The 144,179-nt window shown below is 43.1% G+C and overlaps 1 protein-coding gene and 1 non-coding gene across 3 annotated transcripts; both read left to right on the plus strand.

Moving 5' to 3' along the window:
• The first annotated feature begins 18,115 nt into the window (after positions 1–18,115).
• SLC44A1 (solute carrier family 44 member 1) lies at positions 18,116–120,498 on the plus strand. Of its 2 annotated transcripts, XM_074953660.1 has the most exons (16): positions 18,116–18,343; positions 54,218–54,307; positions 57,089–57,231; positions 66,749–66,885; positions 79,028–79,121; positions 84,029–84,198; positions 87,008–87,097; positions 89,127–89,266; positions 90,081–90,267; positions 96,025–96,190; positions 99,736–99,892; positions 100,120–100,203; positions 102,166–102,303; positions 104,144–104,380; positions 109,620–109,700; positions 112,564–120,498. In XM_074953660.1, the coding sequence occupies exons 1-16, from the start codon at positions 18,317–18,319 to the stop codon at positions 112,585–112,587; spliced, it is 1,965 nt and encodes a 654-aa protein (XP_074809761.1). In that variant the 5' UTR covers positions 18,116–18,316; the 3' UTR covers positions 112,588–120,498. The 2 variants fall into 2 exon arrangements, with proteins under 2 accessions (XP_074809761.1, XP_074809760.1); XM_074953659.1 differs by lacking the exon at positions 112,564–120,498 and having other exon boundaries at positions 109,620–109,910.
• Positions 60,825–60,931, plus strand: LOC141988305 (U6 spliceosomal RNA). Its single transcript, XR_012639730.1, has one exon. It is a non-coding gene; the product is annotated as a U6 spliceosomal RNA (small nuclear RNA).
• Positions 120,499–144,179: the final 23,681 nt, after the last annotated feature.

Here is a 144,179-nt window from a genome sequence, read left to right on the forward strand (position 1 = left end):
GTCAGGCAGTGCAGAATAACTCTCAGCCCTAGTGCAAGGTCTTTGATCTCCTGACTAACCATGTGCAACTTGTTTCGTCAGAGGGGAAAAGCTTGTGGGGCTGAAGTGTGAGGAAGGTTAAAACTCTCAGAGTTCCTAGTGAGAGGGAGACCAATTTGAACCCTTCTCCAGCTGAGTCAAATTCACCACTGGCACAGCCATCAGCAATTAGGGTGCTAGCCTGGGACCCAGGTTCAATTCCCTTCTCTGCCACATCTTCTCATGTGATCTCGGGCCCGCCACTGAGCCTGTCTCCATTCCCCGTAACAGCACTTCCCTACTTTACTGGTCTGTTGTGAGAATAAACTAGAGATTATGAGCTGCACAAATACTATGGCAATGGGAGCATTAAAAGTACCTTAGATAGGTGGTGAATATGGCCTACAGTCTGATTTGCAACATATTGACCTGACTCTCTTCTCTGGTACAAGTCTGACTTCAGTGGAGTTACTCTGATTTGCAATGAACGGAGGATCAAAACCTGTTTCTTGAAAGTTCACATTATGGCATGCTGTAGGGAAGAGACTTTAAAAACAAAAAACAGATGAAAACCATCAAACAGCCTGTGGTGTTTACCCCCCACCAGCCCTGAAGGGGTTAAGGTGGCCGAGAAAGAAACAATGAGCCTCCACAGATGCACCTGATGGGAGGCCCATGGCTTTATAAACACTAATTGCTGGGGGAGAAGTGGGGAAAGGATTATAAAGAGAGGATGTTTGCATAGATGGCAACTTTTCCCGGCGCTGGTGGGTGCTCGACCTCCTGCCCGGCCCCGCCCTGACTCCACCCCTGCTCTGCCCCCTCCTGCTCCTGCCCCATCCTCATTCCAACCCCTTCCCCAAAGTTCCCGCCCCGGCTCCGCCTCTTTCCCAAGCACGCCGCATTCCCTCTCCTCCCTCCTAGCGCTTGCCGCCGTGAAACAACTGTTTTGCGGCGGGAAGCATTGGGAGCTAGGGGGAGAAGCAGGGAAGGCGCGCTCAGGGGAGGAGGTGGAGCAGAGGCGGAGGTGAGCTGGGGCAGGCGGGTGGGGAGCTGACAGTGGGTGCAGAGCACCCACCAATTTTTCCCCATGGGTGCTCCAGCCCTGGAGCACCCTTGGAGTTGGTGCCTATGGATGTTTGTGCAATAGGGTGTTATAGAGAGAGAGAGTCTTTAATCACTCTCTGAGAGCAGAGGAAACAACAACCACCACCACCACCCTGCGACTAAGCCCTGAGATCCTAGCCTTGAAGAAGGGAGAACCCCCAAGGAGCTGTGGGATAGAAAGCCTGAGAAGGCAGGGTAGAGAGAAGCCCAGGGAAACAGCAGCAAGGAGGGGGACTGTGTAGACCTTGGCTGCTGGTTATAGGACTAGGCTGGAACCCAGTGCAGAGGCAGGGTCTGGGTTCCCCTATCAGTCACTGGGAAGTGGCACAGGACTGTTGGAGGTGCCACCCTGAGAGCTGGTCCGGTGTGACTTTGATACAACAGGAGGGGGGGACTACATAGTGACCTAGCCAGAGACCTGAGTTGTAAATAGAGAGCATTGTGAATTACAGCGAGACCACTGCAGTGATGGAGTGACCACCAACAGGGGGTGCTGTACAGGGGAAAAGCCTCCATGCCACTCCTGGTCAGGTGGAGTTGCTCTTGGGGTGGGTAAACTTGTTACATGGTGGAGACTTTCCAGAGTGGATTCCTAAAGTTAGATATGTAGGGTAGGATTTTCAGAAGTGCTCAGCATTGGCCTAACCTTCAGTGGGAGCAGAGTTAAGCCACTGCTGTGCTGTCTTGAAAACTCCATCTTTAATTCTATATATTTGCACATAACTAAGGGGACTGATTTTTAAAAGGCACTGCTATCATTGAGCTGAAATGGAGCTTAAATATGGTGGTACGTGCCTAGCTCCTATAACTTGAGCTTTCTCAAATGCTTCCTTCTAATCTTCTTGTTTTCCCCCTGTGCTTCCTGGAGTGGAAACAGGTTGGAAACAGGTTACATTTTTTTTAAAAAGTGCACCTCTTTGTTTAGAGATCTGGAGCTCTGAAAGGCATTTTGTCATTTAGGGCTTTCTTTCTCTGTGTTGCTGTCTCCCTTTCTCTGTACCATATGAAGCATCAATAAATTCTAAGCTGTCATTTTGAGACTAGAAATAAAATGGAAATACAGCAAAACCAATACTACTTTGGCTGAGGGAAAAAGGGCCAGATTTTCTTATTCATACTAAGGCCCCTTTACACCAATATAGAAGGCTTAAATAAGGTGTACCTTTTTAACAGGGAGAGTAATTAACCATTGGAACAACTTACCAAGGGTTGTGGTGGATTTTCCATCACTGGCAATTTTTTAAATCAAGGTTGGCTGTTTTTGTAAAAAATCTGCTCTAGGAATTATTTTGGGGCAGTTCTCTGGCCTGTGCTAGACAGGAGGTCAGACTAGATGATGGTCCCTTCTGGGGCTTGGAATCTATGAACTGCTCAGGAAGTGAAAGTTCATTGGGAATTTTTCAGCTGAATGGTTTTTCCATCCCAAAATGCTGATTCATCAAAACAGAAACTTTTCATGGGGAGCATACTAGTTTTGACTACACTTTAGGTGTGAAAGGTTTCTGTGGTCCAAGATATAAGAGAGACACCTATGACAAAGCCCTGGCTGGGATGATTTAGTTGGGATTGGTCCTGCTTTGAGCTGGGGGTTGGACTAGATGACCTCCTGAGGTCTCTTCCAACCCTAATCTTCTATGATTCTATGACACTGCACCCTGTATTCTTCATAGTTGTATGATTATGATATGACATAATTATGATGCATTTTGTACTAGATGTGTCACGGAAGGTGTTATTGGAAAAGTTATGATCTGTGAATATGATTATCCTATTTGTATGCATGTATCCTTTTTGGAACTGCAGTTATGAATATTGACGATATATCTGTATTTCTAATGTGGTTACATCTGGGTAACACCCACTAGGCAAAATGCTTCCAGTCTAGACAGCTGTGAAGGGCCTGTTCAAGGTAATCATAGAATCATAGAATATCAGGGATGGAAGGGACCTCAGGAGGTCATCTAGTCCAACCCCCTGCTCAAAGCAGGACCAAGCCCCAACTAAATCATCCCAGCCAGGGCTTTGTCAAGCCTGACCTTAAAAACTTCTAAGGAACGAGATTCCACCACCTCCCTAGGTAACGCATTCCAGTGTTTCACCACCCTCCTAGTGAAAAAGTTTTTCCTAATATCCAACCTAAACCTCCCCCACTGCAACTTGAGACCATTACTCCTTGTTCTGTCATCCACTACCACTGAGAACAGTCTAGATCCATCCTCTTTGGAACCCCCTTTCAGGTAATTAAAAGCAGCTATCAAATCCCCCCTCATTCTTCTCTTCCGCAGACTAAACAATCCCAGTTCCCTCAGCCTCTCCTCATAAGTCATGTGTTCCAGTCCCCTAATCAATTTTGTTGCCCTCCGCTGGACGTTTTCCAATATTTCCACATCCTTCTTGTAGTGTAGGGCCCAAAACTGGACACACTACTCCAGATGAGGCCTCACCAATGTCGAATAGAGGGGAACGATCATGTCCCTCGATCTGCTGGCAATGCCCCTATTTATACACCCCAAAATGCCATTGGCCTTGTTGGCAACAACGGCACACTGTTGACTCATATCCAGCTTCTCATCCACTGTAACCCCTAGATCCTTTTCTGCAGAACTGCTGCCTCGCCATTCGGTCCCTAGTCTGTAGCGGTGCATGGGATTCTTCCGTCCTAAGTGCAGGACTCTGCACTTGTCCTTGTTGAACCTCATCAGATTTCTTTTGGGCCAATCTTCTAATTTATCTAGGTCCCTCTGTATCCTATCCCTACCCTCCAGCGTATCTACCTCTCCTCCCAGTTTAGTGTCATCTGCAAACTTGCTGAGGGTGCAATCCACCCCATCCTCCAGATCATTAATGAAGATATTGAACAAAACCGGCCCCAGGACCGACCCTTGGGGTACTCCACTTGATACCAGAAGCCAGCTAGACATGGAGCCATTGATCACTACCTGTTGAGCCCAACAATCTAGCCAGCTTTCTATCCACCATATAGTCCATTCATCCAGCCCATACTTCTTTAACTTGCTGGCAAGAATACTGTGGGAGACTGTGTCAAAAGCTTTGCTAAAGTCAAGGAACAACACGTCCACTGCTTTCCCCTCATCCACAGAGCCAGTTATCTCGTCACAGAAGGCAATTAGATTAGTCAGGCATGACTTTCCCTTGGTGAATCCATGCTGACTGTTCCTGATCACTTTCCTCTCCTCTAAGTGCTTCAGAATTGATTCCTTTAGGACCTGCTCCATGATTTTTCCAGGGACTGAGGTGAGACTGACTGGCTTGTAGTTCCCAGAATCCTCCTTCTTCCCTTTTTTAAAGATGGGCACTACATTAGCCTTTCTCCAGTCTTCTGGGACTTCCCCCGATCGCCATGAGTTTTCAAAGATAATGGCCAATGGCTCTGCAATCACATCCATCAACTCCTTTAGCACTCTCGGATGCAGCGCATCCGGCCCCATGGACTTGTGCTCCTCCAGCTTTTCTAAATAGTCCTGAACCACTTCTTTCTCCACAGAGGGCTGGTCACCTCCTCCCCATGCTGTGCTGCCCAGTGCAGCAGTCTGGGAGCTGACCTTGTTCGTGAAGACAGAGGCAAAAAACGCATTGAGTACATTAGCTTTTTCCACATCCTCTGTCACTAGGTTGCCTCCCTCATTCAGTGAGGGACCCACACTTTCCTTGACTTTCTTCTTGTTGCTAACATACCTGAAGAAACCCTTCTAGTTACTCTTAACATCTCTTGCTAGCTGCAACTGCAGGTGTGATTTGGCCTTCCTGATTTCACTCCTGCATGCCCGAGCAATATTTTTGTACTCTTCCCTGGTCATTTGTCCAATCTTCCACTTCTTGTAAGCTTCCTTTTTGTGTTTAAGATCAGCAAGGATTTCACTGTTAAGCCAAGCTGGTTGTCTGCCATATTTACTATTCTTTCTACACATTGGGATGGTTTGTCCCTGTAACCTCAATAAGGATTCTTTAAAATACAGCCAGCTGTCCTGGACTCCTTTCCCCCTCATGTTATTCTCCCAGGGGATCCCGCCCATCAGTTCCCTGAGGTTGTCAAAGTCTGCTTTTCTGAAGTCCAGGGTCTGTATTCTGCTGTTCTCCTTTTTCCCCTGTGTCAGGATCCTGAACTTGACCATCTCATGGTCACTGCCTCCCAGGTTCCCATCCACTTTTGCTTCCCCTACTAATTCTTCCCGGTTTGTGAGCAGCAGATCATGGAGAGCTCTGCCCTTAGTTGGTTCCTCCAGCACTTGCACCAGGAAATTGTCCCCTACAGTTTCCAAAAACTTCCTGGATTGTCTGTGCACCGCTGTATTGCTCTCCCAGCAGATATCAGGGTGATTGAAATCTCCCATGAGAACCAGGGCCTGCGATCTAGTAACTTCCGTGAGTTGCCGGAAGAAAGCCTCGTCCACCTCATCCCCCTGATCCGGTGGTCTATAGCAGACTCCCACCACGACATCACCCTTGTTGCTCACGCTTCTAAACTTAATCCAGAGACACTCAGGTTTTTCTGCAGTTTCATACCGGAGCTCTGAGCAGTCATACTGCTCCCTTACATACAATGCAACTCCCCCACCTTTTCTGCCCTGCCTGTCCTTCCTGAACCGTTTATATCCACCCATGACAGTGCTCCAATCATGTGAGTTATCCCACCAAGTCTCTGTTATTCCAATCACATCATAATTTCTTGACTGTGCCTGGACTTCCAGTTCTCCCTGCTTGTTTCCCAGGCTTCTTGCATTTGTGTATAGGCACTTGAGATAACTTGCTGTTTGTCCTGCTTTCTTAGTATGAGGCAGGAGCCCTCCCCTTTCACGTTCTCCTGCTCGTACTTCCTCCCGGTATCCCACTTCCCCACTTACCTCAGGGCTTTGGTCTCCTTCCCCCGGTGAACCTAGTTTAAAGCTCTCCTCACTAGGTTCGCCAGCCTGCTTGCGAAGATGCTCTTCCCTCTCTTCGTTAGGTGGAGCCCGTCTCTGCCTAGCACTCCTTCTTGGAACACCATCCCATGATTAAAGAATCCAAAGCCTTCTCTCCGACACCACCTGCGTAGCCATTCGTTGACTTCCACGATTCGATGGTCTCTACCCAGGACTTTTCCTTCCATGGGGAGGATGGACGAAAACACCACTTGCGCCTCAAACTCCTTTATTCTTCTTCCCAGAGCCACATAGTCCACAGTGATCCACTCAAGGTCATTTTTGGCAGTATCATTGGTGCCCACATGGAGAAGCAGGAAGGGGTAGTGATCCAAGGGCTTGATGAGTCTCGGCAGTCTCTCCGTCACATCGTGAATCCTAGCTCCTGGCAAGAAGCAGACTTCTCGGTTTTCCCGGTCGGGGCGGCAGATAGATGACTCAGTCCCCCTGAGGAGAGAGTCCCTGACCACCATCACCCACCTTCTGCTCTTGGAAGCGGTGGTCGTGGAACCCCCATCCCTAGGACAGTGCATCTCATGCCTTCCAATCGGCGGAGTCTCCTTCTGTTCCCTTCCCTCAGATGTATCATCTAGTCCACTCTCCGCATTAGTACCTGTGGAGAGAACATGAAAACGGTTACTTACCTGTATCTGCGCTGCTGGTACATGGACGCTCCCCTTTCTTCTTCTGGAGGTCACATGCTGCCAAATTTCTTCACCGTCCTCCTGTCCCCGCTGTGCAGCCTGCTCTGAATCTCCAGAACATTGTGCCCGTAGAAGCATATCCTGACGTCTGTCCAGGAAATCTTCAGTTTCTCTTATGCAACGCAGGGTCGATACTTGTTTCTCCAGACCTTGAACCTTCTCTTCCAATATGGAGACCAGCTTGCACTTTGTACAGACAAAGTCGCTTCTGTCCTGTGGAAGAAAGACAAACATGGCACAGGAAGTGCTGGTCCCAGGTGAAAAGGATTTCTAGCCTGGCGGACTGCTTGTATCATCCAGTGCATACAAGTGTTGTGACATCCAGTGCAGGTCACAACAGCTGAACGCTCCCCATCCATATTACCTTCCTTCTATGAGCTTCCTCAGGAGTTGTAGTGACTACTCAGAGAAGCCAGCAAGATATAAGCCTCAGTGGGCTCTCCCCAGGCGAACTCCCTCTGTTAGCCTCTCTGCTGTTTGCCGTTCAGCTGGTTCACAGCTGACTGGCTTTTTATAACAGTCAGGCCCACTCAAGACTCACCTGGAACAAAGCACTCTCAATTCACACTTTTCAAACAACCAATCAAGCACACGGTCAAACTGTCAAACTGTCCCCACAACAGACGCTCAGATACTCACCAACACATCATTTGGATGCCTGCTCTGTACACTGCATGTCAGATTTTGTGGAAGAGCGGTGACTTTACAAGGGAGCATTGCATAAGTTCCTCTTCTCTGCCTCCTCCCCCTCCCTCCCAGCGCTTCCCCCACCACCAAACAGCTGTTTGGCGGCACTTAGGACTTTCTGGGAGGGAGGGGGAGGAGCGGGGAAGTGCTGTGTCTCCACTCCTCCCGCTCCCTTCCAGAAAGTCCTAAGCCCACCAAACAGCTGTTTGGTGGCGCTTAGGACTTTCTGGGGGTGGGGAAGGAGTGGGGATGCAGCATGCTCCGGAGAGGAGGTGGAGTGGGGGTGGGAAGAGGTGGGCCTGGAGTGGAGCGGTGATGGGAAGAGGCGGGCCTGGAGCATCCCCCACCAAAGTCGGTGCCTGTTCTTCTCCGGGTAAGCTGCTACTGCTGCTGCGAAGGTGCTTCCTAGTGTCCTTGCCTGCAGCGGGCTGTGCCTGGGTGGGGTAAGCCAGGGGCACTTCCCAACCACAGTACAGTACTGTACTGTACAGTATATAATGCCTTTTGTCTGCCCCCCAAAATTTCCTTGGAACCTAACCCCCCGCATTTACATTAAATCTTATGGGAAAATTGGATTTGTTTAACATTGTTTCACTTAAAGTTGCATTTTTCAGGAACATAACTACAATGTTAAGTGAGGAGTTACTGTCTAGATTGGTTTTCTAAGATTATTCCCAGGGCAAGTAACTGTGTCTAACTCTATATAATGTACATTATCAAGTGGACTACACTTCCACAACAAATAAGCATGTAGTGGGAAGAAGATGGTGGTGATGGTTCATTCTTTGTACTATTGTAGCATCTGGATCAGGGCCCTGTTGTGAAAGGCACTATGCAAACACTGTGACAGTCTGTAATCTTATGTTCACCCTTTTAACATGTCTCTGATCATTTTTGTACAATGTATCTTGGGTGGAGCATTGGGGCATTACCCCCCAAACTGCAAGCCTTGGGCAGGTGGCCTGACTGGAGCTGCCCCCCACAAATACAGAAGTCAAACTATGCCTATGCAAAGTATGCCTTGTGAGGTATCATTTGAAAACTCACAATCTGCTGAACATTATTGTCCTGGTTAAATATGTGTGGCAACATTGTATGTAAAGTTATAAAAGTCTACTGTACAAGGTATGTTCCAAGTCTGGGAAAACAGATGCAGATCAGTACCCCAGAGGCAAAAGGCTAGCAAACACCTCAGCCATGTGTCAACATAATCAAATGGACTATTGCCTCGTTAAGTGGCCATTTTTTGGTAGGCAGAAGTATGTGAGCAAGAAATTTACATAGTGGCAAAGAAACACCTGGGAGTTCTGTTCCCCAGACTTCCTGTCTCCTTCAAAGGGAAAAGAACTATAAGAGATGAGAAGAGAAGCCCACCAAACCCTCCTCCCTTTCTCTCTGTTTACAGTATCAGTGGCACCTGAAGGAACACTGAAAGGGAGGAGAGGTCCTGACTGAAGGAGTTCAGCCAATAAAAGTGTGTGGTGATAAAAACCTTTTCTTTGAATTCATTTAGCTTGTTAAGTTAAGTATTAGTTTGACTTTTATTTCTTTGTAATCAATTCTGACTTTTATGCCTCATTACTTGTAATCGCTTAAAATCTATCTTTCTGTAGTTAATAAACTTGTTTTATTGTTTATCTAAGCCAGTGTTTTTGGATTGAAGTGTTTTGGCACCTCCATTTGAAATAACAGGGTTCGTGTACATTATTTTCTATTAATGAAATGATGGACTTTCTATGAGCTTGTATTGATTAGGGGGATGCTGGGCAAAACAAGATGCATATTTCTGGGGACAAGTCTTTGACTGGGAGTTTGCTGGTGTCACTCTGAAATATAATTCAGGAGTGGCTGGCTAGAAGCACTCATCATTCAGCTGGCAGTGATTTTGTATGCTGGAGGCTGTGTGTGAACAGAGAAGGAGCAGTAGTTCTCACAGTGAAGCAGTGTAAAAGACACCCCCGTTTGGAGAGTTGAGGGGACACAGCTGCCCATCAGTCCAGATTGTACCCTGGGTATTGTTGCAGACACACTGTAACTTCTCTGTGGGCAGGAACTTCCTCTTATGTGGGGTATGTCATATGACATATAGAGAGTAGCCAGAACAGAAATATTTGCTGCTTGTCATGTTTAATCCTAACTCCACAGCAGCCTGAAGTCAATCCATGCAATAGGACTGTACTTGGTCAGATACAACTCTACACTGTCTCTGAATGTCTCTTATGTGGTGTATGCTTAAGAGTATGGAACAACTTTAGTGTGAGAAGCTGTGATGGGGTGAGCTTCCCCCACTAGCCCTGCAAGAGCTGAATTGAGCCAGGTGGACCCAGTCAACTAATTAGGCTGCAAACCAGGGAGCTTTAGGCCACAGGCAGCTAATTGGAGAGAGGCTCACTTGTGCAGGAACAGGCAGGGCCTATAAAGCCAGGTAGCTGGTTACTGACAGGGCTACTGGAAAAGGCCACAGGAAGGCAGGCAGGCAGGCAGCAGTAGTAGTAGTTATTCCCTGGGAAGAGGGAGGCCTGTTTGGGGGCTGCAGGAGATAGTCTGCAGTTACTCGCTGGGAGAAGGGTTCTTGGAGCTGGTACACCCAGCGAGAGTAGGGGAACCAGTGTGGTAGGAAGCAGTCCAGGGAAGGAACAGTGAGGGCAGAGAGAGGAAGCCCAGAACTGCTGAGCTGAGGGTCCCTGTCTGGAATCTGGAAAAGATGGTGGGCCTGGGTTCCCCTACCAGCCACCAAGGGCATGGCATAGAACTGAGACAGTGAATGGGAAGGCTGCCTAGGATTGCTGACGGACTGTACCCCAGAAGGGGATCTCTGAGTGACCTAGTCAGAGGGCTAAGTTACAAAGGAGACACTGAGGGTCATGGAGCTGCAGACCAGAAGGAGAGACAGAGTAACAGCATGCACACTTAGGAAGGGGATATCTACCTCAGGTGCTAATCCCCAGAGCCACCAGCAGGAGGTGCCAACCAGCAGTGAGTGATGTGCCCTGTGAAAAGAGGGTTTCAAAACACTGGGACTTTTCAGCATGGAGAAGAGATGACTAAGGGGGGTGGGGAGATATGATAGAGGTCTATAAAATCATGACTGGTGGGGAGAAAGTGAATAGGGAAGTGTTGTTTACGCCTTCATATAACACAAGAACCAGGAGTCACCCAACGAAATTAGTAGGCAGCAGATTTAAAACAAAAAAAGGAAGTACTTCTTCACACAACGCACGGACAAGCTGTGGCACTCGTTGCCAGGGGCTGTTGTGAAGGTCAAAACTAGCTAACACAACTAACTGTCTTCAAAAAAGAACTAAATAAGTTCCTGGAAGATGGGTCCTTCCATGGCTATTAGCCAAGATGGTCAAGGCTGCAACCCCATGCTCTGGGTTTTCCTAGCCTCTGATTTCCAGAAGCTGGGAGCAAACAGGGGATGGATCACTTGATGATTGCTTGTTCTGTTCGTTCCCTCTGAAGTACTTGGCATTAGCCACTGTTGAAGGACAGGATACCTGGTTAGCTAGACCACTGGTCTGACCCAGTGTGGCTGTTCTTATGTAGTGTATTAAAAACTGTGGTCAAATTACAAGCTATAATTATATTATAAGGGGTTTCCTTGTCCTCCTTGAGGGAAGTATGCAATCTGAATCTTGTGCAGTAAGTCTACAAAGAGCCAACCTAGTGCCAGGAGGTGGGTTGTGCCTGTCTGCCTTAGGGAGCAGCCTGCTTTCTTCTCTTCGTGTTTTTGGTTCCTGTGCTGAATTCTAAGAAATCTAGTGCTATCTTGCAACCTTCCAGAAAGATTTGTTTATATTTTTATCTAACTTCTGTGTATAATGTGAAAATAACATCTCACTCTCTAAATAGGCAAGAGTCCTAAAGGTTGGGAAAAAGAAAGTGTTGTTCCTATTTCATAGTGGGAAATTGGGGCAAAAAGAGGATAAGTGCCTTGCCCAAAGTCAGACAAGAATTGATTCTAGGTTTCTTGTTATGCAGTCTAGTGTCAACCATGAAACCAGTGCAGTGTCAACCACAAAATTATTCTTCCTGCTAGAGGACTCCTCTAATAACTCAATTGTGAAAGTAACTGTGATAGTAAACTCACGACCATGATCGATGTAAATACTTAGATGAAATGAGATAAAAGAATCAATGAGGATGTATATAAGTAGCGAAGAGACTTTTGTAAGCATCAGATAGAAAATAAGAATTCCTCCTTCTGAGGAGGAGACCTGGATAACTAGGGAGAAGTGATACCACTTACTATTAAACTAAGAACAGCTAAGATTTGTGACTCATGATTAAAGTTATGATTTAGACATGGAGGTCATGGCAGTCACGGATTTTGCGACTTTACTGGACCTCTGTGACTACTTCAGCTGTCAGCCACTGAAGCGGTGGCTGGAGCCATGGCTGGGGCTGGAGCCGGGGCTATGATCCCCAGATAGCCCTGTGGCGGGGGCCACTGCTGGAGCTGTAAAAAGAAAAGGAGGACTTGTGGCACCTTAGAGACTAACCAATTTATTTGAGCATGAGCTTTCGTGAGCTACAGCTCACTTGTGCACCTCTGGCCCCTGGTGGGGACTGCAGCTGGGGATGTGTGCCTCTGCCACAGCTTGTACGGTTATTTTTAGTAAAAGTCACAGGCTCTGTGAATTTTTGTTTGTTTGCCTGTCATCTGTTGTGACTTTTACTAAAAATAACCGTGACAAAATCTTAGCCTTACTCAGGATCCATTTTCCATATGCCAACTTTTGTTGTGTGTAGGGTAGTTGTAAAATGTGTCTTGGTCTAGTCATCTGGCCTCTTTTTATTCACTAAAGGCTTGTCACCAATGACCATGTAGCTTTCACACCAGCTACAATGGTGAGTCATTAGAACTCAACACCGGCCTATTCAGAGTGAAACTCCTTGGGCCAATGGGTTTGCTGAAGCTGGAAGAAGATTCCTCCTGCCCTTCAGACAAGAGGAGGAAGTAAGGGAGAGTGGAAATTCCCCAAGAAGGACCAAGGGACAGAAGTGACAAGGCAAGAGATTATAAAAAGATTCACAGGGAGAAGGTGCAAAGTGCCATTAACCCAAATGTCACTGCAGTGTTTTCTGACCAAATGCATTCCTATTGCATGGATTGAATTCAAGCTGCCGTGTAGTCAGCATTAAACATGACTAGCAGCAAATGTTTGTGTTTTGGCTGCTCTCACATTTACAGTTGTCACTTTAAATGTATTTAACACATGTTAAAACACAACTAAAAGTCAAGAGTAGACCTAACCCTTCTGGGGCAGCTGGCTTCCCCAGAGCACTCCTCTCCATGCAGAGAGGGGCTCTTGCCCTTGTGGTCTGACACGACAATGTCAGAGCCAGCTTGCCATGGAGCCACAAAGCTTCCTTTCTCTTTCTTTAGTTGTGTGGTATCTGCTGCTCATTCCAGGCCTCAAGAACAACTTGGTTCCACCAACCATATGTTTTATGCCTCCAGAGTCTGCATTAGAGTCCAGGCACTGTTCCTATCTCAGGGCCTCTGGGAACACACTCAGGGTGCAGTTCTTATGTCTGGCACCCTGTCCTGTGGGCGATGGGCAGCACGGTCACAGCTCTGTCTCTGGAACCAGTGCGGAGACCTTAGAGTCTCTTCCTTGCTTAGCCTTCTGGTTTACCTCTTCAGGGGGCTACATGGTAGGGGCAACATAACATGCACAGACATTTTGCACAGGATTTAACTCACAACTGCTCTTTCTTTACTAGCACAAGAAATACAGAGAGCTATACAAAAATAATAAACCCTACATGCATTTCCCTGCCTCAGTTTCCTCACCACTTCAAGGCATACTTTGGCTGACAGAAGTCAGGGTCCTCTGGTGCCATCCAGGGTCTTTCCATTTCAGTGCATGGCTTGGGTTCTAAAACACGGAGTCTTCTCCCCAGCTTTGTCTGCTCTGCCCTTGGCCGGTCCTCCCCTTTCCTTCTCCTGCTCAAACTTCCAGTGTGATTCTCTGCACCTTCCCCCTGTGAGTCTTTTTATAATCTCTTGCCTTGTCAGTTCTGTCCCTTGGTCCTTACTTCCTCCTCATGCCTGAAGGGAGGGAGGAATCTTCTTCTAGCTTCAGCAAACCCATTGGCCCAAGGAGTTTCACTCTGTATAGGCCAGTGTTGAGTTCTAATGACCCACCATTGTAGCTGGTGTGAAAGTTACATGGTTATTGGTGACAAGCCTTTACTGAATATATGTAGACAGTGAGGCATTCGTGATACAGCAGTTTTTACAGCAACAGCTTCATCATATTTATCAGAATTTATAAGCTTTCCAAGATCATAGCACAGGGGCAGGGCTGCATGTAAACATAGGAATTGCCACACGAGACTGTGGCAAGCTCCATCAAGTGCTGGCCTCAGTTACTGGCTCTTCACGGGTACTGCCTCTCCCACTTCACCATAGACACCTCAGAACTGTTTTTTCAAAAGCTCCATAAATCTTTCTTGATGAGCAAGGACCCAGCACTGAACGTTCATCCTCACCTCCATTTAGAGGTGTTTGAAATTACATTGGTTTGACCTCTTTTCTCCCACAATCCCATTGGGCTCCCAGAAGCCAGTGTTTCAGGGAGCTGTGTTGGGTGAATATCTAACGTCCGGTGCAACTACAATAGTGTATTACAGAATTGGTATGAACATGGGGCAAAACTGGATTCACCACATTGTAGGTGCTTACTGTGAGCGATGTGACAAATACAAGTAAATCCTGAGACTATTGTGTAGTAGGAAGAGAGCCTGAGACATAAGCCCTTGTATTAAAGGCCTGGCGTGAGGCAGGACCTGCTTACAGAATCTAGCAAGAACAGGGCTAATATTGCAGGAATACATATTTTTAAGAAGTGCTAAGCACAAAGTACTTATTCAAACACATTCTGATATCAAGTGGTACCAGAACATCCCAATATCAAGGATGGTACAAAAACATTTCCCAAGGATAACAGGAACACAGACACCTTTTAAAAGATAAGGTCAGGATGACAGTATGTAATAGAAATGTTTTGATTGAATCAATATGTACAAGGTGATGGGTGATAAGTAGCCACGTCAGGGGGCAGTAACTGTCAGAGGCAGTACGTAACTTGTTTGTATTAGGGTATAAAGATTTATTTTAGAGGGAGTACCTGGCCTGGTGCCTTCGTACCCTAACGGATCTTCTGGTCATTGGGCAGTTCGCTCAAGGTCTGCTGTGTTGGCTGTCTGCACAGAGCTGGGGTAGCACACAGGGAGAACACACATACTCAGCCGAACATCTAACAACATATTGTATTTAATTTTATGAATGTTAATGAATTGTTGTGGGCTAAGGATTACATTCTACTCCATGGGGGAGCGTTATCACAGCTCTTTCAGGAACTGAAAACAGTGGTGGCTAATTCCTGCAGTCCTTGGGAGTGCAAACTGCTCCAGCGAAGTATCTCCCCCAGTGTAGTTTGCATATAGTTCAAGCCAGGTTTTCAAGAGATGCAGGAGACCAAAAACAAACATGAGATAAAGAGCAAGCTTGATATGACAGAGAGGCCTTCTTTTTGATTTAACAAATGGACATGATGTTTTGCCTAAGGGAGGACCCCACCCTGGTGAAGGTTGGAAAGACTGGAACCTACCAGGGTCCCCATAGGATAGATGGACGACTTCTGGTACATTTAGTGGGTGTTTAGACTATTGTATTGTTTTTTATATTTTTTTCTGGGTGCTTTTGTTCCTTAAATATATGTACCCTGCTTTGGAAGAGCTGTCCAGTCACTGGTAAACCACTGTCATTGTCCCTGGAGAAAAAGTGAAAATGACAGGGGCTGAACGCTAGTCAGATCTGCGTGGGGTAATTGTAGTGGGATGCAGCATAGCTGTAACCTAAACCTCCTGTCAGGAAGGAGAGGGATGGCTAGCGGCCTGAGACCTCCGAGGGGATTCCTTGAGATGACTGTAGAGGGGGGTCAAAGATGCAGTTATGCTGAAACTTACATTGCTGCAATCCTAAAGGCTCAGCTATGAGTGGCTCAGGTCTCTAGTGTAGACATAGCTTCTCTCAGAACCCACATGGCTTCCTGGCACAGATGTAGTTACTCTGGGAAGGATCCCAGCGAAAGGGTGATAACTGAATTCTTCTTGCCCTGAATTAAAACACACACACAAAAATCTAAAGTGTGATGCTAACCCTGGTCTACGCAGCTTGTGGAAGTGGGTCTATTTGCCCAAATAAACTATGTCAAGGGGGCCAGCAATATCCTCAGTGATGTTCTGGGTGAAAGAAAAGTATTTTCTCAACTGTGCCCCCATATCCTTGAACTTTCAGGTACATATATTAGGGGTGGGGGGTGCACGGGGGAGGTTTGAAATGTAAAGGCTATAAACCCTTCCCCCTGCTGTTGTTGTTGTTTAGTATATTCTACATTTAGTCTTTAGTCTGTCTCAATTACTTTCACTGATAGTATTAGATAATTACTAGAAATCCATATTTTTCCCAGCATCGAGCTTAACTTTTGGTTTTAAATCCTTCATCTTATATCTTGCTGTCTGCTCTGACCTTGTCTCAATAGCAAATTGAGACTGGTCTGTCTGTTCCCTAGCTTGCCTGAATTGGCACTGCAGCTCTAACAGTGCCCCTTGAGTAACTGTCATTAGAAGAGCCACTTCAGCACAGCCAGCAACTGCAGATTTCACCAGCTGCAGAGACTACGTAGCGCTAGGAGGATAGAGTAACAGTTGGTGGTACATTCATTTAGGCCTCATTGACTCTGAGCGGGTTCTGTGCAGCTACAGGGATCTCTTCATGTGGATGAACCTGCAGGAGCCAGGGTATGCATGCATGCACGCACATATGTATATAGTTTTCAAAGCACCCACACATGCAGTTTTCTTCCAGTGAAGGGTGTGGTTTAGAGTAGATGCCTTTAGTAGGTGGTATGAGGAAAATCTCTCCAAGAGAACCTTATGGAAAAACTCCCCCCCCCCCCCCCAAATCAGCATCACACAGACAGGAGCTGTACTAACAAGGAGAACATTCAGTCACATTTTATCTCAGTTACAGAGGAGAGACTAGATTGGAATAATGGGAACAGGAGCGCATATATAGTGAGGGTTGTCAAAACTTGGTTTTTTATTTGTTCATATAATTTTGATGGATCTTTGTTTTAAGCACTTTTTTTATTTGTATCTAAATTTTCACAGTTGCAGGAAATTATGGGCTGGATGGATCAGACAAGGAGAGGCCAGGATAATTATTTAATGAAGTAGATGCTGTGATTCAAAAAGATAAAGCTTTATAACTGTTACAACACAAATTGTCAACATCACATGTCAAAATACACAAAGTATGGTTCTTTTTTCTTTCTTTGCTTATCTGTAAACTTTATCAATGGAACTATGTTTTCCATCAGTTTGTGCCTCTAGAGCAGGGGTAGGCAACCTATGGCATGCGAACTGATTTTCAGTGGCACTCACACTGCCCGGGTCCTGGCCACCGGTCGGGTGGGGGGCTCTGCATTTTAATTTTAAATGAAGCTTCTTAAACATTTTTAAAACCTTATTTACTGTACATACAACAATAGTTTAGTTGTCTATTATAGGTTTATAGAAAGAGACCTTCTAAAAACCTTAAAATGTATTACTGGCACACAAACCGTTAAATTAGAATGAACAAATGAAGACTCGGCACACCACTTCTGCAAGGTTGCCAACCCCTGCTCTAGAGTGATGGTGATATTTACTAACATTTACCAATAAAAATCTAATCGTTCCACGCCTATACATGTTTAGTACGTTTCCTCACAAAATACACCATGGACCTGCCGTTCAGAGAGGATGTGCACTCCAGCTGAAGTGAATAGGATCGGAGGATGCCCAGCACCTTTGGTGATCAGGCCCTATATATCTTCTTCACAAGGCAGTGTTGGCAACTCTTTTGTTTTTATAAAAGCCCTCGGAGGGCTGATTTTCCTGGGTCTCCCCTACACTGAAGTCCAGTGATCTACCCAAGAATCTCAGCTTTCGTTTAAAAATAGAAGTTTCTAGTCCACGTCTTGTGGAAAAGCTGGAAAATAGGGAGGTTTAGTGGCCAGGAGGCAATTTTTTTTAATAAAATTCATTATTTTTTAAAAGTTCTGGGCCATTTGGGGGCCTGACTGGGCGGGCCCGGCCGCACTGAGAGGCGGGGAGTCACGCAGACACGGGACCAAAGCGCGGACTGGGGAGTCAGACAGGTGCGGGATTTGGGGGGGGGGGGGGGGGCAAAGCAGAGGGGAGGCCGAAACGGGTCGCAGGCACGAGGGAGGGGGCAGAGACAGGCCGACGCTGAGGGGGAGCAGACAGACGGGCACCCAGGCACGGGGGAGACGCCCACAGCTGCCCCAGGGCAGGACACGGACACCTGCCTGGGTGGACAGGAGGCAAGCGCGGAGCCCCCCTCAGGCCGGAAGCAGACCGAGCCCTTTCTGCGGCGGACAGCAGCGCACACGCCCTATCTCCCTCACGGAGGGCGGAAATGGCCGCGGCGCGCGCCGATCTCTGCCCGGGCGGGCGCGCCGAGCCGGCACTCGGCGCCCGCCGCACTTTGCGGTCTCGGCGCGGCCGGCGGGTTGGTGAGCGGAGCAGGCCCCGCCCCTTTCTCCTGAGCCGCCGCTGCCGCCGCGTCGCGCCGCCGCCGGGGGAGGATGAGGAGCGCGGGGCGGCGCTGCCGAGGGACTCGAGCCGCAGCCGAGCTCCAGTGACCGACCGAGCGACCCGCCCGCCTGCGCGGAGGAGCCGGGCGAGGCCGGAGCGGCGCCCCCACTGCCCTGGGGCGGGTGATCGCGGCGGTTGGATGCCCGGTGCCTAGCGGGGACCCTCGGCCCGGCTCCCCCGGGACAGAGACCCGCGCCCGCCATGGGATGCTGCAGCTCGGCCGCACACGTGAGCGGGACCCCCCCACCCCGCACAGAGCTCCCCCCCCCGCACTGCACCCGCGTGCGGGGACCGGGGGACACGGTCCCCCCCGTACGGCGCCACCTTCTTCCCAGATCCCCCCTTGCAAGGCGCTCCCCCACCCTTCCCCCCCCCCGCGGGTTGCGGGGCGCCCCTCCCCTCCCGGTGCCCCCCATCCCGGATTGCCGGGCGCCCCCCATTCCCTCTCTTCTCGGGGACCCAGGCGACCCTTCTCCACGCGGTGCCCCCCCCATCTCCTCACCCACTGGGACCTAGCCCCCCCATACGGCACCCCTTTCCCCCTTGGTGCCCCAGCTCACAGGACACCCCCGTCCCTGTTGCCCTGCTTCACACCCCGCCAGCTCGGCCCCTGGGTGGGCGGAAGGCGGGGATTGGGGGTCACAACTTCATCACCTTGGGAGTAGCGCCATCTGTTCTGAATAACTTCTCCTCTTTCGCTTCCTAGGGCAGGGCTCTCCTCTGGGCAGAGCATCCCCACCCCTGGCCCTACTCTGCACTGGGCCAGGCCAGCCATCAGGTCCCCAGCAGCCAGGGGAAGGGCTCCAGTCAGGCTGCAGGGCCAGGTCCTCTCCCCATAGCCTCACTAAGCCCTGTAGCTCCTTTCCTCATTCTGCCCCAGTCTGCTCTTTTTTGCCCTTGCTGCCTCTTTCTTCCTCCCCAGAGTGGTGCTGCCAGTCTCCTAGATGGGAGCCACAATGAATAGCTCCACCCCATGCTCCAGTTTGCAGCTCCGTCTCCCATTTTAACATTCCCTTTGAGCACAATGCTCAGTGTAATAACATGTTTCCAGGATAGAAATGTTGCTATGTCCTACATAAACACTGGTACCAAACTATAGCCTTACTTTTCCAGAGCCCTGCATCGCTCCCCTCTTTAAAACTACATTCAATTAATAGATTTTAAAATCATGATTATATGGGGCAATTGCGATACTTTAGTTAAAGTGCTAATAACTCTAGCCTTCCTGTGCCTTTGGTATTTCCCATCAGCAGGCAAAAATCTGACCTGCTAGATGTTAGGTCATTGATTGCAGGGTTTTACAGCTACTGCCCCTGTTTGAAGGCAACATGAATGGTAGTGTGGGTGGCTCCCAAGCACTGTAGTCATAAATGTAAATTTCCTTGGTGATTTCATCTGTCTCGAGTTGACAGTCACAAAAGGGGAAGGTGTGTATGTCTGAATATCCATTTCTTCTGTCCCTAATGACTCATCAATGGTATGAACTGAGTATTCGTGTCCTGCCACATTCAGACAGCTTTCTTACTAGGACTCTAAAAACACTGCTCGGAGCTTTCCAGTTGCACTAAGCTTCCCCTTTTCCAAACTGCTTTCATAACTATTTCACAGGCTCTCCTTTGCATTTTTCTTAGCTGTGTATCAAATCATCCATTCAGCATCTAGTCTGTGTACCTGGCATCATTATCACCCTCTTTGTTCTGTTCAAAATCAAAAAGGTTATCTATGTATCACCTTGGAGACCTTTCATAAAGCAGGAGAAGTAGAGAATAACTAATTGTTTCATGCTTGGTACAGTTATAGGTTTGCACTGTTTAAATTTTCCAGGTGGACTTGTATTTGTAAATCAGGGTTCAGGAGACTGTTAATACTACTCTGCTGAATCTTTCAACTGGGTTTCCTTATGACTGGCAAGTTGTGTGGTAAATGAGTTTTGTGTGTCCTTTTATATTCATAAAAATCTCAAGAACAGTTGACTCTCAAATTCCTTAACCAGGGTCCTGGTGGATCTCTTCAGATAATCCAAAAGAAAGTGTCTGAATATTTTAGCAGCTGCTGTTTTACTTAATCTGTTGGTTGTTGGGTAGGATACTAGAAATTTAGTGGTGCCTCTGTCTCTACCGCCCTACCTCAATACTTAGTGCTGGTCTTGGGTTCCTCTTTTCCCTTTCCTGCTGCTTCTGTAAATCATTCCTGCATTTCTACTCCATCTCCTTGTTTGAGCAAAGCTCCATCAGACTCTCTTGCTACTCCATGTTGCTGTCATCTACTGCCCCTTGACTCTTCCCCAGCCTGCTTTCTCTCAGATTTGACATGTGACTCCTTTTTCCTCTCATCACAACCTCCCACACTTATTCTTGGTGACTTCAACTTATGAGTTAATGTCTCATTGGATTCATTAACTACACAAATCCTTGCCTTCACTCATTTGATCTTCAGCAGTGGATCAAATCATCCATTCAGTAGAAAAGCTGGTCACTTGACACTGACTTCACCAGCTATCTCTTCATCTCTGAGCTCTCATTATGCAAGTTCCCTCTTTCTAATAGCCACTTCATCTCTTTTAACGTAGACCACTTTCCCCCTTCCTCAGGCTCCACCTGTGCCTGATGTGACCTCCGTCCCTTTAAAGATGTCCATGCTCTCCCTCCAGCATTGACTTAGCTCTTCCACCATTTGTTTCCTCTGCTCCTGGTTCTATGCAGACACATCTCTGGAGAGAGTTCCTTGGCCACGTGGACTTATTTCATTGCAGTGTTTCTTTCTTCTTCTTCAGCTCTGCCATCTTTCTGGTCAAACGGTCATGCATTTCACAATCCCTTTTGCTTATATGCAGTCTTTGACTCTGTCCTTAAACACTCCTCTCTCTATGCCATATCCCTCTCCATACCGGAATTTGCTGACTTCAAAGGCTAAATTGATAAAATCCTTACCTTCATTTTACCTTTCTCTACTCAACACCTGTCATAAATATAAAGGGAAGGGTAACCACCTTTCTGTATACAGTGCTATAAAATCGCTCCTGGCCAGAGGCAACATCCTGTTACCTGTAAAGGGTTAAGAAGCTCAGCTAACCTGGCTGGCACCTGACCCAAATGACCACTAAGGGAACAAGATACTTTCAAATCTTGGCGGGGGGGGGGGGGGGGGGAGGCTTTGGTTTGTGCCCTTTGTTTACTGTGTTTGCTCTCTCTTGGGACTGAGAGAGGCCAGACAGAAATCCATCTTCTCCAACCCATTCTAATCCAAGTCTCCAATATTGCAACCAGTATGGGTAAGCCAGGCAAGGCGGATTAGTTTATCTTTTGTTTTATGTGAATTTTCCCTGTGTTAAAAGGGAGGTTTATTCCTGTTTTCTGTAACTTTAAGGTTTTGCCCAGAGGGAGATCCTCTGTGTTTTGAATCTGAATACTCTGTAAAGTATTTTCTATCCTGATTTTACAGAGGTGATTCCTTTACCTTTTCTTTAATTAAAATTCTTCTTTTAAGAACCTGATTGATTTTTCATTGTTCTTAAGATCCAAGGATTCAGGTCTGTGTTCACCTGTACAAATTGGTGAGGATTATTATCAAGCCTTCCCCAGGAAAGGGGGTGTAGGGCTTGGGGGGATATTTTGGGGAAAGACGTCTCCAAGTGGGCTCTTTCCCTGTTCTTTGTTTAACACGCTTGGTGGTGGCAGCATACTGTTCAAGGCCAAGGCAAAGTTTGTACCTTGGGGAAGTTTTTAACCTAAGCTGATAAGAATAAGCTTAGGGGGTCTTTCATGCGGGTCCCCATGTCTGTACCCTAGAGTTCAGAGTGGGGAAGTAACCCAGACAACACCCCTTTCTGTATGTGTTCTGTCAGCTCTCTCCATCTCCAGCTCGTCCATCTGCCCCAGTATCCCAATCCTCTTAACCATCCTAGCCCCCTGCATTCTTTCCTTCAGTCCATTGCTGTCCTCTTTCTTTTCCCTCCCAATACAATTATGGTCTAATCTCCTCTGTCTTCAAAACTAACCATTAACCCCTGCTTGCCTCTCTACCTACACTACCTTCAAACTCATTGAATATGCAGTTTACAACAATTGCCTTGAGTTCTCTCCTTCATCTTCATTCTAGATTCATAGAATCATAGAACTGGCAGAGACCTTGAGAGGTCATCTAGTCCAATCCCTTGCACTTGTGGGAGGACTAATTATCTTGACCATTTCTGACAGGTGTTTGTCTAACCTGCTCTTAAAAATCTCCAATGATGGAGATTCCACAACCTCCCTAGGCAATTTATTCCAGTGCTTAACCACCCTGACAGTTAGGAAGTTTTTCCTAATGTCCAACCTAAACCTCCCTTGCTGCAATTTAAGCCCATTGCTTCTTATCCTAGCCTCAGAGGTTAAATAAAAATTTTTTCTTCCTCCTTTTTGTTACAACCTTTTACATAGAATCAAAGAATTATAGAATATCAGGGTTGGAAGGGACCTCAGGAGGTCATCTAGTCCAACCCCCTGCTCAAAGCAGGACCAATCCCCAATTAAATCATCCCAGCCAGGGCTTTGTCAAGCCTGACCTTAAAAACTTCTAAGGAAGGAGATTCTACCACCTCCCTAGGTAACGCATTCCAGTGTTTCACCACCCTCCTAGTGAAAAAGTTTTTCCTAATGTCCAACCTAAACCACCCCCACTGCAACTTGAGACCATTACTCCTTGTTCTGTCATCCACTACCACTGAGAATAGTCTAGAACCAATCTCTTTGGAACCACCTCTCAGGTAGTTGAAAGCAGCTATCAAATCCCCCCTCATTCTTCTCTTCTGCAGACTAAACAATCCCAGTTCCCTCAGCCTCTCCTCATAAGTCATGTGTTCCAGACCCCTAATCATTTTTGTTGCCCTTCGCTGGACTCTCTCCAATTTCTCCACATCCTTCTTGTAGTGTGGGGCCCAAAACTGGACACAGTACTCCAGATGAGGCCTCACCAATGTCGAATAGAGGGGAACGATCACCTCCCTCGATCTGCTCGCTATGCCCCTACTTATACATCCCAAAATGCCATTTGGCCTTCTTGGCAACAAGGGCACACTGCTGACTCATATCCAGCTTCTCGTCCACTGTAACCCCTAGGTCCTTTTCCGCAGAACTGCTGCCTAGCCATTCGGTCCCTAGTCTGTAGCTGTGCATTGGGTTCTTCCGTCCTAAGTGCAGGACCGTGCACTTATCCTTATTGAACCTCATCAGGTTTCTTTTGGCCCAATCCTCCAATTTGTCTAGGTCCCTCTGTATCCTATCTCTGCCCTCCAACGTATCTACCACTCCTCCCAGTTTAGTATCATCCGCAAATTTGCTGAGAGTGCAATCCACACCATCCTCCAGATCATTTATGAAGATATTGAACAAAACCGGCCCCAGGACCGACCCCTGGGGCATTCCACTTGACACCGGCTGCCAACTAGACATGGAGCCATTGATCACTGATCACTACCTGTTGAGCCCGACAATCTAGCCAACTTTCTACCCACCTTATAGTACATTCATCCAGCCCATACTTCTTTAACTTGCTGACAAGAATACTGTGGGAGACCGTGTCAAAAGCTTTGCTAAAGTCAAGAAACAATACATTCACTGCTTTCCCTTCATCCACAGAATCAGTAATCTCATCATAGAAGGCGATTAGATTACATACTTGAAAACTGTTATCTTGTTATCTTGTCCCCTCTCGGTCTTCTCTTTTCCAGACTAAACAAACCCAATTTTTTCAATCTTCCCTTATAGTTCATGTTTTCTAGACTTCTGATAATTTTTGTCGCTCTTCTCGGGACTTTCTCTAGTTTGTCTATATCTTTCCTGAAATGTGGCGCCCAGAACTGGACACAATACTCCACCTGAGGCCTAATCAGAGTGGAGTAGAGCAGAAGAATTACTTGTCGTGTCTTGCTTACAACACTCCTGCTAATACATCCCAGAATGATGTTTTCTTTTTTTGTAACAGCATCACACTGTTGACTCATATTTAGCTTGTGGTCCACTAAGGCCCCCAGATCCCTTTCCGCAGTACTCCTTCCTAGGCAGTCATTTCCCATTTTGTATGTGTGCAACTGATTGTTCCTTCCTAAATGTAGTACACCTCTACCCCGATATAACACGACCCGATATAACACGAATTTGGATATAACGCGGTAAAGCAGCGCTCTGGTGGGGCGGGGCTGCATGCTCCGGTGGATCAAAGCAAGTTCGATATAACGCAGTTTCACCTATATTGTGGTAAGATTTTTTTGGCTCCCGAGGACAGCGTTCTATTGGGGAAGAGGAGTACTTTGCATTTGTCCTTATTGAATTTCATCCTATTTACTTCAGATCATTTCTCCAGTTTGTCCAGATCATTTTGAATTTTAATCCTATCCTCCAAAGCACTTGCAACTCCTCCCAGCTTGGTATCATCCGCAAAACTTTATAAGTGTTCTCTCTATGCCATTATCTAAATCATTGATGATGATATTGAACAGAACCGGACCCAGAACCGATCCCTGCGGGATCCCACTTGTGCCCTTCCAACATGACTGTGAACCACTGATAACTACTCTCTGGGAACAATTTTCCAACCAGTTATGTACCCACCTTATAATAGCTCCATCTACGTTGTATTTTCCTAGTTTGTTTATGAGACGGTCATGTGAGACAGTATCAAAAGCTTTTACTAAAGTCAAGATCTACCAAGTCTACCGCTCCCCCCGCCCCCAATCCGCAAGGCTTGTTCTTGTTGTCAAAGAAAGCTATCAGGTTGGTTTGACTGAATTGTTTTTGACAAATCCATGCTGACTGTTACTTATCACCTTATTATCTTCTAGATGTTTGCAAATTGATTGCTTAATTATTTGCTCTATTACCTTTCTGGGTACAGAAGTTAAGCTGACTGGTCTGTAATTCCCTAGGTTGTCCTTATTTCCCTTTTTTTTTTATAGATGGGCGCTATATTTTCCCTTTTCTAGTCTTCTGGAATCTCTCCCGTCTTCCATGACTTCGCAGAGATAATCGCTAATGTTTGAGATATCTCCTCAGACAGCTCCTTCAGTATTCTAGGATGTATTTCATCAGGCCCTGGTGACCTCTTGAAGACCTCTAATATGTCCTAGTAATTTTTAAATTCTTCCAATCTAGCTTCCACTCTCTCCTCTGAAACTGCTAGCAGTTCTAAAGATCTCTTCCCGGCCAAGTCTCAAGACTTCTATTCCATTCCTACCCTCTTTGATAATATCAAAAGCAGCAGATGTCAATCATCCTGAGCACTCTCCCTGGAATTCTGCAGAACTGTCCTGTGATTGGTTTCAGAGTACCAGCCGTGTTAGTCTGTATTCGCAAAAAGAAAAGGAGGACTTGTGGCACCTTAGGGACTAACCAGTTTATTTGAGCATAAGCTTTCGTGAGCTACAGCTCACTTCATAGGATGCATGAAGTCGAAAATACAGTGAGGAGATTTATATACACACAGACCATGAAAAAATGTGTGTTTATCATACACATTGTAAGGAGAGTGATCACTTAAGATGAGCTATTACCAGCAGGAGAGTGGGGTGGGGGGAGAGAGAACCTTTTGAAGTGATAATCAAGGTGGGCCATTTCCAGGCCATTTCCAGGAGTTAACAAGAAGGTCTGAGGAACAGTGTGGGGAGGGGGGAGGAGGAATAAACAAGGGGAAATACTTTTACTTTGTATAATGACTCAACCACTCCCAGTTTCTATTCAAGCCTAAGTTCATTGTATCCAATTTGCAAATTAATTCCAATTCAGCAGTCTCTTGTTGGACTCTGTTTTTGAAGTTTTTTTGTTGAAGAATAGTCACTTTTAGGTCAGAAATCGAGTGACCAGAGAGATTGAAGTGTTCTCCAACTGGTTTATGAATGTTTATAATTCTTGACATCTGATTTCTGTCCATTTATTCTTTTACGTAGAAACTGTCCAGTTTGACCAATGTACATGGCAGAGGGACATTGCTGGCACATGATGGCATATATCATCTGTCCTGTGATTATTTTCCTATCTCTCTTGTTAGGGGGCTTATTCCTTAACCCACTCACTTCCCTGGTCCTTCTCGCATGAACAGAGAGCAACAATACCCGAAGTCCAAAGGTGCAAACAATTCGATGTTTATTGGGGTGAACTTCCAGCAAGCATGATTCCAGTTTCCTTCCTTAGTATCCTCCTTCCCAGCTCTGACACCACAGAGCCTTACACCTGTGTCCCTGTTCCCATTCCTGCCCTTAGCCAAACATGATTCCAATTTCCTTACCCCCATTCCCTGTTCCCATTTCCCCTTTTAGCAAAACATGATTCCAATTTCCTTACCCGCATGCCCCCTACTTCCTGATTGACTGCAGACTATATAATAAAACTTGACTTCTGCTTTGCTATACCTTAACCAATCATATTCCTGAAATTTAACTAACCAATCCTAACATATTGTAACATGATTATGTACCCAATTATATCCCACCACCTTAATTAGTTTACACCCAGCAAAATTAATTATACAGCAGACAGAAACAATCACAGAACCAGACAGAGATTATACAGACAAACAATAGCAAAGTGGGAACTATAATGACAAAACAATACAGAAGTGAGGATTTCACATCCCAGCTATTGATAAGTGAGTTCTTGCCAGACAGGATGCTATCAAACTAAGTTTCCTTTTACATTTTCTAGGCACTTCCCTTTCTCTGGAGGTGATAGGCACTATCAGGACAGGATTGTATTCCTAACAGCCCAATAGCACCTTCTTTCAATGAGACTAGTTTGGAATGTGAGGATGTGACCGTTCGCTTCCTAGCTTATGGCTGCCTCTGTTGCTTAACCAAAGGCCTTAGCCTAAGAACAGGGCCTCAGACTGTCACAGTAAGAAAAGGCCCTTACACCGGCAGACAGTGATTTTGGTTCTCTTTTGTACCTCTATAAATAGCCAAGTGATAAGAATACACCTAAATTCTTAGAGTATAGGCCTTTACAGACAGGCCTGAATATCTATATCCTAACACTCCGCCCCCTTTTTTTTCTTTTTCTTTTGGGATTCTCCTGCCCAGGTATCCCTGGAAAAGCATAGGACATATGGCGACACATTTCCTGATAGGGCCAGGCATCAAGGTGGAAGGTGTCGATATTCCATTTGTCCCACTGCCCCTTGTGTAGTAGAGTGCCCTGCACCTTCTCTCATACGGGCATACCACACCTATTCCAATTAGTGTTCCAGACTTCCCATTATAGTGGGCCCGAGAAGGTTGAGTCCGGGTTGTCTAGTACACTGTAGGGTTTGGAGGGCTTATTACGTTCCTTATAGGTTATCTCCCTATGCAACGTAACACAAGTACAGTTAACAATACAAAATCCACAGCAACACTGAGTCCTGACCACTGCAGTATGGTCCAACATTCGAGACACCCCCAAAACACTGCCTCTCCTCCTTCGACAGGGTCATGATCTTGTGTGTCCAGTTGCTGGCAGTTGCAACAAGCTGCCCCTGGAGGTTTTGCTTGCTTTTGTCCATATCATGAGTCCATTGAATGTTCACAGAGAAAAGGGATATTGTCCAAACCAGTTTGACCACTTGGTATGGAATCAGGCAGTATGCCCTGGCTTATTCACAGCAATAAGATTCACAGATCCATTTGTGCACCGAAGTCCAGATAGCAGCATATAGATGGGTGTAGTTTGGTTATGGGCTGGTGTAATTGTGCCCCCAGTAATACGTACATTCTCAGCAAAACACCTTATACACAGTACACCCAATTGTCCACCCCTTGCATAGGCCATTGATCCTGCTCCTCTATAGTCATAGGAGAGGGGCACATCCAAACATCTTCTGTTGATTTACACTATTTTACACACCCCTCCATTGATTCCCAGTGAGCTCCTCCTCTTCTCATTATTTCCATAGGGCTTGTAGGGACCACCTTAGCTGCCATTCCATTTCCAGGTACCACGGTAGCTATTACACAGGTGCTGGCCTCCTAGTTGAGCATTTTGCATTCCCATACACATCTTCCCCCCCAAGGTCAGCCTTTTGAAGAATAGTCACTTTTAGGTCAGAAATCGAGTGACCAGAGAGATTGAAGTGTTCTCCAACTGGTTTATGAATGTTATAATTCTTGACATCTGATTTGTGTCCATTTATTCTTTTACGTAGAAACTGTCCAGTTTGACCAATGTACATGGCAGAGGGGCATTGCTGGCACATGATGGCATATATCATCTGTCCTGTGATTATTCTCCTATCTCTCTTCGTTCTGTCCTCCACCACTGTCTCTGGAATTACTTGTGAGCCCCTTCCTCTTTATTTTTTTTTTTTTACTTTACAGCTTGTTTTATCTCCTTCTATCTCAGTGGTTTTGAAACTTTTGTACTGGTGACCCCTTTCACGCAGCAAACCTCTGAGTACAACCCACATTATAAATTAAAACCTTTTTTTTTTTTTATATTTAAGACTATTATAAATGCTGGAGGTGAAGCGGGGTTTAGGGTGGAGGCTGACAGCTCACGACCTCCCACGTAATAACCTCATGACCCCTTGAAGGGTCCTGACCCCCCGTTTGAGAACCCCTGCTCTATCTAATCCTGCACTACAGCATGCATCTCTGATATCATCTGTCCTTGCATGCCTCACCATCAGTTTAACATGACTCGTACTAAGCTCCTTCTGTTTTCTTTCACACCTTCTCAACTGCCCCTAGCTGTCTCTGTAGAAAACACCAACATCTTCCCTGTCACTCAAGACTTTAATTTGGGAGGTATTTTTTATTTCTCCTTCCTTACCTCACACACTTAAGCTATATGCAAATACTGTTGCTTCTTCAACCACAATATTTCTCTGGTCTGTCCTTTGTTTTCTATCCCTTCAGCTAAATATCTCATTTGGGCCCTCATGATTGCCTGACTTCATTACTGAAATGTTCTTCTTTCTGATCTTCCTTACACTCACATCACCCCTCTTCAATTCATCCAAAAGTTGCTGCTAACATAGGCTTCCTTGCCTGTTGTTTAGACCATGTCATCCCTCCACTGATGCTCCATCCACCTAAGGTTTGAAATGGTCACTGAAGTCTTTGCATAACTGCTCTGCCCTTGTCTCATTTCTCATCAGCCCACCACCTTTGCTGCCCCATCAATGCCAACTTCATTGGCCCATTTATCAGCTTCTCATACAAATGTATCTATGCTGTCTCCTGTGCTTACATCTATGCACAAGGTTTCTTCTAAAGACTAGCTACAGTTATGATGCCATTGGGGACGCTAACTTATGATGCCGATGGGGGTGATGAGATGTAAAGAGGATTAATTAGTATAGCTTTTCTATTTACAGAAAACCTCTTAATTGTTATGCTGTGGCCCATCCCCACCTTGACCACTATACTAATTTTTACCTTTTATTTATTTGTCTGTGAGTGTGAGCTTCTCAGGGGAAAGTACCTAGCATATTGTGAGTGCTATGTGAAACTTTAACAAAGCCACGGGCCAGACTTGTGATTTTTTTTTTTTTTTTGGTGGGCACTGTGAAGGGGGAAGGTGGTAAGAAAGGCACTTGGCTGTGGGAAAAACCACTTCATAACAGTTGTGAAAAAGTAGCTCTATGTTCAGACTACATGAAAGTAAAGCAGAGTTTTGTGTAGCTTCACTGGGGTAGTAGTGGTGCCATAACAATTTCTGCTATTCTCTGTTAAAGTGGTCTTGGGGTTTATCCCAGAAAGCCCAAGCTTAAGCTCAAGGAAAATGTGGGTTTTGTGTTTTATTAGGAAGTTCTTTACCTTAATCAGGGAGAAAAACAGAATTTGCCGTTGAATCAACAGCTCCCTTTTTGACTCTCTGGTATTGGAGATACCACATTATTTCTTTCCACCCATTAATAGTTTTGTTTGTTACTGACTGAATTGTTGACATAATTCTGTACTTGTAAACTGGCTGATCAGAACTATGGGAAGTGTTTCCTCACAACATTATCAGAAAGAAAGCAATATATCAGAGTCTTAATATATACAGGTTTCAGAGTAGCAGCCGTGTTAGTCTGTATTCGCAAAAAGAAAAGGAGTACTTGTGGCACCTTAGAGACTAACCAATTTATTTGAGCATAAGCTTTCATGAGCTACAGCTCACTTCATCGGATGCATAGATGAAGTGAGCTGTAGCTCACAAAAGCTTATGCTCAAATTGGTTAGTCTCTAAGGTGCCACAAGTCCTCCTTTTCTTTTTAATATATACACTGCAACTAGGAAGGTTGGAAATGTACTCTTTTCCTTATACCTTTTCATTGCATTAGATTAGATAAAGATTTGTGTGAGAAGGGCTTGGAATCTTTCAGGCAATATAGTGCCATGAGTGGGATAAACAAAGAACATCTTATTCTATATACTTCTAGTTGTGCCCTTGGCTTTACAGATAAAAGAATACATTGCTGCAAAGGCCAGTGATGACAGGCTATGCAACAACTTCCCGGCCCCCTCAACTCTCACATGCAAGGTGTTTCAAAATAAAATGCTTGGAGCTAATCTCAAAGCAATTATTTTCATAGTCCTGTTGATAAAACTTGGTTTTCCTAATATATCTCTGAATATATGGATGATTTGTTACTTACCAGATGGAATGCTGCATAGGGAGTTACTCTATACAACGTTGACCTTAGTTACCACACAGTGGTGAGATACTTTGCAGTTATACTTGTCTGAAATGTTAAAAATAGTACAGCAGGTATATTTGTGTTCCATTGATCTTTTATCAGTTAATTCACCAGTTTATAATTAAACACAGAATTGTTTCATCTTAACTTATTAAATACAGAAAACTAAACTTAATGTAGTAATTAAAATTGCAAATTAAAATGTACATGCATCAGAAAATAAAAAAACTAAAGTTCTTATTGTAGTGTTAACTTGCCCACTGTGTACATACTGGCTGTTAATGTATACATTTAACAGCCTAAATTGTAATAAAAAAGACTACATACTTACACTGTGGCTGAATTATTGCTGATCTTCATTTCCTTGCTCTCTGTTTAGTATAGTACATGGACCTTACAGTTGATGAGCTGTGACAACAAGTAACAGGTCCCTTCCTTGAGCAGGAGTCAGTGTGAAGGCATAGTGGTTATACACACAGCACAATACAATACTCAGCAAGTGGAACATGAAGTATAGTCGTAGCTGCAATGTGTTGTTGAATAATGGGTTTGAAGCATTTGTGCTGTTAGTCTTAAGATTTCAGATTTAAGTCAATTATATGTAGTTTCTCCTTTTGGGACAGAATGGGGCATGATCCTTTTAAGCGTGGCATTGGAGTTGTATAACTGGTGTCTGGAACTCAGCAAGTTTTATTTTTAGCCGCTTAATACATATGGCAAATAATGATCCATAGCATTCTAATTACCCTTTTGTGTGTGTGTGCATCTCAACTGCCCAGCATACGTGGGCTTGAAAAATTATGCCCATTAGTCAGTAGTAAATGGGAAGTTTCCCCTCATGAGTTTGGGGACTTACCCCATAAAATTCTGTGGAATGTAAATTTTGATTAAAGTAAGTCTCCAGCCTTTTAAATGTAAAGTGCAGTGATGTCCTCCAGAGTCTGCAAACCACACAACCACAGAGCCGCCGCTGCTGCTCACTTCTTCTGCAGCAGAACAAAATTAATGACTATTTTCACTGCAATTCAGTAAGCTGGGGTAATAGTAATGGCAACAACAAAAACCTTATGCAGCAATAAGTCTTAAAATCCAGGTCTACAGACTCCGTCTCTCAGAGCTCTCTCTATGGCACTAAAAATGGCTGTGTAGATATTTGGGCTCTGATTGGGGCTCAGGTTGTGTAACCCACCCTCCTCCCCAGGCTTCAGAGCCCAAGTTCCATCTCAAGCCCAGACATCTACATGGCTATTTTTAGCACCATAGCAGAACCGAGTCTGTAGACCTAGGCTCAGAGATTTTCTGTGTTGACATACCCAGTGAAACTGTCAGCAGTCAGTTTTATGCTCATGCTTGAGAAAGCTATGAGAAGCAGCAGAGGTGAGCACTACGTCTTGGAGGATGGGGACTCAAATGGATCCTGAGAATTGAGAAGAATAGCAGACTCTCTTCATAGTATTCAGAAAGTTTAGTCTCCCTTTCAACAGATAGAGGGGAGATGGTGCTTGAAACTTAGCCTCTGACTAGTAGGTGTCTGATAATATAAAAGATGGTGCCTCCAAGCAGGGTCCAGGGACAGTGGACCATGGACCTTGCTAGAAATCCCAGTGCTGTTTGTTTTCTTAGACTATAGGTAATGTTGGCTGACCTTCTCACCAGGGCATTCTGCTTCTTTTCCTCATGTATCTACCTCTGGTTAGTAAGTGTCGGGTAACTTTTTTCTCCCTAAGTCCTGCTGCATGCAGTTATACAACGTATGCAAGTAACTTTTTAGTTCTGAATGCAAAGGAACGTTTTTAATGGTGGCTCCCCCCCTCCCCCCATTGTGACCATTTCTCACTGAGGTCTAGCCCTACGTGAAGTTTGACGTTACGGCATTCAAACCATCTCTGAATTATCTGTATCAGAAATCTTTACAGTGTTAAATTTTTTTTTTTAACCTTTTAGCCTTTGAGTTATCTGAGGAGGCTGTCTTCAGACTTTAAAACGCAATCTGTGGGTTGAGACCAGACTTGGAAAGTCTTACCTTCAAATGAGAATTTTGCTGGAAATTATGCAAACTAGAAAAGATAGTCTTGCAACAATAACTACAAAACGCTGGAATAAAAACCTATAATATGCTGTTCCCAACCTACCTTGTGTGTAAAAACATTGTGTCAACCTGTAGATTTTAAGCTTGGTGGTGGTTTTTCAGTGCACGTGCTGTACCCTGAAATTGTCCACTTTGGTTTGCCCCTTACGAAAAGAGGGCAAGCTTATGTTAATGGGTCATGGTGTGGTGAAGATGTCAGCTGTCTTTCTACTTTTATTCCTTTCTTCTGAGGAAGTCTTCTCACTTACTATAGCTATACTTGTATAATTAGCCAAAAGGGCAAAATACACTTTCAATTAAATGCATTTCAGGGGTTACCGGTACTTTTTTGACTGACCTAATTATCTTTTGCAAGCTAACTTGAGTGCAACTGTGCATCACACATCTTTTCTTCTTTGAATTTCTTCCACTTGGAGAAGCTGGTGGAAAAGGCTTTCATTCTTTCCAACCTCTGCTCCTGGAAGCCAATTTTTACAAAGTGTGCTGCCATATGTCCTTTGCCTATTGATCTGAATTTTTATTCGAACTACCAGTTCATAGTCAGTGCTTGGAAAAATTTAATTGTACTGGTTCACCAGATACTGCAGGGCACAATTCTATATTGGGGGAGGAATGAAGAAGTCCTATTAGTTCATCCAATCCATTTTTAATATCCGTGATTTTATGAAGCATTTCTCTTCCATTGCATTTGATGTTATTGTATCAAACCTCCAGCCATCCTGGGAGTATTCGAGAGACACTGAATTTTTGACATTTAAAAAAAAAGGGCAGAACTTCTTACGGATCCTTTTCAGGCTGTCTGTGTACATCATAATGGAGCAAAAAGGGCACAAATCTTAACGCCTTTGTTTTTGAAGACCATCGTTAAATTTTTAAAGATTGCAAGTAGGGAAAAAAGCAAACACAGTTTCAACAGACCATACCCTATGTAGTACGAGAGTTGGAGATTTATCCTTTACAGTATTTTGAAGCTGGGATTCCAAGCTGCTTTTCATATGGTAGTTCCTAACTGTAGCTAAAGATAATAGCTGCTAAAATAAGGGGTAGGGGGCATGTGAGCTAACCTGGTATTCAGAACGTACTGATATTACGGGCTGGTGATTTGCTGAATGCTGTGTAGCACTGGTAAGTTAAGAAGCCCAGCTTTCCAAGAATACTTGTTTCTGAGATGTTGACATTTTTAAAACTGACTGATCCTGTGGTCTAAATGGTATTTTTTGTTAGTTGTCCAAGAAGGAATATTCAAAGTCCTGTACCTGAGATGACTATGTTAATTCCTTCCTTATTCATGAGCTATCGAAGCTATTTTAGTGCCATGGCCAATGCCAGCTGCTTTTTTTTTTTTTTTTTATTGCAGTGGTTCTTCAGACTCCACCCATTATTTTAAATAGGGACTTCAGGAAAATGCGCAGTTGCAAAAATAACTTCCTCCTCCTAAGGCAGTAAGCTGATCTGTAAGCCGAGGACTTGGTATATTATTCTCCTCCCCATGAATCACGCAGAACCCTCTTTATGTAAATACTTACTTTAATTGCATGCAGAATCCTCAAGCACTGCATCTTACTTCTGGTTTTATTCATTTTTAGTTATAGGGCTAAAATTTTGGACCCATAAGCAAGGTAAATTTTCTTCACTGTATTCAAATAAATGCAAATTAGTAGTATAACCCCCACATCCACCCACCCTATATCCCTGTTACAGGAAATGTGCAAACTTGTGCCTTCTTTTTTCTTTTGCAATGTTGTTTGCTGTCACTCAGATTTTGGTATTCATACAAGGCTTTCACCGAGCTTTTCTCCCTGCTTCGTTATGCAGTGATATGGAACAATGCACTTGGCTAAGGCAAGCAGGATTTGGTTCATGGTGTTGAATTTGTGATAGTACATTCATTTTCAGGACAATATTTGTCTTACCACATGCTTATGCAAGATTACAACTTCACAGTAGGATCACCAGGTGGAGAAGCTCATCTTTGCTTGTGAGGGAAAGAGCTGTTCTGAAATAACTCCAAAGGCAGTATAGAAAGAAAAAGACTTTAAAGTTGCCTTTGTGTAGGTTTTCAAGACTGGATTTGTTTATCTTTAATATGCATTGATGAAGCTTCTAAAGAATTTGGTTTATAAATTGTTTATTAGGTGGGGAAAAATGCAGGATATTTCTAATGTTGGCTATATAGTCTTGCTGTGGTGTCTGTATGTTCCTGTATCACCAAGATCAAGCCAATGAAAACAGATTTTTAAAAAAATCTAAATTGAGATTATGCCAAAATTGTATTGGAAATAATAGAAAATGCAAACTGTATGTTTTCCCCCTGAGAATGCTGCTGTCAAGTTTCCACGAAACTCCTTAGAACTGTCCCCTTGTCTTTTTTTCTGCTAGAAATGTGAAATGGCTTGTTCTTTTCACTATGTTGAACTTCAAAGTCCACTCATAAATCGTCAGATTTTATTAAATGCAATTTCCCGTTGACAAACCAGTTTGAGTGAAGGACACCCTTTAAGCAATTACTTAGCAAATTGCTATAAGTGTCGATGGTGGATGGCAAGATCGTTATTTCTTACAGCAGCACTGTGGAGGTTGAGGTCTTGCAATAGCTGTGATGTTTTGTGTCCTCAAGTTCTAACTTTAGAAACTGTAAAAGGAGGAAAAATTTCTTTCATTTGAGACAGCTACTCATCAGACTCTAGGGGAGCGCATAGGAGGAGGGGCAGCTTCCTCTGTGGAATTGTCCTGAGGTCTCTAATTTGATGGTTCTGTCTTGCTTTTTTCCCTCACCCTAATTTCACATTTTGATGAAGCTAAAAATAAATTAATTGGAACTAACTTGCAGATAACTCTTATAGATATAATCTAATACTGTTCTAATAAGACTTCAAAATATTCTATTATTTAGGTCTTGTGATTTCAGAGCTACAATGGAATTCAAGGAGTCTGTGAAGCAGATTGTATTTACTGCTGATTATACAAAAATGTGAATGAAATAATTTGTATTATTTCAGCTACAGAGAAAACTACTCTGAAAATAGGGTGTTTTCTTTGGTGTGAATAGGTCAGTATTAGAGATTGTGATTTGAGAACTATTGAAAAAGAGAAAAAGCATCTCAGTATTGATATTCAGATAGATTTAAACACAAATGATTTACATGTCATGTGGAGTATCCTTACTTATGATGGATAGTTCTGTTTTCTAGCCAAATGCCTGCTATTTTCAAATAGATGTTTTGAAGCACTTTAATTAAAACACTTTCAGTGGTGGTTAAAGGTATGGATTTTTCTCCCATAATAGGTCTATATTTGTAGCTGTCAGATATCAACAGGTATGCTGTTATACCTGCTACCGATTTGCCAGTTCTGTTAGGTTTCAAGATATGTAATGGCTTTGTATGTTGTCATAGCTGCAGTGAAGGTACCTGTCTAATCCTGTGAAAACAAAGTAATAAATGAGTCTTAGAATCAACTGACTGCAAAGATGACGTAATTGTAATCCTATGACATTGATCAATTCATAAATGGTTTGTAAACAAACTTTTTCAAGATTGTCAGTTTCATATTGCCTCATCGATAATATATTAATTCAAGTGTCAATTCATGCACTCTAAATTACACTTAAATTATGTTGAAATTTTGCAAATACGGTGTAAGAAGTAGGGGACCACTTCATGAAGTAGTAGGTGTGGGATCATTGCATTAGTGTTATGTTTAGTGCCTGAAGAACAACAGAATGCAAGACATTCATTCCCCTCCATTACTGAGAATAGTTTTGTAGTGCTGTACAATCAAGACTGCTCCTTCCCTTCCTACCAGAAGTGTTGAGTTGTGTGAGCATGCAGAACAGATGCACATACGCAGTATAGAAGGTCTTATAGAAGGAAGGGAGAAGTATGGTCACCTAGTGGGTATGTCTACACTGCAATAAAACATCTTCAGCAGTTCTATGTTAGCTGACCCAGGCTTGTGGGGCTATAAAATTGCAGTGTAGATGTTCGGGCTCAGGTAGGAGCCTAGACTCTGGGACCAGGGAGGGTCCCAGAGCCCAGGCTCCTGACTGAGCCAGAACATCTACACTGCAACTTCATAGCTGCACAGGCCAAGCCCTGCGAGCCCTAGTCAGCTGACATAGGCCAGCCATGGATGTCTTATTGAAGTGTAGACATACCCCAGTGACTCTTCCAGACTGGCTTTGTCTTCTGAGGTATTGCCTCAGGATGTGAAAGTCCTTCGGGTACAGACCCAAGCGCACAGGAGACCCTGTGCTCAAATAATAAGGACCCTATAATAGCAAGAGAATAACTTGTAAAAAAGCTCATGAGAATTCTTTGCTAATCTACAGACACAACAAAGTTACCCTAAGAAATATCATTAAGTGGTTATGTCTACACTACGAAATTAGGTTGATTTTATAGAAGTTGATTTTTAGAAATCTATTTTATACAGTCAATTGTGTATGTCCCCACTAAGCACATTAAGTTGGCAGAGTGCGTCCTCACTACCATGGCTAGCATTGACTCACGGAGCAGTACACTGTGGGAAGCTATCCCACAGTTCCCACAGTCTCCGCTGCCCATTGGAATTCTGGGTTATGCTCCCAATGTCTGATGGGGCAAAAACATTGTCGTGGGTGGCTTTGGGTACATGTCGTCATTGGAATTCTGGGTTATGCTCCCAATGTCTGATGGGGCAAAAACATTGTCGTGGGTGGCTTTGGGTACATGTCGTCAGTCTCCCCTCCCTCCCTCCCTCCGTGAAAGCAACTGCAGACAATCATTTTGCACCTTTTTTCCTGGGTTACCCATGCAGACGCCATAGCACGGCAAGCATGGAGCCTGCTCAGCTCACCGCTGCTGTTGCGAGCATTGTAAACACCTCGTGCATTATACTGCAGTATGTGCAGAACCTGGCTAAGAGACGGCAGCACGAGGATGATTGTGAGGAGGACATGGACACAGACGTTCCTGAAAGCATGGGATGTGGCAATTGGGACATCATGGCAGCAGTGGGGCTAGTTGATAGGGGGAGGGATAGCTCAGTGGTTTGAGCATTAGCCTGCTAAACCCAGGGTTGTGAGTTCAATCCTTGGGGGGGAGGCATTTAGGGATATGGGCCAAAAATTGGGGATTGGTCCTGCTTTGAGTGGGGGGGTTGGACTAGATGGACCTCCTGAGGTCCCTTCCAACCCTGATATTCTATGATACAGTGGAACGCCGATTCTGGGCCCGACAAACAAGCAGAAACTGGTGGGACCACATAGCCTTGCATGTATGGGATGATTCCCAGTGGCTGCGAAACTTTCGCATGCATAAGGCCACTTTCCTGGAATTCTGTGAGTTGCTTTCCCCCACCCTGAAGCGCGGGAATACCAAGATGAGAGCTGCCCTGACAGTTGATAAGCGAGTGGCGATAGCCCTGTGGAAGCTTGCAACGCCTGACTGCTACTGGTCAGTTGGGAATCAATTTGGAGAGGGCAAATCTACTGTGGGGACTGCTGTGATTCAAGTAGCCAATGCAATCACTGACGTTCTACTATCAAGGGCAGTGACTCTGGGAAATGTGCAGGTCATAGTGGATGGCTTTGCTGCAATGGGTTTCCCTAACTGTGATGGGGCGATAGACGGAACCCATATCCCTGTCTTGGCACCGGACCACTTTGCCAACCAGTACATAAACTGCAAGGGGTACTTTTCAGTGGTGCTGCAAGCGCTGGTGGACCACAAGGGACGTTTCACCAACATCAACGTGGGATGGCTGGGAAAGGTGCATGACACTTGCATCTTTAGGAACTCTGGACTGTTTGAGCAGTTGCAAGAAGGGACTTACTTGCCAGACCAGAAAGTTACTGTTGGGGATGTTGAAATGCCAATAGTTATCCTTGGGGATGCAGCCTACCCCTTGCTCGCATGGCTTATGAAGCCATACACACGCAGCCTGGACAGTAGTAAGGAGCAGTTCAACTATAGGCTGAACAAGTGCAGAATGGTGGTAGAATGTGCCCTTGGACATTTAAAAGCTTGCTGTTGCTGTTTGCTGACTAGGTTAGACCTCAGCGCAACCAATATTCACATTGTTATTGCTGCTTGCTGTGTGCTCCATAATATCTGTGAGAGTAAGGGGGAGATGTTTATGGCGGGGTGGGAGGTTGAGGCAAATCGCCTGGTTGCCAGCTTTGAACAGCCAGACACCAGGGCGATTAGAAGAGCACAGGTAGGCACGTTGCACATCAGAGAGGCTTTGAAAACCAGTTTCATGACTGGCCAGGCTATGGTGTGACAGTTGTGTGTGTTTTCTCCTTGATGCAAACTCGCTCCCTTCGTTGATTTTAATTCCCTGTAAGCCAACCACCCTCCCCCCCCCCCCTTCAATCACAGCTGGCAACGGAAATAAAGTCACTATTGTTTTGAAACCACGCATTCTTTCTTTATTAATTTAAAAAAAAAAAAGGGAGATAACTGATAAGGTAGCCCGGGTGTCCATCCCCAGACACGTTAACAGACTTTTCCAGTAGCTGTACTGGCCGTGAATCCCAGTCTTCAGAGAAAATCAAACATTAAACACTATTGCTTTTAAACCCTGTACTGTAGTTACAAATGTGCACTCACCAGAGGTGCCTTCTCCACCTTCAGGATCGGGGATCCCGCCTTGGGAGGGTATTGGCTCCAGGGTGATGAAAAGATCCTGGCTGCCGGGGAGAACGGATTCACCGCTTGCCTGCTGCGCATTCTCCTCCTCCTCCTCCTCCTCCTCTTCCTCATCCACAAAATCCTTCTCTGTGTTGCGTGAGACTCCCCCCTTGCAGGTGTCCATGGACAGTGGTGGGGTAGTGGTAGGGTCCCCCCTAGAATGCCATGCAGCTGATCATAGAAGTGGCATGTATGAGGCTTTGACCCAGAGTGACCATTTGCCTCCATTGTCTTTTAGTAGGCTTGCCTGAGCAACTTGACTTTCACACAGCACTGCTGTGTCCCCCTGTTGTAGCCTCTGTCCATCATACCCTGTGCGATTTTGGTATATATATTAGCATTTCTTCTTTTTGATCGGAGTTCTGCCTGCACAGATTCGTCTCCCCATACAGCAATCAGATCCAGTGTCTCCTGTTCGCTCCATGCTGGAGCTCGTTTGTGATTCTAGGGGGACTGCTTGGTCACCTGTGCTGCTGAGCTCGCCACGCTGACCAAAGAGGAAATGAAATTCAAAAGTTCCCGGGGCTTTTCCTGTGTACCTGGCTAGTGCGTCGGAGTTGAAAGTGCTGTCCAGAGAGGTCACATTGGCGGGATAGCTTCCGGAGGCCAATAATGTCAGTTTGCGTCTGCACTCTCCCAAATTCGACCCAGCAAGGTCGATTTTAGCGCTACTCCCCTCGCCAGGGAGGAGTACAGAAGTCGATTTAAGAGCCCTTTAGGTTGACGGAACGGGGTTGCTTGTGTAGACACATTCATTATAAAATCGACCTAACACGGCTAAATTCGACCTGACCCTGTAGTGTAGACCAGGGCTTAGTAATGACTTTTGATTAAAAAAACATGTATCGTCTTATTCACATACTAAAAGTTACTTTCTAACCTGCTGAAATAACTGAAATGTAATGGGGTATGCTGTTTTGGGTGGGGCTGATAGGACAGCCAATATTTATTCGTCATTGCAATGTAATGAAATGTCTTAGTAAATTGGGGCAGGGGAAATCAGTGGGGCAGGGTGGAATGTTGTCTGAGGCCAGATCTACACTAAAAACTCTTGCCGATACGTCAATTAGGGGTGCTTTTTTAATGATGTTTTTATACCGGCCGAAGCTCTGTGTAGATGCAGTTATACCAGTTATTTGTTGCTTGCTTGTTTTTTTTGTCCAGGAAACCAGTATAAGCTGTAGCAGCTGGAGAACATTTTTTGCTGGTAGAAATTGCATCTACCCTAGGTGGGTTGTCTGCCATTTATAACTATACTGGCCAACCTTTTGTAATATAGCCTGGACCCAAGAGAGGACCCAGAAGCCAGTAACCTCTTAGTTCTGATCTCAGCTTTGATAGCCACTGTATGGCCTAGGGCAAGTCAGTGTAACCTGTCTTTGTTATCTAGCAACTTGGGCTAATATTTCATACCTTTGTGATATAGGTGGGTATCAGGAGGTTTAATTAATGCATGTTTGTACAGTGCTTTAAAAACACAAAGCACTATGTAAGTTGAAGGTAAGGGCTGACTGGGTCATGAATGGTGATTTGGCTTTCACCATTTCAGGCCGTTGCTTTGAGCACTGAAATCTTAAATCCTTGCACTGTGAATACTGTGTACTCATACACTTAAATAGTTAACCTGAGCTGCACCTTTCCCCTGTAGCGCTTTCCACATAAAAGTGTGTGGGATTTTTAGGGACTGACTCATGGTATCTGCAGGGTAATGTGTGGTCCTAGAGTAATTGTTGTCTACTGAAGTACAACTGAATCACTGTTAAATATGGTAAGTCAAGTAACGCATTGCCATTATCATTGATATGTAGCTATGAGGATCATGAAGTCCCTGTTCTAGGCCTTCCAGAAGCACTTGAACTTCAGCTTCATTCAGTAGTAGTCTCTGTAAATCTTTCTCATGCACGCGCGCGCGCGCACCCAGATTATCTGGTAATTATACCACACAAAAAAACAACTGAAAGGCAAAGACTTTTCTCCTTGACTGGTGAGCTGCCTTTCTCATACACGACCATAATTGTCATCTGAGAATGTTGCCTTCCCCACTTCATTTCCTTATGGATGTCCAGCTGCTAGTTTAAACTCAGTGTGGCCAAAACAAAGTGCTTAATCTTTTCTTCCCAGCTCTCCACCTCCCTCCTCTCTTAGTTGCTGTGGTCAGTAACTACCATCCTCTCTATTGCTCAGGCCCATAAACCTGTGTTGTCTTTTTGACTCCGTCCTCTCTCTAGATACACCTATCCAGGCAGTGTCAGAATCTCCCTGCTGCTTCAGGCACAACATTTCTGTGATCTGACCTTCCACATTTTGAAAACTCTCAGCCAGGCCCTCATCAGTTCATGTCTCAGATACTGCAACTTTCTCCTCTCTGACAAATGGGATCTCTGCCCCAGTTATTTTCATTCCAGACACTGCTGCAATTCAAAGCTAATTTGAAAAGACTAGAACTTCTGACAAACCCAAATCAGCCAGCTGTAATTGAGACATTGATCCCTGTTTACATTCCAAGAGAGATACCAACCTATATTGCTTATTTGTCATATTTTTCTAACCAGCACTTTCACTCTCTCTCGTGTCTCCACTTCTTCATGAGAGAAGCGACCTGTAAAAAAATCTGCAAAGTCAGTGTTGTCCTTCTTCAGATCTCACCTCTGTTAGTTTGCTTACAAAACACTTGACCATGTCTGAGAAGTTGGTGTGCTGTGACAAATGCATGTCATCTCAGTCTTAGGCCATCTTGCCCATTTGTATTGTATTTATCTGGTTTTTATGGTCTTATGCTTGGATCTGTTAGATTTGGATGGTGCCTAGAACAATTGGGGCTAGAGCCTGAAGATGCTACTGCAATAGAAATAATTAAAACTTGAACAGGATGTTAACAAATGGGGGTGGCAACTTTCTTGTCAACGTAGCACGAAATAAACAATTTGAAGAAATGATTAATTGGTCTGTCCTGGCTTTGGAATCTTTGACATCTCGTGTGACCTCTTCTAAAAGAGAGAACTTCCCCAATATATAATTCTTAGAGCAGACCTTTTAGAAAAACAGCCAATCTTGATTTAAAAATTGTTGGTGATGGAGAATGCGCCACGACCCTTGGTAAATTGTTTTAGTGGTTAATATCTCTCACCATTAAAAAATTATGCTGTATTTCCAGTCTGAATTTGTCTGGCTTCAACTTCCAGCCATTGGATCATGTTATACCTTTCTCTGCTATACTGAAGAGCCCATTATTAAATGCTTATTCCCCATGTAGGTCCTTACAGACCGTAATCACGTTGCCCCTTAACCTGCTCTTTGTTAAGCTAGATTGAGCTCCTTGAAGTTATCAGTGTAAGGCATGTTTTCTAATCCTTTAATCGCTCTTGTGGCTCTTCTCCAAATCCTCTCCAGTTTATCAACAACCTTCTTGTATTGTGAGCACCAGGACTGGACATAGTATTCCAGTAGAGATCGCATCAGTGCCAAATAAAGAGGTAAAATAACCTCTCCGAACCAAAATACCCTGTTGATGCATCCCAGGCTCGCATTAGCTCTTTTGGCCACAGCATCATATACAGAGCTCATGTTCAACCAATTATCCACCACAACCCTCAAATCTTTTTCGGAGTCACTGCTCCCCATCCTGTAAGTATGGCCTACATCCTTTGTTCCTAGATGTGTACATTTACAGTTAGACATACAAAAATGGATATTGTTTGTTTGTGTCCAGTTTTTACCAAGCAACCTTGATAACTCTGAATGAGTGACCTCTCCTCTTCAATATTTGCCACTCCCTTAATTTTTGTGTCATCAGCAAACTTCGTCATTGATTATTTTGTTTTTTTCCAGGTCCTTGATAAAGCTGTTAAATAGCATAGGTCCCTGCGGGACCACACTGGAAACACACCTGCTTGATGATGATTCCCTGTTTACAGTTACATTTTGAGATCTATCAGTTAGCCAGTTTTTAATCCATTTAACGTGTCCCATGTTAATTTTATATCAGTCTAGTTTTTTAATCAAAATGTCGTGCAGTAAAAGTCAAACACCTTCCAGAAGTCTACGTATACTACATCAACACTATTACCTTATCAACCAAATGTTAATTTGTGTTAATTATATTACCTTCCTTTAATTCTTTATTAATCGAGTCCATCGCCCATTCCCTTATCTTTCCTGGGATTGATGTCTGACTGAAGCCTGTAGTTACCTGGGTCATTTTGTTTACTCCTTTAAAAAAAATTGGCACTATGTCCTGAGTGTGCACTGAATGGACCTAATTTGTAGGTCCACTACTTGATTCTGTAAGTGGGGCTAATACAAGAAAAGCATCTGTACAAAGAAAACTGTGTTCCTATTTTGAATTCTGAGGTATGACTGTATCTATCTCATGCTCTAGGCACTTCTGCTATGCATTAAAAGAACAGTTAATCAAATAGCAAACCTAGCAGCTAATCCACCAGCAGTTCTCAACAAAGCTCCCATCTTACATAGATGAAGAAGACCAAGCTTTCTAGTTTACACAGAGCTCTTCTTCAAGTTACATGCTTTGTTCAGGGGCAATACCTTCTGTAAGCTAGCAGAACAAAAATAACAGCATCCCATCATTTTAACAGGAAACTGTTACAGTGAGGCAAATGGTAAGGAAAAATATCAGTTTTTGCTTATCTTGTCTGTATGCTTCTTGCATCAGCAAATGCTGAAGGAATTTTAATCTGTCCATTGAGAAGGCTGAAATCAGTAGAAATGTGGATTGAGGGCTGCAGGCAAAGCTTGTCACTGCAATTTTGATGGTGCTTCAGTTATAATGTAGGCAAAAAGTGGAGGCCTACTGCAGAAGAAACACAATCACAACATTTGTGTTAAACCTCGTGATGACCATAAAGTAAATATTTTGGACACTTGAACATAAGTAACTAAGGCTAGTAATCATTTGCATAGAATAAGACACACTTTTCAAGATAAATACATGATCTGAATGTGTATGACATCATCTTGATATTTTTGGGAGTTGAAAATCAGGTCGTTAATTGTCACATACATTAAGTGTTCGTATTGAGAAGTCTTGCTTGACACTTTGCTTTTGTGGAGCTGTAAACCTGATTTAGTACAATTCAGGATGTAAGTAAAGATATGAAAACAGACTTAATTCATCCATGTAACCTTTTAAATACCTGTTAAAATCATGGCTTTCATATTTCCTTTGAGAGACAAGGTTGGTAAGATAATATCTTTTATTGTACCAACTTCTGTTGGTGAGAAAGAAAAGCTTTCAAGCTTACACAGAGCTCTTCTTCAGGTCTGGGAAATGTACTTAGAGCAATGTTTCTCAAATGCGGCTGCCAGGGACTTTTCGTGGGGGCATGAAAGCCTGGTGATGGGGGTGGGGGGCAAAGCATCATCCCTTCCCTCTCCCTCCCTCCCTGTTGCTCCTGGATGTGCTGCCCTGCACCACCTCTGGAGACAGATGGGGCACAGCGCTGCAGGAGCAAGGTGAGTTCTTCCCAAACCCCCTCCTCGCCAAGGTGGGTCTGCAGGCTCCAGCGGCAGGACTGCGGGAGCCTGCCCATGCAGCCCCGGGCTCCGTCCACGGGGCAGTGGATACTGACCCCTCCGGCCACGTGGTCCTGGGCTCCAGCTGCGGGGCTTCAGCCTCTGGTTCTGGCTGTGTGGCAGCAGGTGCTGGCCCCCGACTCTTGTCCCTGGGTCCAGCCATGCAGTGGCGGGTGCTGGCCCCAGGCACCGACCCCCAGCCGCATGGCAGCAGGCTCCAACCGCAGGGCTTCAGGCGCCAACCCCAGGTTCCAGCTGCAGGGCTTCAGTCTCTGGCCCCCAGTTCTGGCCTTGTGGTGGCAGGTGCTGGCCCCGGACTCTGGCTGTGCAGTGGCGCACGCTGGTCCCAGGTGCCGAACCCCAGTCCAGGTGTGCGGCAGCAGGCTCCGACTGCGGGGTTTCGGGCTTTGATCCCTGTTTCCAGCCGTGCGTTGACAGGTGCTGAGCCCCATCTCCGGCCGCACGGCCCCAGCCCTTAGGCGCTGATACCCTGCCCCAGCTACATGGCAGCAGGCACCGACCCACAGCTCTGGTCCCGGGCTCCAGCCATATGGTGGTGGGAACTGGCCCCAGGTGCTGACCCCTGGCCTTAGCCACACAGCAGCGAGTGCTGGCTTCAGCCGCACATCGGCGGGCTCTGACTCCCGGCTCCAGGCTCTGGCTGTACGGCAGCAGGCTGTGGCCCCAGGCGCTGACCTAGAGCTCCAGCTGTGCATCAGTGGGCTCCAATCCCTGGCTCCGGCCATGCGACAGCAGGGCTCATCACCCACCTCCCTGGCCCCCCGCCACCTCCTACAGCCCTATATCCATCCTGCCCCCCATCGTCCCAGGACACTGCTGCCTTCCTGGCCTCACATCCATCCCACCATCGCCTCTGGCCCCAGTTGGCTCCCCTTTCAACCCTTCTCTCCCCCGCCCCCAATCCAGGGATGGGTCCTGGGACTTACTAGCTACCTGGAAGGCTGTAAAAAGTGATACCTGTATGTTGGTTAATATCACTTTTCACAGCCTCCCAGATAGCTACTAAGTTTCCTGTGAAAAGTGACATTAACAAATATACACACATCACTTTTCACAGCATTATTTTTATTATTGAATCTGGCAAAAAAACCCTACACATCCAAATCATTGTAATTTATATATGTATCTGTGCATATTTACTTGTTTTTCTTAAAGTGAATTAAGTATTTTAGGGGAAAGTGTCAGTGTGGCCACCAAAAAATGTGTTCGTAGAACCACTTTTAGAGTGTCACAGCTCAAATACAAGGCGGAACAATTGTTCGGCATAAGTTGTTAACACATTTCAAGAGACCATTCAAGGTGAATTGGCCCGTTAACACTCCTTCACTAATAGGGAGTAAAAGGAGTTGGAGAACAGCTGGGTGGGGTGGGGGAGGGTTATTTGTGGATTATAGATAAGGCTACCTTTTAGTCATGGGTTTTTTTAGTAAAAGTCATGGACAGGTCACAGGCAGTAAACAAAAATTCATGGACTGTGACCTGTCCATGACTTGTACTATATACCCCTGACTAAATCTTGGGGGTAGGGCAGTCCAGGGGTGCCCCCGGTGCTCGGGGGTGTGTGTGGTGACCCAGGGGGCACTATGGGTGCTTGGGAGGGGCTGGCTGGGATGGGGGGGGCGGTTGGAGGGGCTGGCAGGCTCCCCTACCTGGCTCCACACGGCTCCCCAGAGGCGGCGACATGTCTCTCCCTCAGCTCCTAGGCAGAGGTGCGGCCAGGTAGCTCTGCGTGCTGCCTCCACCCCGAGCGTCGGCTCCACAGCTCCTATTGATCAGGAACTGCGGCCAATGGGAGCTGCGGGAGCAGTGCCTCCGGGTGAAGGCAGTGCTCAGATCTGTCTGGCGGCTTCTCCGCCTAGGAGCGGAGGGAGGGACATGTCGCCGCTTCCGGGGAGCCCCCTGAGGTAAGTGCTGCCCAGAGCCCTCACCCCCTCCTGCTCCCCAGCTCCCAGCCTTGAGCCCTCTCCCAAACTCCTGCTGCTGCTGGAGGAGGAGGGCGCAGTGGCCCGAGTCTGCCCCAGCAACGGCCAGGATGGCTGGCCCAGGAGCTGCTCAGGCAGCCCCCAGACCAGCTGCTGCAGAAATCAGAGGTCCCAGAAAATCACAGAATCCATGACAAACTCGCAGCTTTAATTATAGATTGTTGTAATAAGCCATTAATCCAGTGTCTTTTTTTTCAGTCCATGTTTTTTAGAGTCTGGCAAAGTTATGAATTTAAGCTCCCAGGCTTGTCTTTAGAAAGTGTTGTGTAGGTTTCCTTTGAGGATGTGGACTGAGAGGTCAGATGTAGGGTGATCATTTTGTGAAAAGTGTTTATCCACAGGTGATACGGTGTTTTTTGTCTTACTGTTTTCCTGTGAGCTCTCTTGAGAATGTAAGGACTGTCTGGGTTCACTCACATAGTTGTTGTTGGGGCATTTAGTGCACTGGGTGAGGTACACCGCATGTTGTGATAGGCATGCGTAGGACCCATGGATCTTGAAAGTTGTGTTGTGGGAAGTGTTTGTTGATCATTGTAGCAGTGGAGATTTGTGTCTGCAGCTTTTGCATCTGTTGTCCTGGAAGGCTTTGGGGCTGTCCAGTGACTTAGCAAATGAAATGGATTGCCTGTGGTAGCTGTGAGTAATTCCAAATCCTTGTCAACGCTCTTCCAGAGTACATCCAATGGCTTTTAAAAAATTGTATTACAAGATTTCATTTGAAACTCATCAGCTTCTTCTCTTTCTGTTAGCACTACCGGTAAATAAAAAATTATTGTGAGATTTAGCAAAGCCAGAAAAGATCCCTGGAGAGAGCTTTAAAGACATTGAGCATGACATCACATGAACTTAATTTGCGCAAATATGACTTAATGCAAAAATCTCACTGCAGATGTTGTTTTAAGTGTAAGGGTGGCATCATTTGAAGACGGTTGGTTTGCATGGGTGTAGCTGAGGGCATCATTTGGCCTGCAAGCACCTCTTGTAGTGGTGATAATGAGAGATGAAAAGAACCCAGCTTGACTGTCGGGGTACGTCTACCTGCAGCTGGCCCATGACCCTCCTACCTCTCAGGATCCTAGCCCAAACCTGGAAGTCTACAGTACTATTAAACAGCCCTGCGGCCCGAGTCAGTTGGTATGGGCGCAGCCACAGGTGTCTAATTGCAGTGTAGACATACCCTCAGAGCCCAGAGTGAATTTGTGTGGTTGGCAGATAGATTTGGTCTACATGGGAAAGTTATGTCTGTATAGCTAAACTGGTCAGGGGTGTGAAAACCCCCCACACCCCCAACTGACATAGCTATGCCAACATAACCCCCAGTATAGACGCAGCTATGTTGATGGCGCTTCCATCAATGTAGCTTAGTTGTTTGGGGAGGCGGTGTTCCTACACCAATGGAAAAAACCTTTGTCGGTGTATGCTACGTATACATTTCAGGGCTGTGCCAGCATAGCTGTGCTGGAAGAGTCTCCGTAGCATAGACATACTCTTAAGAAATGCAGCTTATTTGCAAACAGAGCAGACTTTATACAAAAGTCAATGAGGCAGTTAACAAGGAACCCCACACACTCAATGTCATTTTTTTAGGGAGAGAACCACAAAGTGCTTGAAAGACTGACTCTTGCTCCATGTCTTACTGCCATGGTCGCAGTTGGCAGAGGCACTTGTGCTGGAGTCCATTCAGTACAAAAGAGAAGGAGCTGTTTGCAGAGTGTTTTCCCGTTAGAGGCCCTCAACTTTGTAATCTATTCTCTCCCACCTCCCTGATATGAAAACCCAAATCTCATATTGTAGGGACCATTATCAGTTACCCAGGCTCTTGAGGGGAGAGGGGCACAATAGAAGCTGTTTTTGGGGAGAGGGAGAGTGTTGATTGGATTGTTTTTTATTGAGATTGGGTGGTTACGGTGGCTTAGAGATATTTAACAGCTGTTGGCTTTCGTTTTGCTGATTGTATTTTTAAATTTTGGCAGAGGCACCTAGAGCTGAGGGTAGGCACTTCTGTGTATATTGTTATAAATTGAAATAAATAATACATAAGCAAAGTACCGGAGAGCATTTCTGACTTGCCATCTGGAAGTGGTAAGAATATCTCTTTCAAACAGTTGACAGTGAAGTCTTACCCAGCTAAACACCTCATAGGCATGTTTTATGAACACAAAGAAAATCTTAGGAGAGATTTCTCACATTTAAAACTTCCTTTTTATTGGCAATCTGTTTGACCATGATATTGGGAACTTTGCTCATTGTTCACAGATTGCTAGGTGGCTTTTTAATCAGGTCAGAACTTCTGCAGTAATTCAGTCTCTCCTGTGTCCTTCAGCGTGTTTCATCTGTCCACTTAGGTGGGAATGTCTCTCCTCGTTCCTTCCAGTCCCACAGAATAAAGAGAAACTTATTGCTCAGTGGGAAGAGGGCTTTGCATAACTGAATAAAACTCTAGAAACTAGAAGGCAGATTTTATTCTTGTGGGGTTCCCCAGCTTGCCTTTTAAGGCTTTGTGTCATTGGGAGTGACATTATATGAAGAAGGAGAAGGTAGTGTTTGGAGTAAAGAGGTTCATGGCTCACTCCACAAGAGCAGCCTCTACCTTTTCAGCAGATAGAGTTGGGTATCCTTACAGTTTCATGGCACTAGAGTTGATGTGGGCAGCCTCTGTGGGTGCTAACTTCAAAAGCCAAGTCCATGCTGCAGGATGTCCTTTATAAGGTACCTTTCTGGTTCCTGGTCTGGAGTCAAATTCCAGAGGTTGCAGTTCCCAGAGTCTGGGTCTGCTGGAGTTCTTATCTGGAAACTTAAATTTCTTCCGGGTCCCCTCTATGCCAGGCCAGACTGAGTGGGGTCACCCAGCCAGTTCCTCTCATGGAAGGCAGTGATTCCCCAAGAGCTGTTACTTTATTTTCGTGTCAACAGCCACTGATGAGAGGACTCGGGCACAGCCTGGACAAATGCAGAAAGGCTTTAAAAATATTAACAGATACCATTGTAATGAAACTTCATTTCAAACGGGGTCTGTAGTTTGAATGCAGAGGATGAGGAAGATGCAGTTTTTCATTCATTGTATCTAGTTTGTAGTTTTCTAATAACTTTATTTGTACAGGGTATTTGTGTTTACAAATCAAGCTAAAGATGAGTCTTGAATACCCCAAACCATCTTACTAACACAACAGCCACGTACTACAGACTTTCTGCTTTTGATCAGTCTGCAAAGCTAGCTGCTGGAGATGGCAAATGTCAGCAAAGTTTACAATAGCTCAGCTTTGGCAGTTCAGTCTCCTGTTCTGATTCCTCATCTGAAACTCCAACAAACTCCAGTAATGAAAATTTAAGGTTTTGGCAGGTTGCCCTTCCTACACAAGAGGTTGGAATCTTTAGTTGTTTCTTTATATCCCAGTTTGTGCTCTCCCATAAAGGTATAGGAGGCCATTCTACACCTCTTCTGGACTACAGTCTGTGTTCTGTGATCTATGCCCTTACTGAATCATAGAATCATAGAATATCAGGGTTGGAAGGGACCTCAGGAGGTCATCTAGTCCAACCCCCTGCTCAAAGCAGGACCAATCCCCAACTAAATCATCCCAGCCTGGGCTTAGTCAAGCCTGACCTTAAAAATATCTAAGGAAGGAGATTCCACCACCTCCCTAGGTAACGCATTCCAGTGTTTTACCACCCTCCTAGTGAAAAAGTTTTTCCTAATATCCAACCTAAACCTCCCCCACTGCAACTTGAGACCATTACTCCTTGTCCTGTCCTCTTCTACCACTGAGAATAGTCTAGAACCATCCTCTCTGGAACCACCTCTCAGGTAGTTGAAAGCAGCTATCAAATCCCCCCTCATTCTTCTCTTCCGCAGACTAAACAATCCCAGTTCCCTCAGCCTCTCCTCATAAGTCATGTGTTCCAGACCCCTAAACATTTTTGTTGCCCTTCGCGGGACTCTCTCCAATTTCTCCACATCCTTCTTGTAGGGTGGGGCCCAAAACTGGACACAGTACTCCAGATGAGGCCTCACCAATGTCGAATAGCGGGGAACGATCACCTCCCTCGATCTGCTCGCTATGCCCCTACTTATACATCCCAAAATGCCATTTGGCCTTCTTGGCAACAAGGGCACACTGCTGACTCATATCCAGCTTCTCGTCCACTGTAACCCCTAGGTCCTTTTCCGCAGAACTGCTGCCTAGCCATTCGGTCCCTAGTCTGTAGCTGTGCATTGGGTTCTTCCGTCCTAAGTGCAGGACCCTGCACTTATCCTTACTGAATCTCATCAGATTTCTTTTGGCCCAATCCTCCAATTTGTCTAGGTCCCTCTGTATCCTATCCCTGCCCTCCAGCGTATCTACCACTCCTCCCAGTTTAGTATCATCCGCAAATTTGCTGAGAGTGCAATCCACACCATCCTCCAGATCATTTATGAAGATATTGAACAAAACCGGCCCCAGGACCGACCCCTGGGGCATTCCACTTGACACCGGCTGCCAACTAGACATGGAGCCATTGATCACTACCCGTTGAGCCCGACAATCTAGCCAACTTTCTACCCACCTTATAGTGCATTCATCTAGCCCATACTTCTTTAACTTGCTGACAAGAATACTGTGGGAGACTGTGTCAAAAGCTTTGCTAAAGTCAAGAAACAATACATCCACTGCTTTCCCTTCATCCACAGAACTAGTAATCTCCTCAGAGAAGGCGATTAGATTAGTCAGGCATGACCTACCCTTGGTGAATCCATGCTGACTGTTCCTGATCACTTTCCTCTCGTGTAAGTGCTTCAGGATTGATTCCTTGAGGACCTGCTCCATGATTTTTCCGGGGACTGAGGTGAGGCTGACTGGCCTGTAGTTCCCAGGATCCTCCTCCTTCCCTTTTTTAAAGATTGGCACTACATTAGCCTTTTTCCAGTCATCTGGGACTTCCCCCGTTCGCCACGAGTTTTCAAAGATAATGGTCAATGGCTCTGCAATCACATCCGCCGATTCCTTTAGCACTCTCGGATGCAACTCGTCCGGCCCCATGGACTTGTGCACGTCCAGCTTTTCTAAATAGTCCCTAACCACCTCTTTCTCCACAGAGGGCTGGCCATCTACTCCCCATGCTGTGCTGCCCAGCGCAGCAGTCTGGGAGCTGACCTTGTTAGTGAAGACAGAGGCAAAAAAAGCATTGAGTACATTAGCTTTTTCCACATCCTCTGTCACTAGGTTGCCTCCCTCATTCAGTAAGGGGCCCACACTTTCCTTGGCTTTCTTCTTGTTGCCAACATACCTGAAGAAACCCTTCTTGTTACTCTTGACATCTCTTGCTATCTGCAGCTCCAGGTGCGATTTGGCCCTCCTGATTTCATTCCTACATGCCCGAGCAATATTTTTATACTCTTCCCTGGTCATATGTCCAACCTTCCACTTCTTGTAAGCTTCTTTTTTATGTTTAAGATCCGCTAGGATTTCACCGTTAAGCCACCTGGTCGCCTGCCATATTTACTATTCTTTCGACTCATCGGGATGGTTTGTCCCTGTAACCTCAACAGGGATTCCTTGAAATACAGCCAGCTCTCCTGGACTCCTTTCCCCTTCATGTTAGTCCCCCAGGGGATCCTACCCATCCGCTCCCTGAGGGAGTCGAAGTCTGCTTTCCTGAAGTCCAGGGTCCGTATCCTGCTGCTTACCTTTCTTCCCTGTGTCAGGATCCTGAACTCAACCAACTCATGGTCACTGCCTCCCAGATTTCCGTCCACTTTTGCTTCCCCCACTAATTCTTCCTTGTTTGTGAGCAGCAGGTCAAGAAAAGCTCCCCAAAGAATGGAAGAATAGCTCTCCCAAAGATCCTTTTAAATGCCTAAACTTTTGGTAGGGAGATGCTACAAGCATTAGGTTCCTGGAAACTTATTGAAAGAGCTTTGTTGTCTCTGCAACTTTATTATTTTTAAAGTGAGGTGTACTTTTTTCAACCTTGGATCTAAATCAAAATTTTGATCTGTGAACAAAATTCTAGTGCTATACTTAATTTTGCTTTGTAGTCAATTTGCATTCTTCCCCTAGCTGTCCTAGGGAAGAAGCGTAGCTTAAACACCTCTTCATAATTTTTTAATTATAATGAGCCACTATAAGTAGAACAGACTTTATGAAATGTACACTTGTGGGCAGTAGTTAGCCATTTTTATAGTACAGACGGTTAAGTCCAGCCTTTTATCCATTGAGGTATTTCTGTCATCTGAAACAGCAGCAGAGTCTCTTTCTTGAGAGTTTTAACTTAACTCCAGACTCCTTCCTTTTAATAAGTTGACACTACTTGCCTGAATTGCAGAACTCCACAGCTGCCTTTTCTAGGCAGATTAAAAAACTGTTCCTCAAACAGCTATATTTTACGTTCTTTCTGTCTGTACTGTGCTGTTAATCCTGCCATGGAGGTGTTTAAAGCTGACGAGTTTGTGAAAAGCTTATCCTTTTATCCTTCTTGGAAAGCAGATTACTGTACATACGGTAGCTGTGGAAGGCTACAGTAACTAGCTAGTATTGTTGATCTCTTGAGTGACGATGCTTATTTCCCCTCTTCTGCTAGAGCCAGAAATATGAATAAGTGAAATGCTTTCTGAATTCAGCATTGCTCTTATCCACTCTCTTTTTTGCAGATTCTTATTGCACTTACCCTTGGACACATTACCTTGACTGTCTTTTGAATGGTTCCATTAGCCTCACTGTAGTTTAAATAATTATTGTACATTTTACAGGATAGATGAAGTAATTTAAGGGTATGTCTTCACTACCCGCCGGATCGGCGGGCAACGATCGATTCAGCGGGGATCGATTTATCGCGTCTAGTCTAGACACGATAAATCGATCCCTGAGCGCTCTCCCGTCGACTCCTGTACTCCAGCTCCACGAGAGGCGCAGGTGGAGTCGACGGGGGAGCAGCAGCAGTCAACTCACTGCGGTGAAGACACCACGGTAAGTCAATCTAAGTACGTCGACTTCAACTACATTATTCATGTAGCTGAAGTTGCGTAACTTAGATTGATTTCCCCTCCCCCCCATGTAGACCAGGGCTGAGTATCAAAAGATAAACCCAGATGAATATCAGTGCCCTAAAAACTACTTTTTGAAGCGCTTTGTTATTAGCAGAACATATTTTATTGAATTGACTTCGTAACCATTGTCTTTATCCCTTTTTCTCACCCAAGAGCTCCAAACGAGAATGGAAGCCTCTGGAGGATCGCAGCTGCACAGATATACCATGGCTGTTGCTGTTCATCCTCTTTTGTGTTGGAATGGTGAGTAAAATAAGAAAGATTTTAAATGTTACATAGGCATAGACAGTTTTCACTCGTGAAGAAATCAGATTTTGAGATTAGAAATTTGGTAACTTCAGTCAGTGTCTAGTGTACTTTAGCATGGCAAGTATCAGTTACGGAACAAGAACTTGCTTGATTTTGATACTTTTTTGTAAGGCAGTGTCACTATGCACAGATCTAGTACTTTCACAGGGTCTCATAATTTGCTATGGACTCTGTCTTGCCACAGAATTGTGTGCATCAGAATCTAAGCTACTTTTAAAATAAGTTTCTATCCCTCGTGGTTGTGAAGAAGTCACTCTAAACTTGGCCTATTTTTTTTTAAAGGCTATCATCCTAAACCTGTAGATGTCTTGAAAAAATAGCTTTGAGCATAGGGAACTGTTACCTTAATCTCAATAGGCTGCTAGTTCTGAAACATAAAAATGGCAATGTAAACCTCAAAATTGTTGATATCCCTGCTGATAACTTTAGCAGAGCCATCCAGTTAATACGCTTATTCCACAATCCAAACCTTCTTCCCAAGCTGCCCCAGGTGCCAAAGCCTTACTGTGTTTTACCCAGATGCCAGAACACTTGGCTTCCTCCTGACAAGTGCTAGGATGCAGTTAGATGTTGTTAAATTACAAAAAAATAATTGCAGCCTAGTGAAAATTCAGTATCGAGTTTTTTGCCTTTTTTGTATGGAATTAGGCAGGATTGCTTACATTATTCTAGGTCCAACCCACCGCCAATTAGAGAATAACTCTCCCTTTCACATCCCTGGTTTGTGAGATGATGCTTTCTGCCTATGCATCTCAAACTTTTTTAATGTCTTTATTTTACAACCCTGGTGCACTGCAAGCTCATAGCTAACTTGCTCTTCACTTAGCACCCCTTTGGTATTTTTGCGATCCATTGACAAGTTTGATTTTTAACTCCAGTGCGTATAACTGACTGTTTAATCCAGAAATGCCTAGTTCTATATATTTATTTGGGGTATTAGACCATACAAATTAGGTACACACAGTTGCATATGTCCCTCTTTGAAAATTAGATCCCAGATTGTGTTATGTTTCACTCTTTGCTGTTACCCGGTCTGTTGTTGGCAGTGTCCTGCTGATACAACTCCATACACACCTGCAACTGCGAATTTTTCCTTTTGTATGGTGTACTGTCCTACAGCTTTCTTGTCACACCAGTACACTGTGCAGAGCAATTGTCATATCATCACTGCCTTGGGGAGTTGCAAATAAGTTCAGGCGGTTACATCCACCTTTCCTCACTTTGTGGCTAGATGGGAGTAGAATCCTAAAATAGATGGAGGAGGATCCTGAAACTTCTCTGCTGTAGTGTAGAGTCACAGTATGGAAAATGTTAAGAACCTGAGCATTATCCTACATAAAATTCTGTTGCTTAAAAGGAACTAGAGCTTTTACATGAGTGGTGATGGATTCAAGAAATTGACAGTAGGAGCTGCAAATCAGCTTAATTATTACTAGCGATGACCTTTTACTCCTTCTTCTTTGCTTTGATGTCCAATGTTAAGTTTATGAATAAGCTAATTCACTATAAAACAGTGACCTGCACTTCATTTGGAATTTCTCTCTAATCAACTTGTCTCCTTCAGTATTGGTCCCTCCTTAGCACTGCATTGTCTCCCCCTCCTAAGGCTTTAAAGCTGTCAATGTTTGACTCCTCCACACCCTCCTTCCAATTGCCTTTTCCTTCTCAGTTGATTCTGTTGTGTCCACTTGTAACTTCAGACGCTCTTCTGCACTTGTTTCCTTTGCCACCCGCCACTAACTCATTCTCCCACCAATCTCAAACTTTGGCTTACCCCTCTTATCTTCTTCCTCTGGCATCACTGGACACTTAGAGAGACAGCATAAGGACTATCTTTCTCTGCTCAGGATCTTGCCAGCCTAATTAGTTGTAAAGAGATAATTGATGCTTTCAGGCATGACCTCCTTACGCTGGCCTCTCTACATTTCCCCTCCACCCCCAAACTTCCCCTTTAATATCCAATTTAAGCTCTTTGAAAGTCAGTCAATAGCCCAGTGAGACCTGGGTCTCTCTTCTCTAAGGCCCCTTTTCCCTCTTTGCTCCACCACATGCTCCTTTTGTGTGCTTCCACTGTTGTTTCTGTTTCTTTTTCTTCCATGTGTCCCCCATACCTGAAATTTCTTTCCTGGCCTGGTCTGCCCTGCCTCCCCTTCTGCTTAAAATGCACTTACTCCAAATAGGCCTTCTTTCCCTCAGAAGTGTTAACAAGATGTTTGAAAAATCTTACAAACAAAAATACCCAAACTATCTGGAAATTAACGAGCTGCAACCGAAACTTCACTAGTCATGCTGCATTTGTTGCGCTCCTTCCCTGCCCCCCTCTCCTTTACAGTTGTGTGCTATCTGCCTAGATTGTGAGCAGTTCACCTCAGGAACTTTGTTTTATGCCTGTCTTGTAAAAGCACCTAGCACACTGTTGAGCCTGTTCAGCTAATAAATAATTTTTAGCACATCTGAATCATATTTTTAATTAGTGTTTGCATTTAAATTCACAACTGTCTGTTGTTCCCCACAGTGGTTCTTTCTCGATTGACTTAGACTTTTCCCTTTTAAATGGAAGGCATTTCAAAGAAGGGTGCAAGAAATTGGACTGCTTTCCTCTGAAATAGATGAATTACAGCTGACTCTTCCCTCATGACCAGCTCCAAGGAGAGCATTGTTAAACTGTGTTTCTGACACAGTTGCCATTGAACCTTTTATCTGTTTTTTTCCCAGGGTTTTATTTGTGGCTTTTCAATAGCTACTGGAGCAGCTGCAAGATTGGTTTCAGGATATGACAGTTATGGAAATATCTGTGGGCAGAAGAATGTAAAGGTGGATGGAATAGTCAATAGTGGTTTAGACCTCACACAAAAGAAGTGAGTATATGCCTTTTCCAAACTAGTGGTTGATTGAACCAGAGTCTGTTCTCAGTTGGAAGTAGATTGCAATAACCTGATTGGGTGGGGGGGGGGGGGGGATATTCTGACTTTTAGTTAATATGTTTAATTTTTCCTATTTAGTCCTTGCCTGAATTTCTCTTGCTTAAAACCTTCTCTAACAACCAGTAGCCTGCATTTGTGAATGTGCATTGTGGAATTTGTAATGTGCGTATAAACAAGGTAATCTGGAGTATCGCTTTCTTCTTGGCATCTCATTATATAGTTGTGTCCAGCCGTTTGGTACAGTTGATCATTGGGGCTTTACAGACTGACCAACATTTTCAAATGTTCCAGGGATGAATGAGGAAAGCCAAGAAACCCCTCTGAACAATTCAGAGGACTTCAGAAAGCAAAATATCCTTTAGCTTGTAAATCAACACTACTACACTGTATCGAGACTGTAACTAATGAAGTCTGAAATAATACTGCAGCAAAGGATAATGAAAAACTAAAAGACCTTATTAACTTCTGGAGTAGTCTTGGTTCACCTGTCTTCACACTAACAAGCCACTCAATACATGCAGATTGTTTTGTAAGGACGCTTGACTGAAGGTTTGATTATTTGGAGATAGTATTGGAGTTTTCTTGGCAACTTCATTTGGAAGAGTAATTTAATGTGAATAATTAGGAAATGCTATCACTTTTTCTGAAGTAATCTGAGTTGGTTGAATAAAATCCAGTGACAATTAAACAATTTATTATGTAAATCTGTAAAAGTTGGAGGCCTAGTTTGATGCTTGGGCATCAAGTGGCATTCATCCCTTGGAAACCAAAACATAAGTACTTGCCATTTATTTAATGGAATAAGGATGTCTTTCAAATTGTTCTGTGGGGTTAAAATTGCATGTTTTATTTAGAGAATTGAGCAGTACATAGTATTGAATTTAATATTGTTGTAAACTGTGACCTATGTCTGCGGGAGGGACAGGGGGAGAGCATAACTACTTAAAGTAATGGATTGGCAACTCTTTAAAACGGATTTGATCCTTTCTGATGTTACTTTTAAACCTTCAAAGGGATGAGCAGCATCTTGGACTGAAAGATCTAAAGAGTGGTCTTACAGTTCAGGCCAGGTGATAATTCAAAGTTCATAAACTTCCTAATAATTAGCCTCCAGTTCCTTTTTGTAAGGCTGGTAACTGTCCTATAAAATCACCTGATGTTTGAGTTAGCAATCTGCTACTCATTTCACAAGCAGCATTTCAAAAAGTAGATGAGAGGGGTGTATGACTGCATTGGACCACTTTCTCACTGATCAATTAATCATGGGGATTTTTATATCTAAGAACGTTGTGTCCTCAAATCTAATTTCTATCAGCTGTCACATGGAAGAGTACTTCATTGTATTATCCTTTCACATAAAACAAAGGGACATCTAATGACGCTGAAAGGCAGCAAATTAAAAATGATAAAAGGAAATACCTTTTTTTACCTACACAGTCTCTCTCAATGTATGGAACTCATTGCCACAAGATATCACTGAGGCCTAGAGTTCAGGAAAAGGATTACTCTTGTATGGCTAACAAGAACATCCGATTATGTCACATGGTTAAAAAAAATTAAGTGGTATAAATCATGATTTTTTTTTTTTAGAGCATAAGACCACTACTACCTGCCTGGGGATAAGAAGAAATTTTCCTTATGGCCAGATTATTCCATATCTGCACATTATAGAGTTTCTTGCACAGTCCTCTGAAGCATATGATACTGTCCGGCACACTAGACTAGATAGAGCTCTAGTCTGATCTAGTATGGCAATTCCTATATATTAGCACGTGATTTCCCCCCTCCCCCCCCCGCCTTGTTTTTCACTGTCTTGAAATTGTTTCAAAAAGGGCCCCATCTGATCAGCATCTGTTTCTGTCAGACTGAGTTCTTGTAGTGTCAGAGGTACAATGCACGGGATTACTTCATACGCTCATCTAAATTTTATAGTAATGCTTTTTACAGTCTGGAGAAAATAAGCTTTTTCTTCCTAGCCTCTCTGTCATAAACTAAGCCTTGAAGAAAGAGTTTCTTGCTCTAAACTTCCAGGGGATCCCTGAAGATATTTCCGTTTGCCTCCTCTTATAGGGTAATTTTATCTTTAGCCTCCAATCAGAAGTAGACATGTTAAATTATCTGTAAAATAGCATTATCTCTTCCTGCTAAATCATAGTAACATGTAGGGAATGTAATGAGGAAGTGAAATTGACGCTATTTGGGAAAACTTGAGCTATAATATGTGTTTGTGGGGGTGGGGGGTCCCCTGAGTGGAATGATTAGCTGAGTACACATCAAAGTCTGAAAGAGTATCCTGACTTAAGTTTTGTAGCTTTTTCACAGCCACATCTTTGCGCCAGAAATTGACTTTGCCTTTTCTTGATTACAAAAAGAACACAGCATAGTTTCAATATGCTTTGCGCTGGGAGACAAACCCTTGGAATGCAGTGAGGATCTGACAGCCAATTCCAGACCCATCTGCCTACTCTGAAGAGGTTCATTGCCTTTTAGAGCTTTGCCAGGATTATGGGGTTAAAATTATCTTGATGTGCTAGAGTAATTGGCAAACAAAATTATGAACACATTGACAAGGTACAAGTTGTTCAAATGCCAGTCCTAACTGGTATTTGACCTGCTCAGTCTTGCTGCTTGGGCAGAATGAAGGTACTATATATCCTTCTAAAAAACTACAAGAAGAAATACCCTGCTTCAGAGAATTGTCATCCAGTGACTTTCAAATGCTAACAAATTCTCATGATCCCCCAGAAGCAAAGACTTTAATGGGCTTTTTACTCAGTGCATGCAGGTAGCAAATGGACAAATGGGAAGTTTGCAGCGTACATGCAGAGAAAATACATGAACTAAATTCTATATGCCCGACCCAGAATTGGTATGAATTGGATGAACTTTTTAATTCATCTCTCCATTATTGCAATGAAATGCTTGTCGATTGCAGTGAACAGTGGTTCTGCACAGTGCTCATTTAAATGTCTAGAGATGTCTTGAGAGATGACAGGAAATCAATGAAATCTACAAAGTTAGGAACATGCAAAATGCTCTAAGCCAAGACAGACTTGTATATTGTGCTAGCTTGCTGCACAGTTAAAGGTTAACTGTTTGTGGTTTTAAAATAGAAGAACACAGGATACTTGGAATGCAAAACAATATCTTTGCCTCTTCTCACTTTTATATTTAACTTCTGCTAACTATTTTTCACCATGACTGAACAGGCATGGATGGCGTAATCAGGCATTTGCCCAGTAAGCCTATTGGTCATGTGAAGGAACGGTTGATTTGCTCTCCATTTCTTTCCTTGTTTGACTTCATCTTAATTTAAAAACATATATTATGGTAGCAGCTCAGATTTTTTTTTTTTTTTTTAAGTAAGACACTAAAATACACACACACCCACCCCCGGCCAAAAAAAAAAAAATCAATGTTGTTAGGATGTAAACTTCAAAACCCACTTCATCAGATGCATGGAGTGGAAAATAGAGGCTGGTATAATACACAGCACATATAAAGATGGGAGTTGCCTTACCAAGTGTGTGCTTGCTTCGGTAGCACATACACTAAAATTGGAACGATACAGAGAAGATTAGCATGGCCCCTGCGCAAGGATGACACGCAAATTCGTGAAGCGTTCCAAATTTTCTTTTGGGGGGAGGGATAGCTCAGTGGTTTGAGTATTGGCCTGCTAAACCCAGGGTTGTGAGTTCAATCCCTGAGGGGGCCATTTAGGGATCTGGGGCAAAAATTGGGGATTGGTCCTGCTTTGAGCAGGGGGTTGGACTAGATGACCTCCTGAGGTCCCTTCCAACCCTGATATTCTGTGATTCTAAGTTGGGGGTCAGTGCTAACGAGCCAATTCAATTAAGGTGGAAGTGGGCTATTCTCAACGGTTGACAAGAAGGGGTGAATACAAAGGGAGGAAAAATCACTTTTGTAGCACTAATGAGGCCAATGTAATCAAGGTGGCCCAATTCAAACAGTTGGCAAGAAGGTGAGAGTGTCAGCAGGGGAAATTAGTTTTTGTAGTGACCCATCCACTCCCAGTCTTTATTCAGGCCTAATTTGATGGTGTCCAGTTGGCAAATCAGTTCTAGTTCTGCAGTTTCTCGTTGGAGTCTGTTTTCGAAGTTTTTTTGTTGAAGAACTGCCACTTTTAGGTAGGTTGTTGAGTGTCCAGGGAGATTGAAGTGTTCTCCTACTGGTTTTTGAATGTTCTAATTCTTGATGTCTGATTTGTGTCCATTTATTCTTTTGCATAGAGACTGTCCTGTTTGGCCAACGTACATGGCAGAGGGGCATTGCTGGCACATGACGGCATATATCACATTGGTAGATGTGCAGGTGAACAAGCCTCTGATAGTGTGGCTGATGTGATTAGGTCCTATGATGGTGTCCCTTAATTAGATATGTGGACAGAGTTGGCCAGGGAGTCTGTTGCAGGGGTTGGTTCCTGGGTTAGTATTTTTGTTGTGTGGTGTGTAGTTGCTGGTGAGTATTTGTGTCAGATTGGAGGCTGTCTGTAAGCGAGGACTGACCTGTCTTCTAAGGTCTGAGAGACTCTGTCCTCGCATCTGATGAAGTGGGTTTTAGCCCACAAAAGTTTATGCTCAAATAAATTTGTTAGTCTGTAAGGTAACACAGGGACTCCTCGTTGTTTTTGCTGATACAGACTAACACGGCTACCCCTCGGAAACCTGTCTACATTTAAGCTTCTTAAATGTATGCCACAAGATATGTGCTTCAGCAGTTAACTTCGCTGTGAACTTGAACTTTCATATTCTGATTTCTGAATATTTAAACCTGTAGCTTTGATATTGCAATTTACCTTTTGAATGAAATTTAAGAAAAATTATAGATGTAGGCATAGGCACTACCGATGAAGAGTTTAAAATTCCAGATAGTTACTGGGGTTGACCAAAAACTGGGCATGTCCACAATTACATCAATTTAATCAAGTATTTTTGCCTCTATAAGTAATTCTCCTCCCTCTTTTCATAATCCAAAACATGTTTTAAGAATCAATAGAAAAAAATATGTTTTGGATTATGAAAACACTTGACGAAGATCTTGTAATTTCATTAATTCAGTATGTTGGCTGTTTTAAAGCATAGGTACAGTGCTACCAACTAAAAATTTACACATCTAGTATGTATAGGTTTATTATGGTACGATTAATTATTTTCCTATTCCTGTAGTGTAATCTTGAAGTAAGTTGAACCAGCCCAAGTAAGATAAATAATTACCTTTGTTTGCGTGGCTGACTTAACTAGTGTACTTTGGATTACTTGTATCCTGCATGTTTGGAACTATAATTTCACAGTTCTTTAGGCAGAACTGAAATGGGTTCTGTAGTGACTTACCATGGATCTTTATTGGTGCCAAAGGTCCCTGGGTAATTTAGATTTCTTCTGACATCTTTCACCGAGCCTTTCCCACACTGTAGCCAAACCTCACCTCAGAAAGGGAAAAGCCATGAAGAAAACAAAACTGAAACCAGCTTTGTGCTCAGTCAACTAGCTGCCATAGGTGGTCATTTAAATAATTAGAAGAGGTGAATGAACTCTCCTGATCTGCATTGGGAACAGTCAGTTGGATTCAGGTAATCGTTTACAGGGCAATGTTAATGAGCTCACTGACCTGATTCTACTTAGCCATTAAAAATAGCAGACCCTTCCTACCAACTCTCTCTAGCTCAAGACCTCCATGATATGAAGCATTAACAGAACACAACAGTGGGCTTGTGTACGCTTACATTTTATAGCGCTCTAACTTGCTGGCTCAGGGGTGTGAAAAATCACCCCCCTGAGTGCAGCAAGTCAGAGCTCTTTAAAGTGCTAGTGTAAACAGGCTCCGAGCACTGAGAGCCGCGCTCCCAGCGCTCGGAGCTAAGCCCCTCGTGGAGGTGGAGTACCGGGAATGCCAGGAGAGCTCTTTCCCAGTGCTCGCGCGCGACCACACTCGCGCTTCAAAGCGCTGCCGCAGGAGTGCTCCCGTGAGAGCGCTTTGAAGTTTCCAGTGTCGCCCTGCCCAGTGTTCTTCATAGGAGAATCTCTTGTGATGGCTCAGTGTAAAGAGGAAGAAGTCTATCAAGATCCACTCAAAGCTGTGACATGTTTAAGTTGATTGGTCAAGTTGTCAGACTCAAATTCTCAGAACTGACACCTTCTTTGTTCATTTCAGCCAAGATTACTCCTGGTCACAGGAAAACAGTGATCACAGGGAAGGGAGCAGGGTCTCTAGATGATTTTTTAGACTAGAAGATAAAGAGCTCTTTTAAAAGTGGCTCCAAATCTTTCCCCATTACATTAAGGGCAATGGTTAAATTCATAATATCAACACGTAGAGCCCTCTCAGTCACCCTACTCCATGTTTCATCCAAGAGACTCTTCAAGAGTACAGACAGGAATTCTAAGCAGCTCAGATCCATTAAATTAACTCTGGCTTTCCTGTACAAGAGCCTGTGAAATACTATCTTCTGGTGTGGATCCCTATTCTGCAACCACCATAGCCTGCCAACAGTATGTGTCAGAGTTCTGGGATGTGCCTCCAGAAACAATCTATGCGTTCCCTTTTGATGTTAAACTATTTGGTTGCATCACCCAAAAAAGCACTCGAACAACTGAATAAAATCATCCCTAACCAGTCTCATCCAGGAACACAAAGTGACTTCAAATATTTTGTCACAATTGCAACTTCCAGTAGTATGAGAATTGCCAGTTGTTTCACTCTGCTAGGACCAGAAAAGTCTTATGAAACACCAGTCAGAGAGGCAACGCTTGAATAAGTTGCTCTTCTGGACACAAGCCATGTCAGTTCATGAACTGGGGTCCCTCTAGAGGAAGACAGAAGAAGTATTTTACTTCAGGTAGGTTTCCTACAGAAGTCCAAGAGTCCCCCTATCTCAGGAACCCAAGAAGTGACAGTGTTAGACAGCATAGTGAACTTACGTTGCTTTTCTAATTCCAGAGTCAACTTTTTTTCTGACTTAGGGCCTGATCCTGTGAGGTGCTGAGTATGACTCACTTAAGTCAGTGGGAGCTGAAGGGTGTTCAGCACCTCACAAGAAGCACTCAGTAACTCTCAAAAAGTATGATTTAAGGTTGTGGGCTCCACCATAGCTTCCAGTTTCATTCTGAAGCTGTATTGAAAACTTTGCCTGTCAAACGTACTCTAAACCAAGGAGTACCTTAGTGTTTAGGTTATATGTATCTATTTAATGATACGTTAACAGAGTGCTTCTGTCAGGAATGTAGATGACACCATAGAGCTATGCTATACCTGTAAATTACAGGACCAAGCTCAAAATTACATGATTTTCCTCATAAAATAATCTGTGTAATTTTCCCCTTCCACTGAAATTATACCTCGCTACTAATAGCAAGAACTCAAGTAAGCAAAGAGAGTGGACTGTCTCTCCTAACTTGCTCTTGCCAAAGGATTCCTGATTCAGTTGTGCTGTTTATTGTATTGTTATCCATGGTATAGTATCTGAGTGAAAGCTATCCACTTCTGGGAATAAGACTAGGATTACCACCTGTCTTGTATATTTTACTTTTCTAGTTTTTTTTTTTAAATATTAGTATCTTCAATTCTAGCTACTCAAAAGTGTGTTAAATCATGGAGATTGTGCTTTTGCTGAGAGAAATAGGGAATCAAAGGCTTAATACACATGTATTACTGTGTGTAGTTACCTTTGAAAACAGCTGCCAGATAGAATGTGAAGTTCACAGTTTCCAGTTGTGTCACAGCCCCTAATGTTTGTAGAGTATTGGATGGATATAGTATGCGGGGGAGACAGAAATTAAAAAATGATCCAAGGAGAGGAGGCTAATACCTAGGGAGACTGAAAGCACTACAGTTTCACTAGGAAAAAGAACATTCGGGGAGAACATGAGCAGTTTATAAATACATTCAAGTTAATATAAATGATGACAGGGATTGATTCCATTTCAGAAGGTAGGACGTGAAACTAGGAACTGAGAAATTGAGGCTAAATAGTAATAACTTTTGTACGTTGAAATCGGATAATAGAACTGACTACCCAGAGTGAGGCACCATCACTGCGTATAGTCAAAATGATGTGAGAAAAGCCAGGAACAGTAGAAAGCCTATATGCAAAGGGTCAGATTGTATGACCTGTGGTATTTTCTGTCCCCACTATCTGACACTATGAATTAGACGTAGCCTGTTCTGATTATTTAACAATAAACATACATGTGGACATCTTTGCATTTCCCATAGCGGTCTGTTATTAGTACTGTAGATTCAGAAGTATTTCCTTAAGGAGTGTGGTGTAAAACTTACTGAGGATCTGACAATTTTCAGTCCCTCTTCACTTTCAGCAAGAAAGTGCTTTTTGTTGTGTCATTCCCCCCCCCCCCAAAGTTAATCTCAAGCTATCAAAACCAGTAAAACTGTTTAAATGGTCTGTAATGGTATTTTTGCTAGTGTACTGGGCTGAGAAGCATTTCAACAGTTGGATCAACGGAAAAATGTTTTTGCTAGTGTACTTCGTGTACCTGCTACAAAACAATTTATAACTGTCTCCAAGTGTACTATGAGATGAAATAGGCTTTCTGAAATCAGAAGAGATTTTTCATCAATGTTTTTAAATAGAAATGTTTTAATAGAAATAGAACAGTGTTCATGTTCTTAACGTTTTGAATGAATGAGACCAGCTCCAGAGTTAGGTTTTGAGATAAGACATATATAGGAAGGAGATATTTGCTAGGGAGTTGATAAACAATGCACATTTCACAACTTCGGGTGTTTTTTAAATCATGATGGAGTTCATGGAAAGGAGATATTTTAAAATACTGCACTTACACGGTAGATAGATTTACCTGAAATAGCTGAACAATTTTTATGCTTCTAAATAAATACCAAAATGATCTATTCAATATTGTGGACTAGTGGTGTGAAAAATCAATCTGAAACAAAAAGCTTGAGTTATTTGAGTTACGTACATTTATTAAAGCATCTTGAGCTTTCTTTTCTTTTCATTTCTTTTTATGGTATACATACAACCTTTGTGGGGGTTTTTCCACTTTGTATTTCAGGGGAAAAGACTGGAGATTTTCAAGTTAAGTTTCAAGCAGGAGTTAATGTTCGCAGCCTGTTTATAACTGTGGAAGCTCATTTATAATAGAAGTGCTGAGGCTGTACAAACAAAGCCACTTGAATGTACTGAAGTCTGATCAAATGTATTAGAGTATGCCCATTGTACAATATCAGACTGTACATTCAAGGATCCCTACAGTGCATACATTCAACCGCTGATAGTTTCTTTCTGTATGTGCTTATGTGGCATTGCCCTAAAATAAGGAATCCTGAAATTATTGTTATGGTTGACATTATTTGTTGATGTCTTGGTAGAATTTTTCTGCTAGAAACAAATTTTAGTTTGTCGTTTACAATATAAATAATTCAGCCACATGTTTGTTTTTTTTTCCTGTTGTAGGTATGTGTTCTTTTTGGATCCATGCAATGTAGACCTGGTACATCGGAAGATCAAATCCATTGCTCTGTGTGTAGCAGCTTGCCCAAGGAAAGAGCTAAAAACTTTGGCTGATGTTCAGAAATTTGCAGAAACTAATGGTATGAGGAAAGCACATCTGTTTTTTCCTCTGGAGCCAAATATGTTTGTTTAGTATTCATAGATATAAGAAAGATAAAGGTGCCTTAGACTTAGCAGAACTAAAACTGAATTGACAAAACATGATGGGAAATACCAAGGGGAATAGTTTCTAGTATTTTTATAAAACTAAAACTATCAGTAGCCATTTCTCCTTGCCCTGTTATCTACATGAAGGTCCTTTTTAAAGTTCATTTTCTAAAAGAAGGAAAAAAGGCAAGACCTAACAGGAACTTGACCAAAGGGGTTTTACATTGTATGGACCTCTGCCCCTGCATTCTGGAAGCTGCTGCAAGCTGTTGCTCCAGGTAGCCTTCCTACGCTGCTGAGTCTTTCTTGCAAGTATTGGATTGGTGAGATCAGTACCGCTATTGAACTGCACTGGAGCATAGTGTCTGCCAATGAGTGGGTAATAATCCTGTTTTCATTCAGTACTGCAGTGCAATTCCCTGTTTTTCAACATTCTTATTGTATCTTGTGTAAGGTAAGCATAAGGGAAACTATACTGTTGAATGAAACTGACTCAATTCCCTCCTCTCTCCCCTCCCCCCTCAGAACTGTGCTGCTTTGTTATCCATGGTGATAACAATATCACCACCTTAAGGCATTCTGGAATAATTATAACAGAGTTAAGCAGCAGTGTTAGAAAAGCCCTCTGATAAGTGACCAACTTTGGGACTTTAAAAGGTGAGGAAGCCAAATGTAAATATTTGGCAAAAATCCCTTCTTGTTGTTCTGTTATTCAGCTGTCATTACTATGGTTAGTGGTTTTTTCCCCTTAAACCTTGGCACTTGATCTTTTTGCATCTCATGGCAGAACACTTCTGCTCATTAGCTAATAGTGACAGTGTTACTGTTTTGAGCACAAAGCAGAGAATTGTTTGCCTGGAGCCCCTTTTGGTGAAGGCCTGGAGGTGCTGACTTCCATTAACTCTTCAATTTCAAGTATCTGAGGGTGGCTTTATTTTATCATATTAATTTTGGCTACCTCTCATTTTTGTCTTATCTGATGTACAGTGGCCTTCTAGTGCAACTAAAGTGAAGGATTCAGTAGGAGAAATTTCTTCATCAGAGCCTCTTGAAATATTTAAACGTGGCCACTTAAGCCTAGTGTCTTTCTCTAGTCTGTGCGTGACTGGTGTTGTTTTTCTGTGTAAGTCTAACTTGTGCTGGGAAATCAAAATTCCTTTATTATCCTGTGATAACTACAGTATATTCGGCATGACTGTCTTTGTTGAACTGAACCAAAGGCTACACGCTTTGCTAAAATGTACTGCATCTTGTGCTAAAGGTGATCCAGGCTAACCAAAACTCCTTGGCACTTGCTGTATAAAAAACAAATGCTTGTGAAATGTTTTAAAATTGACATTAAATGGAATTGCCTTGGTTCTTGTAAACTTAGACCAGGGTATCTGAAGTCTAGCACTTATTGCAGGGAAGCGTCAGCCAAAAGTACTCAAGGGCTTTGATCCCTGTTTTCTAATCCATATTCGCTCAGTGTGACCTTGGGCCAGTCATTTAGGTTTGAGGTAAACTATTTTGAAGTTTCAGAGTAGCAGCCGTGTTAGTCTGTATCTGCAAAAAGAAAAGGAGTACCTGTGGCACCTTAGAGACTAACAAATTTATTTGAGCATAAACTTTCGTGGGCTACAGCCCACTTCATCAGATGCATGCAGTGGAAAATACAGTAGGACGATTTTATATACAGAGACAACATGAAGCAGTGGGTGTTACCATACACACTATAATGAGAGTGATCAGTTAAGGTGAGCTATTACCACAGGAGAGAAAAAAAAAACCTTTTGTAGTGATAATCAAGATGGGCCATTTCCAGCAGTTGACAAGAACGTGTGAGGAACAGTAGGGGGGAAAAATAAACAAGGGGAAATAGTTTTACTTCGTGTAATGACACATCGACTCCCAGTCTTTATTCAAGCCTAATTTAATGGTGTCCAGTTTGCAAATTAATTCCAATTCAGCAGTCTCTCGTTGGAGTCTGTTTTTTTGTTGTAATATTGCAACTTTTAGGTCTGTAATTGAGTGACCAGAGAGATTGAAGTGTTCTCCGACTGGTTTTTGAATGTTATAATTCTTGACGTCTGATCTGTGTCCATTTATTCTTTTATGTAGAGACTGTCCGGTTTGGCCAATGTACATGGTAGAGGGGCGTTGTGAAGTTATTTTGAAGTTCTGCATTATTAACATTCTAACTGAAGTAGATGCTGAATCGAAACTGAGCTTTCATGTTGTAAATAAATTAGCACACACAAAAAAAAATGTAACCAGAGTACAAGATCACTGATGAACACTATGCAAGATGGTGAGAATACAGTTATGAAATCTTGTCATCCCCTGCTGGTACTTCTGTTTAAAACTATATCAACTGTTTAGGATCCAAAGCTTGATTCAGTTAAACTTGTTACTTGCTGGAAATTTACTGCCTGCATTCTAAATGTTATGATAGTGCTGGTTACAGCTCCATAGTTAAGGTTGAGTTGAGTCTGGGTTAAAGCAGATTCAACCTTTTTCTTAAGTATGAAGAATAGTGTGTCCATGCCAAAATTATGGCATCCACCGAATTCAGGATATTTCTGAGAATTTGAAAGTAAATCCATTAACTAACCTAGATTGAAATTAATTCGGAATGGGGCCTTTAAGAAATTGTGTTTCTTTGGTGTCAGACCTTGTAATGTCTCAGATGATCTTCATAATGGAATCACACATTCTTCAAACTTTCTGCATTTTTTGAACTCCATTGAAATCTTGTGCACAGGCTACATCTGAATAACTGGATTGTAATTAAGCTAAATTAATGATTGTTGTATTTAGTTAGGGTTGTATAATATTCCCAGAAAAGAATTAGATTAAGGTGGAGGAACGCTGGAAATACATATATGTACGTTAAGATAAAAAACATTACAGGGATATCGTAACTATTCCAAAACCAACTCTCAATTTCTTGGATTTATAACTTTTCAGGTTAAATTGAAAATCCAAACACACTAATGTGTGAAAATGCACAGTTAAAGGACCCAAACAACCTGAACTCTGCCCTGTAGTGACTCCATGCAGTAATCGTACAGTTACCATGGATGAACATACTGCTTGTTGGCCAGATTGAATTAAAATAATTTTTTAAGACAATTAGATTTTTTTCATTTTCTTCCTCATCATGTCCCATAGTGTGTATTTAACACTGGTCACCAAAAAGTGCCTTATATATGCATGTGCTATGAAATCTCGGGTCAAAATTTCTGAAAGTAGGAACCTAAAATTAGCCACATGCATCTAAACAAGTGGTCTGATTTGTCAAAAGTGCTGAATGTGTGGCATCTAGCATTAACCTTGGTGGGAACTGCTGGCTGTTCAGCACTTAAAATTAGGCCACTAATGACTAAATGTGGATTTAAGAGCCTAGAATTAGGCTTCTATTTTTAAACATCTTGGCCTGGATCTCACTTGCAGAGGTCTGTAGCCAGGCCAATCCAGCAGAGGTCCAGGTGGATGCTACTCCTGGGGCAGTTACTGAAGTAAAAGACTAAAGGAGAAAAGTCTGCTGTAGGGGCTGACCTGAATGAAAATATTTTAAAAAATCAAGCTGATTAGGTCACATTCAGGCATCTTTCTGAGTTGAGGCTGAGGGTATTGCAGATTTGAGCACAAGCCAAGAGCTACCACACACTGTTTATATTACACCAGTAGGTTGAAAATTGAACTGAAATGGAAAGACACACTGAATTAGTCTTCTTATCAGAGTTGGGTTCAGAAGGCCTAATCTGCTGACTTCGTAGAGATTTCTTTGGGATGGGTCTGAAAGTAAAATGCACACAGCTATTGTGAAGAAATGGGAAGCAGCTATAGATAGGGGAAACTATTGCCTCAGTGGTCTCTGGTTTGAGCAATAATGGCCTCTTCTTCTGTACACATAATAATCAAAGCACTGCTTTGAAGCACATCACTGGTACCTGCCCTAAAAACAGATGTGTTGGAGATAATGTGGAGTGAACTGTACATTTTTTCCATATATTTTGTGGAAATGCGCAAAGGTTAGAAAATGTTGGTTTTCACTCCTGAGAACCGTTAAGGAAATCGCAGCCAAGGAATAATTATTACTGAAGCTCCTGGTTGTGCTGTTAGGTTTCCTAGTTAAAGGCATGTTGCCAAGGAGAAACTGATTTTACACCTCTTGGTTTCTGCCAGACCTCATATAGCCTAAAGCCATTATTTGAATATAAGTACAATTTTGAATGGCTGTAACAGATACAACTGATGTTTTGGTTTGATTATTTATGGTTGAGTAGTACTGCATGGAGGTCTTGGGGGCACTCCTCCACAGTAGCCTAGAACTGTCTGCATCTGTCAGCACTGTCTGGTACACTTATATTGAAAACAGAAACAAGTCTTTAAAAAAAATCACAAAACATGTTTGTATTCTGCTCCTGGGAATGGGAGTATAACCAGTGAACCTCTCTCCCCGGATTGTGCTTGCATCAATGACTCTGTATTGCAAAGAAAGTAAGCTAAAAAGCCACACTCATTTTTAAGCTCCATTAGAAATCTGTGGGAGGAGAGAGAATTGCTGTGTACCAGAGGGAAAGGAAATCAGTAATATTTTCTTTCAAGCTTCTATCTACTGATAAAGAATGGAGAGCAGAAAAGACAAAAGGTCTTGGGCAGCATTCTGCCTTTTTTTTAAATAAAGGATTGCAGCTGAATATAAAAATACATCTTTAAGGCTTCTCTGACTCACTGTAGGATAGATAAATATTTCTTAATCTCATTTTTGAATCCAGTTAGTTGCTGTGGCAACCATGATTGGATATCTCCGCTATTCCTCCTTTGCAGTCTTATAGATATTATTTATATACCTTTTATGAAGATGTAAATAATGTCTCGTTCCTTGGAATTCTCTTGTAGGTTTGAATCCCAGAACTATTTAATAGGGAGCTTTAATTTCTCCCTTCCTCTGATGCTTCCTCTTTACTGGCGCCTACTATGTTCCTATGAGACAATTAGGAGTTCAAGAAACTGTGAATATCCAACTGCCTATTCTTCCTCCCTTTAAAAGTGTATTTAATGTTTCTGAAAGATGCCAAGTGGCAGTGCTGGAGAATGAAGTCCACTGTATCAGTAGAGCATAGTAAGCAGTACAGTCTGTCTTATTCCACCTTGTCTATGGCTTCAGTCACTACCAGCTGGAACCACCTGTAGTGAGAAGATAGTTCAGTGGCCGTGGCTATTTGATGGTTAGCCTCTTTAATGTTGCCAGTAAAGAGTATCTTTTGTGATGGTGAGGTCTGTGATGTTCTCCTGTGTGCACCATTCCTCAGTTCACATAGGCCCCTGAATTAATGTTAGGTGAGAACTCCTGATTACCAGTGACCTGGAAGTGAAAGTCTCTGTATCTTATTACTGGACTCCTCCCCCATCTGGCCCAGCACCTCTTGATCCCATGACGGAGCATTAAAACCTGTGCCTCCTCTTAAACACACGCATGCACACACACACACACACACACACCCTGGCATAGGAGGTCTAAATTATATGTGTTCTTAGCGCATACATTCTAGGTAGATTTGTTCCCTGTAGCATTTGACTGAGTATTATTGCAAACTGTCAGGTCCAGCAGACACAGAATGAAAAGAGCTGGTCAGTCTCAATATGTTTCTTTTTCTGACGTCCTTAAACTTTGTGCACTTGCAAGGGCTCAAGAAAGTCGTCTTTGTGAGAACAGCCCTTGTGCTCGTCCCCCATAGGAATAATTTGTCTTAATCACATGATGATCTTCTCCTTGTCCTACAAACCTGTCTCCTTTATACAGAGAGTGTTTGGCAGTGGAACATACCTTACTGTGTGAAATAAGCGCTCATGCACGTTTCTGATTTGGTGAATTCTGGGGCAGATTCCATAGCCACAATTTACTGCAGAACTGTGCTCTAGTATCTGAGGTTTCATTTCTTTTTAAAGTAATGTTACTAGCACTTGTATAGCTAGAGCAGGGAACTGATCCCATTTTTCTTAATTGGCTATTGACTCTGAAACCTAATGACAATGCAAATGGCACCCTGGTTAACTGTTCACTGCTGATCATTTTAGTAGACACATTGACTAGATTTAGCTGGGCACATGAATATGGGGCAAATGTGTGGATGTGGAAGGTGGTAGCTGTAAATACCTGCTGGGACGATCAAATGAATTAAACCCTGCCCAAAATTTACAAGAGCCTCCAGGCCTACCCGTCCTGGGTACCAAAAGCCCAGGTTGCCACTATCCATCTGTTAATGCCTTCAGCCTCCCTCCACCAACCTGTACAGTGAAGACCTGTCAAGTATCATCCATCTTGAGATTCACTCTTGCAGTTGCAAGATCTGTCATGATTTTGATGAGAGACAAACTCCCCCACAAAATAGTCTGTACTCAAGGAAGTGGGCACTGAGCTGCTTGTCTGGAGACAATCAGATGTATTCCACTTCGCCTTCTGATGTACTGTTAACATTTCTGCATACTTATAACCATTATTAACCAAAGTCTCATACACCTTTTTACAGGCAACTGTCAGTCATTTGTTTTACAGATGAGTGACTGTGTGCCCTCTGAGTCTCACTTCAGAGAGAGCTAGGAATAAAACCCCACTCTCTAATATGAAAAAAGAAAAGGAGTACTTGTGGCACCTTAGAGACTAACCAGTTTATTTGAGCATGAGCTTTCGTGAGCTACAGCTCACTTCATCGGATATATGCATCCGATGAAGTGAGCTGTAGCTCACGAAAGCTCATGCTCAAATAAACTGGTTAGTCTCTAAGGTGCCACAAGTACTCCTTTTCTTTTTTCTTTTTACGAATACAGACTAACACGGCTGTTACTCTAAAAACTCTCTAATATGACAGTTATAAATCTTTTCCTCTTTGCCACACTACCTTTCAGAAGAACTGGGCCAAATGACTTTATGTAACCAAGGCTACCAATGTGGTTCTGTCTCCCTCTAGAGAAGAAACCATATATGGAAGATCATGAATCTGCTATTTCCTCCATGCTCATGGTTATGGCCCTTTACTGTATGAATTAGGGGCTTGGGGTTTTAGATTCAGAGGTCCCAGATTCAGTTCTTGCAGACAATGCAAACAGGGATATCCTTACATTCCACTAGTCTGTCCAGACCACCACTAAACAATACTGTTTCCAGAGCCAGGAACAATGCTGATATACTCAACATTTTGCTATCGTCTCACAGATAGTTGTATAACTCATCAGCGAAGTATATTGTGGTCCTCCAAGTGGATAGCAGCATTATTTTCCACACTGGCTTTATTCCTGTAACTCTCAGTGGTGTTACATGTTCCCAGAAAAAAATGGGAAGACCTTGTTTGCATTTTGTATAAAAATAAATGCCCCAAGGAATACTGTACTGAAACACATCTTCATTTCTTAAATCACCGCAGTCTGCTGCAGCATCATAGAAGGCAGATGGCCATGTCACATAATTTAGGTGCAGCTTCCTCCAAAGTTTACAAGGTCTTCAATATTTTGCATTCTCCACTGGAGAGAGGCTTTTCGGCACAATCTGTTCCCCTTGTCCTCAAGCTTTTCCAGCATCTTTATGCAATTCATGTTAATTGTGGCAGCATTTTTAAGAGTACCGGGGTTGATAACTGCTTAGTACTTGAATGATCAATCCCAAGCAAAACAGAAGGCAGGATTTCAAAGGAAGAAATGTTTGCTTTCCAAATCAGAGTTCAAAGCTGGCGTTCTCAGTTTTTCCAGCTGTGGGCCACAATAAAAGGGAAAGCTTGTCTCCTGGGTCACTTCCCCTCCTGATCATGGTCACATCATAGCTCTCTGGTGACTGGACCACGTGTTTATGAAGAAAAGTAATATTAGGAAAGGTTTCAGAGTAACAGCCGTGTTAGTCTGTATTCGCAAAAAGAAAAGGAGGACTAGTGGCACCTTAGAGACTAACCAATTTATTTGAGCATAAGCTTTCGTGAGCTACAGCTCACTTCATTGGATGCATACTGTGGAAAATACAGATGATGTTTTTATACACACAGACCATGAAAAAATGGATGTTTATCACTACAAAAGGTTTTCTCTCCCCCCACCCCACTCTCCTGCTGGTAATAGCTTATCTAAAGTGATCACTCTCCTTACAATGTACATGGTACATCCATTTTTTCGTGGTCTCTGTGTATAAAAACATCTTCTGTATTTTCCACAGTATGCATCCGATAAAGTGAGCTGTAGCTCACGAAAGCTTATGCTCAAATAAATTGGTTAGTCTCTAAGGTGCCACAAGTACTCCTTTTCTTAATATTAGGAAAGGAGCTAAAAATAAATGCTATATCTTCAGAATATAATTTAGTAGCAAGGAGAAAAGACAGCACTGTGACCCATAGTCCTGTGGACCACTAGCAAGAACCCAGGACTACAGCATAAGAGAGTATTTTCATAAGCCTCAGAACAAGTAGAACTCTCAAGTCCATCTTCTACAAGATACAGTTTGTTGGCACTCTCCTGATTACATCTCCAAATGTAGCACACCCCCTTGTGTAGGAAATAATGCATTTGCTGCCCTTGATTATTTTTCAGTTGGCTATTTGGATTCCAGCAGGAATGTTCCTAAACCAGTTGGAATTAATGGTGTTTCTGGTCAATGTGTTATTCTAAGTAAGGCTGATTAGGTCTAGAGAGCTTTTATCTCTTGCAGACTTGGAAGCTCATACAGTAGCTGAATCCCCAAGATGTTCAGAAAACAGCCACCAGAATAGCATTCAGGATAGCTGCTTCTGGGACTGGGGAGAAGAAGGCAAAAAGAATAATCTCCTTTCTTCCTCCTCCTGCAAGCCACAAAGTGCATGGCCACTACTGGAATCCTCTGGCTGGTGGTTCTGTCTGTGTTCCCATCTTGCAAGGACAAGTGTTGGCTCCAGCTCCACTCATCATTAGCCCAAAATGTTCATGCGCAGGGATATGGACAGAGGCCCTGCAGATATGAGTTTATATGCAAGGGGTTCAGCCCACAGTGGCTGTGCTCACTAGATCTGCTGTCACCCGCTTTCGCTGTGAGATCTAGGCCATTGACGGCAGGGTGCTCTGCAGACAAAGGGGAGGGGACATGGTTTGGTCCTTTAGATATGAGAACGTGGGGTTGGGCCTTCTGTTAATACAAATATCTTATAGATCATGGCTAAAAATGAGTAACAGTGGGAAACAAAATTATTAGACTTCTAGGCTTGCTCGGATAACTACATCATAAATCAGCAAATGATTCTCCTTACTCCATTCCCCGATGCTCATGTGCTGACTTTGGCATCCTTTAAAAGGTTCATGATATCTGAACTGAAAAAATGTTTCTCCTTTTATTTACAAGGTGTGCTGGGCATGTTGATGGCTCCTTTTCCTACTGCTAGGAATGTCTATGACTGTTCATGCTCACATTTAATTCAGAATTTTTATATTTCAGTACAGATGTTCAGATTAGATAGCTTTGCACTATTACAGAACCTTTCATCCAGAGAGCTCCAAGTGCATTACAAATAAGTTTTGCAACACCTCCTGTGAGGTAGGCAGGTGTATTATAGCCACTTTTCAGATAGGTAAGCTGAGGCATAGTGCTTCACCATTACTCCTGGGGCAATTCTGCGCCTCTACAAATGCGCAGAATTTATGTTCCCTGCAGATTTCTTTGCTTGCCTGCAGAAAAATGACTTTCTGACAGGAAAGCAAAGGGAAGCCACAAGAGCGGTCATGCAACCCTTCCCAGCAGTATGTTTCAGGTACCCAGGGCAGCCACCAAAGAGGTAAACGACTGGGGGCAAGACTGGGGAAGACCTGGCTAGTGGCTCCTACCCTGAGCTGGGCTCAGCTGCTAGTCCCGGCTGGGCTGGGGAGGACAGGACTTCCTTTTTCCTGCACAGCATTCGAGGCCGAGTCAGACCCACTGCCAGATTTCTCCCCCAGCTTCAGGAAGCTCTGCAAGCTCCCTCTTCCCCTGTGCACCCAGACCCCCTTATACCCAGACCCTCTCACGGAGCCTCACCCCCCCCCCCCCCCCGATGAGCTCCAGTCCCCCAGCATCTGGACCCGCCCACCGAGACCCCCACACCAGACCCCCTGCCAAGCTCTGTCCCCCTCCACAATCGGACCCCTCCCCGTGCTGAGCCCCAACCACCTTCACGTGGACCCCCCTGCAGAGTCCCATTACTGTTGCACCTAGAACCCCCCAACAAGCCCCTGTGCATCCAGATCTCCCTACTCCTGCACTTGGATCCCCCACTGAGCTGCCCGCACCCAGATTGCCCCACACAGAACCCTCTCAGCCCCCACCTGGATCCCCCCACACTAAGCCCCTCCACGCTTGGATCCTGCCTTGCTGAGCCAGGGTGTTTCTAGGCCAGGCCCGGTCCTTCCACTATGTCAGGGTTTGGTGCAGCCTCACCGCTAAGTACGTGTCCCAGAGGGAGGTTCACAGCTATCTCCCACCTCTGTGCACCAGTGGCCTGTGCTCCCCAATTCCATGCTAAAGCATCCACATTTATTTGAAAAATAAAATTTGCAGAATTTTAAAATATTGTATGCAGAATTTTTTATTTTTTGGCGCAGAATACCCTCCGGAGTATTTATCTAAATGGCAGAACTGGAACAAGAACTCAGCAGTCCTGATTCTTGATTGCCTCTTTCAGCCACCTGTCTTTCTTTAATGATCTGCTAAATACAGAGATGTTCATCTCTTCCTGAAAAATCTAAACCATACAATTGAGGCTCTTGAGACTGCATGGGATACTTTGCACTGGTACTCTCAGGCTGTGCCCCTTCTCTGTACAAATAGAGGACTCTTTTCTGCAGGGATAGCAAATGGGAGGAAATGCTACTGTGTGGTTCAGCACCATTAAGCCCAGTTGATGCTGGCTCAGCAGTTTTTAAAACTGTGCTTACACATGGTTTGAACTTGATTGTAGCCAACCTGGTCTCCAATACGGTTTAACTGGCCAGCGCGTGGAGAGGGATTCAGCTTTGTTAGAGCTGCTGAGCATCCACAGAGTTTGACAATATAAACACGAGAGCACTTCTCCGTACAGATCTTCAGTTAACTCACTCTTTAACCTCAATAGTTGGTCCTCTCTTTACTCCCTGTAAAGCACATGAATTGTAGTTTAAAAAGAAAACTGAATAATTTCTTTTCATCGTGGATAGGTTTGGCAGAATTTGATTTTTATTTTTGTATCATTTTGATGGATAATATCTGTTTGTATTTAAGCAGTTTTTTTTCCCAGTGTTTAGCAATTTTAACTTTTCACAGTTGTGGGGAAACTAGGGGAAGGAGCAGCTCAGACTATAATTATTTACTGACAATAGGCAATTCAAAAAGTTAAAGCTTTCTAACCATTAAACTCAAATCATCACCATCACGTCAACATATACAAAGTAAATATTCTTAAATCAAGCTGAGTTGTCAGGCAGCATTTTCTCACTTTGCCCATCTGTAAGTTTGGCCTGCTATTGATGGAAATATTTTTTTCAATTTGTGGGTGTACAGTGAAATTTATGTTTACCAATAAAAATCTGTTCCTTTGATGCCTAATCATGGATGTTGTCTCTATGCAATTTTGATGCATTAAGAAACAGTTGGGAGTGGGGGAGACTTATTTCAAGGAGTCTAGTGATTTACGTCCTCCTTCCTTTAAAAATGGACTATGAATTTAGCCTTTCTCTCTTGGATGATCAAAGGTGATAGGAGGATGACCCAACCATGGAGGAAAGGGCCCATCTAATGCAGCGTACGGTGGGCTTGATTCAACGTTCTATTACAAAACATTCTCTCTAGTCTTTTGTAACTCTGAAGTCAATGGAGTTTTAGTGGTGGGAAAGTAATGTAATGGAGTGGAGAATCAGGACTATTATCCATTTCAAAAAAAGAAAAGGAGGACTTGTGGCACCTTAGAGACTAACAAATTTAAGTCTCTAAGGTGCCACAAGTCCTCCTTTTCTTTTTGCGGATACAGACTAACACGGCTGCTACTCTGAAACCTGTCCATTTTAAGACGATTTGCTGGACAGGAACAGGAATATTAGATTTTTGATCTTGTAACATTTTTTTTCTTTCAACAGGATCAAATTTATGTAGCTATGAACTACAGTCATCTGAGTACACTACTGATTCACAGGCCTCTAAGCTTTGTCCTAAGCTCCCGGTTCCAGAGAGGTAAGTTTTAATGGCTTCTTGTCTAATTGTTCATTTGTTTGAAAAAGATTTCACAAAAACCTCACAAACCACAGTTTGGGTCACTCTGTAACATACCTGTGTTTGTTTTTAGCATGTTAACTCTGTTGGTACAAAGGTCATCTTTAAAGAGACTGTCAACATAACACTAAAAAAAATACAAAAACACAACCTACTGTGTTACTAGTGCTATTAAAACTGGAATATTCAAACTACTATTTGATGTTCTATACTCAGTGTTGTGCAATGTGCTGCAAATCAGTTTGTTTGCCACGCTGAGGGCTGGCTGCATTTTAGCGGTACTGTTTGTACACAACGTTATGAAGGGCTTCGAAATGAAAGGTGATATATGCACATAAAATATTACGTTTGTCATTTATGGTGTTTGCTTCTTGCACTTTACTCAGCCAGTTAAACTCGGTGGGTCTGTTTCATTTGCTGGTTCTCTGTTGTGTCTAAGTTTCCAGCATTGGGATGCTTAAACGGCAGAAAGAAGAGAAAAAACCCAAATACCTGAAGGCACTCCTGTTCACGTATTACTACGTTTGCTCTAGTTTTAGTGCTTAAAATTTCAACCAAGAGCTGCCTTGGCTGTTTTTGGTAAAGTACATGGTAGCGATTGTAACAAAGAGGATGCTGCTGGCGTTGGGAGCCCAGCTGTGTGTTTGAAGATTAGAGTGCTGCCCAGAAGTAAAGGGGCAGTCAGCACTTCAGCTATACAGCAAATTTTGAGTTGTTCAGCAGTGTGATTATTTTAGGGCTCAGTCCTGCAAACACTTCTGTGAGTAGTCCTGCTGTCTTTAACAAGATTTCTGCAGGGGTGTTTGCGGCTTTGGTCTTCTGTGTTTTAGCTGAAATTGAAGGGGCTTGACAATGCAAACAGTTGTGACCAGTCATAGGTCTTACTTCTTAAAGAACCTCAGTCTGATTATATCTGTTCACGGTCAGGCCATACATTCTCTGCATGGACATGAGTGTTTGTAAAGGAAAAACAGAGAAAAGTTCTGGAGAGGATATGTTGTATCCATTTTAGGACCTGTTGTTTTAAATGTCTTTTGTTGACCTCCATAACTTACCCAAGTTTTTAAATTGACTACGATAAGCAGCAACTCAAATGCTAACAATAACATACTTTTTCTGAATCTTTTTTATTTGTTTTTGTTTTTTTTACTGCAGATCTGTAGCCTATGCAACAGACCTAGGCATAGATGCTGCGCTACCTAACTAAAATAAATACAAATTCCAGTGTTTTGCATACTCAAATGGCTTGTCAGTTTTAATTTTTGCCAGAATTGTATGTACTTTTCTTCCTAAACATTCCCATGTCATTCAGTTGGATTGAATTTTGCTTAATAAGCAAGCACGCAGGTAGAATGGAGTGTCATGTCACTTTATAATACAGTGCAAATTCCTGGCAAAATTGCTTTTTAAAATAGTCAGAAGGAGCTGTTATGTCAGTGGAGGGTTTCTCCATTTTATTCTACAGTTATAAGTTAAAATAAAAATAAAAACATTCATTAAATTTTAAAGTTTCCCAAAGTTTGACTTAAAGCCCCAAAGAAAATTAAAGGAAATGCCCAATGGTTTGCCTTTAACTCACATTATTGTGTTTTAGATATTGTGCTAGTGCAGTTATTGGAGTGAACAAGCACATTTTGAAGAAGAAATGAAAGGGTCTGAAGGATGGAAAAATAAAATAAACTTCAGGAAGAAGGATGTTGAGGAGGAAAACTCCCTGTTGTTTCCTTCCTGGAAGCAGCTCTTCAGCTGGTGTAAATTATATCATTCTATTGAAGTCAATGGAATAGCTCCATTAAAGTCAGTGGAGCTATGGCAACTTACATCAGCTGAGAACTGTCCCCTGAAGTTTCCCAGTTGATCATTTTGGAGGTAAAGTGTTCCTCATGCCCTGCAGAGGAACCCAGAGATCTTGGGGGACTCTGACATTTCAACTTTGGAACTCTGTCCTTACTCGTTTTGGCTTCCTCACAGCACTGCCAGAGATAACCACGCCCTCCAGTAGTACCTCCTGGAACCTCTTCCCTGTGCTAGAGAGCAGTTTCACTGCATGAAGGTGGTTTTGGAGCAGGGCATGTAGCCAGTTTTCCCCTTCCTTCCTGCCTCTACCTGGTCCAGCTCTGCACAGCCCTGCAGAGGAGCTTCCATTGAGTTTGGAGAGAAAAGGAGAGCATATCACAGCATCAGAACGCTCCATTCTGTTGGCTTAGTCTCCTCTACATGAGTCGGTATATATCAGTTATGGGGACTCTAAATATCTCACATCCACCCCTGTTTTGAGGCCCACCTAATAGAGAACTACTTTGTTCTTAACTCTGCATTCATTTCCTCGTCCGTATCCAATTAAACTGGACCCTTAATATAATTTCAATGCAACTGTTATATTTGTGCTTTTTTTATTTATTTATCGTCCCCTACTAGGCAGATTCTGCCGATGTTGATCATGATGATTAAGCAGCAGATTATTCTTAGAAGCTTATAATTTCATTTGAGTATGTAATGTCTCAAGGTATAAGCAAGGGGCCTTATCAATAGCAGAGGTCACTATGACTAGATTTATTATTTCATTTTTTGTTAAACAAGGCACATCACATGCTCATTGAGTCAGAACCACTGAAATGGAAACGGGTCTCGTGCTGCATTCTCAAGAGTCTCATTTATTCAAAAAAAGGTTGTAATAACCACTGACCTTATTTTTTATTAATTATAACAGTTTCTATTTAACTATTACACATAAAAACAGGTAACTTAATATGTACAGTATAATTGCTACAAGCAAGAGGGATATTAGGAGATTAATACAGGAATGCTGTGTGATAAAGATAAAGAGTATATATTTCTCCTCCAGGACATATTGCTTCTAATGGCTTTTTTCAGAATGTCTGTTTTCTTGTCAAGATGTAAAAAATTGATTTTTTTTTTTTAATGTTTCAGGATAAAACCTGAGCTTTGTCAGAATGATAGCTCTAATTTTCGGTATAAGCCTGTGAAATGTTGTAAGCTTTCTTAAAATTGGACCACGTGCATGAATTAAAAGTTAAATGCAAAGCCCTCTAATTTCAAGTTTTTCAAATTTCATTGCATACATTCTGTGGAGACCTGCGAGATGCTAACACATTCCAAAACTGGCTCCATCTTATAAAAAAGCTGAGGGAATATATAGGCTGCTCTCTAGATGGGAAGGCCATTACTATGGGTTTAATTTGATTTTTAACAGCTCTGACTAGATATGTAACTGTTCTGCTTAACTGCTGGCTTTACCACTCTCTGAAAGCAGAGTATCAGTATAAGCATCTGCAAACGCATTTACTTAGTCAGCACAGTTGACTTAAAACCTTAAAAAATAACATTTCTGATTATTTAGAAATGTCTGTCAGTTTCACAAAAGCATGGGAATCTGTTAATTATCTAGTTATGAGGGTGACCATAAACTCCTCCCAATTCTGCACTGAATAATTAGACAATTGCTTTTTTAGTATATTATCTCCCTCCTCTCCTCCACCTCCCCAAAATAATAATGCATAGAGGGGATATTCTTAAAGTAGATGAGTCTAACCCTTCACATTAGAAGTGAGGGTTAGAATTTTGGTAAGACTCACAATTTAAAAAGAGGTATCTGGTACAGGAAACCTCAGGCTTCAAAATCACTACTAAAATAGGAGAATCCCAAAGGGATAGTGTGCACTGGTGCTTCATTATACTGAAATCTTGCAAATAAGTCAGTAGGAACTGATGGAGAGGAAGGAAAGAATCTGGAGGTTAAAAGAAAATTCTTCAATTTAATGTAAAAATATATTTTATTCATTGGATTCAATTACAAGCAAGAGTATATTGCTAATAAAATGGAAAAGAATAATTAAAATATAAAATAGACAACCTTGATAGTCTGATCTAGTTTAGGGTACAAGAAGATGCAACTCCCCAGTGGGCAGCATTGGGAAAATAATGTCTCACATTTGTGCTCTCCTGTATTATCTGCTGGTGAACTGCATCCCAATGTCTGTTTACTGGGGTGAGAAGTACACCGGACCCTCGCGAGAACGCAGGATTTGGGATCCATGCGCGGTACCGCATTAACGCGGGGACCACGTTAAAATGAATTGCAATTAAAGTAATTACATTTGGGATCCATGGCCGTGACCGCGTTCTGTGCGAATTCGTGCTATATAGACGTGCGTTCTATTGAGGGTCCGGTGTATAATGCAAAATGTCAGTACCCCTTGAGAAGGACTCTTAATACCATTCAGGGTAAAATGAATAATTAAACAATTATAGGCCTCTTCATTGCATTTTTTATAAAACATTTAAAGACTTATTTAACTGAGGTAATGTAAGTAATTACTGTAATTTTCCTATCCTATGACCAGAATAAACATAAGAAAGGGAACGAATAAGATATCTTTATCATGGCTGCTTGGCAACAGTTGTAAATGGTGACATGTTTTAGACTAATGTATATTTTTGCAACTATAGTACAATCATTTTTAGATGACTTTTTTGCTACAAAAGTGGGTCAGTATTCCATTTTGAAGTCAGTGAAGGGCATTGTTTGAGCTGGTGTACCACATGACACTTGAATGACAGATGTTTAAGCTGAAATAAGAAAACACTCTTTTGAGAGGCGGAGGGTAATATCCTATTGGAATATGCATGCTGCCTTCTTTACAGAAATACTTGTAAAAATTGCATCACTCCTCATTGTGACCATTGTCATTCTAGCAGCACCTCTGCATTAAACTCACAGCTCCTTGTTATGGTGTTATGAGGGTGGAGAGTATTGCATCAATTCACCTTTCATTTGTGTGTTGATGTGGCATTTATATTAAGTAGGAGTAATTTTTTTTCTGATTTTTTTTTTCTTGTGTCACCAGTGCACCTATTCCATTCTTCCATCGCTGTGCTCCTGTGAACATTTCCTGCTATGCCAAGTTTGCAGAGGCCCTGATCACCTTTGTCAGTGACAGTAGTGTCTTACACAGGCTGATTAGTGGAGTTATGACCAGCAAAGAGATTATAATGGGACTTTGCTTGTTATCACTAGGTAATTGTTTTTCTCATTATTAGCTGTTTCATAGTACTGCGATAGGAGACTTTTAACATCCTCTAGCCACAACATGAACATAAAACATATACAGTAATAAGCCCTCAGGAAACTGTTCAAATGCTTTTTACTCAGTAGCCAAATAACTGTTTCAAAAGAAATATACATGCACATTCAGTTTTTATTTAAGATGGGGGGGAGGGGTTGGACATTCTTCAGTGCTCTTGCCACAGCTGTTTAAGTCAAGGAGAGGCAGCTGTACTTTCTAGTGCTCATTTGGCCCTTTCACTCACAGTTTTGCCCACTCCCTGCACCTCCTTCTAAAAATGAGAGCAATGCATGGCATTATGCTCTCAGAAACCTGGGACTTAGGCCTCTTTTTGTGTGTATGGCTTAGCTATTTGGGCTGGGATTTTCAAAGGAGCGAAAGGAAGTTAGGTGCAATTGTGTTTGGCTCCTTTGAACCTCCTAACCTTGGTTTCTATGAATGTAAATGTTGCAAGTGTGTTATTAAAAGCTGGGAAATTCCCAATTCTGGGCCTTAGGTTTCTTGTCGATCACTGATATCACACCAAAGTGAAGTGATTGTTTGTTTTAAACAGACCCTATAAATGAAGGTAAATTTGGATGCACACAATTTTATTACATTTCTGATCAGCTGACTTCATTGGATTCTTAGTGTGAGGCCCTTAACCTCTTAAAAAAGCCAACCCCTGCTGTTACAGCCATCTGTCAAGAGTGTGTGGTTAAAGAAAAAGAAATGACGACTGACTGCAGGGTGCTACAGAGTCTATGGCAGCAAGATTCTGCTATAGCCGATCTGTCTCTGTAGCAGAGAGAGAGGGAGATCTTGACTGAAAAAAAATAAAACGCAAAATCACTTCTTGGAACCAGCTGCAAAGAAACCCACAGAACTATTTCTTCCATTGCACTCCGTGGTAATAATAGTGGACCTGTAATAATTTGATCTAACGGTAAAAAGAAAATTAAAAATTTGCAAACTTGTAGCTCTGTTAGTAGGGCCCTACCAAATTCACGGTCCGTTTTGGTCAATTTCATGGTCACAGGATTTTAAAAATTGTAAATTTCATGATTTCAGCTATTTAAATCTGAAATTTCACAGTCTTGTAATTATAGGGGTCCTGACCCAAAAAGGAGTTGGGGGGAGGGGGGGTCACAATGTTATTGTAAAGATTTTTTTGTTTGTTTTTGTTTTTTTGCGGTACTGCTAACCCTGCTTCTGCGCTGCTGCTGGCAGTGATGCTGCCTTCAGAGCTGGGCAGCTGGAGAGCGGCGGCTGCTCAGGATGCCAGTTCTGAAGGCAGAGCCGCCACCACCAGCAGCAGCGCAGAAGTAAGGATGGCAGGATATGGTATTGCCACCCTTCTGCGCTGCTGCTTGCAGAGCGGGGCGCTCAGTCAGCAGCCGCCGCTCTCCAGCCGCCCAGCTCTGGGCAGCTGCACGGAAGTAAGGGTGGCAATACCACAGCCCCCCTAAAATAACCTTGTGACCTCCCTCCCGCAACTTCCTTTTGGGTCAAGACCCCCAATTTAAGAAACACTGGTCTCCCCTATAAAATCTGTATAGTATAAGATAAAAGCACACAAAAGACCAGATTTCATGGCAGGAGACCAGATTTCACGGTCTATGGCACATTTCTCATGGCCATGAATTTGAAAGGGCCCTATCTATTAGCAACACTGTAGTTGGATTAGTGCCAAATTTTACTTTATATAAAATTTTTCAATAAATAATGTAAAATTAATTTAGTGCTTTAGGTTAAAGGACGATAAAAAATGTGATTGCTTTCAGATCAATTTTTATGCTCCCTTAATTAAAAAAAAATCAGAATGTTAGATCATTTAGTTCACAAAGACGACCACAATGCCTTTCCCTTCAAAATGTAGCTAGTGCACACACAATACATGTTAGTGAGTGACAATTTAAGGAAGATTTTAGCATGCTGTGTCTGTATGTCGGTGGGACTAATACAATGCCCATGCTGGCTCCCTGTGAGGGAAGTAGCTTCCCAAATGATAGGTGCACTATGAAAACAGATGCAGAAATATTTATGTACCAATCCAAATGAATGAACTTTGAAGTGGCATGTTGCATATAATGCCATAATGCCAAGTGCACAAAAATGGGGATTTAAGAGATGAGAAATGGGAAAATAATAAAGATTGGAGGAGGAAATGTGAAAATTGCAAGTAAAAAAATTATTGCAGAATCAATAAAACTCATTAAAGTACCCAATGTGAATTATAAAGATAAATAACAAAGCAGTAATTTTTTCCTTGTAACAAACATGACATCTTAAATTACATACATCATAATATCTGCACTTGTTTAGCATGTGTGTTTGCATGCGAGTTCTCCTCTGCTGCTCAGAGTTGTGCAGTGTTTTCCCAACTCATAATATTAAACTCACACTTCTGTCATGTCCTCTTGTTTGTTTTGTCACTGTCTGAATACATCTATGTGGGTAAATTATGTTTGATATATAGTGTACTATGTAAATGCACACATGCTCTTGTTACTTAGCAGAAGCAGGAATTGTAGAGGCTACCTGACTTTCCTTGTGTATTTGTATAATAAGTTTGAAAGCCATGGATGGGGAGGGGACACTTCCTTTTATAAAAGATTCTATTAATATGCAATAAGATAATTATTAATAAGATGATAATATTATCTTTAGTGTAGTGAGTTCAATTGAACGTCCTCCCCCTTGCTCGCGAAAAACAACACCTTTATAGCATGTTCCTGTTTGAAATAATTGCTCTGCTTATTATATTTTTCTCTTCTGCAGTGCTGTCCATGATTTTGATGGTGATAATCAGGTACATTTCAAGAGTACTGGTTTGGATCTTAACAATTCTTGTCATTTTGGGATCGCTTGGTAAGTCTTGTTCATTTCCTTGTTTTTGAGAACCAAGTTCTGATCTCTCTCCCGCAACCGCGAGGTTAATCAGCGTCCTACTCAGAGCCACTTCTTTTTTTCTGCTTTACGTTGACCTATCTCAAGGTTCCATGGGGAAACTGCTATCCTTCTGGCTGAGGAGGACTGGATTAGATTAAGTCATTGCTGCTCTTTACCCAGCCAGACAATTACTGCACCTCCTGCTTGGCGGATGAGTACGCACACAGCCCGTGACAACCTGGAGAATGAGACACCAGGAATCTATTCAGAATCCTTACACTGCAGTATAGAGCCCTGTGGGGCAGAGCAGCCCCATTCACATTTAGGAGAGGCCCTTAGGGGGTGCCTGAGCTCTGCTCAGTACATTTAAGCAGAGGGGAACATGCGTGGTTTTCCATCACTTTTCCTCCTCCTTGCATACCTCTTCCAATCCTGGGGACTACTGGGGAAGCAGGGGGCTAGTTAGGCCCCCAGAGCAAGTAACAGTAGCCTGAAGCTGTGAGATGAGTTAGACACGCTGGCTTTAAGATGCCAGAGATTCCTCTACATAATGTGAATTCCCAGTTGTCCCATTAGGGCTGCTTTCTGGCAGCTTTGATCTACCCCATTAACTTCAAATTTTGTGGAACTGAAGTTTTATATTGTTGATCTTCAATAATGCAGCCAAAATATTGGGTATGGGCAGGAGGTTAAATTAGGTGACAGCCATGATTTAAGGTCCTGAGACCTGCCAGAGTTAGAAAAATTTCAGTGGGCCGGTAAAAGTACTTTCAAGATCACTTAGCTTTTCTGAACTGCCCCACTGACATCTTATTACATGCTGAAACACAGCACCAAGTGCGAAGACCTTAAAAGTTATGTTTTGTGAGACACGCTGCTTTGTTTACATTAGTTCATTGTTTTTGAAAGCCCCATATGGTCGGTAGCAAATCTGGAATTTCCTGAGTCCTACACCTATCTTTTGAAACTAATAGAATCCATCAGCTAAGATTTTGGCACTTTAGATAGGCACACCGCAGCTGAGTCTCAAACCTTGAGGAAAGGAGAGGAGAATTGGAGAGAGAAAAGAAATATCAAAAGAAAAAGGTTAATTCATTGGAAGTGTGGAATCCCAGATCAAAGGGAAGGTTCTGTCTTGGAAAAATGGCTAGAGCCAGAGAGTGAAATTCTGGCCCTATTAAAGTCAATGGGAGTTTTGCCACTCCCATTGACTTCAGTAGGGCTGGGATTTCCACCAGAGAGTTTAACGGGAGATGCTTCCCTCTATTCTCCTTAGCCTTTTATTTTTATTTTTCATTTTCCCATCTCACGTGAGGTGAGCTGGCTTTTCCCTATCACTCCTGCACTTCCAGTGCCTCCATCAGCTCTTCTTCAGGCAGGAACACCTATCTGTGATTTATTTGAGGTGCTGTTTCCGGTGTCATGGATTTTCTCCCCTTTCCTCTCTCTGTCTCCTGGTTGCTTCCTTTCCTCTTTCCTGGTGGCACTTCTCTCTGAAGTGTTTACCCTTTCACTTATCCACCTTTCTTTGCTCTTCTTGTTTCTCTACATCCTCTCTGTGGCTCCCTCACTCAGTTCTTCTATTTTAATATCCCATACACATCCTACCACATCATCATCCGTTCCTGTCCTTCCTTACCCCCTTCCAGTCCTCTAATGCCTGTCATATTGGAGCAGTATCTGTCCTTACCATGCCTCCTCTGACTAGTGGCTTCACCCTGTTCTCTCTAAAACACATGAAATGAGGAGTACTGATCGAAGGGGCTGCATGATTTTCAGGTGGACCTAGCAGGGTAGGAGCAGTGCAGGGAGAGTGCCTGTTTGATTAGCAGGCAAGTGGGAAGCCAGAGCACTCCCCCTTCAAAATCCTTCCTTTCAGAGTAGCATCCGCCCACTTGGATATTTTCTATCAGTTTAGACTATGCTGTGTTTGGCTGATTCCATTCTTTGTGCCTCTGTTCTGTAGAGGGAAATATAGTATTTGTCCTGTTTTTAATTCAAACCATAGGAGGCACAGGAGTCCTGTGGTGGCTGTATGCTAAGCAAAGAAACTTTGTCAATGAAACTCTTACTGCTGATCAGCTTCAAGTAGCCAAAGACAATCTTCAGGCCCTCCTGGTCTATGCCATTTCAGCTACTGTCTTCACGGTAAGTGCTTTGTCACTAACAAAATTGTATTCCTTTTTTCTGTCATTCTCGCCATGTTCTTTGGCTTGTCAATGCAGGTTTTGTAATGTGTGCAGGAAAGATTGAAAACGCTTCAGAAACAATATCCCTCTATGTTTTGTTGTTTCACTTTCTACTATTAGGCACTGTTCTGGTAGACCTATTCTTCTGATGCCAGGGGGGAGAGTATTGTAGGGCCTGAACCCACAGCTGGTCTGGGCCACTCTCAGAAGTCAGCTGGGACTTCCTTGCACAGAGCAGCTTCAGGATTGGACCCTTAATTTGTATGTTCACTTGCGCTTGGATCCTGTTTGTCAGATAAATCAAACATGCAATGCTGAGATGATACCTCATAATTTCATTTTAGTTAGTAAATCTTGATACAGGCATGCACTGTAATTAAACCTTTTTATAAACTTATCTGACAAGTTCTCCAGGATCTGTTTCAAAATATAGGGCAGATTCTGCCCTCAGCTACACCTGTGCCATCTCATTGCTTTCACTGGGTTGCACAATGCAACTGAGTGATAGAATTTGTTCTATAGTCTTGTCAGTCTGAGTGTCAGTTCAGAAAAAGTAATTTAAAAGATAGCAGGAGTCACTAAGAATAGTTTGCATTGATAAATCAATCTCGAAATATTTGATGTAGGATTAAGTCATGTAAGCTTGCAGGGCTTACACAAACTGTGTTGGAAGTGTGATTAGTTTGCTCTACTTGAAGAGCCTGTGTTGTTTACTGCACCTGATGGTCTGCTTTTCATCACCTAAAATGTCGGTTGGAAACTTCTCTCCTCAGGTTATCTTGTTCTTGATAATGTTAATTATGCGCAAGCGAGTAGCTCTCACCATTGCCTTGTTCCACGTGGCTGGCAAAGTTTTCATTCACCTGCCACTGCTAGTCTTCCAGCCCTTTTGGACTTTCTTTGCCCTCATCCTGTTTTGGAGCTACTGGATCATGGTCCTGCTTTTCCTTGGCACTACAGGTATGTGGGTACATTGCTTCTTTTAAGTAAACACTAGTACTTTCTTGTTCAGACTTTAGATGTAGTTAAAATTTGAAAATAAGAATTGTTGAGCTCTGGTATATCCCTTTGACTTTGAATGAGCACAGAGAGTACTTTAGTGCTGAAAGAGATTGCTGTGTTCTTGTGCACATCTGTATTCATCATCAGGTGTGAAGTTACCCATTGTTTGGTGACCTGGAAGTGGCTTTCTACCACTATTTTGGCCCCCTTTGATGTGAGGAAGAGCAGCTGCAGGGCTGCTGTAACATGCAAGCAGTAAGTCTCCAAGGGACTGTCACGCTAGCTGGGACCTGTTCGAACACAGTGTGTTCTGGTTATGGCATATTCCATATACGGCAGCGGGGCCTAGGAAAGGAAGATGGAGAGTTTATGATGCCAGCTTTATGCCATTCATAGATTTCCCCGTGCCAGAGGAATACTTAGCTATCCTGTTAGGGTAGCTTTCAGACTGGATAGTGTCTCATTTTTGGCTGTCTCATTGATTTGCAGAGTTGCAGAAATTAAATACAAAAAAAGCATGTCAATACATCAGTAAAGACATACATGTTTTTTAAAAGTCAGGAAATGTACAACTTCAGCGGAATCCATCAATCTGGTTTTATCTTCAAAAATTAAACTCAGCACATCTTTTGAAATAATGTTCTGTTATTTCTGTTCCTTTCTGTGTTTAGAGAATATTTTGGCTGGACCTGAGATAGACACCACCAGCCATGCTCAGGTCTGTCCCTGGTCCTTCTTCCCCCTTCTCTGTGCACACAACCAGCCACTTGCTGCTTGCAATCTATTCATTTTCAGCTCTGCTGCAGCTGTTACCAGTAAACAGTCCCCAGCCGGGGCTGGTGCAACATCAGCAACCTGATAAGGTGCTGTCAAATACACAAACTAAACAAACAATAATAGAGGGAAAGTATTCTGTCATCTCTCTGTTATGGTGATTTTAGGGATTACTTATAACAATCGCATGCAGATAAATGTAATTTTCAGGTTGATGGTATCCTTTTTAAGGTTCCTGCAGAAATATTAATATAGTCACTTGCCATAATATTCAACATATATGCAATGTATTTAACAAAAGTAAAAGGAATAGAAAATGCTAGAGACGTGCAATATGAATATGCTAATGTTACTGTAGGGGCCATAACTCTGCATTTCTTGACTTTTTAAATATATCTCCTATGACATGAACATTACATTAACAGTTTTTTGCATTTAATTTTCCTCCTTTTCATTGTAGAGCAAAGGGTTAAAAAACCCAGAGACGCTCCTCTAAGGACTTATGGCAGCACAAGCAATTTAGCCACTACGTAAACTGATAAATGCACATTTCTAAAAGGACACATGCATGCACAGAGCATCGCTCAAAACGCAAATGCACAGTAGCCAATTTTCTGGTGTTTGTGGCAGTCTTAGGGCTGGTCTACACTAGACAGTTAGATCCACCCAGCTACCTTGCTCATGGGTGTGAAAAATCCACATGCCTGAGCGACATAATTAAGCCAACCTAAGTCCCTGTGTAGACAGCGCTTCCATCGACTTACCTACTGCCTCTTGGGGAGGTGAATTTACTATGGAAATCGCTGTAGGAAGTATCTACACTGAAGTGCTAAGCTGTGCGCTGTAGCATTTTAAGTGTAGACATAGCCTTGGCAGTGGACATGCTCCTCAGCAATGAGGACTTTACACACCCAGTTTCAAGATAAAGGCCTAGAGATTCACCATAGAAGTTGCTGGGGTTCAGTAGAGGTACAAGGGTTTGCCTGAATAGAGGAGTTTGTAGGATTGGGGCCTAAATGTTTAGCTGATTTTAGTTAGTTCTGTACAAAACGGTGGCAGTAACTTTTCAAAATGGGAAATGTGTATTTTTCAGAAAGTTATAAGCATATGGGGGAAGAGGGTTAAATGGAACTTGAAATAGTGGGTTCACTACTTCACAGATGCTCTAATACATTATAGTAATTTTAACACTTTTTAGATCGTAAAACTATTTCAGCCTAACTATGGGAAAATATTTAGGATTTTAGGGCCCTGTTTTTAATAAGGGACAGAGATAACAGAATTTGTTCTTGGTTTTGTTTGTTTTACTGCTATAAGTTTAATTTTAATTATGAGATGTGATGTTTGTTATCTGGGGAACAATGAGTCACACTATTTTTCTTGTGCCTGAAAATGGTTATGGTCCCAATTCTGCATTTTGAGCTGTGCAGGTAGACAGACCCCTGCACCCAATGGACCAGTTGCATCATCAGGGCCAAAGCTTGGGCTTTAATAATAAAAAGCTTTGCTCCGTTTTAATTGTTGGTAACCTCAGCCCTGGTCCTGCATGTGCCTAATTTTATGCACTGTGAGTTGTCCCATTGATGTCAATGGGACAAAATGTTTTGCATTAAAGTTAAACAAATATTGAAGTCTTTGCAGAAACAAGGCCATACATACTATATATATCAATATTTCCCAAACTACTAAAAGCCAAAATGTATAACATTTCTAAAAATGAGTCAGAAGAAACTTGCTTTTCCAAATAGTAATTTACTAGAACAAAATTATTTTGGTATTGGTAAAAAGAAAAGGAGTACTTGTGGCACCTTAGAGACTAACCAATTTATTTGAGCATAAGCTTTCGTGAGCTACAGCTCACTTCATCGGATGCATACTGTGGAAACTGCAGAAGACATTATATACACAGAGACCATGAAACAATACCTCCTCCCACCCCACTCTCCTGCTGGTAATAGCTTATCTAAAGTGATCACTCTCCTTACAATGTGTATGATAATCAAGTTGGGCCATTTCCAGCACAAATCCAGGTTTTCTCACCCCCCCCCCCTTTTTTTTTTCTTTTCAAAAAACCACACACACAAACTCACTCTCCTGCTGGTAATAGCTCATCCAAAGTGACCACTCTCCCTACAACGTGCATGATAATCAAGGTGGGCCATTTCCAGCACAAATCCAGGTTTTCTCACCCCTCCCCCCCCCAAAACACACACACACAAACTCACTCTCTTGCTGGTAATAGCTTATCCAAAGTGACCACTCTCCCTACAATGTGTATGATAATCAAGGTGGGCCATTTCCAGCATAAATCCAAGTTTAATCAGAACGTCGGGGGGGGGGGGGGGGGGAGGAAAAAACAAGGGGAAATAGGCTACTTTGCATAACAACTTAGCCAGTCCTAGTCTCTATTTAAGCCTAAATTAATAGTATCCAATTTGCAAATGAATTCCAATTCAGCAGTTTCTCGCTGGAGTCTGGATTTGAAGTTTTTTTGTTGTAAGATAGCGACCTTCATGTCTGTAATTGCGTGACCAGAGAGATTGAAGTGTTCTCCGACTGGTTTATGAATGTTATAATTCTTGACATCTGATTTGTGTCCATTTATTCTTTTACGTAGAGACTGTCCAGTTTGACCAATGTACATGGCAGAGGGGCATTGCTGGCACATGATGGCATATATCACATTGGTGGATGTGCAGGTGAACGAGCCTCTGATAGTGTGGCTGATGTTATTAGGCCCTGTGATGGTGTCCCCTGAATTAATATGTGGGCACAGTTGGCAACAGGCTTTGTTGCAAGGATAGGTTCCTGGGTTAGTGGTTCTGTTGTGTGGTATGTGGTTGTTGGTGAGTATTTGCTTCAGGTTGGGGGGCTGTCTGTAGGCAAGGACTGGCCTGTCTCCCAAGATTTGTGAGAGTGTTGGGTCATCCTTCAGGATAGGTTGTAGATCCTTAATAATGCATTGGAGGGGTTTTAGTTGGGGGCTGAAGGTGACGGCTAGTGGCGTTCTGTTATTTTCTTTGTTAGGCCTGTCCTGTAGTAGGTGACTTCTGGGAACTCTTCTGGCTCTATCAATCTGTTTCTTCACTTCCGCAGGTGGGTATTGTAGTTGTAAGAATGCTTGATAGAGATCTTGTAGGTGTTTGTCTCTGTCTGAGGGGTTGGAGCAAATGTGGTTGTATCGCAGAGCTTGGCTGTAGACGATGGATCGTGTGGTGTGGTCAGGGTGAAAGCTGGAGGCATGTAGGTAGGAATAGCGGTCAGTAGGTTTCTGGTATAGGGTGGTATTTATGTGACCATTGTTTATTAGCACTGTAGTGTCCAGGAAGTGGATCTCTTGTGTGGACTGGACCAGGCTGAGGTTGATGGTGGGATGGAAATTGTTGAAATCATGGTGGAATTCCTCAAGGGCTTCTTTTCCATGGGTCCAGATGATGAAGATGTCATCAATATAGCGCGAGTAGAGTGGGGGCGTTAGGGGACGAGAGCTGAGGAAGCGTTGTTCTAAATCAGCCATAAAAATGTTGGCATACTGTGGGGCCATGCGGGTACTCATAGCAGTGTGGAGGGGGGGGGGGTGGTGAGAAAACCTGGATTTGTGCTGGAAATGGCCCACCTTGATTATCATGCACATTGTAGGGAGAGTGGTCACTTTGGATGAGCTATTACCAGCAGGAGAGTGAGTTTGTGTGTGTGGTTTTTTGAAAAAAAAAAAAAAAGGGGGGGGGGGGTGAGAGAACCTGGATTTGTGCTGGAAATGGCCCAACTTGATTATCATACACATTGTAAGGAGAGTGATCACTTTAGATAAACTATTACCAGCAGGAGAGTGGGGTGGGAGGAGGTATTGTTTCATGGTCTCTGTGTATATAATGTCTTCTGCAGTTTCCACAGTATGCATCCGATGAAGTGAGCTGTAGCTCACGAAAGCTTATGCTCAAATAAATTGGTTAGTCTCTAAGGTGCCACAAGTACTCCTTTTCTTTTTGCGAATACAGACTAACTCGGCTGTTACTCTGAAACCTGTCATTTGGTATTGGTGTTTGTCTTCCAAGGTTCATACAAATCTGAAACCATTCACATAACAGATCTAGTGCAAACCTAAGTGAAAACACTTACGGCTTTCAAGTTGGATCTGTTTTATGCACCTGTTATGTCCATTCTCTGTATTTTCCTGAACCTCTTCTGCTGTTCACATCATTCTGATGGGTGAGATGGACCTCCACAGTGAGTGCTAATGCTTTTTGAAATAGAGCATCCATCGCCTGAGGAAATCCTGACACAATGTCAGTGAGCTTATGTGAAAGTGCTACTTGGATCAGACAAGTCTATTGGGTTTTAAAATATGTATAAAATTCTTTGGGAAAAATCTTCTCTTCTCAAATGCTGCTAGTATTCTAGCAAATAGATTTTGTTGTTCAAATATAGACAAAACACACATATAAACACTTGCACTATCAAGAAATAGAGGTGACCATTAATGTTGTTTGATCCTAACTAAAAAATACAAATTATGATCTTTAAATAAATTTCTGCAATTTTTGCAAACTATGGATATGAAGAGAGCGTGGCAGAAAATTCAGAATGACTTAGGTTTCCTTCCTTTACATTTTGGAATAAGAAATCATTCTGCTTTATTATTTTTTTCCAAATTGCCACATGGCTAACAATTTTTTTTTTTTTAAGTTGTATGTTGAGTGTGCTCTGGAGAATTTAAAAATCCTTTCTCTGCATAATTATTAACAGTAATTACTAATTCTGCAGGCTGACCCAGCAATATTATCTCCATTATCAACTGTCCAGCTACACAGCTCTTCACGCTTTATTAGTAGACAGAGCTATCACTCTTCAATGATTGAGAGTTATTAACTGAATTGCAAATGGTTCCTTCTTTCTAAGTTGATATTGGCTGTCTGCCTTCTTTCTCTGATTTGTTCCTAGGTAGCCCTGTCCTAAATGAACAAGGGTTTGTGGAATTCCGGGTTTTGGGCCCTCTACGATACATGTGGTGGTACCATGTGGTAGGGCTGATCTGGATCAGTGAATTTATTCTAGCCTGTCAACAGATGACTGTAGCTGGGGCTGTTGTGACATACTATTTCACAAGGTGAGAACTTTTCAGACAGCTTTTTCTTGAGAGACCTAGTAACTGAATCATCAAAAATAACTGGGGCCAGAGCTTGTGGTGAAATGAGCAGATGTGTTCTGCCTGAAAGCTGAAAAGCAAAAGCAAACTCCTAAAATAAATAGTATGTTTAGCTGGTTTTGTTCAATTTAAAGATGTTAAGCACTGTAGTCTTGTTTGCCCCTATGTCCCATATACACAATTAAGACCTAGATGATTCATTTTTTTAAAAAAAAAAAGTAAAAAGCACTTTGACATTCATCTCTTGTCAGTAATAAAGCTGATAAGCTCCATTTAAATTAAGAGGATTGGCACTAATTGACTGGGATTACTTAACTGAAAAATATAGTCCTTCAATTCTTTTCACCCACTCATTTGTCTGTTTTCTAAGATTACAGAAAGTCCCATTAGAGCCATCATTTTCATATGAATTCAGGCAAGATTATATACTAATGTTAATGTGAAGCAAAATGTATACATTAAATCTCCATGTACCATCACTGTGCATGAGTCCTAAATTTGTAAATCATGCTATACTCATATCAGCTAATGCACATGTATCTCAAATACAAGAGAGGGATGCATCACATGTTTTTAGGATAATAACTCCTAATTGGTAGTATTGCAGTGTTCAAAAATAATGAGAATTAAAAATAAATAAATCTGAGCTTTTTTTAATTTGGTTTTTTTTAGTCTCTAGGTGCACCGAAATCATGTTTTTAAGCTTTTTTCTACACAATAAGGACTAGAAATTTTTATTTTTTTTTTAAATGGAAGCGGAGGTTCTTCAATCACAGAGCTAGGAGATAAGGCTTTAAGAAAAACTCTATCACGAGTCTTGCAATAATTTTGTGAGAATGAGCAATACTGAAGTGATATCCAGTGCTTTCGCTAACATACAACTGTTGGCAACATTTTTGATTAAGGAAAGAAATGATGATCTTATTGAACTTATTCACCTCTTCTTTTTTTTTAAAGTATATCTTTCTAAAGTGAAATTTCTCAAAATGTAACCGTGATATTTTATAGTTCACTATATATTTGTTTAAAAAAAGAAATCTCTGTGCTCACAATCTGATAATTTAAGTTACACTTCCCATTCCAAATGGTCTCAAAGTAGTTTGCAAACAATAGAGATACAGCACCTCTGGAAAAACGCAGCTACTTCTGAAGCAGAGGGCATCAGCGGTGATGCACAGCAAGAGTGGTGGAGTAAGGGAGGAAAATGTCAACCCATGACAAAGCCTTTATGCCTTATTAAAATTGCCATAGGGTCATCATTGTCCATGCAGAGCAGAGCAGACCAGGACTTTGGTTTAAGTGTTCTCTCATATGAAAAATACCTTACCATAATTTATTTTCATTGATATCCGGCAACCATTCATTTCATTGATGTCCCTGCTGTGCTGTTTTTACAAATGTACAGTTTTCAAAAATTGTACATAACTAGGAAATACACAGTAGGCAGGAATAGTCCTGCTGCAGCATGGGGGTGGGCTAGATGATTTAAGAGATCTTTTGCATCCTCAACATCTGTGAGTTTATTAACTGTATTTTACCTGAAGGTAAATGAGTTTGCTCTTACCTGCTCCCTATCCATCATCCCTTAATGGGAATTTTGAGTGATTAAATATCCATTTCCCTCTACTACTTCGTTTTCTTGCATAGTAAAGTGTGGTTCTAGTCTGAAAAGTGACTGTGAAAATGGCATACTGGGGTTCCACATCGTTGTTAATGATTTCTAGATCAAATGTACATAATTTGCATATAGAAAGATTTTTGTTTAACTGCCAGCCCTGAACTCTCACCTAGGGATCTGAAAACCAAGACAGGCTCTTTGCATTTCATGTAATGCTACCAGTCATAAGTAGTCTTGGCAGCGTTTGGGGTTTTTTTTTATTATTTTGATGGATAATATCAATGTTCATTTCAAGCATTTCATTCAATCTTTATTTAAATTTTCACAGTTGAGGGGAATGATGGAGAAAGGTCAGAATTATTTAACGACCGTAGACAATGAGAATCAGAAATTTAAAGCTTTTATGACTGTTAAAACACAAGTTGCCAACATCCTCTGTCAAAATATACAAGGCAAACATCCTGAAATCAAACTCAAGGAGCATTTTTCTTACTCTGCCATTGTGTGTGTGTGTGTGTGTGTGTGTGTGTGTGTGTGGTGAAATTGACATTTATCAACATCTACTGGTAAAAACGTAATGCTTCCAAGCCTAGTCATAAGGTTCTGTTGGCCAGGTTAGGCCCTCGGTTACACTTGTGCAAGCCAATTGCCTTCTTCCATTTGCACAGATATAACTGGTTGGAACTAGGTAAACTGTTTTTTGCAAGAAGAAATAGAATCCAGCTCACTGAAAACTGACTTCAGAATGCTAACAGGAGCCAAAAGGTGTAAAAACATTTTTTCCTCACTGAAGTCAGCATGAATCAGTACATGCAGGGAGCAGGTCTGTGGAATTAGACGGTGCCACTTTTTTATATTTTTCAAGTGAAACCACCCTTAAGAATAGAAAAGGAGGACTTGTGGCACCTTAGAGACTAACCAATTTATTTGAGCATAAGCTTTCGTGAGCTACAGCTCACTTCATCGGATGCAGTGAGCTGTAGCTCACGAAAGCTTATGCTCAAATAAATTGGTTAGTCTCTAAGGTGCCACAAGTACTCCTTTTCTTTTTGCGAATACAGACTAACACGGCTGCTACTCTGAAACCTTAAGAATAGGTTTCCCTAAATTCAGGGGAGGCATTTTATTATTGGAACACTGGCACTTCATTAACATTAATCCTATGATACTTGTATCACTGAGTTTTTTTTTTTTTAATACTTATCGGGCGCTCTTTCACTAAATGCTGAATGGACCTACTGTAGAGAGGGAAATAGTGATGGCTTGCTTTAGAGGAAACAAATACGAATGATAAGAATACATTTCTTAAAAGCTATATCAGAAGACTGAATGTGCATTCAGCTCGTCTTATAAATACATCCCTATTTCCCCTTATAAATACATCCCTATAAATACTTGGTTACAGCACTGTATTTTGTTTTAATACTTGATTCCCTGGCTTTGTGGATAGGTATATTCAGAAATACAAATGGTCTGAAAACAGCTTTTGTGTAATGAATGTATATATGCTTTTTCCAATATATAAAATAGGGAAAATCCTAAAATAAATTTGGGGGAGAGGAGGGAAAGACTTAAAAATGTTGAATTAGACATTCATAAAAGTGTAGAGCTTAAAAAATTGATTGGTTAGGTATAACTATAGTGCAGGCCAGTATCCCCGCACAGCTCAGCTGATGACTCATCCTCTTCCTGTTACTACATTAGAGCTAATACTGTTCTATACCCTGCTTCTCAGTGTATCAGCAGTGTCCACTGAAGACTAGAATGAGACCACCAAATTGCTTTTCACCTATGAACTCAGTCCGAATTTGTCTGTAGGTGGTTTTTCTTATCTGAAGTCCATATTGATGATACTGCTTTATTGTATTTCTCTGCTGATTTTCCACAGGGAGAAACGGAATCTGCCATTTACTCCTATTCTGGCATCAGTAAATCGCCTTGTCTGTTACCACCTAGGAACAGTGGCAAAAGGTTCTTTCATTATCACATTAGTGAAGATTCCACGAATGATCCTTATGTATATTCATTCCCAACTCAAAGGAAAAGTAAGGGAAACCTACTTCTTATTAAAATACTGGGTTCCAAATGCTTGAAATTTGATCCTAAGTTCTGACCAAAAAAGTAAGTGTGTTCATGAAACTTACGGGCTGATTTCAGAATATTCAGCCCTTAAAGTATAGCCCATGCATTTAAATGTAATGGTCGTTCATGTTCTTTGTCCTTTGGGGGTTTTTTAATGTATTTGGGTTTTTTTCCCCTGTTGCCATGCTAGGAAAATGCCTGTGCTCGATGTATGCTGAAAGCTTGCATCTGCTGCCTTTGGTGTCTAGAAAAGTGCCTGACTTACTTAAATCAGGTAAGATTTTATATACTATGACTTTTTATATAAAGGCTGACAATTTATGTGTTTGAGGAAGGATAGTCTTAAACCAGAAGATGGAGTAATTTTTTCCTGAAGTTGACACATGTTAAATTGTACTTTGGAACTTGATTGAACCTATGTACCTCAGTCATGTCCCCATTACTGAAATTAAAGTACATTGTGATCTCACTGAGGCTCATTACATTAGTCCTCATTAACAGCGCCTGTGTGAAAAATTGTCCACATTTCTCTTTCTGGAAAGACATTTTGTCCTTTAAAAATGACTAATCGTGTCTAAGCAATATAGCATTAGTTTAATGGCTGAATACAACACCCCCGGCACCCGTTCTCCCCAGGTACATTTAAGTTTGAAAGTGTATTTATCGTAACAGAGTGTGGCGCTTTTCTCCTTTTTAATATTTGAGCATCACATATTTGAGAAAATGTATTTCTTTTAAGTCTCTTCCTCTAAGGCTATGTCGACACAGCAGATGGGAGGTGCAGTTCCTGTCTCAGGTAGATGTATACATACTAGTTCTGCTTGAGCTCGTGTGCTAAAAAGAGTAGGGTAGCTATGGCAGGTGGGGCTAGTGTCAGAGTCTAACCATGTCTGAGATCCCGAGTATGTACTCGGGTGGCTAGCCCAAGGTGCCACCTCAGCTGCCACGCTGCTATTTTTAGCGTGCTAGCTTGAGCAGAGCTGTCACGGGAACATCGACCTGAGCTGGGAATTGTACCTCCCAGCTTCAGTGTAGCATTGTCTAAAGAAGGAAAACAACTGTGAATTGTGATGGGTTGTTTAGTCATATCTGTTTCCTTGTGGGAGAGTTGTGCTGTAGTCTGTTAATATAAATTTCTTTTTTACTATTCGATTTGTTTCTCAAATTTGAGACAAACATTTTGTATGATGGAGCTCCTCCCTCTTTGATTTGGCAAACTATATGACTGTGAACCCAGCTACCTTTGTAAGCGAGCTCACTTTCCCCTTGGGTCAGATTAAAGTCGGACAGAACTTGTACTCCTTGTAGAACCCCAAGATACGTTTTTGGAAGCTGCCTTATTCAAAGCTTGGTTTTCAGAGTTGTGATGAAACTACCAGACAAAACCTTATAGCATACCATAAAGTTCTAGCGTGGGCATAGTCCTGGCCTGCCCTCACCAGGCCTTGGTTTTGAATTGTCTTGATGAAGATTATTAGTGAAGTGTGTAATTATTGGAAATTGTCTTTGTTACCTATGCCTTACCTAGTCAGTGATGCTGGACAGAACTAGAAATCCTTTCTTTTCCAACATCTAGAAAGCAACTTCTCTGAAACACATGACCCTCAAACTTGTATGTCCTGAGAGAGATTTTTATCCAGCTGCTTAACTAGGTAGTAATGTCATTGCTCATCTCCTACTCCTGCAGCGAGATTCCAAATGATTTTTCCACTAGCATTTTGCTGTGAAACTGATATATATGGCAAGAATAAGCAAGGCAGGTGGAAAAATGGTTATTCCTTCCTCTGTTGTTCTCTGTCTATTGAGTCAACCACTGCCCTGGGGGGACTTGGTTTCGCAGCTTCAAGGTGAGCAGTGACTGGCTCAAAAGCCAGCACAAATCCTTGCCTTGTTTTGTTTATGAAATCAGCAGTGAGCACTGACTGGATTTTTCATTACACAGTTCCTTTCCTCCCTAATTCTGGGATGGAGCTGGTTGTCTTGAAAGTGAGTGTCATGTTATTGAGTCCTCATTATTTATTGATTAGATTTGTACCTTTAAAGATCTCTTATTAAATTAAGTGTCTCATGACATTGTGTTCCCTGTTGTGGAAGGGGATGGGAGGAGAAAGTCTTGTTGCCGTAGCAGATGATTTCTTGGCAGGTAGATAGATATTGGGAACACGAGCTCTGGGGAATGTTGAAGGAAAAGGGACAGTGTGTCTGTGACTAATTCTTCATTTTTGTTTTCCCCCAGAATGCATATACAGCCACAGCTATCAACAGCACCAACTTCTGCACCTCAGCGAAGGATGCCTTTGTCATTCTAGTGGAGAATGCTCTGCGAGTGGCTGCCATAAACACAGTGGGAGACTTCATGCTGTTCCTGGGAAAGGTATGCCTCAGGGGTGTACTGTTACAGACGTGGAACAAGTCTGCTTGCTGTCAGAAACCTTCCCTGTGCTTGCACTGCAGCTACAATGTGCCTCTGAGAGCTTGTTTTCCCACTGCCTACTGCTGGGACCCATTCCATCCTGCTGTTTCCAGTCAGGAACATGATTTAGAGGGCCGTGAGCAGGAAAGGGAAGTGTAAAAGACTTTCCGGATAGTGGTGGGTAAGACTGGTCAGACAGTGCGCGTTGCAGGGGTTCAGCTGAAAATTCCTTTGACAACTGACAGCTGAAAAAAGTCTGGCCAGAAGTTTTTAGTTTTCCATTGAAAAATCTAAAATGTAAGGAAAGCCGACAATTCCCCTAACAACTTGTTTAATCAAACCTCAGTTTTCCTTCAGAAAGAAGTTACCCCTTTTCAACCAGCCCTTGTAGTAGGGGTGGAATGGGAGGCAGCAGGACTTTGTATTGGCAGCTGGGAGTTGCCCATTGTGGGAGTAAAGAGGAAAGAGTTGGGATCAAGTATATTCCAAGGTAGAAAGATTACTAAGAACTGCTGTTGCAGCTCCATTTTCTATTTCTTTAGGAAAAACCAGAACCCAGTATGTTACTGTTCCATCTGGGCTGACTTTTTCTGTTCGTATTTACTAAATACTAGTCCAGCCGCTTCAGATGTATCCCCACAAGTACGTATCAGCATTGGGGCCCTTCATGGAAAGAACTGTCTGTCCTCTGTATGCTCCTCTCCGTTTATTAAATCAGATTACAGTGGGCTGAACTCTTAAGTGTGGTTTTCTAATCCAGTAAATAAACGAATCAATACAGAGTGATGGGAATGAGCACATAATGAAGATACAGGTGCCTTGGGGGTATTGAAGTGAGCAGTGCAGTTCTCTGGAGTACTCTAACATGACAGGAAATGTCTCCATCAAAAAATGGCTTTCAGATCATTGGGTGAACAGAAGGGTGGCAGTAATGCTTAAATAAGCAGTGCAGACTACCAAACAACAGTGTTAACTCCGTGATGCTGCCTGGCCAGCCCCGTTCTTCTTTCAGCTTAATGCAATATCTGAATAATACAGTGGAAACTGACCTATTTTGCGGTGTTTGATTTTTTAAATGCAGAGATATGGTGTATTGTTCATAAAAAATACATTGACACCCAATATGACGTTTCATAGGGCCACTCACGCTAATTTTTGAGAAACTACCTGAAAGAGATGTAGAAATGCCTTACACTGTTAAAATCAGAGTGAGAAATAAGGCTTATTTTACAGTGGGGACCTAATACACAAGGTAATTCTTAGCAGCCTTCCTGTTGCAAATAGGAGGGACAGGAACAAGCTGAAGGGATATTTTGTCTAAGTGTGTGTTTGCAAGCAAAATTATTATAAAGCATATTAGTTGATGGATCTGGGTATACTAATTTTTATATTCTGTAAAAAGTACAGACCTAGAACTGATCCCTGACCCGAGGAGTTTATCATTTGAATAAACTGACAAAACAGCAGAGTAAGGTTCTGTCTTACAAGGGTATCTTTTTTTTTTTTTTTTTGCCCCTGGAACAATGGGTGAGTGACAGCTTTGTATTTACTCATGTGAATTAGCTTTTGGGGCTTTGAAGAGATGGTATTCTCCTCTGCGCAGGCACAGCATTGAAAACAGCTCTGGCTGGATCCAGCGGCACGTGGGTTTTAGTCATATTTAGTGTCTTGTGGTGGAGTCAGTGACACTGCAGCATCCAGTTCTCCTACACCTGTGAGATTAAAGTCTGTGCGCACGTACATGAAAAATAATCCAACGGCTTCTGCAATCATTCTTGTCGTTTTGTTTTCTTTGCTTCAGGTCCTGATCGTTTGCAGCACAGGCTTGGCAGGGGTTATGTTGCTGAACTACCAGCGGGATTACACAGTGTGGGTGCTGCCTCTCATCATCGTCTGCCTCTTTGCTTTCCTGGTTGCTCACTGCTTCCTGTCAATTTATGAAATGGTCGTGGATGTCCTCTTCTTATGTTTTGCCATTGATACAAAATACAACGATGGAAGCCCTGGTAGAGAATTCTACATGGATAAAATTCTCATGGTAGGTTAGTTTTCCTCCCCTCTGCCTTGAGTCAAAGGAACTCTACTATCTATAAAGAATTTAGTGCAAGCTTCTGATGCCATTCAGCACAAAAACCCCAGGGTCAGCCTTTTTTAGAGACCTTTCTCTTGGGTACAGAGGAAAATATGACGCACGTCAGTAGTGCCCAGGTTGGGGTTTCTTACCCAGACCGACAAACCAGCCTTTGCTCAGACAGTATCTCTCTGAGTCCTCAAATAGTGGCGCTTACAGCCCCTCCCTGGAGTATGTGTCTGAGCCCAAGTTGCACCTCATCTGACAGGGACAAAGCAGGCCATGTTACAGTTACACTAGATGTCTACACTAGAGACCTTACAGTGGCACAGCTGTACCAATGCAGCTGCGCCACTATAAGAGCGGCTACATCACAGATCTATGCCAACAGGAGAGAGCTTATCCGTCGACATAATTAAACCACCCCCAATGAGTGGTGATCACTATGTCGGCAGGAGAAGCTGTGCACACTATCACTTAAGCCGGCGAAACATATGTCATAGAATCATAGAATATCAGAGTGGGAAGGGACCTCTGGAGGTCATCTAGTCCAAACCCCTGCTCAAAGCAGGACCAATCCCCAACTAAATCATCCCAGCCAGGGCTTTGTCAAGCCTGACCTTAAAAACCTCTAAGGATGGAGATTCCACCACCTCCCTAGGTAACCCATTCCAGTGTTTCACCACGCTCCTAGTGAAAAAGTTTTTCCTAATATCCAACCTAAATCTCCCCCACTGCAACTTGAGACCCTTACTCCTTGTCCTGTCATCTGCTATCACTGAGAATAGTCTAGAGCCATCCTCTTTGGAACCCCCTCTCAGGAAGTTAAAAGCAGCTATCAAATCCCTCCTCATTCTTCTCTTCCGTAGACTAAACAATCGCAGTTCCCTCAGCCTTTCCTCATAAGTCATGTGTTCCAGACCCCTAATCATTTTTGTTGCCCTTCACTGGACTCTCTCCAATTTCTCCACATCCTTCTTGTAGTGTGGGGCCCAAAACTGGACACAGTACTCCAGATGAGGCCTCACCAATGTCGAATAGAGGGGAACGATCACGTCCCTTGATCTGCTGGCAATGCCCCTACTTATACACCCCAAAATGCCATTGGCCTTCTTGGCAACAAGGGCACACTGCTGACTCATATCCAGCTTCTCGTCCACTGTAACCCCTAGGTCCTTCTCTGCAGAACTGCTGCCTAGCCATTCGGTCCCTAGTCTGTAGCCGTGCATGGGATTCTTCCGTCCTAAGTGCAGGACTCTGCACTTGTCCTTGTTGAACCTCATCAGATTTCTTTTGGCCCAATCCTCCAATCTGTCTAGGTCGCTTCATATCCTATCCCTACCCTCCAGCGAATCGACCACTCCTCCCAGTTTAGTGTCATCCACAAACTTGCTGAGGGTGCAATCCGCACCGTCCTCCAGATCATTAATGAAGATATTGAACAAAACCGGCCCCAGGACCGACCCTTGGGGCACTCCACTTGATACTGGCTGCCAGCTAGACATGGAGCCATTGATCACTACCCGTTGAGCCTGACAATCTAGCCAGCTTTCTATCCACCTTATAGTCCATTAATCCAGCCCATACTTCTTTAACTTGCTGACAAGAATACTGTGGAAGACCGTGTCAAAAGCTTTGCTAAAGTCAAGGAATAACACGTCCACTGCTTTCCCTTCATCCACAGAACCAGTTATCTCATCATAGAAGGCAATTAGATTAGTCAGGCATGACTTGCCCTTGGTGAATCCATGCTGACTGTTCCTGATCACTTTCCTCTCATCTAAGTGCTTCAGAATTGATTCCTTGAGGACATGCTCCATGATTTTTCCAGGGACTGAGGTGAGGCTGACTGGCCTGTAGTTCCCAGGATCATCCTCCTTCCCTTTTTTAAAGATTGGCACTACATTAGCCTTTTTCCAGTCTTCCGGGACTTCCCCCGATCGCCATGAGTTTTCAAAAATAATGACCAATGGCTCTGCAATCACATACGCCAATTCCTTTAGCGCTCTCGGATGCAATGCATCCGGCCTCATGGACTTGTGCACGTCCAGCTTTTCTAAATAGTCCCGAACCATTTCTTTCTCCACAGAGGGCTGGCCACCACCCCATGCTGTGCTACCCAGTGCAGTAGTCTGGGAGCTGACCTTGTTCTTGAAGACAGAGGCAAAAAAGCATTGAGTACATTAGCTTTTTCCACATCCTCTGTCACTAGGTTGCCTCCCTCATTCAGTAAGGGGCCCACACTTTTCTTGGCTTTCTTCTTGTTGCCAACATACCTGAGGAACCCCTTCTTGTTACTCTTAACATCTCTCGCTAGCTGCAACTCCAGGTGTGATTTAGCCTTCCTGATTTCATTCCTACATGCCCGAGCAATATTTTTATACTCATCCCTGGTCATTTGTCCAATCTTCCACTTCTTGTAAGCCTCTTTTTCATGTTTAAGATCAGCAAGGATTTCACCGTTAAGCCAAGCTGGTCGCCTGCCATATTTACTATTCTTTCTACACATCGGGATGGTTTGTCCCTGTAACCACAATAAGGATTCTTTAAAATACAGCCAGCTGTCCTGGACTCCTTTCCCCCTCATGTTATTCTCCCAGGGGATCCTGCCCGTCAGTTCCCGGTGGGAGTCAAAGTCTGCTTTTCTGAAGTCCAGGGTCCGTATTCTGCTGCTCTCCTTTCTTCCCTGTGTCAGGATCCTGAACTTGACCATCTCATGGTCACTGCCTCCCAGGTTCCCATCCACTTTTGCTTCCCCTACTAATTCTTCCCAGTTTGTGAGCAGCAGGTCAAGAAGACCTCCACCCCTAGTTGGTTCCTCCAGCACTTGCACCAGGAAATTGTCCCCTACACTTTCCAAAAACTTCCTGGATTGTCTGTGCACCGCTATTGCTCTCCCAGCAGATATCAGGGTGATTGAAGTCTCCCAGGAGAACCAGGGCCTGCGGTCTAGTAGCTTCTGCGAGTTGGCGGAAGAAAGCCTTGTCCACCTCATCCCCCTCGTCTGGTGGTCTATAGCAGACTCCCACCACGACATCACCCTTGTTGCTCAGGCTTCTAAACTTAATCAGGTTTTTCTGCAGTTTCATACTTGAGCTCTGAGCAGTCATACTGCTCCCTTACATACAGTGCAACTCCCCCACCTTTTCTGGCCTCCCTGTCCTTCCTGAACAGTTTATACCCATCCATGACAGTACTCCAGTCATGCGAGTTATCCCACCAAGTCTGTGTTATTCCAATCACATCATAATTCCCTGACTTTGCCAGGACCTCCAGTTCTCCCTGCTTGTTTCCCAGGCTTTGTGCATTTGTATATAGGCACTTGAGATAACCCGCTGATCGCCCCTCATTCTCAGTATGAGGCAGGAGCCCTCCCCTCTCACACACTCCTGCTCATGCTTCCTCCCTGTATCCTGCTTCCCCACCTACGTCAGGGCTTTGGTCTCCTTCCGCCGGTGAACCTAGTTTAAAGCCCTCCTCACTAGGTTAGCCAGCCTGCTCGCAAAGATGCTCGCGAGCATCGCGTTTTTTTCACACCCCGAGTGACATATGTTCTGTTGACATAAGTGGTAGTGTAGACATGGTCTTAGTTTCTTTATTTAGATGTCCCTCCCCCCATGTACATCTGGTATACTAGAAATGGGGAAGTAAAAACCCTCTTAAAGCCAACATTAGACTGAATTCAGAGAGAATTTCCTTGCTCCTGTTTCTCTACCTGCTATAAGTAGCCATGGAGTCCATTTCTCACTTCGCATGAAATGTTTTCTCATGCCTAAACTAGAGAGAGACTCAAATCCCAATTATTCTTAACATTCTGATTTCTGAATACTTGTTGGGAAGTGTGTCAGGATTGTAACCCTAAACCTCTGTTGTGTAGTGCCGTAGATTGTATAGTAAGTAATACTAGCTGATTCCATTGATATCAAATGTAGAATAATAATTGAAAATACCTTACACTCACGTAGCACAGGTAATTTAGTAAGATCACTATATATAATCTAGCACATGAAATCTAGAAAGATCACTCTGTGTGCACGGGCGTGTGCGTGTGTGCGGAGAATCAATGTTCAGATTGGCCGCAGAATTGTAAACAACAAAGGGATTCATAGATATTAAGGTCAGAAGGGACCATTATGATCATCTAGTCCGACCTCCTGCACAAGGCAGGCCACAGAATCTCACCCACCCACTCCTGCAATAAACCTCTCACCTATGTCTGAGCTACTGAAGTCCTCAAATCGTGGTTTAAAGACTTCAAGGAGCAGAGAATCCTCCAGCAAGTGACCCGTGCCCCATGCTGCAGAGGAAGGCGAAAAACCCCCAGGGCCTCTTCCAATCTGCCCTGGAGGAAAATTCCTTCCCGACCCCAAATATGGCGATCAGCTAAACCCTGAGCATATGGGCAAGATTCACCAGCCAGGTATCCAGGAAAGAATTCTCTGTAATAACTCAGATCCCACCCCATCTATGTGATAGATATCAAAGTACTAGTGGCATGGAACTTCCTACGTGATGCTTGCACCTTTACAATAGAAAGAAGTATTGAAATACTACAGAACTGTAGCATGTCTGCTGATATCTTTAATAGCAGGGTGTAATGCCTGGCTGCTTCCATTTGATGTTATAACAAATGGGAAAGGCAGTGTCCATGGGGGCGGGGAAATCTCTCAAGACGAGACCCTGGATGTGGAAAAGTTTTGAGAAATGGTGTTCTGAGGGATTAGGGAAAACTAGGAAGGCATTGCTAGAAGTAAAAATGAAATCCCAGTGTGTTTTCTTCTATTACAACAGCTTGATAGAGTTGTAACACTACATACATACTACTGCTATGTAGTACAGACATACCACTGCATACATACTGGACAGAATATAATGGCTGGGGTCTGTATTTAGTTTGTGCCGTCATCAGAATGTGGACGCCAGGGATGGGTGGGGACACGGTAAATGTGATCGTTTATACAGGCAGGATGGTTAATACTCTCTGAAGAATCTTTTGATCCTATATGGGAAATCTGAGTGCCAAAGGGGTAAGAGACAGAGGGAGGTGGTATCTCTTGTTTCTTGTTCGCTTCTTGGGGCAGAACAGATTACTTTTTGTGACTTGTCAGGGAATTTTATATGTGAGCCATCGGCTTGCACATTCCCTGGCTGTACTTCAGTATACAACCAGCGGAAGAAAGATTAAGCCACTTGATTTATTTTGCAGGAGTTTGTGGAGAACAGTAGAAAATCAATGAAAGAAGCTGGCAGGGGAGGCGGAGCTGAAGGCAGAGAGCTAAAACCAATGGTAGGTGCAGATGAGGAGGTGGCCATCCTCCAAGAATTTCACTTTTACTTCCTCTCCCTCTCTGTCTTTACTGACTGCACTTCTTCAGGGGAAGTTTTTGTTCTTTGTATCACTCAAGATGTTCTGCTTTTTCTGTTTGTGAGCTTGCCTATCACCTGGATGGCAGAGTTTTTGTCACAGCTGAGACCATCTCCTGTAAAAGTAAGCTGAAAGGAACTGTATCTTGTGAAATAGAACTACAGTGGAAGAATCAGTTGAATTAGGATCAGGATTGCAGCAGTGCCCACTACACGCTAGTTGGTGCACACAGAAGACAAGTCGTCTTATTTTGTAAGATCTGTGGGGCAGGGTGTATGATTGATTAATTACTAGCATAGCCCAACTTAATCCTCTTTCCATTGGTGAACTGAATTCTGAATTTTGCATTCAGTATAAAAGCCTGAAGGACGCTTAGGAGCTGACCCCTAAAACAATGGGGCCACGCACGTCAGGGTCACATCAAATGATTTTAAACTGTGGCGAGGGATTGGATACAGCGATTCCTTTCAACCTGCTTAAAATAACATTTCTCCCAGTTGTTTGTTTTTTATTGCTAACTATTTATGTTGCTGTCTCTTGCGCTCTCTCTTTCCATCTCACATTGTCAGATACAGGGACAATGCATCACTTACGCTTCTGAAGTCTTAACCACCACCTGTTTTCACTCACGCTGTGCCTATTTGAAAGGCATTGCATGTTTAAGTATCGTGTAATAAGGAACATCTGTAACTAATACAGATAATGGAGTTATCCATCTTGCAAGGTGAGCTTGGGACTTGGAGAACTGGGAGCCAGGCTTTCTGTGTACTAAGAGATGGGCAGGTCTGACTGAACTAGTTAGAGATGAGCCTGTTAATACTGATGCTGAGGAACGGCGTTTCCTCTTACGTCAGTACCTGCCATGGGGTATAGTGGGGTTTATGTTGATTCCTCCAACAGTAGGTAGTAACTCTTTTAAATCATAAAAAGTAATGAAATCAAAATACATTTCCTTATAGTAGAAAATTCCTTTTTAATATGGCATATATAATGCCATGCTGTGCCAGCACTTGGACCTAGGAAGATTGAGTCCCTGCTCTCTGATCAACTCTGTAGCTGTGAGACGTGTTACGCTACGTTATTTATACAATCAGTTCTAGCATACCAACCTAGATTAGAAATGGTCTTTCATTATTATGGGTGCCAAGAGTTACTGTTGTCGTCTTTCGAATTGTGCAGAGTAATTCCCATGCACAACTTCCACAGTGTATAGATGCTTAGTCCAGTGACAGCGGTTTGGCTCACTCATATGTGGTTTAGTTCAAACTTCCCCTTGCACAGTCTTCTGGAGGGCCAACGTTTTAGCCATGACTGGCCTTTCTCCACCTTAAAGTATTTGTTAAAGCATAAGTGCTGTTGTATATCTAACTAAAGAACAAGAAAGTGTTCATGTGTATGATCTACCATTTTCTTCAAGGAGTAATTCCAACTAAGTGAACATTAGAAGCAACTGCTGGGATTTTCAAACCTATCTAAGGGTATGCACAGCTCCCATTAAAATTAGTGGGAATTAGGTGTCCAAATCTTCTAAGCAGCCTTGAAAGTCCTAACCTAAAGCTTTTTACTCCACTCCCAATTCAGAGTACAGGTTTACATCAAGTAGTGTCCTAATAACGTCCACCTTCTAGCTAGTGCACACTGCTAAAGACACTAAAAGCTGCTGGTCCAGCACTTTCAGACTTGGTTGTTTAAGCTCGGTTCCTACCTCCATCAGTAGACCCTGTGAAAAGACAGGCTGCACATTCCCACTGACACAGCCTTCAGAGGGAACTTTGCATGCTCAACACCCTTGGAAGTGAGGCCTCTTGGTTAGGAACCTACCTTTAGGCCACTCAGGTTTTGAAATTTATCTTTTAGTTCCTTACAGAGGATTGCTAGAGAGATGGTGTGAGCGTGGGACAGGAAGGCAGGAACTCCTACATTGTATTTCCAGTTCTGATACTAACTTGATTGTCTTGCACAAATCATCGGGCCATATTTTCTGAAGTGGCTTCCAATTTTGGGGTGCCTAATTTCAGCTGCATGGAGTCCAGAAAAGCAGGAATTGACCACTAATATGGATAACGAGAACATCCAGAGCTCTAATAGTTAATGCTGACCTTTTGGAAAGGATCTAAAATATCATGCTTCAGGGTTGAAGCCCATCTCTAACTATTAGAGATTAGGATAAAACCTTCATGGGGCGGGGCAGATTATCACACATCTGCCTACTGTGAAATTCGTTGCATCTTTCTCTGAAGGCCATTATCAGAGAGGGTACTGGATAAGATGGACCATAGTTCTGATCTGGTCCAGCATTTCCTCTGTTCCTAAAGTGGAGTCCCCAAAAATTAAAGGCCACTTTTGGGAGTTTGGGCCTTCACTGCTTTGCCTCAGTTCCCTCATTTATAAAGTAGAGGGAATCTCTCTCAAGAGTTTGAGTCGCAGCCGTGTTAGTCTGTATCCGTAAAAAGAAAAGGAGTACTTGTGGCACGTTAGAGACTAACAAATTTATTAGAGCATAGGCTTTCGTGAGCTACAGCTCACTTCATCGGATGCATCAAGTACTCCTTTTCTTCTCTCAAGAGTGTGAAGGATTAGTTCAGAAATTTAAATGGCTACCTAGAATTACACTTCTTAAAAATTTGAGTGGAAACATTTAGGAGTTGTCATATCCAAAGAGACTGTGTAGGTTCAAGAACAAGGCATTTCAAACTTTACTATTCGTAGTGATCCTTTTGGATCAGTTTCTTCAGTTGTCCATTGCCATGTGTCTAAGACTGTACTATATGACTTTGTTTTCTAGGCCCCTGGAGCAAGTTCATCTTGAAACTAGCCAGCCATTATGGAACCCATTGACATTCCAAAACACTATATATAACTAAGCAGCCAAAATCAGAAAAGGAACAGGGATTTAATACTTTTTTTAATGATTATTTTTGTGAAACATGTACTCTTTTCATACGGGTGGCTTTTACAAGCAACTTTATCATTGTTCCTTTTTTAATCATTGTGGTCATGGAAATGTTAAGATTCTTATCTGATTACGATACAATCTAGAGGAGGAATCAGTTATTTTAAAAAAAAATTAAAACTATTGGGTAGAGTATCAGATTTATCAGGTGTCCCTCAAAATTGCAATGTAACCGAGAATTATGTTTAAATCGGCTCCTTTAGGATTTTATATTTAAACTCAAATGCATCAGTGACTTCTGGGGAAATGCTTCAGATTTAAAAAACAATTAAAATTGTAGGTGTTTTTAAAAGGGTTTCAATGAGAGTCATAATTATAACTCATTTGTAGTCAGTCATTTGACCCACCAACCCTAATGGGGCCTAGTGGGGTTACACATTGTTTTGTTTATAAATTTCAGATATCAAAATAACCAACTCCTCAGGTATTTAGATGTTGTGGGAGCCCCTGCATTTCTATGAAAGAGAAACCAGAAAATGGGAAAGGATGAGTTTTATATGCAACTGTTTTCCGTTTTACTTTATTTTTCCCTTTGAGTTCAGTAGCCTCCTTTGCACTTCATAAGGCTCCTTGGAAGAGTATGGATTCTCCAAACGAGCAATCGAACAAACTGATCATTAAAACTCAGCCTTAGCCATAGTCCTCATGATTCATTCATGACTAGATATAAGGATGCTGGACACGGGGAGAGAAACAAACTGTACAGAGAGTATTGTAAGTTGTTTTTATTTAACTCCAGAGAGATTTGGGAAGTGTAAATGTAAATGGCCAGGCCTTGGCTGTTTTCTCATTCATATTAGTATGTACTGTAGCAGGTGGGTAAAACAGGAAAGGGTAGATAAGCATTTCTTTGGAAATGACACTGCCATGGTATCTAAAGTTATCCACTGACCATAAGAGAACTTGTTCATTTTAATTCTTGAGTGTTTAAAAATTTTCATTCCTGAAACTTACCAGATATGAATGCTAATACTCCGTTGTTCAGCTTATTGTAATGGTAAATGCTTAGTGTATTTGCTAAGAACTCACGATCTGTTCATGCTATATACTCCTTTTTGTTACAATTTTTTAAGAAAACTATTTTTGTTAATGTAAAGTTAATATTTCAGAGCAGAATTTTTAAACTTATTGCACTAAATACGAGCTCTGTAAGAATAAATAATGCCTCAATGGTTTGTTCACTCCATACAAGAAAATCTTTTGAAGGAGAGCAGCCCTTCCAGCTAAGCTTTGCAATGGATTAAAGAGGGATGTGTGGAGAAGCGTACGATTAATGCCACCAGGGTTTTATCAGCAACTGTTTGCTTATGTGCTTCCTTTCAAAGGATCGGACCTTTAAACTGCTGCTGAAGGTAAAAGGCATCCTGTATTTTTTTAATTAATGAGTGCTCTTAACAGTTCCAGTGGTAGCTAACTACTTCTGTTTCTATAAGTCATTTGATACTTCAATTTTTTCAGACTTCTTGCAATAAAGATCAGGATTAATAAAAAGGATTTACCCCTTTCATAACACAAACCAAACAGTATGAATATAAATAAACTGTAGCTGTTTGAGGGCAAAAAACTGGCTTAGGCTCTGATCCTGCAAACACTTACGCAACTGTGTAGCTTTATTCAAGGAAGTATTCCACTGGCTTCAACAGGACTGCTCGTGTAAGTAAAGCTATGCACCCGTGTAAGCATTAACTGGATCAGGGCTTTAGTCTGGGATTTTAATTGGAGCACTGGGTAGGTGTCTCAGTGTAAATTACATGTATCTGTCAGGACGTTTGGAAGACGTTAGAGCAGCCTTCATTTGTGCACGGAAGGAGTTTCTGCTACATCAACGGCCAAAAGTGCAATGGCTCAGCTGCAGCTCTGGAGTTCGGACACTCAATACTTGCATAGATCAGTGGGGTTTGGCAGCGAGTTAAATACTGGCTCAGCAGGATCGTAGAAACTGGATTCCAAAGCTACGAAAAGGATTTGTCATGTACCTAGCTACTCCACAGGGCCTGCAGCTTACACCCTGTTTCTGAAGACGTCATTTGACGTGCTCTGACGGAAGCCTTGGATTCTGCTCACTTTGATGACCTAACATCAGATTCCTGCCATGAAAAGTTCCACAACTTTGGGTTCTCTGCTCCCTGGAAGCTGTGGGGGGAGGGGGTGCTTTTCAGTTAACTTACAACTGGAACTGTAATCAGAAACAAATTTTGTATTTTTGTATAACTTGCCTGTGCACCATTTTTATAACAGGGCCTGTTTTACAAATAAATTGGTTTTATTATCACAGTGTGTAGAAGTTATGGACAACACTTTTGTATGGGTAGCTGTAATTTTCAAGTTATCTATCATTATGAAGTTCTTAATCAATTCAAGTGTACCATTCCTTAGTGTGTGTACAGCATGCTTTTCAGTTACAAAGTAGGGTCATGCCTTACTGAACGATCACAAATGCCCTGGCTGTTCAAAAGCATTCCTTTCCCATGCAGGCTTGTAGTGGCACTTCAGTGTTTTGGATGCTCTTTGAAACTTACTTTTGCAGCAGACTACAAGCTGTCCTCTTCCTTCCTAGTCCCTCCTTTGTATGTGGGGAGAGAGGTGGAAAACAAGTCTCTAGAGAAAGTTGCTTGCAGAGCAAGTTTTAGACGCTCATTGCCTATCCTGATAATGAGGGTAGTGGGAATGTGATTTCTGCTGCAGTAATATCTACACGTGGCAGCTGAGACACTGGGCACTGCCAGTGATAAAGGATTTAGACATTTCTTCCTATCTGGTTATCAAAGCTAGTGTCAGTGCTACCATTCCCTCCTGCACTGGGCGACACTTACTGGCGAGAAGGCTAAAGCTGGAGAAGCCATCTCCTTAGGATGCCCCTGATGCTTAAAAATTCTGCATAAGCAAGCAGGATTAGCGATTCAACCAGGTCAGCTTGGATTTAAAATCCTAGCCTGGGTGAATGACAGCACATTTGGATTGTAGCACGTTATGCAACATACTCCTAGCTTTGGTCACATGGGCTTGAAAGATCAGAAGACTTGTCCGCTACACTTCAGGTGGAGGCCGAGCAGTGTCCGGCCCTTCCTGCCTCACCCTCCTCTTTAAGGACAATGTGCTGGCCACAGGGAGAACACACCTACCTGCGGAAAAGCTCTCATTTCTATATTTCTCTTTCAGCATAGGGGCACCAAGCATCTGCGAGCCAGGTCCCCTTTGCCCCACTGACCTCAGCATGTGACAAGGGCATCCTCGCCTCCCCAAGGCAGTGATTCAGGAGATCACCTGGACTGACTGGGTGATTTAAGGTGCTTCCCCACCGCTTTGTTCTGAGCCACTTATCTCCTGCCTGAGACCATCCCCTCTTCCTCACAGCAGTTGCAGTCATTGCACTTGCCATGTTTGGGAGGACATACCGCCACCTGGGAGACCTCAGCACTGCTCCGCAGCTAGCCTCTAAGCGTGCGATGCGAACAACTCAAGATGCATCCCCAGCCCCTGTTCTTAGTTTGATTCCTGGGGTTGCATTCAACCCCAAGTGTGCCTGTTGGCAGGTCTGTCTTATGTACAGCTTTCATTTGGCTCTGTAGCTCAAGAGAGTCTTGTTGTTAGTGTGTGACCAAGAAGGGAGGCACCTAAGTGGGCCTCACTCAACCTGGAAAATCCAGTTATGGGCCCCATTTACTCACAACTAATCTAGGGCTTCTCCAGGGCTTCTCCAATAGTTTCCGTATAACTCCCTCTGCTGGTGATAGCTGCCTTTTGAAAGGGCTTTCCCCACAATAAGCAACTCCCTTGCAACGAGACGCCCCCTATTTCTGAGCACACTGGCTGGTGGCTCTCCCAGTGTAGAATGGTAGAGACGAGAGTCCCAGCTGAGTCAAAAGTTCGACCAACTGATCTGCCAGGATTTGAGTTTCTTTCTAACGTGCCCTCATGACATGCACTTTAATGGCTTGCTCTGAGCAGTTAAAATGTATTCTATGAATGTATGTTGTGGATTCAAAGTAAGATGCATCTAGCAGACTTTTGTATAGTATATAATCATCAAACAGTGATCATTTTGGTCTTCATGCATATTACACATTGTGTTAAGTAATAGTCATTTAAGAAGTACTGTGGACCAGATCTAAGAGTGAGTATCTAACTTTAAGCGCCCAGTTTTGAAAGTCTTGGCCTGTGCTTATACAGTCACTATTTTCCTAATCTAAGCATCAGTTTCATAAAGTGTTTGTTAGTAATAGGTCCTGAGCTACATTATGGCTGAACAAAGCCTGTAGCTTTTCAATTTAATATTCCCAAACCCAGCTCTAAAACTAACAGATGTGTCTGAAACATTGTGCACACTCTGATAACAAAGACATTCGGTTAAGTCACTTTTAAATGTATTTTTTAAACAATGTCTTTGTGGACACTTGCTGTTTCTTATTGCCTATGGGCAGAGACTAATAAGTTTCTGTGTTTCATATGCTGTCTAGCCACCTGTATTCTCAAGCTACTTTCCTTTATGGATAGATTAGAGAGGGCTGGGGTCTCAACTGTTTTGTTTGTAGCTTGGGATGTGTTATGGAAAACATTGACAACCGTTAGTGTACCATAGTGCTGCAAAGTTTAGCTTCAACGTAGCAAGAGAATGCAACCAAGCCAAAACGATTTTCAGTGACTTTCTAAAATCATGAAAATACTTTCCTATTCACATTAAGCTATTTGACTCAATTTATTTTTTCAATGGATTTAGCCACCTAACATTCTCTTTAAAGAAAGAAATAGCTTTTGAACAATTAAAACTCTTTGGGCAAGTTTTCTCCCCAAAGGGGAAAACATGCAAATTATAATGCTCTGACTATACCTGTTCTCTACAGGAAATTTCAGAGGAATTGGAACAGATGGTTGTCTGGAATTTCCATAGTGAATCAGCGAAAATCCTATAAAAATAGTTGGTAGAAATTCTATTAAAAAAAAACCAAATGACCAAGTACTATGGGATCAAAACCTGTTTTGTCTTACTGCTGAAATTGGTTCCAATTGATGTTCAAATAAGCCAAGCAGGATTTGATCCTTTGGTAGATTCTGTAGAAATGTGGATATACCTTAACAGGGAACTAAGACTGCTGCAAGGTTTTACAGCAGAACCACCACCAGTCTTGAAAACTGAACTGCAATACTTTAAATAAATTCAAAGAATGCTTTGATCTCTGAAATATTTGACGGAAGACATAGGTAGATTAAATTACAAGCAGCAAACAATTTAAAACTACCTTAAGGTTGTTTTCTCTGCAGCAGTTAAAGGCATCACTGACCCCTAGAACAGCAATGTCTGCAGTACAGGTATTAACTTGCACAAGATGAGACAATGCTTCTCTTGGCAGGTAAAAATGTGTTTTGCTGGGATTTTCAGAAGAGTTTAGGAACGCAATTCCTGTTGATAGTCAGAGGGAGTTCCATACCTCACTCCATTAGCCTCCTTTGCTCCTAATGCAAAAATACTTCACTTACTATAATGTTGGGATTGGGTAGATCTTTACCAGGAGAGTGAGAGCCCAGGTGTAAGGTAGGGGATCTACTCAGCAGAAAAAGGCCAGAGAGGCAGTCAGCAAGGTCTCTTTGCTGTGGAGTAATATTCCTAACAAAGCAATGCAAGTTAACATGAGCAGAATAAAAAGAAGTTTCCAACCCTCCTTCCCTGGAACATCTGTGCAAAGAGAGGGGGAAAGAATGGGAGTTTCACCCTTAAATGTAGTGCGAGCAGACCAGGCTCTTACTCCACCACATGCTCTCTCCTGGGTGAGTGGTACATTGTAAAGCAAATCTGAGTGGTGCTTGGTTTACAAGAAGTCTTGTTTCCTTCCTGCCATTTTGAAGGAAGTTCTCTTTGTAATAGACTCATTAGACCAAGGCTCTGGCTGAGTTACTGAAGTCCTCAAATCACGATTTAAAGACTTCACATTATAGAGAATCCACCATTTACTGTAGTTCAAACACAAGTGCCCTGTGCTGCCGAGGAAGGGGTCTCTGCCAGTCTGACCTGGGGAACAATTCCTTCCCAACCCCAAACATGGCAATGAGTTAGACTTCAAATGCCTTATCTATTTTACAAGCTGGAAGCCCTAGAAGAGATGAGCTGAGAGAACGGATGGTAAAACGTAGATACACCCGAGCACAGTTATGTCACAAGTGATCCCATCCTGCACCAAGAAGATTGGGAATCACTAGCTGGCTGGTGGGCCTCGCTGATCTGCTCAGGGTCTGAGATGGGTCTCAACCACAGCTCTTTGGCCACAGTAATGTAGGGAATACATCTTGCTTCAACAGGGCTGTAGGTAATGACCTTGATTTTTAACAGGTAAGGAAACAAGATGACTGGTACATGTTTAATTTTAGGGGTGAGGCGGGGTCTGGGAGAAAATGAGGGGAAGGGGAGGCTCTCTGTGAAATAGTACTGCACTTACATTTGCTAACGCTCATTCTTACAGGGTCAGATCTGCAGCTGGTGTAAATGTCGCTCTCAAGACAATGGTGTTTCACTGATTTACAGCAGCTGAGGATCTGGCCCACAGCGCTGTCCACTCCCACACTCAACATGTAGGCTGCAGGTGTTGCCCTCCTGGCTTCACTGTGATTAAAACAAGCATGTCTGTGATCCAGGAGCAGAGAGTGATGGTAGAAAGTCGGTAGCTGGGAAGGGACATGTCTCCAGAACAGCAGTGGATTAGAATGACACATGGCCCAGATCCACAATTTAGCTACCTCCTTCCTCTCCAAAATAGCCTCCAGTTTCCTTCCTCAAAGCCTGAGTAGTGTGTGCCATGCACCCTGGCTAAACTGGGGTTTCACAGCATCCAGCCCCTTTCTGTGTCCACCTTCCCTTCCATAGTTGTGGGCCCCGAGGGGGCAGACTGGACCCAGCGTGTGTCTAGGAATCCTACGCTGGCAGTAGATGGCAGCCATTAGATGAGTGCTCTGCTGCTTGCTGTCCACTAACTCCTTGGTGCCCACCCCCAGTATTGCAAGGGGCCTGCCTTAATCCTTCCCTGCTACCTAAACAAACCAGTCAACAGAATTTTACTTACTTCTGCAGACCAGATAGGCATTGACAAAGGTTGCCTGGAGCCCTTCACAGCTGAGTTTCATAGGCATAAAGAGGTCAGACCCTTCTTAGTGTCTCAGAAAGCATATATACTCTTGCAGTTTGGCAAGTGTTGGTTTTCCTCTTTTATGGTCTCTTAGCAAGTAGGCAATAAGGAAGGTGCAGCCGTCTACCAGCAGATTGGCATTATTTTTGTACTGTTTGGATTGTATCACAGAGAGTTACTATATTTGATACCGAAAAAGCGGGGAGTCAAAATCTGTTTGGAAATACTGGTTTTACAGACCAGACATGGCTTAAGTACTTGCAGATGGCGTTGTTACAGTCTTTACCACTACTTCATCCTGGTGCAGGCTTTTCATCCAGATCACGCATACTTCTAATAAGGGGATCAAACCCATGGAGTGTATTAACAATTAATGTTGAATCTTGCTGGTCCATTTACTAAGAAGTGTGCTTCTTTCCAATGGAATGCCACCTCCTTTTGGAATAAAACTAGTTAACGTGATGCTGTTTATTGTTGTCTGAGAACCTGAAATGTGTTGTAATGAAAATTGTAAATGGTGGAGGGAAGGGAAATTAACAGTTCTGATCTAATATTAGATTTTCTGTGTAAACTGACTGTGGCAGAATACTGATGCAAACTGTATTTTAGTCTAACAAATGTATAGAATTTTTTTATGTATCAGAATAAAGTTTTATAGGAAAGATTTTCGTGTCTACTCTGTTGGCTCGTAAGATGCTTTCCCTTACAGGGTGGCTTAGTAGAGAGCGGGACGGGGCTTGATGGGCAGACTTTGGCTCTGGATTAAACTTCCCCTGATGGTATATGTAATAAAGACTTAGAACTACAATGTGGTCTATCCCCACTTGGATATTAAAATGTGTTAGCCATCATGTTTCTTGTATGCACACCTTTTTTTCCTTATGTAGGCAGGAAACAAATATGTTCAGATGTCTGTCCAGTTCCTCTCTATCTGAAATAACACATTTGCAAGCAAATATGCATGAGCATGTTATTCTAATGCCCCCAGGCTTAAAAAAGGCATCTCTAATATTAGATCATGCTCCTCATTGTAATACCTCATTACTACCAACAGTAGCACCTGGAGCTCAAAAGATCGGTATTCCATTGTGTTAGGTGCTGTACACGGACAAAGACATGGTCCCCACTCTGAAGATTTTACAATCCAAGGCCCCAGTTCTTCAGTGCTTTATACATGTGCTTAACTTGGAGTCTCATGGCACATTTTTAAGCTCTTTCAGGATCAAAGCCCAAGAGGACAAGTAGCAGAGCAAGGATGGGAGTGCAAAGAGGCAGCATACTTCTGTGGATAGGAAACTGGACTCAGGAGGCCTGTGTTCTCTACTGCAGCTTGCAATGTGACCTTGAGTGAGTCTGTGCCTCCCTTTTCCCATCTGTAAAATAGGGTAATGTTACTTACCCACTCTCGTTCTGGGGGCAGTAGATGGGACACCCATTTTAAGTTATTTGAGATCAGATGAAAGATGTTCTATAAAAGGTAACTTATGAGATCATATCTGAGCACCTCAATGCGGCCTAGTTCAGTGGGATCAGAGAGCTCCCCTCCTTTTTCCCTGCATGATAGCTGTAAATTTCCTCTCTTGTTACTGCCAGTTTCTCAATGGACTATAACAAGCCATGCAGAGCGGTATTTTCTCCCTGTTATCCTTTATTTCCTGCAAATGCAATGCTTCGGAGGCTTTAATTTAACTGGAAGCTATTGCCAACTCAAACCTTGAAGTTAAAGCCATTGTGAAGAATCACTAAATACAATTAGGAGGCATAAAGGACTGATCAGCCAATCAGAACATTGGACTCCTGCATACAGATGGGGCCTCATGTGGTGGAACTAACTACCCCTAAATTAGTTCATTTTAACTGGGAAATTCCATTTTAAAGTGACACCAAGGGACAAAACATCCTCAGTTATAATGCTGTGTGTGCGTGCGCTGGCGAGCACCAACCGTATGCTAGGTGCTCTACAGACAGGTAAGACGGCTCTGCCTGCCTGCCACTCCACACAATGCAACCTAGTTTTACTTTGTGTCTCAGTGCATTGTAATGTCTCTGATGGTGCCCCAAGGTCACGTCCGTTTGGCTCAGAGTATCTCATTCACTGTTTGTCAGCAATTAAGCTGCTCAGCTTGGCTTCATGGTGGTTACTGCCTGGGACCAGAATGGAACTGCACACACACACTGAGGTCATTCGGAACTCAACTGGCTCCTGTTGAGCTTTGCAGGTGTAAAGACTTCAGGAAAAGGCCCTAAGACCATCACAGGCTGGGCCTCAACTCCCTCTGTGGCATCGCTGCCCTGAGGCCCCCAGCACTGCCTTGGGAGCAGCATTGACTCCTGTTTTTTTCTGAACCAAAAGAGACTTGCACCTCTGTGGGGAGAGGAAAAGGGAAGGCGTAGAGGATGGGCCTGGGGAGATCTGGACAGGGATAATGGGGAGGGGGGCTGGAAGGGGAGAACAAGCTTGGAGACCTGAAATGGAGCTTGACCTGGGATGGCTCAGAGGGAAGCCTGTGATGAGCATGCAAAGAGAATGGGAACCAGCGGGATAGAACTAAGAAGATGAAACCCAGGGAAATAGATGGGAGGGACAGAGATTGTATGGAAGGGTGGACAGGAACCAGAAGTAGAGGGGAAGGAAGATGGGTGAGGTACTAGGTACAAGGAAGAGGAAAATGGTTTAGGGAAAGAATGAGAAGAGGGTAAGGGAAAACCAAGAGAGAGCACCAGGAAAATATTAACAGGAGGGAAAGTGAGAGTATGGAATAGAGACGTGAAACGTAGGAGAGGAGAGCACAAGAAATGAAAAAGCAACAACACACACAACTGCATCATTCTGGAACACACAGAATTCCACAGTCAAGATGGTCAAAGTGCAATAATCAGTGTTTAACCCTGGGTCACATTGTCTGCAAAACAACCCACGTGGGACCAGCTCTGGTACTGACAAGTTGAGACTATGGGGCAAAAAGTTTATCCTGACAATTGACTTTACCAATAAGCGCATGTTGCAGATTTGGCAATATCAAGACCAAATCTGTACCTCTGATCTTAAAATCTACAAATATCTGACTCACTAGAGTAGCTCATTAAATGTCCATGTAGTGCTCAGGGTTGCATTTGGTACCCTGACAAGGCATCAAAGGAAAGACAAAAGTATAATTACAAAATAGAAGTCACAGAAATGTAGGGTTGGAGGAAACCTCAAGAGGTCATCTAGTCCAGCCTGTATGCTGGGGAAGATTAAGTATACTTAGACCATCCTTGACAGGTGTTTATCTTGTTCTTAAAAACCTCCATAGTTTTACCTTCTAAAAGAAGGCAGGGATTTATGAACTACCCTAAGAATGAAAATACCCAGCGATTATTGTTCCCCCGGAAAAAAAAAACGTGAACACTTTTCTCTACTAAAGTCAGACGTACAAAGAACTTGTTCCCTGTAGACAAACCCTGGTGAAATTCAGTGTAACAGCCTCAGCAGCAAACCAGTATCATGGCTCTGAGACACCTTTTCTTTTTCCTAGAGTGACTAGCCAAGCCGCTCAATCTGGGTCTGATCCCTTGACTACCCAGGTCAACTGGAGGCTTTTTTCCCTCACTTTGAGTTTATACAGAGCCTTAGATCTACCTCTCTTTCTAGCTCAGGAGTCTCTCTTTGCTGTAATACCTGAGCACCTCACAATTTTTAATGTATTTATCTACACAATCCCCCTGTGTGCTGGGGAAACGAGGCACAGAGAGACCAAGGCCCAGAGCCTCAACTGATTGTCATGGGAGTGAGGTGCCTTTGCAGATCTGGGCCTAAGTTACTTGTGCATGGCCATACAGGAAGTCTGTGGCAGAGCAGAGAAGAGCTGATTCACAGGGTAGTGCCCTGTCTGCTGGCCATTCTTGCTGTCTCCCATGTTCTAACTGGGAGGCCTTTAGATTAAAGCCAGAGCATGACTTGGGACCCACATTTGAGCCTGAGATTTGGAGAGAAGCAACCAGACCCATCCCATCCACTTCCATTGCTGACATCAATACCCAATATACATTTTGTTGCCCAGAGTTTTTATTCCTCTAGGACTTTGCATTTAAAGTGGGGACTCTGATGTCTAAAACCTGTCAGAAACGTAATTTAAACAGAAGGGCCTTTTGTCATTATTTCTGGGATTGTGGCTGACTCAGGGCTGTGATTTCATGTCCAAGGCATTCTAGTGTGAAATACCTGTTCAACCATTTATTTGTCTCCTGCCTGATTACTGTCAGTTCGGGTGGCTGGATAAATCAACCCAGAGGGGTCTACCGTATGCTTTATTTAGGGCATGTAAAGCTGTACTGGGCTCAAAGATCTGTCCCAACCCAACCCAACCCAAATTGGATTTTCTTAAATTTTATTGCATTCAAGGTAAACAAGGAACAGTTAGATGACAAATGAAGAGTATGAAATATATCAGATGACAGCAATAAAAGGAAAGTAGCACTGCGCAGCTAGGCGCTACTGTTATACAAATGATAACAAGGGGGTGTTTGTTTTTTGCAGTTTTAAAAAGAAGCAAACCCATACTAGAAATGCAGGTCTGAATTATCTGGATTTACACTGCAGCCAACTTGAAAGTGAACCCTGATTGAAAATGGAAGTGATAGTTACACTGTGCAGAACTGTTTCATTTTTTGTTCACATCTACACTATTGCCAGCTCCAAGTGGTCCAAGATCATGGATCAAGCTCCCCAGGATCATGAGTTTGGCTTGTCAAACAGCTCAAACATGTGAGGACAACATGCAGGTGTACAGCAAAGAATATTAAATTTAAATAATTGAGCTTTTTTCATTCCTTGCCATGCGCATTCGCTCAGTCTGGTTGTCAGTGATGCCGCCAAATCATCTAAAAATGCCGTTTCATATTTTACCACAGTGCAAGCAATTTACAAATTTTTTAGTGCTTCCACACACCGCTGGGCAGTCTTGAAGAAGCATCTTGAACAAAAACTTAAACCTCTAAGTCAAACGAGATGGGAAAGCAGGATAGATGCTATTAGACCATTCCGATATTCATCAGGAGAGATTTAGGATGCACTATTCGAAATAACCAGGACTTGTCGTATGATCCTTCATTTCGACATGAAGCTGAAACATTGGCTCAGAAAATGATGCAGTTTCAATCTTCATGTTGCACAGTTCTTTGGCATAATATTCGAAATCAAATTAATTTGACCAGCAAAGTTATGCAGAACATAACCATAGACATATCTGAGGCAAAGATGATTTTGAATAAAATGCTGGAATATTTTAAATACCGTTCAGATGAAGGATTTGAAGAAACTGTCAAAGAAGCAACAACAATAGCAGAGGATCTTGATTTTGAACCGACGTTTGCACCTCAACAATTCATTCATCCTCAAAAAAAACGAAGACAGTTTGTTACGAGGCTTGTGATGATCCTATTCTCAATCCAAAAGAAAGGCTTAAAGTTGAATGTTTCTATTGTATTTTGGATGAAGCTGTAACTTCCATTGAAGAAAGATTTTATCAGTTGCATGGTCATTGGGAAACTTTTGAATTTTTATATGATATTAGAAATATTAAAAATCAGTTTTCCAAAGACGACCTGAAGCACTGCCAAGACCTGCATTGAGCACTCAGTACTGATAACACTGCTGACATCGATGGAGTAGAATTGTATGATGAATTAATAGCTTCATCTGAGCTAATAAGTCCTAAAACTTTCTCCTCTAAAAGTATTAGAATTTATAGCAAGAAATGATTTTTTCACTCCAAACACTGCTCTAGCATTACGCATTCTTTTAACATTACCAGTATCAGTGGCTTCTGGTGAGCGCAGTTTCTCAAAACTGAAATTACTAAAGAATTATTTGAGTCTACCGTGTCTCAAAATCATTTGTCAGGACTCGCATGAATTTCAATTGAAAGGACCATTGCAAAAAATTTAGATTTCACTGAATTATTAAAAGACGACGCAAGTATAAAAACCAGAAACATTCAATTGATATAAATTCTTTTAATTTATGAGAAACTGGGTGCACTGAAAGACGCTAATGTTTTTCATGACAGCGTATAGTTGAACCCAAATTGTTTGTAATTGTTATTTTGTTAAAATTAAAGGAGTACACGAGTAGGAAATTGTTTTATTTCACTAACTAAAAATTTTTTGTTTTAATATTTTTTTTAAATTTTAAACAGTCAAAAAAACAAAACAAAAAAAACTGCAAAGTGCAAACGTGTGAAAGCCACAAAAAAAGGGGGAGGCGGCCAAAAAATGTTTTGCTTGGGGCAGCAAAAAATCTAGAGCCGGCCCTGCCCACACCCCCACTCTGCAGGTCATCTTTAAAGGAAAGAGAGGTGGAAGAAGTGACCAAGGGCTCCTTTGCAGAAGCAAAACAGCCAGCCTCAAAGAATTCAAAGTTAAGGGGCGTTTACACAATCTCCAGGGTCCACACTTTTCTAACCAGCTCGAACGCATAAGCCTTTGCAGATGGGACTGTAGGGGACATGGAAATGGCACTAAGCAGCAAGACATGACACAACAATATAAGAAGGGGGCTAGAGTAATTGTGGGCAATACAGAGATTTAAGGTGACGGGAGCGGTGCTGATAGGACTCTTGGGTGTCTTACCTTGCAAGAGGCCCTGCAACACCCAGAGCCAAAGCTAGAAAAGAATGGAACTGATGCCAGATCCATGCACAAATGTGTGTGCAAATTGGGCACACAATTACTGCGCTAGTGCGGCTAATACCAAAGTTACATGTGGAATTACAGAAGCAAGTTAAGCTCTCGACTGTACGTGTCTAGTTTTGAAAAGCTAGCAGAGTCTTGGGGGTAGCAGTGACAAATATCTTGCAGTGAAATAGTCTGTGGTTTATTTAGAAAAGCAGCCCTCCCCTTTGCTGAGTGAGACAGTTAATTGTCCGTACAAAATACCAGCTCCAGTCTCCATCCTGCAAGCTATGTACTGCCAGTGTGTGTCAGCCTGAGGGCAAAGCCCATGACGAGGGACATACAGCATTGTGTTTCTAGAGCTTTGCCGCTTCATCTATTATCATTTCCTTGCTCCTGTAATCACAACATGCACTGATCATAAAAAACCTGGCAGGACTTAAAAATATTCCAACTAAATAGCCAATTAGCCAGCCACTGCTTTGCAACTTGGCCGTGAAATAAATAGCCTTTGGCTAGCAAGGGCAATTGAGAAATAAAATTGGTGCTACGCTAAAGTGCCATTCTGAAAAGGTTTCTGAACTACTGAGCCTGGCTCCAGCATAGCATCGCAGAAACACCCCTAAGCACCAAATCCATGTTTCCTAACATATGGACCATGTGTTCATCTAAACAACAGTTAAAACACGCTAGTAATTCATTTTCCTTGTGGCCCAGATTATCGGTGTGAAGGAAATGGCTGTGCTTATAAAGAAGCAATGTTGTCTCTCAACTACCTTGGCAGGGCATTTACTCAATTTAACATCAATCCACAAGGCACTCAAATACGCTCCTAGTCCCCTTGGCTTCACTGGAGTTTCACGTTATGCACGTGTTTGCTGTCTCTGCTGGACCTTTGTGCAGAGACATGCAGAGGGAATATGGACACACACTAATGCAGAGGGAATATAGACACACACTAATGTTTGCATCCACAGCAGTTGCACCCTTATTTACTTATACAAGAGTTTCCATGGCCCTGTTAATGTAGCAGCTGGGTGCCCCACATCATTAACATCACAATCTATATGCCTGATGGGCAGCGGTCTCCTTCCCTTACTCGGGCAAAACTCCCACTGCCGTGACTGATAGGAGGAAGAGTTTTGTCTGACTGAGGTCTGCAGCATCAGGCGCCACGATGCATCCCGACCCACCAGTGTAAATTAATGTTTTCATGGGGGCTCAGGTAAAAAAAATCAATGTGGCTTTAAACACTTGTTTGTGGGAAGAATACGAGTAGGGTTTTCCCAATTTTAGATTAGCTGATCCTGCCCAAATGAGAGTCAACAACAACAACAAATGTTTGTGGGATACTACGCAGACTGTCTGTGCTGGGAAGTATAAACCCTACGCTGGCAGTGACAGGGTTAAAGGGAGCTGGAGAGCTCAAATAGCCCATTCTGTGGTACCTGGAGGAGAGACAGGTAATGAAGGATTGGCTGCAGCAAGGGAGGATCAGACTGGTTGATTCCTAAAGGAAGGAGTGCAGGGTGATACAAGGGAGATAGAGAGTTGTAGGCTAACAGCTCTGAAGGGAGCCTGCAGTAAGAGGAAAGACTTTCCTATGGCAGGTCCAGGAGGAGGCCAAGCCCTAAGGCAGACAGCCTGGGGGGAGACTGGGAAAAGGCTCCAACCTGAGGATGGGACTTCAGGGAGAAACCCCATGGCCACCCGGCTGGAGGAAGAGCCAGATGATTAGGGAGATAGCCGCGAGAGGCAGTGCTCTGTAAGGAAGCCAGAAAGAACTGAGCCCACTTTTATTTGTTGGGGTTTATTTTGGACTTTGGAGTACCTCAGAAGGGGCAGAACCACAGTGTGACCTAGCTGGAGGGCCACTGTGCAGGCCACTGGAGTCCAGAGGAGAAAAGGGGAGGAGTTGCTGCAACAGCAGGTCTTGCCACAAGGGGGTGACTCTGAGATGGGAGAAGTCTGAACACTGCCCCTTGGAGAGAGTATCACAAAAAGCTTTGAAGTGACTCAAATCTGAATGGCTGCGACCAGATGGCTAGATATGGATGTTTAATGTATTGACTTTGAACCCTATGTCAGAAGAATATTAAGGTTGCAAAGTCAACCACTCAAGTTAGGAAGTGCCGGAATTAAGGTGTGCGTGCATTATGATACAGTCTTTAATTACATGATCCCATACTAATTAGTCCCCCTCCCCCCAGGATTGCTTCCTGGAGTTGAAATGAGAAACTACAGAGAAAATCCTGCTCAGGCCCTGCAGCCCGGAGGTGGAACATGCTCAGTACTGTTGGCATGTAGGAGATGTGTAGGTGGAGCATCTCAGTGTACACGGACTATTTGGAGACTAGCTGCCAGATTCTACTAAGCCCCTACTGTGTGTGTGCAAATGGCATTTTTCAGAGGCCTTTCATTCTGCCAGACTTGGGTAGACTTTCACAGAGGTGACAAGGGGCAACCTTTTGGAACCATGGTGATCCACCTGTCCTGTCAAATGTCAATTCCTTGCTCTGAAGCATTAGAGGCATTAGAGCGTCTCAGCAAAACGGTTGCCAGAATTTAACATAGCCAAAATAACATCCTTTTCCTTCATCGTGGAAGCAGCTGAACCGTTTTTGCCAGAACTTTCCAACATCATCCTGAGGTAGATATCTGGCATGGATTCTAGCCGCCTGCCTGCCTAACACTCTGGCAGAGTTCTGGACAGTTGAGACAAGGGACTGCTAATGGAATGTACTAGGTAAAGCTGGGAAATACTTTATTTTTACTGAAATTTCTTTTGTCAAATAGTTCAGATTTCATAGAATCATAGAATATCAGGGCTGGAAGGGACCTCAGGAGGTCATCTAGTCCAACCCCCTGCTCAAAGCAGGACCAATCCCCAATCAAATCATCCCAGCCAAGGCTTTGTCAAGCCTGACCTTAAAAATTTCCAAGGAAGGAGATTCTACCACCTCCCTAGGCAACGCATTCCAGTGTTTCACCACCCTCCTAGTGAAAAAGTTTTTCCTAATATCCAACCTAAACCTCCCCCATGCAACTTGAGACCATTACTCCTTGTCCAGTCCTCTTCTACCACTGAGAATAGTCTAGAACCATCCTCTCTGGAACCACCTCTCAGGTAGTTGAAAGCAGCTATCAAATCCCCCCTCATTCTTCTCTTCTGCAGACTAAACAATCCCAGCTCCCTCAGCCTCTCCTCATAAGTCATGTGTTCCAGACCCCTAATCATTTTTGTTGCCCTTCGCTGGACTCTCTCCAATTTATCCACATCCTTCTTGTAGTGTGGGGCCCAAAACTGGACACAGTACTCCAGATGAGGCCTCACCAATGTCGAATAGCGGGGAACGATCACGTCCCTCGATCTGCTCGCTATGCCCCTACTTATACATCCCAAAATGCCATTGGCCTTCTTGGCAACAAGGGCACACTGCTGACTCATATCCAGCTTCTCGTCCACTGTAACCCCTAGGTCCTTTTCCGCAGAACTGCTGCCTAGCCATTCGGTCCCTAGTCTGTAGCTGTGCATTGGGTTCTTCCGTCCTAAGTGCAGGACCCTGCACTTATCCTTATTGAACCGCATCAGGTTTCTTTTGGCCCAATCCTCCAATTTGTCTAGGTCCCTCTGTATCCTATCCCTGCCCTCCAGCGTATCTACCACTCCTCCCAGTTTAGTATCATCCGCAAATTTGCTAAGAGTGCAATCTACACCATCCTCCAGATCATTTATGAAGATATTGTACAAAACCGGCCCCAGGACCGACCCCTGGGGCACTCCACTTGACACCGGCTGCCAACTAGACATGGAGCCATTGATCACTACCCGTTGAGCCCGACAATCTAGCCAACTTTCTACCCACCTTATAGTGCATTCATTTGGGTTAGCCAAAACACTTAGTTAATTCATGTCAAATTTGCTGAATTGTTTTGGTCAAATTCTCCTCTGCCCCTCCCCGCCCCCCCCCCCCCCCCGCCAAAAAAACCCATTATTTTCTGATAGAGTCAAAAGTTTTTTGTTTTGGAAATGTCGAAACAAAATGTTTTTAATTTTCAGTTCAAAATAACTGGTTCAAAATTTTGTTCAGTTTTAATTTTAAAAGTAAAAGTTTGAAATCAAAATATTTCAAGTCAAAAGAAATGTTTAGTTCAACCCCAAACAAAATTTTTCTGACTTTTTAAAATTTGCAAGAAAACTAAAAAAACGATATTAGCCCAGCTCTAGTGTTATGCAACCTTACCTACAAGAATCTCTGCTAACTTTGCCTATAATAGAGTGTACTGAGTGAAATTTATCCCTGTTCAGAGAGCCAGCTCAAGGCCTATGCACAAAATCTCATAATTAAGTGAATTAAAAAAAAAATTCAAATAAAACAAGGAGTTACACTAGCTGATTAATGGGAGTAATGTTAAATATTGTCACCAACTGAAAAGCCTTCAAATTACTCCGTTGCAATTATTTTCATCATGGGTTTTTTTTTTTTAATAACTAGGAGTTAGGAATTTTCTAATTGCTGGACTTGCTGGGGTCCTGGGATGGAATTCCATTTCAATGGGTTTGTCCTGTCTGCACGAGCACAAACTGTCTTCAGTAGCAATTCAGCACTTCTCAGTCATGGTTCTATTTCCTAGCACAAGACGGGGCTTTAGATACCAGCCAGGAAAGACTGAGTACTGACAGTGGAGATACAGTGCAAGTAGCCATGGGGATTTGAAGGGACAGACAGAGATGACTTTTCCAATGCTTCTCAAGTGCAGGGGGGCTGGAACAATGTTTATAGTAGAGGTGCTGAGAGCCACTGAACCAAAGTGTAAACCCTGCCTATAATGGAAACCCCTTCACGATAAGGAGTGCTGCAGCACTTCTTGTTCCCGCTGCAGCACTTCTTGTTCCCGGTGCTGAAGTGATCCATTCATTTCTGCAGACACTGAGATTTCTTTTTTATAATTATGTATCTAACTCTGGCTACGGTGGAGATACCTTTCCAACATTCACTAAGGCAGCACCACCTTAGACCTCACACACATTCCAGCTCGTAAGTCAGGACACCCTAACTACAGGTCTCCGCAGACCCTGTTACAACCGGTTTACAGCTTCAATATAGACCAGACCTAACTGGTCCCCATAGCCAGCCGAAAGCCTCGGACTGTGCTGGGTTTTAACATGATCATAAGGACATGGCTGGGCCCCGTCTACATTAGCGCATTGGCTGCACTGGTGGCCTTACTGAGTCTGAAACTACAAGGGGAGGAGTCAACAGCATCCAGTTCTTACCGTGGGTGTTGACTCTGAAACCCAACGACATATGTTTAATGCCCTGATTCTGCAAAGAGCTGTGCATGGTCGGAAACCCCTACAGAGCCACACGGACTCCACTGGGAAATTAACTATCTCGAGCTAACTGCGGAATCAGGACCGAAATGTCACTGTTGTCTGATTACTTTAAGACATGCAGTGACTAGGGGTTCCTGGTGCCGTTGGATCTCATTAGTGATGAGAGAGCTGTCAGGGTGCCTACTTCATCCTCCTGGCATTACAAGATTGTTCCTACAGTACATCTCAGTGCTTTGTCCAATCCAGTTTTGAACCTCCCAAGCAATAAGGGAAGTCACAGAACCCTGAGATACTATTCTCTAGACTAATACATTGTCAGGCAGCTGCCTGATATTTTTCCTCGCTGAGTTTTCCTTTAAAAAAGAAATTCCTCCTCTTATTCCTGGGTGTGCTCCAGGTGCTAAACAAACCACCAAGGGGAGTGGAATAGCAGCTGCTACTGGAGAGCCACCACCAGTAGGCTTTCTCCAGAACCAGTTCCTGATTCCACCCTGCTGGCAGTGTTAAGTCATAAGCCCCCAAACTAAATTTAAACACTCATGAGACTCGCTGCCAGCACTCGTGTATTACAGCACCATTGCTGGCAGAGGGTGCCCTGAGAAGAGCAAAAACTTCCCAGAGCACCCGCTGGGGTTGGAGAGGAGGGATGGTGCGGTCCCTCTTTGCCAGCACTACTGCTAACCCCCTGTGCTGTTGATACCATTGTTTCAGCACCTGCTCTATTGTTCTAAAGCCATGCGTGGGACCCTGGATGATGTAGTTAGGTAAGCTTGATGCATTGCAGTGTCACATTGAATGCTCAAGGTCAAGATTTAGGTTCCAGTTTGTTACAATCAAGTTTATATTTTTAAAATTTCCTGCACAGTAAATCCCTGAAATCATTAACTGGCCCCTATTCCCCCCTCCCATCTCAAAAGGGTCAGATTGTCAATATTTGTTTCCCACTGCCTGTGGTCCGGACGCCTGACCTGATCCCCATGCCAGATGTGCCAGGGCCTATGAGAGCTGCAAACAATGTTAGCAGATAAGAAGCTTGTCTTTGACTGGCTTAGCCCAAAATCAGGCGAGAAAGCACCACTGTCCCCTCAATGGCTTTGCTGGGACATGACCTGGCCCCTGTTTCTGTCCTTGCCTATGTCATTTCGCTTATGCATTATCCCCTCTGGTTACCTAAATTAACATGCCAAAGATTATTGTGCTCCAAGACGCGGCAAGAAGTTAGCCTAGATCTGGAAGGCTATCTGTCCCCTTTATGCATGAATTAGATTCAATCTAAAACATTTCAGATAGTCCATTGAAGAGTTCTCCATCACCACACTTCTACGGAAACCCAGGAGTCAGTGTGTCCAAGTGTTTATCTTGTATCCTGCTTTCTTCTGCTGTTGAGCTCCACTTTTGTTTGTGCATCATGCTGTCTAAGGATATAGCAAGTTAAAGGCTCAGTCCTTCAGCTGAATGGCTTCTGAGTCAGCCCTGGCCTCTTGCAGAATCAGACCCTAAAGAGGTCCAAAAAAATTACTTTTCTGTGTGCTAAGCCACACGCTGACACTGCCCTGCCTTCTCTAAACAGGCACACTGACAACCTGAGCCCCCCTCACCTTTTTTCTTTTTTTAAACTAGAAAGGAAGTTTAATGGAGATTCTCCCGTACATTCCAATCTGGCAATATACACTGAGCTAACATCTTGATTTCTGCTGTGCATCATACAAACGCTCTATTAGCACTGAAGGACCACATCTTGCTGGCAACAGACTCAGTGTTTTGTGGAGAAGGGGCAGCCACACAAATATACCTGCCTAACCTCAGGCATTTGGCCTCTGACTCAGGTTTTTGTGGGATTTCTCAGGCCCCAGAAGCAGCTTCCAAAATCCTGTTAAAGGAATATACAGTGGGGAGGGAACAGACACATGGAGTCTGGTTAGGAAGGCTGCAAAGACAAGTCTTGAGACCCAGCGTTGTGCAATGACATTTACATATGGAGACTATTTTATTTTCCTGATGGAAAAAAGTGCATTTTTTTCATGTCACTTTTTTGGGTCAGATAGTATAAAGGAGCTTCAGGGGCCAGAGTGTGACCCACCAAGATGAAAAATCACAGTCTCTTAAATTTGCCACTATTTGAGGCAGATGTCCTCAAAAGCACGATGAGCCAACTGTGTATACCGAAGCAGCTGTTACTGCAGTGATCTCACAGCACCCTCTGCTGGACTTTCCACAAAGAGATTTGGAGGCAAAGAATGGCCTAACGATTTCTGGTGAGAAGGAATGAGGTGAGATAGCGAAACAATTGGAGAACAAAAGGAGTTATTGTAACACAGGAGAGAACCAAAGGGACATGCTCATAAGTTCAGACTACCATGCTATGGAAGGCACTCCTTTATCGCAGTGATGGGCATAGTCTGAATACTGCGGTAAACCTGATAACCATTCAAATTGTTTGCTGTACATTTGCAAAATTAGCTAAAGGACAAGCACAAGTTTGTTCATTTGCCCTGTGCCAGGCGATTCCTATTTTTAGAGATACATTTTCCTTATAGTTTAAAGTACAGGGTATAGGGTATAATTATGCCAAGGACAAAAGATGTGTATTCCCCTGATAAGCGGAACCCCTTCATTCACAACTGATGGGTTGTGTGGCTATAATGAAGGCACTGGTATCCAGGACCAACAAAGCTGGTGTTCTCTATGTTGTCTACTCAGTCTATAGAAAGGTGCAATTAACAAATGCCGCCTTGTGTGGTTGGCTTTGCAACAGGTGAACCTTTATTTTTCTGAAAGTCTAAGGGGACCCCCAAAACATTCAATAAAACTGGAGTTTTGCAGGCTCAGCCGGGATACACAGTTACCTGCAATTAGACAGAGACACATTTTGGATAAGAGCGAGTATTTGTATTTTATGATTGTGAGCCAAGAAGGGGCAGTGTGTGAACTGCGCTGCCCCAGGACAAAGTTGTGACACAAACTCACAATTCCTCCCTTGCTGCCCTCTTGCTTAGGGGAGCAAGTGACTTCACCCTTTTCTATGGAGCAGCTTTTTCTTCCATGTGCCCCAATTGGCGATTCTGGGTAGAGGTTAGGGGAACCAGGGTTCCTCATTCTCTTCCCACCCTTTGGCAGAGGTAAAAACCATGTTGTTTTCTCAGATATTCAGTACAATACTTGGGACAGTGACTCTTCAGTAAGAGTCAGTGGTTCCCATTTCAGACAATAGCTCAAGCCCTGAAGTCCACCCCGGTGGCAGGGTTATCCACAGCTTTGGTGTCGCTAAGTTACCGGAGGTTACTCTGTCAGTTTTCATCTCATCTCCAACCTCTTACGGACTCCTCACATAAACTCCCTGTGGCTCTGGTTGGCTGCATTTCCCCGTGCATTTTGCTGTGCTCTGTGGAAGGGACACCCCTATGAGCTCTGGCAGGGATGGGGTTAAAACAGCTCCCCAAATTGCCAGTCTCCTATGCACTCAGCTAGCCAGCAGGTCGAATGGTTGGTGCTGCAAGCAATGAATGTCTGTGCTTCATTAGCAGCAAGCCAGCCAGTTCCTTGAGTTCTGAGGTCTGTAAACACACAGGCAAGGGCAGGCTCTGCAACAGAGCAGGGGCTCTTGCAAAATCCCGTCTTTGGGCACGTCTCTTTTGGGCAGAATTGTAATCTTTGTACTGGGGACTTCCTTGGAGAGAGCCACCCTTTGGCTCAATCATCATCTGGTGTAAATCTGGGTAGCTCCATTAATGGAGTCTTGTCAATTTACACCAGCCAAGCATCTGGCCCGTTTTGTCTTTCAGCTATGTCTGTATGCAGCTTGTTGTATTTATTTCTGCTGGGCATTAAAGGTGTAGGACATTGTTATGTTTGCTATGGTTTGCTGTTCCAAGCCTTCTCCGTGGGCCAGATTCATTCTTTCACGACCATCAACTGCTCTCTAACAGGAGTGTGGCCCCGTTAGCCTATCGGAATCCCATGTCCAGGCCCCGGTCTCCATACTACCCCTGTGACGATCGCGTTCCCAGTAAGTTTTCAGGCCCCAGCATATAACTCAGTAAGTGAGGCTTCGCGGCTTGCTGTACTAAATAGAGGGCACATAAGAAGCTTTGAAGTTACAACACGTGTATATTGGGCGTATTCTACATACATTAAACCCATCTGCATCATCCCGCTCTTCAGGCCTGTAGCGCTACAGTGCCATCTGCTGCGCTTTTGCAATAATCTGACCTACTAAAGCTCACCCACCTTCACCAATTACAGGTAATGGGTTCAGGTAAGCAAGGCCTTGAAAATCTTTGTTGTTATATTTGAAAGACTCTGATTCAATAGATCAGCTGCAGACAGAATAGCTACCAACGTGCATAATGCAAATAAATGTCAATTCTCACTTTTTTTGACGAGGGTAACAAAACAGTCTGCAGCACAAGACCAGGATTAGAATGTCTTGAGCCTATTAACAGGACAGTGGATAATCCTCATTAAGAAATGGCTTTAGGAAAGCCTGCATTCTCATTGGTTCAATAGCCACAGCCTAATATCCTGGTTAACCACCAGCAGGCACAACCAGTTTGTTTACTGAAGTAAGTCAGATAAAAGCAGTGCCCCTTCAGCAGCAATTGGGCATTGAAGATGCAGGGTTCCCTTTGTGAAATGTTTAGAGAGCCTTGGATAAAGAGATAGAGATATGCAGATTGCTATTGTTTATTAATAGTGACTTTGTAACATTCCTTGATTTCTAATCAGCGGAAAACACAGCCATGTATACAATGCATTTTTCTAAAAAAATCAAATTTCTATGTTTTTTAAAAAACAATATGGATTACTAACCATGGTCTCTATTTTGCAAGCTTCAGAGTAGCAGCCATGTTAGTCTGTATTCGCAAAAAGAAAAGGAGGACTTGTGGCACCTTAGAGACTAACCAATTTATTTGAGCATAAGCTTTCATGAGCTACAGCTCACTTCATTGGATTCATAAAGTGAAAAATACAGTGAGGATGTTTTTATACACACAGACCATGAAAAAATGGGTGTTTTTCACTACAAAAGGTTTTCTCTCCCCCCACCCCACTCTCCTGCTGGTAATACATGGTCTGTGTGTATAAAAACATCCTCACTGTATTTTCCACGTTATGCATCCGATGAAGTGAGCTGTAGCTCATGAAAGCTTATGCTCAAATAAATTGGTTAATCTCTAAGGTGCCACAAGTCCTCCTTTTCTATTTTGCAAGCAGCTCCCTGCTGGTAAATCTCTGCAGAGATGTCTGCCTGCACAGGATCAGGGCCCATGTTTGCGCTCATCTTTTCCTACCTGCTCCTCCCCCATTGTCGATTTAAATGTAATTTATAACCTTTTTAAAAAAATCCTTCCCAGAAGTCCTTGCTTCTCTGAGGCAAGGCTCCTTTCCCTTCTCTCACTGCCCTGTTATCTCCTTGTCTCTCCCCTGCTTTTCTCTCTCCTCCCCTATTTGTGTCTCTTCTCCCCTTCTTTTCTCCTGTTTCTGCTCCTGGCTGCAGGGCATTTCAAAAGGTTGTTTTAAAATGAGAAGTGACTGCTCTGCTGGGCTACATGGCTTAAGGCGAAGCCTTCAATGCTGAGGAAACTAGATTCAGAAGTATTTTTTTCAGCATAGGTCAGCTTGTTCCAATATGAACTTCTCCGTTTAAAAGAAGTGGTAGGTTTAAAAATCGGGTTGATTTTCAAAGCAGTCGAGGGGACACAGCTGGATTTGAAGATAGCCTCTATCCTGAGAGAGAATTCCTTAGCTATATCACTAGCGCACAAAAACCACTTTGGGTTATTACGGTTTTTTGGTGCTTGCGTCACTTTCTAGTCAATTTCCTTCTGAGCCTCTCCAACAGTTGCCTAATGATGCAAGATTTGGGTTGCATACATAGTAACTAGGACGCATGTTTGTGTGTTTAAAAATTGTTTCCTCTAAAATTTAAACAAGTCTTTGTTGATTGTCAATGGGATTTAGGCTTCTAAGTGCCTAAATCCCATTTGAAAATGATATTTAGGGGTCTAAATCAGCTAGAGGTTGCAACACTGAACACAGCAATGACTAAATACTTTTAAAAACCTGTGCCCCAGTGCACATCCCATTATCGGCATGAATTCCACAGTCTTTTCAGTATGGGACACGACTCTTTCCTCTGTCCCTCATTTTGGACTTTGTTACACATTGCATCCTGTTGAGAGGTATGCCCCAAAGAGCTTACAAATTTAGCATCTGAGAGAGACAAGAAGTGGATACAACAAAGAGAAAGGGAGGACAAGATAATCGTGAAATAATCAAATTTGCTGGTTTACTATCATAGGCAGTAGTCACAGCATACCATGCTTAGTCACCTGTTTGGTAGTCGTCACAGCAGAAGTGGTAATTGAATCTAGCGATGTGTGAGCAGAACTATCACAAACTCTCAGCTCACCCAGGACAATCTCTGGATAGCTTTATAGATGACCTGAGAAAACATCACTCTGCCTTTTCCTCAAGCAGAATGCCAGAACCAGATAGATTAATTTAAGACTAATCAAAAGGCTTTTCTGGAACTTCCCCCTTCCTTCACTCTCCTTCCACGAGGAGATTTGGGCACCAGGTATACTATGCAACCTACTGGGTATCATGTGTCTCACACTTAAAGGTGGTCAATATTGTCATAACACAGTTCATTCTTGCCTGTGTGAGTGGATCCAGTCTGTTATTTTAAAACCATATAAATGAACAGCCGTCTAGACCTGGTCTTTATTCAATAAAAACTGTGTGCAATAAGCCACTTGCCTTACCAAACCTCGTGTCCCCCCCCCCACACACACACACGAACTGTGTAAGGGCTGGCCCTATCTATGTTTTTTTGATGTTGCCAGGCTCTGTGGCATTCCCTACTCAGTGAGGTGTGTGGATGTCACCTACCTCTCCAACACCCAGAAGCATCACTGGCACCATTTCCCAGTAGTCCATGGACTGGTAGGTGCTCTGGTGTTTTTGACTCTGCTCAAAGAAAGAGCACCAATCATAAAAGCTCTTGGTCAATAAGGCCTTGGCTGGACAGACATAGTTATATGGTGTGACGGGGCAAGGCTGGATGGCTATAGAAAAGTAGTGGGAGATAGAGATATTAGCTCCAGGCTAAACAAATCCCTTGTACCAGGTTAAGTGAAATGGAAGCTCCTCCAGGTCAATTAAGACACCTGGGGCCAATTAAGAACTTACCAGAAGGCAGGGAGAAGGCTAGGTTGATTGGGACACCTGAAGCCAATCAAGGGCTGGCTGAAACTAGTTAAAAGCCTCCCAGTCAGTCAGGTGGGTGTGCATGTCAGGAGCTGTGGGAGGAAGTTGTGCTGTTGGAGAGGCTGAGTAGTACACACCATATCAGGCACAAGGAAGGAGGCCCTGAGGTAAGGGTGAAGTGGAGCTTGAGGAAGTGAGGGCTGCTGTGGGGGAAGTACCCAAGAGAATTGTACATGTCATGTTTCTAAAAGGTCAGCTACCATAGCTGATACTATTAGGGTCCCTGGGCTGGAGCCCGGAGTAGAGGGTGGGCCCGGGCTCGCACCCGACTTTTGCCCCGTGATTAATCACTGAGACTGTGAGAGAACAGAGTCTGTACAAGGAAGGATAACTTCTCCTCACCTCCCTTGCTGGCTTATGATGAAAATGGCTCAGTAGACTGTGACCCTTGTCTCTAGAGAAAGAAGGGTTACGTGGAGGGTCACAGTGAGCCTCTGAGGCTAGCGAAATCCGCCAGGAAACACGGGACCCATGGAGGCAAGGACAGAGCTTTGTCACAATGGGTGCAAGTTTGTTTTAATTCACGCCTTTGTTGCACAATGGGTGCAAGTCTGTGTGGATGCTCCCCTTTTGTAGCAAGGGATCTGATTTTAATTTTGGTTAAGCTGACTGGGTTTTTTTAACAAACTACACCAAAATAAGACACTTTATTTCAAAATAAGGGCTTGTCTCTAGGGAAACTTAGTGAGCAGCAAGCCAGGGTGTGACTGTAGAGCGAACTAGCCTACCAGGCATAAGCTGGCCATATGGGCTCTACTACTGCACACTAAAACTTTCCTAAAAAGAAAAGGAGTACTTGTGGCACCTTAGAGACTAACCAATTTATTTGAGCATATGCTCAAATAAATTGGTTAGTCTCTAAGGTGCCACAAGTACTCCTTTTCTTTTTGCGAATACAGACTAACACGGCTGTTACTCTGAAACCTAAAACTTTCCTAGTGAGCCCTGACATACTGCGAACAGCAGAAGGTCAAAGCACACTGTGGAATTTCTAATCACAGAATCAATCATAGAATATCAGGGTTGGAAGGGACCTCAGGAGGTCATCTAGTCCAACTCCCTGCTCAAAGCAGGACCAATCCCCAATTTTTGCCCTAGATCCCTAAACAGGCTCCTCAAGGATTGAACTCACAACCCTGGGTTTAGCAAGCAAATGCTCAAACCACTACGGCTTGGTCTACACTACAAACTTACTTCAGTATAACTAAGTCTCTCAGGGGTGTGAAAAATTGACATCCCTGAGTAATGTAGTTATACCAACCTTAACCCCCTTGTGTAGATAGTGCTATGTTGACAGGAGAGCTTCTCGAGCTGACATAGCTACCGCCTTTCAGGCAGGTGGAGTTATTAAACCGACAGGACAGCTCTCTCCCATTGGCTTAGAGCAGTGGTTTTCAAACCATGGAATGGAAGGGACTGGGTCACGGCGGCTCGGGTCAGCATTGCTGACCAGGCCGTTAAAAGTCCCATCGGTGGTGCTGCCCAGCTAAGGCAGGCTAGTCCCTACATGTTCCAACACCGCACTGTGCCCAGGAAGCGGCCAGCAGCAGGCGGGAGGGCTCCGGGGCTCCGTGTGCTGCCCCGAGCACCGGCTGCGCACTCCCATTGGCTGGGAACTGGCCAATGGGAGCTGGGGAGGGGGCGGTGCCTGCGGGTGAGAGCCACGCAGAGTGACTTGCGTACCTCCACCTAGGAGCTGGACCTGCTGCTGGCTGCTTCCAGGGTCCAGCGTGGTCTGTGGTGTCAGGACAGGCAGGAGGCCTGCCTCTGCACCCCCACTGCGCTATTGACTGGGAGCCACCTGAGGTAAGCCTGTGCCCCAATCCCCTGCCCCATCCCTGAGCCCCCCCAAAGCCTGAGCCCCTTCATGCACCCCAAACCCCTTATCCCTGGCCCCACCCCAGAATCTGCACCCCCAGCCCAGAGCCCTGACTCCCTCCTGCACCACTGCCCCAGCTCAGAGCCCCCTCCCACACCCTGAACCCCTCATTCCCGGCCCCACCTCGCAGCCTTCACCCCCACACACCAACCCTCTGCCCCAGCCCTGAGCCCCTCCCATACCCCAAACCTCTAATCCCCAGCTCCATTGGATTGCAAGCGTCAACAATTTTCTTCAACTGGATCACCAGAAAAAAAGTTTGAAAACTACTGGCTTACAGGATCTCCACTAGATATGCTACAATCTGTAAATTTGTAGTGTAAACCTGCCTTAAGTCTCCACAGAGACACGCCCTAAGTGTTCACACAAAGACTTGCACGGAAAGAACAAGAGGTGTGGATTCAAGCAAGCCCTTTGGGGCAGGGGTTGTCTTTTGTTCTGTGTTTGTACAGCACCTAGCACAATGGGCTCCTGGTTCATGGTTAGGGCTCCTAGGCACTACAATAACACAAATAATAATAAAACAGAAGTAATTAGTTCAGTGCAAGTTTGCAGATAAACCAGCTCTAAATTCTTTCACTTATTCACAGGTGGCTTCTGCTTAACCTGATTGCCACTCACCATAATGTGCAGCTGAGATATAGGGAAGCCCAGTCCTTCACTCTAGACCAGGAACAAGCCCCTAGACTCTGCATACAGAGGAGCAGCTATCTGTTCTAGCTTCCACAGGCTACTTCCCACCATGACCCCTTTGCCATCTCTCTCTCCATCAGCTGCTCAGCACCAGTCCTACCTACACCCTCGTTACACTCACATCCAGAAGCCCAACAGCTGGCTCTCCCATCCTCAGACTGAGCCAGGGAGCTTTTATGTCTTACTCTGGGTCCAGTCAGGGGCTCCTTCTCAGTACCACACCACCCTGAATGCCTCGTTTTGAACTTAAGGGGCTGATAACTCGTAGCAGTGGAACAGGCCTGGCTGTGCCTATCAAGGGCCCACATTCCCTGGTACAGTGCGGATTTCATATGAAATTAGAGAATGAAAAATATGTATTAAGGAATACCCGACACCAAAAAGTTTGAAAACCATTTTCTTTGTCCGTGTCCCCTCTCATACTTTAGATTGATTATCCAAACCAGACTCTCTTATACAACAGAATTCTAAAGCAATATTGATCTTTCTTGTTTTCTTTCAGTGTCCACCTTTTTCAGAGATCTTATTTCATTCTATTCTCATTTGAAATCAGCTTCAATAGTTACTATGAAGTTTTCAAATTGCTCCTGATGGTGAGAGAGAGCGCACTTTTGCAGAAAATGGAAATGCAGAGAGTTTTGATCCATATGCAGTGTATACTCCCTTAGCATGCCATCTCTGGCTCTTCTCGGAAGATCAGAGCAGAGCTGTTGAAAGACTTTTTCTCCCCAGCCCCTAATCTTTTTTTTTAGGATTTCTAATTTGACACTGTGAAAAAGAGAATAGGCACAATACTGGAAACATGACCTGGAAGTTTACCTGTCAAGTATTTATCTTTTAGATTTATGTCAGTAGTGGGCAACCTGCGGCCGTCCCATGCAGCCCATCAGGGTATTCTGCTGGCAGGCTGCCAGACAGTTTGTTTACTTTTGCACGGCCGCCCACAGCTCCCAGTGGCCACAGTTCGCCATTACAGGCCAATGGGAGCTTTGGGAAGCGGCAGCCAGCACGTCCCTGCGGTCCGCGCTGCTTCCCACAGCTCTCATTGGCTGGGAATAGCGAACTGTTGCCACTGGGAGCTGCAGGCGGCCATGCAAATGTATACAAACTGTCTGGTGGCCAGCCAGCGGAATACCTTGATGGGCCACATGCGGCCCGCGAGCCGCAGGTTGCCCACCACTGATTTATGTATATGACACCTATAAAAGGCTCTAAGCTTCCCATAAAGGTATGCAGTTTAATCCTCACCTTGAGCATAATTTTGAAGTGGGAAGGCAAGGGCTGGATTATGACATTGTGAGGCCCTAAACTATGTCAAGTGTAAGAGGCCCCACACCATAAAAAAAAAAAAGTATTTATTATTTTCACAAAAAGGACACTCAATATATAAACACGAAAGCTTTATATTTGCATATATACAAAGGCGAAATTGTAAAAATAGAATAATAATCTTCATTTTCAGCAGCCCTCTCTGTAACAATGGCATCATGAGAGAAATAAATTTTAGACACTTTCTTTGAACTAATTGCGCATGTAAGTAAAGTGGAAGTAAACAATACAATATAAAAAATAAAAATAATACAGGAAATAATACAATTTCCTAGAAGAGTTCTCAGGAAATTTTTCTTTTCTGTTGGGGCATCTAACTTGTGGAATTCCTTGTCTGAGTACGCAATGACACTCTTGTATCCTCTATTGACATCTTCTATCCTCTGTCTAAGAGGCAATAGAGGATATAGGATGCGGATCACCCACAAGCTTAAAGCTCAACTATTAGTTATATTGATATGAATTACACCCAGGCAATAAGCAAACCATCAGAAAATTGTATGCGGGTTGTATTGTTCCAACAAATTGGTTTGTTTTGTTTTTATAGGAGGTTGTGCTTAAATACCTAATATTGATACTAAAATTAGTAGCAGAAAGTTTTTATTGAACCCAATAAAAAATAATTGTATATTATAAATATTGAGATGTATATATCTATACAACAAATAATATTTTTATTCATATATATATGCCGAAAACCTGTGTTATTTTACCAGGATATTTCTGTGAAAGTTAGTGCTATTTTGTCTATGTTCTCACATGAAAACAAGAGAGGATATATAATTTTTTTTACACCATGAATAAGGAAAATTATCCTTCTTTGAATAAATGAAAAAACATTTGATTAATTTTGTTAGGGAAATACAAAGTTTATCCAGACTATATATAAAATATATTTACAAATGTTTATTCTGATTTAATTTTTGCTACGAAACAATGAATTGTTGGGATTTTTTCTTTTGCCATACTATAAAAATACAATGTATTATGCATATGATATGTAATTTATAAGTCTATATAAGAATTTTTACAGAGCATACTACCAATAATAAAATATTATCTTGCGCGCTCCAACCCCCCCGAGCAGAAAATCCCAGTCTTTTCTCTAGGCAGACATCTCTCTTCACGTTCACTTCTCTATCCTCTGTCTCCCCCAGGACCACTAATAATC

The sequence above is a fragment of the Natator depressus genome, chromosome 5, assembly GCF_965152275.1.
Source record: "Natator depressus isolate rNatDep1 chromosome 5, rNatDep2.hap1, whole genome shotgun sequence".
Taxonomy (NCBI): Eukaryota; Metazoa; Chordata; order Testudines; family Cheloniidae; genus Natator; species Natator depressus.

Coding starts and splice junctions, on each gene's coding strand:
- SLC44A1 (XM_074953659.1), top strand. CDS start 18,317: ATGGGATGCTGCAGCTCGGCCGCACAC. Junction 79,122..84,028: donor AAGCTCCCGGTTCCAGAGAG/GTAAGTTTTAAT, acceptor TTGTGTCACCAG/TGCACCTATTCCATTCTTCC. Junction 90,268..96,024: donor GCTTTTCCTTGGCACTACAG/GTATGTGGGTAC, acceptor ATTTGTTCCTAG/GTAGCCCTGTCCTAAATGAA.